Source organism: Pseudochaenichthys georgianus, chromosome 6 (assembly GCF_902827115.2).
Source record: "Pseudochaenichthys georgianus chromosome 6, fPseGeo1.2, whole genome shotgun sequence".
In the NCBI taxonomy this organism is placed as follows: domain Eukaryota; kingdom Metazoa; phylum Chordata; class Actinopteri; order Perciformes; family Channichthyidae; genus Pseudochaenichthys; species Pseudochaenichthys georgianus.
This window is the reverse complement of record NC_047508.1, coordinates 4,017,908-4,148,674: the sequence shown is the minus strand read 5'-3', so window position 1 is coordinate 4,148,674 and position 130,767 is coordinate 4,017,908. Positions and strand designations below refer to the sequence as shown.

The 130,767-nt window shown below is 42.7% G+C and overlaps 5 protein-coding genes and 1 long non-coding RNA gene across 16 annotated transcripts; 3 read left to right on the top strand and 3 right to left on the bottom strand.

The window, feature by feature from the left end:
- The first annotated feature begins 32,798 nt into the window (after positions 1–32,798).
- LOC117447850 (uncharacterized) lies at positions 32,799–41,718 on the top strand. 4 transcript variants are annotated; one of them, XM_034084779.2, is made up of 3 exons: positions 32,799–34,141; positions 37,486–38,113; positions 40,042–41,718. In XM_034084779.2, the coding sequence occupies exons 2-3, from the start codon at positions 37,550–37,552 to the stop codon at positions 40,627–40,629; spliced, it is 1,152 nt and encodes a 383-aa protein (XP_033940670.1). In that variant the 5' UTR covers positions 32,799–34,141; positions 37,486–37,549; the 3' UTR covers positions 40,630–41,718. The 4 variants fall into 4 exon arrangements, with proteins under 4 accessions (XP_033940670.1, XP_033940673.1, XP_033940669.1 ...); XM_034084782.2 differs by lacking the exon at positions 32,799–34,141 and adding an exon at positions 34,219–34,657; XM_034084778.2 differs by lacking the exon at positions 32,799–34,141 and adding an exon at positions 34,664–35,067.
- An 89-nt stretch (positions 41,719–41,807) lies between these two features.
- On the top strand, positions 41,808–62,722 carry anpeplb (alanyl (membrane) aminopeptidase-like b). 3 transcript variants are annotated; one of them, XM_034084776.1, is made up of 20 exons: positions 41,808–43,397; positions 45,800–45,942; positions 46,047–46,183; positions 46,532–46,652; positions 47,922–48,076; positions 48,174–48,287; positions 48,396–48,539; positions 49,418–49,483; positions 50,859–50,924; positions 51,019–51,167; positions 52,056–52,135; positions 52,440–52,573; positions 53,566–53,621; positions 53,753–53,900; positions 54,097–54,185; positions 54,866–54,976; positions 57,729–57,896; positions 58,496–58,636; positions 60,198–60,261; positions 61,855–62,722. In XM_034084776.1, exons 1-20 carry the CDS (start codon positions 42,790–42,792, stop codon positions 61,987–61,989), a joined length of 2,829 nt encoding a protein of 942 aa, XP_033940667.1. In that variant the 5' UTR covers positions 41,808–42,789; the 3' UTR covers positions 61,990–62,722. The 3 variants fall into 3 exon arrangements, with proteins under 3 accessions (XP_033940667.1, XP_033940668.1, XP_071059537.1); XM_034084777.2 differs by lacking the exons at positions 60,198–60,261; positions 61,855–62,722 and adding an exon at positions 58,287–58,347 and having other exon boundaries at positions 58,496–58,622; XM_071203436.1 differs by lacking the exons at positions 57,729–57,896; positions 58,496–58,636; positions 60,198–60,261; positions 61,855–62,722 and adding an exon at positions 56,731–57,480.
- A 5,995-nt stretch (positions 62,723–68,717) lies between these two features.
- arpin (actin related protein 2/3 complex inhibitor) lies at positions 68,718–78,304 on the bottom strand. The gene is given in 8 exon segments (XM_034085713.2): positions 68,718–69,127; positions 70,042–70,168; positions 70,170–70,191; positions 70,535–70,657; positions 70,660–70,740; positions 71,682–71,833; positions 71,938–72,003; positions 78,228–78,304. Coding segments are annotated over 8 exon segments (657 nt in total). The 3' UTR covers positions 68,718–69,118.
- A 1,339-nt stretch (positions 78,305–79,643) lies between these two features.
- On the bottom strand, positions 79,644–89,926 carry fam169b (family with sequence similarity 169 member B). Of its 3 annotated transcripts, XR_011643431.1 has the most exons (10): positions 89,817–89,926; positions 88,199–88,345; positions 87,130–87,232; positions 86,974–87,059; positions 86,130–86,292; positions 85,264–85,446; positions 81,693–81,818; positions 81,548–81,612; positions 80,020–80,648; positions 79,644–79,962 (listed from the first exon to the last, which is right to left on the bottom strand). XR_011643431.1 is itself a non-coding variant. In XM_034084211.2 (9 exons), the coding sequence occupies exons 2-9, from the start codon at positions 88,322–88,324 to the stop codon at positions 80,349–80,351; spliced, it is 1,152 nt and encodes a 383-aa protein (XP_033940102.1). In that variant the 5' UTR covers positions 88,325–88,345; positions 89,817–89,926; the 3' UTR covers positions 79,644–80,348. The 3 variants fall into 3 exon arrangements, 2 of the variants coding, with proteins under 2 accessions (XP_033940102.1, XP_033940103.1); XM_034084211.2 differs by having other exon boundaries at positions 79,644–80,648; XM_034084212.2 differs by having other exon boundaries at positions 79,644–80,648; positions 89,776–89,924.
- A 1,058-nt stretch (positions 89,927–90,984) lies between these two features.
- On the bottom strand, positions 90,985–93,594 carry LOC139434042 (uncharacterized). Of its 2 annotated transcripts, none has more exons than XR_011643432.1 (4): positions 93,454–93,594; positions 92,169–92,229; positions 91,705–92,088; positions 90,985–91,073 (listed from the first exon to the last, which is right to left on the bottom strand). It is a non-coding gene; the product is annotated as an uncharacterized lncRNA (long non-coding RNA). The 2 variants fall into 2 exon arrangements; XR_011643433.1 differs by having other exon boundaries at positions 91,705–92,070.
- Positions 93,595–95,773: 2,179 nt separating this feature from the next.
- ldhd (lactate dehydrogenase D) lies at positions 95,774–120,135 on the top strand. Of its 3 annotated transcripts, none has more exons than XM_034085906.2 (11): positions 95,774–95,966; positions 106,779–106,891; positions 107,235–107,376; positions 110,179–110,320; positions 112,029–112,188; positions 112,283–112,482; positions 114,341–114,469; positions 115,318–115,445; positions 115,920–115,965; positions 117,816–117,927; positions 118,516–120,135. In XM_034085906.2, the coding sequence occupies exons 1-11, from the start codon at positions 95,874–95,876 to the stop codon at positions 118,682–118,684; spliced, it is 1,434 nt and encodes a 477-aa protein (XP_033941797.1). In that variant the 5' UTR covers positions 95,774–95,873; the 3' UTR covers positions 118,685–120,135. The 3 variants fall into 3 exon arrangements, with proteins under 3 accessions (XP_033941797.1, XP_033941796.1, XP_033941798.1); XM_034085905.2 differs by having other exon boundaries at positions 115,875–115,965; XM_034085907.2 differs by lacking the exons at positions 106,779–106,891; positions 107,235–107,376 and having other exon boundaries at positions 115,875–115,965.
- The last annotated feature ends 10,632 nt before the right edge of the window (positions 120,136–130,767 follow it).

Genomic DNA, 130,767 nt, shown 5'->3' with positions numbered 1-130,767 from the left:
CATGTTATGGAATCAAAATAGCACAACATATCAAAATTGACCAGTGCATGAAAAACGATGTTTGTGCCTGCCGTGTCTCGCCTTAATGAGTGAGACACACCGGAGTTGAAGATCTGTGGGGTTAGTATGTCGATGTATTGGAAACACTGTTCTTTGTATCACTATTATTAATAATAACTTGTGCAGAGACCTTTTTCAGGGGCGGACTGGCCATCTGTAGAATGTCCCCGCAGCGAGGCTCCCCCATTGACAATTCACTAATGGCGCATTTCCACTACAGGGCCTCGCTCGGTATGGCTAGGCCTCGTTAGGCCTTGTTAGGACTGGCTCACTTTATGCTGCGTTTCCATTACAGTTTAGTAGCTGGGGCAGTAACTATAGTAACGCAGTGTAGGCGGAGCCGTGACGTCATCTTCAATGCGAACCACAGAAAACCAACATTAGCCGTTAGCTGTTAGCACTCAAGCTTACAGCTCCTCATATCTGCTCAGAAACTAGACAAAAGCTAAACAAGTACAAACCACAGACTGTCTGTGTCATGGTGAATACAGTCGCTGGTTTATTTATGTCTGTATAGGCCGTTGTTGTGAGTGTGGACGGTCGGAGCATATACTGTGTTAGCTTAGCCGATCTCCATTCAGAAAACACGCATTTCAAAAGGTTTTTCACCTGCCGTCTGTCTGCAGACTTGTCAAAGCATTAATTCATGGTTTTTACTATCCGGTATCAGTATATTGTTACTTCGGCATAATTTTGAAACGTGTATTACGATTAAATCACGGTCAAATATGTTCATTTTGTTGTAGTTGTAGCCAGCGATTCTCTCTCTAGTTTAGCATACTCAGCCCGACTCAGCCTGGTTGTTGGCCCGGAAAGAACCTCGATTTTATGGGGCCAGAAAAACTGTGAAATAGTACCCGTTAGCCGGAACTACGCCAAGTAGAAATGCAACCAAAAACGGATACGGCACGCTTAAAGTGGAAATGCGCCATAACAACCCCCCCTCTGGCACAGTTATTTTAGAGGTCGCAGGCTGAAAAGTTTGGGAACCCCTGTCTTAGAGCACCATTGTGTTCTTTTTTTTATATGATCATTATTGTTATAAAAAAAACAAGAGAATAAATGAAAAACAGTTATGAAATACTATATGAGAATTGTTAAGTATTACCTTGTAATAGCACCCTTACTTAGGGTTGCCAACCGTCCCGTATTAGCCGGGACACCCCGTATTTGAGCCAAAAGTATGGAACGCCCTTTGCGCCACAATTTGTGCCACAATTTGCGCCACAATTTGCGCCATAATTCGCGCCACAATTCGCGCCACAATTCGCGCGGATTACGCGCGAATAAACGGGGAGGTCCGTTTTATAAACGGGGAGGTCCGTTTAAGTTCAAAGTCTCAGTAACCAATCAGTGAAGAGCAAAACCAGACCAAAGCAATCTGTAGATGAAAAGTTCCTGACATTGTGAGGCTGTAAATTGTACGTTATTCCAGATTCTGGAGACTATGTATTAATTTGGCTTTCAATATAATAAATATATCAATCAATATAACCTGCCTTCATTGTCTTTTAAAATAAAATCGCCTTACCTTATCTTACTGAAGTGAAGGGTATTTATGTCTCCTTAAATCACCTTTTAAATGTACTTCTTATAACATGGCATGGTGTAACATATCAAAATGTTCAGTCTCTGGTCTTGCTAGAAATGCAATGTCACTCACCTTAGAGCACTGTCTTATGAGATACTTAGCTTAGAAATCAGATTTTTGGAAAACTTAAAAACTCTTGTGAAAACACAGATGTACTCATGTCATCAATTTTTTTTGGTGTTTCAGATTTGGTTTACCAACGTTTTTGGTTCACAAAAGTAGTGAAATATATGAATTACACTATAGGCCTATATACATGTGTTGTTCATGTCTAAAATGAAAATGTGTAAATTAGAATTTGGAGTAAAATAGTTATATCACTCTACTTTCACCACAGAAAAGTTACATCAGGACTGATTCATGACTTCATATTCCATACTGAGGTTCATGTGATGTGTACAAATACAAATTGAGCATTACAACTTTTTTTTTCAACCAACTATTTATGTTAACATAAGAAACTGTAAAATCTCAATATTTACAATACAGGGTTCATACACATTTTCACCAATGATTTTAAATGACTCTTTCATGTGGCTAGCATGCGCTGCCTCGCCCATATTCGAAATATTGAATATGTTACAACACAGTTTGCATTTAGCACATCTTGGGTCAATGTCTTTTGATAACCACAATTGGTACTTATTCTTTAGAAGCCATACATTGTTGAAACTGCACTTCCCTGGCATCTTTATATCAAATAGTAGCTCCTGTAGACTAGAGGGCGTGATTGTAAACATCTCTCACCAGCGAAATACTGCCGCAGTTGCCATTTTACGTTTCATTATACGATACAGTATTTATTATCATTATAGTATTACTATTTCGGCGATTAGATAACATATAAATTATATTTGATGCAACTTTAGTTATATTTCCATGACTTTTCAAAAACTTTGGGAAAAATATTGCATTCCATGACTTTTCCAGGTTTTTAATGACTGAACAAACCCTGACTATATCAGAACTTTCTCAACCAACTATTCATTATAAATGTAAAGACAGGGGGGGCAGTGCCATGGTCTTTGTCTGTCTTCCAAGACAGTGGGTCTGGCTGCTGTGTAGGTGATGGTGATGGTGCATGGGCTGCTGGTGGCTGTGTCGGCGGGAGGGAGGTGTGCTAGGCGAGACTTCTTTGCTGGCTGGGTTGATCGTGATGGCTGTGGTGGAGGCCTATGTACCGAGGTGTATCTTAATCTTGTGGCAGGCACAGATAGAGATGGAGGCTGCTGTAGTAATGCTGTTCCTCTGGTCCTTGGTGGTGATGGCTCTGGTGAAGGCCCTTGAGCCACGGTAGATCTTGACCTGGGTGCAGGCACAGATGGAGGTTCTTGCTGCTAGGCGCATGCAGCTGTGAAATCGTAAAGAAATATAGGACAATAATTACTTCTAAGTTCATTAAAATATAAAGTTCAAGTGGAATGTTTCTCAAGCACAAATAACAATGCACAACTCCAAATAAAATGGGGAGATGGGACAGGAGTCTCTCTCTCTCTCTTACAACCTATTTAACTATGTTACACCCACACAATGAAAGTACACTATTACTGTAATATTTACCTATCTTCAAATGGATCCTTGTTGTTGTTGCTGTATTCTCCAGGTTCTGATGCTCCATCTCCACTGCTGCTAGTGTTACAAGTCCGCTGTGCAGAGCTGGTAATCAGATAATAAGCCTGTTGAACAGGAGAAAAGAATGAAGCAGAGGGAAAGTTGCTGCCGTTTGTGTGGTTGTCCTAGCCAGAATTTATTAAACACATTAATAAATTCACTTGCAAATGATATCCGTTTTCTCTATTTATCTAATCATTCTCTGGTTTGACGCCACATGTTTCTCTGCATTGTGTTGTGTTGTCCAATGAATATGGCTTCCTTCTTGCCAACCAGGTTTATTATCTGTGCAAACAGAATATAATGAAATGGCTTCACCAGCGTTCTGCCTCAATACTTCTCCTCAGTGAGGCCTGAAGCTAATTGAGAATGTAAAAATACATTTAGCCAATCAAAATAACTATGTCTGACATATTTCGTTTTCTAATCAAAAATTGACATAAATCCACATGCCATATTATGATTTTCATGAAGGATTAAAGCCTTTTTCATTTACAGTATAATACAGTGATAACAGATAACACACACAACCCGACTGTACTCACTTTAACCTGGCTGTTGTACAGGCACAATATTAGCATAGCATTAGCGCTTTAGCATTTAAATAATATGAACAATTATGACCTCAGACCAGCATTTCACATATTTATACAAACAGAATAAACTTGAAATGTAAGCCAGACTAGTGCACGGGACTCATTACACATAGTAACATAGTAGAGGGCTACATTATTCAGGGAGCAACAGCCTGTGTTAAAGAAGCTAGCGGACGCCATTAGCCATTAGCCACATGCTAGTGGCATAGCTCACAGAATGACATTAAAGTTAACTACACATAAAACAGTTACAAACACACTTCTTAGTTCGAAATATGACATAATCTGTGTACACACTACTAACCTGTTGAACAGGAGAAATGAATGAAGCAGAGGGAAAGTTGCTGCCATGTGTCTGTCGTCTTCTTCTTCTTCGCTCGGACCATGCCGTTTCTCTAACGCTTAACCGGAAGTGAGACTAAGAACCGCGAACTTAAAGATAACAATACCATTAGCACTCCTAGTGGTGACTTTTTGAACTGCAAACAAATTAGAACAAAATGCCTTTAAGGCAGCACACTGTTTGAAGCGCTGCACATTATATAAACTAACGTTACACACGGCAACAACATTAACTGCAAACAGTCGTGACTTGTGTGAAGTGTAACATTAAACAATATATTAACATATTAAATATAACATTTATGACACCACTCGTTCCACTCAGTAACCCTCTTTGTTCTAAGACATGTGATATTCTATACACTATCATCTTCTCCATCCATTTACCCAAGTGTGATGTTAAAGGGAAATGGAAACACTTTTCAAACTGCTTTCCATGCGACAATATTACCATTAGGAAATGTATTTATCTAGTCTATTTCCAATGTAAACGATCGAGATACGCGAATTTACTTTTTGAAATACGTGCCTAATGACCATGGGCGCTTCCATTGCTCCGGGACTTTTCCAGTGACGTCACTGAGTGGGTACGGCTTCCTGGGCCAAAGCTCAATAACAAACAACATGGCGTGCAATGCACCAGTAGTTTACATTACAAGAAAACGGTCGTCGTCAGGAGTTTATTGTATTGCCCCAGGCTGCACAAATGGATTTTATACAAAGAAGGAAGAAGTACATTTCCATAGGCTGCCACTAAAGGATGAGAAGCTGCTCAAAGTCCAGTCTGGATGCCTGGTTCAATACAAAACATTGGATTTGAAGCCAGGATCTGTTCCCACAATATTCGATTTCTCAACGTATGCAGTCGGGAACACCGACCGTCCCAGCACGTTGGCCGCGCAAGACAATGACAGTGTCAACAAACGTGAAGTTCGAGCCACCAAACGAGTTGCTTCAGCTGCCGAGAGAGAGGTACATATTGCAGCACTACCAGATTACTAGCTCACACATGTATTTACTGACACAGTGTGACCTTATTAATTAACGCAATCGCGTCCAAACTAAATGGTAGCTATTATTATGATGCACAATAGAGAATTGGGGGTGTTCTATAGCTCAACTAATTAAACTGGCATACACACGCTCATCTGTCGAAAACAGCCCTAAAAAGGCTAGTATTGCTATTGATGAATGGTATTGCAGGACCCAGAGCGCACGGAGCACAGAGCAGACAGCAGATAACGGAATTGCAGTTGTATTGCTTATAGATTATCAGAACATTTCAAAGGGGACACAGCCCCATTGGATATTAACCTATGGATTAACTACATCATCGTTTTTATCGTTGTAATGCCATTGATGACCAGTTTAGACCAGACAATGAGGAAGGTAAGCCGTTAGCCTGGCGTATGTTAGTACCTAGCGCCACTTGTTTTGATGTACGTTTTTGTGGATAACCTCGCGAGTTTGTATGTTTCAGTGTTGAGGTGGGCACCGTTAGATTCTGTGTCTCCTTGCGATCATAAGCGATGTGTTGGATGTGCGGCTAGGATAAGTAATAAGGGAGCTAGGAGTGATTTTCGGTGCAGTAATAGGTTAGCATTTTCGCTCGGGGCTAATTCAGAGGCTCACTGTTAGCATTGTGTTTTTTTAATTTTTTTATTCCGGATCGTATGCCACTCTATTCGACCGAATCGGTTCATAAGCATAGGCCATGGGATGCCTGGTAACTGTAGATGCTTCCACATCAATGTCATCTCCCGACGAATAGTCAAATTCATCGTTCAAAACGTCGATCTCATTGCAAAATTCCTCCATCGCTGCCATATCTGCTACGTTGTGTTGACTTCCGGTGGAGCGAAAACACAGCCAGTGACGTCACCATTTGGGACTCCCCTAATGGCGGCGGCCTGGTCCCGGAATTCCCCACCCAACCGGCGGATAATTAATTTTCTTTTGGCGAGTAATATCATATACAATAAATATTACGATCAATATCCATTGTAAAATGAATAAACTACCGGAATATTATAACTGTAATTGGTGTTTCCTTTCCCCTTTAATGCTATGGGTCTGTAGTTACTGCCCATGATTAAGTACGTAAAATATGCGCACTTCGACCATGCACTGCGTGGGTGTAAAATTACTACAATCTGCTTGTAGAGTAATGTTCTAAGTGTGGGTCAGACATTCGAGATGGCCGGGTTCAAGTTTCGGAGTGGAATTTTTTTCTCTCCAGCTTTTTTTATTATCTGTTTTGAATTACTTATAATCTTTGTATTTAATGGGGGGCTGTGGCTCAGTAGATAGTGTACTGGACTTCGAATCAGGTGATAGCAAGTTTGAATCCAACTGCAGTCAACATGTAGACACTTCACCCTCAAATTAAGGTGGTTGCCTGTCTTCTGCGTTTCACAGCAAAGAAATGGGAGGGTATCAGCCTCAGTGTTAGTGTTGCTCTAGCTGAAAACTATATCCAACCATATCAAATTAATTGTACCACAAAATGGTTCTGAGACTTATTCAGAAATGTATACAAAGGTTCATCACAAACACTGCAGCATGTTCTGCTTCTATTTCATTGCATGCTTCAGAATAGTATTATATATTGATATATAGTGCTTGTGAAGGAAGAGGGACATAATATCACAAAACAATTAATGATGATGATTATTTCAGCCATATGTATAATAGTGTTAATATCTATGAGATTTAAAGTAATAATAATAATAATTCCCTGCAAAAGCACTAATAACAATACAATAATGGCAAAAATAGCAATTTGATATATAGTACAAATCAATCATTGTCATGTCAGAGGGTGTCGTATTGTCATACTGATATTCTGTACACACTGTGAAGACCACTGAGACAAATGTAACATTTGTGATATTGGGCTATATAAATAAACATTGATTGATTGATTGATGTGAATCAAGGAGTGGTTGGACCCAAATGCAGAGACTGGAGACAGCAGAAAACTTAACAAAAATGTATATTTAACAGGCAGAACAGGAACTCAAGTAACAACAATCAACACGGAAAAAACAGAACTACATGCATAGACAAACAAGGAACCGACAAGAAGAGGACAGAAAACCATGACTTATATACAAACAGGGTGACGAGGGGATGAAGTGCAGGACACACAACACAGTGTAGTTCCCAGTGTATGCCATGGCACACGTGTATGACATACATCCCAGGTCTTAGAACACCAAATGTATAACTTTATCAGTTTTAAAAAATAAATAAACGAATCTTAAAACGTGATAAATTCCCAATGATGCATTATATTTTCACAAAAGTTTTACATGATCCGTTGCTAGGTTTTAGTTTATCAGTAGGTAAAAGTGGTATCACAATTAGTCAGTCGGAATATGTTATTACATTATGCCCAGGTACTCACAAGAACATATCCAAGATGTCTTAACTTAACTTAATTTTAGCCTCTTCACCTCATTGGAGTCAAGAATTACTGTCAAGGTCACCAAGAAACTAGGGTTAGGTATTGTAACCCAGCTTCTATGAGTATAGGCGCAGCCCTCTAAGGCTATCGCTATTGGGTAAACCCCACTGCACGTGTGCAGCACTGACTACAATCCGCTCCCATAGATTTTCTTCAGCTATTCGCGGCACCAGTGGGGCCCGAACCTTAGAGGGCTGCGCCTATACTCATAGAAGCTGGGTTACCATACGTAACCCTAGTACTATTTCGTATAAGGCTTCGCCCTCTAAGGCTATCGCTATTGGGTTAAGAGTTTTTAAGTCTTACTTGTAAAAAACGATCCAGAGAGGGGAGCAACGGCCGCTTTCTACATGCCGACAGGCAGGAGAGAGGCCTGCAATTTGAAAATCCCCGATATTCCTCAATCTGGCAGACTATTCAGTACTGAATGTGTCAGAGAGGAATGGGAGACATCCCTCAAATAAAAACGAATAAACGAACAGGGTGAAGACCAAGATGCAGCAGTGCAAATGTCTTCCACTGTCATTCCTCCGAACAATGCCGTAGAAGTTGATATTCTCCTGGTGCTGTGCGCTTTAATGTTTTCCGGGGGATCCAACCCAGAGGAAACATACGCCTGTGACACAGCCTCACACAGCCAGTGTGACAGGCGCTGTGCAGATGGAGGCTGCCCTACTGAGCGCTCTCTGAAATGCACAAACAGACGCTGGGATTTGCGTAACGCAGCCGTGCGTGTAACATAGCATGCCAGCGCACACGGGACAGAGGAGATGAGATGTGGCTTCTTCCTCTGATGTGTGACGCGGAGGAAAGAAGCCCTCCAAAGTTATCACTCTCGATCTGAACGAGCTTGTGATCAACTTCGGCATAAACGCCGGGTTCGGGCGTAACACAGCTGAGCTGCCATCTCCTTGGATCTGGAGACATGACGGAGCCACAGAGAGAGCAGACAAATCACTCACCCTTTTAGCTGACGTCAGAGCCAGGAGCAGAGCTACCTTGGCTGACAGAAACTTCAGGGAAACTTGATCCAGTGGTTCAAAAGGGGCTTTACCTAGTGCGCACAGCACTACAGCCAAATCCCATTGAGGCGCTAAAGCGCGTGATACCGGTCTGAGTCTCTGTACTCCTCATAGGAAACGTTTTGTCAGCGGGTGACTAAACACCGTGCTGACCCCAAACCCTACATGGCATGACGAGATGGCAGCCGCACACGTTTTTATCGTGCTATGGGCCAATTTCCTGTCCAGCTGGAGGAATGACAGCACGAGAGGCAGGGGACACGCCACGGGGTCCACGCTTTTTCCTACACACCATCGTTGGAACGCCGTCCATTTGGTTGTGTACAACGCCCTGGTGGACGCGGCTCTGGATCCCTGAATAGTCCTCACAACATCTTGAGAGAGGCCGAGCCCCTCTAAGTGTTCCCGTTCAGGGGCCATGCCCACAAACGTTGGCCTAACACTGGGTGACCGCTGATTTCTCCCTCCACCTGGGAGAGAGCATCCCTCCGCCACGGAATTTCCCACGGTCTCCCTGACAGCATCCGCTGCATGCAGGGAAACCAGGACGCTCCCGTGCGCTCCGGGGCTATTAAGACCGCTACCAGTCGCTCCTCCTGCACTCAGTCCAGGAACCAAGGGATCAGAGGGACTGGTGGGAAAGCGTACAGTAACACCCTGGGCCAAGGTCTGTGTGCGAACGCGTCCACCCCCAGAGGGGGGTGATCCTGTCTTCTCAGGGAGAACCAGAGAGCACACTGCGCGTTCCCGTGAGCAGCGAACAGATCCACCTCTGCTGTCCCAAACCTGCTCCATACTTGGGAGACCAGCTCGGGGTGGAGGCTCCAGTCCCCTTGTCGAGGACCTCCTCTGGACATGAGATCTGCCCCTCTGTTCAGCTCGCCGGGAATATACACTGCTCTGATCGAGAGCATATGTGTGCGCGCCCAGTACAACAGCCGCCTGGCTGTGTCCAGCAGCTGCGCTGATCGTACACCTCCCTGACGATTTATGTAGGCTGCCGCAGTTTTGTTGTCTGTCCGAATCATCACATGATGATTCCACAGCAACGGGGCAAAGTGCTGAATTACTCTCCATACGGCGAGTAATTCCAGCGCGTTTATATGAAGGGACATGTGAGGCGGCCACTGTCCCCCCACCGCCTGCGACATGCATGTTCCTCCCCACCCTGAGAGCGATGCGTCTGTAAACACCGAGGTGTGTGACGTCACTCTGCCGAGGGGAACTCCCACCGACAGGATATGGGGATTTTTCCAGTAGGTCAGATTCAAACCTATGGATGGAGGAACGCACACCATGCGTCTCCTCTGACGCACGGGGTCGATGCGCAGGCGAATGAACCACCTCTGAAGTCTCCTCATGTAAAGGAGACCCAGGGGGATCACCACGTGACCAGCTGATATCATGCCCAACAGCTGCATCACGGAAAGGGCTGTCACCACCCTGCCGGGTGTGACGCGCCTGAGGAGAGCTGTCAGATTCTCCACTCTCCGCTGTGAGAGTCGTGCTCTCATGCGGGCTGAGTTGAATTCCATTCCCAGATACATGATGATCTGGGATGGAAGAGGACAGCTCTTCCCCCAATTGATTATGAAACCCAGGCTTGACAGGTGAGATACGAGTTGTACCGTCTGTAAAGCAGCTTCCTCTCTGGAGCGAGCCAGCAACAGCAGGTCGTCCAGATAAAATAACACTCTCATCCCTCCTCTACGTAGCGGCTCCAGCGCCGTCTCCACACACTTTGAAAAAGTGCGTGGAGCCAGGGAATATCCGAACGGCAGTCGATTGAACTGGTACGATATTCCCTGGAATGAAAAACGCAGGAATTTCCTGTGTTTTGGGATGATGGTTATATGGAAGTAAGCATCCTTCAGGTCTATGGAATTGCACCAATCTCCCTGGTGAACACACTCCATTACCTGTTTGATTGTCAGCATGTGAAACGGTCTTTTCCGTATCACTCTGCTGAATGCTGACAGATCTAGGATGGGTCTCATCCCCCCGGCCTTTTTCGGGATAAGAAAATAACGGGAGTAAAACCCCCGATTTTCTTCCCCCTGAGGAACCCTGGAAATCACACTTTTTACCAGGAGTTCCTGCAGCTCCGTCTGGAGCGCCAGGCACTGTTCTTGGGATGACAGAAGTGTTTCCTGAATCCCATTGAACTGCGGGAGAGGGGGGAGGCAAATTGCAGAGAGTACCCTCTGCTGATCAGCCTGCTCGTCCATTAAACTGAGCATCGCTCTGAGAGCGGGCGTACCTGTTTTTGTTGTGCTGTGGTAGTCATGGTGACTAGAGCCCTTGCCGCCGTTGCTCGTGACGCAACTTGTGTCAAAACATTACTAGGATCTGTGTAGCTCTGCTATGCATTTCATAGCTCGTCTTCAATTCTGGTCCACCTAAAAATCAATGTTGAACTCTTTAGCAGTGTGTAGAACCTTGGGTGTCCGAACATGCAACAATTACTCCCTCCTTTATCAAGGATTTAAAAACAGAAGTCATTTCATATTTCCATCTTAAAGCCCTCCTATGGTAATAACTATGCCACAATGGTGAAATCAATTCTTTAGATTGGAATACTATATCTGGCTTGGCACTAGCTCTCCCTTTAACATTATCCATTCAAATAAAGATTTGTCTAATAGAGTGGTTCCTAAAACTATCCCTTTAATGGTGATCAATATTGTAACAAATGAGATCACTACTTTATTCCCACGTGAATACAAATCTCTTAAAGAATATTTTGTTAACATGATGAAAAGATTGAAGAATATGGTTCTACTCTGTACTCCAGAACACCCACTGCTGAAAGTGTAGTGAATATTTCCATCATGTCTCCCCCCTTTATCCCACAGTGTGTTTTAGGATGATTTTCTCATTTTACTTTAATAGTTTCCTCTTGACTGCTATTTTTAGTCTAATTCATGGTTAATAAATCTTTTTGTCTTTACGTATTTATGAAGTTAATTCAAGTTAATTCAACTCACTCATTCCCGTTCTCCTTTTCTCCTCCTCTGGTTTTCTCAAGCCGTGACCCCGGCCTCCTGACTTCTAATCGACCATGCCAACTCCTCTGATTCTGTCTTCTCTTCAGTCCATCAGCTGTTGAATCCATCCGCTGTAACTCTTTTAGGCAGCCATTGGCCCAGTTACATCTGCAGCCCCCATCATGCCACTGTTCTTGTACTGCTTTGCATTTCATCTCCTCCTTTACAGTCTCTCTGCTGTTTTTATGGAGGGCGGATTCTGCTCTCATGTCCCACACTTTGCTCTTGTGCCAAATCTCGTGGCTCAGCTTGGAACTTCATGCCCTGCCTGAGGGACTGATGAGAGTAGATCTCTGCCTGTCAGCAAGCTGTTTGGTTCTGGATGCCACAGGTGGAGATAGTTATGGCTGCAGTCTTGTTGTTGTTTCAGCTCTGGTTCTCTGTCTGTTCGATGGAGAAGGAGGAGTCTCCTGTTGGGTTAGGTCTTTTGTCTGCTTGGAGGGTCGGGATCGTAGCCTTTCTAACTCAGAGGGGGAGTCCAGGTCTCGGGACGCATTACCTATAAGAAGTCTAGCACACTGAGGTTAAATACATCCAACCCTTTCCACTCTGACTCTTTCTAATCATACTATCTGTCTTAATTGTTAAATGCCATCTAAACAACATAATTGATGTCTACTAATGATATTACAAAAACTCACTCTAAAAATTGTTTCATCCATTGCTACATATTTACCCAACACAACTCTTTCAGAAAACCATTTTCTCCTATAAATTGAAAAACGTACATGTTTCCAGCATCACATATTCCACACACTACGAAAGAACATCTTCATATTTTCTCCAATATTTTAAATCCCACTGTTACTTAGAACAATAGTAAACCTGCAGAGCACACTAATCAGATCACAGCAATGAAATTTGACTCAAGTGTAGGTCTATGTCTACTTTCCATTATACTTATTACTTTTGCTGAACATTTATTTATATTGTCTAAATTCCTTGTCTATGATGTGCAAACAGTTCGAGTGTAAAATGTGATTTCTCAATGTATTTACACTCTACAGATTCTTGAGTTTACTCATCTGCTGGTACCGTTGTAAAAAATGTTCAATTCCTTATTGTTTTGTACCAGTTTTCCAAAATCAGTTCTAACTGCTGAGCCGTTTCAGGAAAGGTGGCGGTACGGCTACACAATGTGTAAGTGGGTGCCAACATGTTCCTTTTTTAACTTTGATCCGGAGTGCATCTGCAGTGCGTTCTACAACTTCCCATGGTCCACTCCATATAGGTTGCAACGAGTTCATCTTGTGGATTTTTACATTTACCCAATAACCTGATCCAACAGAAATATTCGTCATGGCCCTGGCATATGCTTCCGCCTCAATATTTCTAATATCTAACACTGGTTCTCCTCTGTAGTGTGAGGTGCTACCTTGTGGTGGATATTGCTGAGTGGGGCAATCTCTGGCCAGATGTCTACAATCTCCACATATGAAGCAGCCATCATTCCTTCTTCCTCTCCATTGTTGCTTTCCTCTCCGTTGTCCCTTTTTTTGATGCTGTATGGGAGTGTATACCTGTGCTTGCGGCTGTACTTGGGTAGGAAGATATACAGGTGTCTGCTGTTGAAGCTACTGTGGTGCTTGTGGCTGTACTTGCGTAGGAAGATACACAGGTGTCTGCTGAACCTGGTTTTGTGGACATACACTTCCTCCTCCGCTTTGTTGAACTGTTGGAGGTGTCCCCCTGCCTTCTCTGCTAGTATGGCCATCTGCTTTGTCGATTTCTTGTTTTTATTAGCTTTGGCATCTTTCTCAGCTACTTGTATCTTCAAAAGTCTTAGTTGTAGTGTTTTAATTTCTTCGTAATTGTCCCACTTTGTTGCCTGGTATTTCATATCGTGGTGAATGAGATGTAGTCTCCATTCTTCAATGGGTTTAGCGACTAATCCCACCACGTCTCCCAGGTCTGCCTGCACTGATCGGGGAAGGGCTTTAATGACAGCGTTCTTCCACAACATTACAACAGCCGGAGAAACGTCATGCCGTTCTCCTGTGCTGTCCTCCCACACTCCTTCACATCTCTTCAAGAAGGCATGCATTTCTTCCTCCGTGCCTTTCCTCAGGCTGTTGAGGGCATGTAAACTGCGTCAACTGTTGTCGGGTAGATGTGACGAATAGCATCCCAATAATTCGACCTGATATTGTTGAATTAAGTTTCATCTGGGTCGTGCGTGCAATTGGCCTCGGAATCTACTGCTCTTGCCTCTAGTCTTCCATATATCTGTCCAAGCAGGGCTCTCATGTCTCTTGGACAGTATACTTCTCCAGATCATTCACCCACTTCTGACCTCCTTTCGTGAGTGGAGGTAGCTTTGACACTAATGCTTCCATGTCCCTGTGAGTCCATGATTGGTATTGAAATCCTCCTCTTCCAGCCGCTATCAATGGCATGGAGGTATGTGCACCGGTCTTGGTTCTTTTAGTTTTCTTGGTTCTTCTAGTTTTGGGGCATGTCCCAGGGTAATGTCGCTCGTTTTCGTCGCTACTATTATTCTCAGGAGGAGATGCGAAACTGCATTGTTGCTGTGACTGTTCATGGTATGGGGAGTGTCTACTGGTTTCAGACTGTGTACCGCTGTCGTCATTTTCATCTCCCTGTCCATTGGAATAGTCAGGAGAGTAGTTTGTTCGGCGTTTTCTTTGAGTTCTTCGTTCTTCTTGTTCTCTCCTTTGTCTATCTGCCATCATGTCCTGGAATCGTACATCTTCTTGTCGTCTTTCCGCCAGAAGTTGTTGGTATTTATCTTCCTCCCTTTGTCATTGCAATAATGTCATTATGGGCTTCAACTGCCTTCCGTCTTTCTTCAATAATGTCATTATGGGCTTCATCTGCCTTTCGTCTCTCTTCCATTCCTCTGATGAGTTCTGTTTCCATTCTTCTGTCGAGTTCCTCCATTCTTCTGTCGAGTTCTTCCTGTCTTCTGCCGAGTTCTTCTTCCATTCTTCTGCTGAGTTCTTCCATTACTGGCAGATCTTCTCCTACCACATGTAAGCTGTTTGTCAATCCCTGGCTGGTATTTAGATGGAGAATCAGATTTTCTTTTTTCAGCTTTTTTCATAGCGTTTTTAGCAGGTCCATACCGAGGGGGTTGTCCGGCTTTGATCCATGCTTTTTCCTGTTGTAGGTATTCAGCATTCTCATGTTCAACTACAGCTTTTCTATGGGCTTCCGTTGGTCCAGGTTGATCATCTGCTGGAATCAATCCTCTCGTTTGCCACTGCTTGAACAGTTCCTCTATTTGGTTCCATGTCTTCTGTCTTTTAGTGGGAACTGTCCCAGCATCTGACCAGGTGTTTACTCTCGCCTTAATATCTGCAGTTGTGCCTGGCACTGTGAGTGCTAAACTTGATGTCTTCTGGCGACATGTTTCTTAAGTACACGGATAATATTATTAAGTTAATAAAAATGAATTACCAATCCTCTGAATAGTACCTTTGTATTCTTTATAAAGATATCCTATGTCATCTGAACTTAACTTTAAAATCTGGTACAAAAATCTCTTTTTTTTACAGAATTTGGAAAAATTAATTTAAATGTTGTAAAACTGAGATTGGAAAATCTAAATTAGACAAATTAAATTAAAATTATGCAAATTTTTTAAATCTAAATAAATAAATGAAAATGAACAGTGTATGATTTTTACTTTGTAATATGAAAATAGGAATATGGTGAAAATCCAAATAAACCGTGTACAGTGTATACTAAAGTTTATGAAATTATACAAATGTCATAAAATGTGTTAACTACAATACTTCAATTCAAAGAAACCACATGTAATCTTTATCTGTGTGGTGAAGAATGTATTAACTGTAATACTTATTATGTCCGCTAGGGGAGCTGTTTTATTTGTAACTCCTCTCAAACGTATCAACTAGTACTTCCGGTTCATAAACCTACTTCCTGTTTATTTCCTCAAAATATAAAGTTGAAATCACTTTCTTTGAAAAGCATGAAAAACAAAACAACTCAATCTACTCTCAACGTTCATCTATTCTACACCATCCCTGTGTATTTAATCAGTAGTTACCGGTTGTATCTTTACTCGAACTATTTCACCATCTAGTAATGCTAACTGGCTAGCTAACTAGCTTAGCAGTATAGCATTAACCTCATGTGACGCATGACAACACAATCTTCATTTATCTTAGCTCTAAATTCTATAGATGCTGACCTTAAAAGCTGATCTCATACCAATCTTGTACACAATCGTTTCGGTTTAGAACATCACACAAAAATATAGCTTAAAATTATATATCTTAAAATTAAAAGAAACTATTCTCCATGAACCCACTGGAAATAGTCCTGAACAGCTAGCAGAAGACAGGAAAAAGAATGCTGATTGCTATGCTGAGCTAATAAGACTGATAGATGATAAAAGCCTATCACTGATAAGACACACAAAAGGCTATACAGTCAAAAACCAGGAACAGACTACAAAGAGACATTTTCTCCAACAGCTGGGGGTGCTGTGGGGTAGCTTGACGTTTCATAGAGGGTGCTCAATTTAGGGTTTCCCATTAATGCACCGGTGCTACAGTTGAATATTCTACTGCAACACTCCCCACACGCACACACACACAGTGTTCCCGCGACTGTTACAATGAAGGCTCTATAATCAGCTCCCGGCATATAGGTGTAAGCAGGGGTAAAGTGCTATTTTTACAAGTGGGGAGTGGACCTAACCTCCTGTCGGAGGGTCCTCACCTCCTCTACGAGGGTCCGGGGGCATGCTCCCCTGTGAAGATTTCTTTTTTTAAATATTGAAGTTAAATGCATCAATTGGTGCACTTTGAGACCAACATTAGGCGGTCTCTGCGTTCTGTTTTGCGTTGTTCATGGATGGATGAGACCCGACCCAGCATACAGTTTAGACGATTTCCTTTTAATCACTGACAATCTGACAACAGATATAACAAATCAGTATAACATTTTGTATCCCTCACAGTGACTCCTCCTCTCACGTGGAAACATTTACAAAAACAAAAAGGGAAGAGGAAACGTGAGGGACACAATATAAAGGGGGGGTGTACCCACAAAAATAATCTTCGGAGTATAGTGACTACATTTCAGAAGTTCCGCCCACTGATCTCCGACCTTGTCAGGTATTGAATATAAATAAACGAAGAACACAGAATTAGCGTGATTATACTCATTTAAATGATGTACAAACAAACACCACTGCATATTTATAACTGTTACAGCGGGTAAGGTCCACAAGCCTAACACACCTCTGGCTCTGAACATAAAATTAAACATAAGTAGGCAACATAGAAATAACTATAAACAGTCAGAATGTTTGCCTCAATCATCAATGCATTACATTTATAATAGGCAACAGAGGGGGTGCATCATCATGCACTTACCATTAGACGTCTTCATAACAAAACAATGCGTCAGGTGCAGCCGCGGGGCCGGGCATTTCCGCGCCTTCCTCCTCATCTCCATCCTCCCACGGCTTTTCTTGGTCCTCCTCCTGGTCAGTGACCGTGACACCTTCAGCCTCTGCCTCACGAGGTCTATTATGTGCAGAATCCCTCAGCTTACTGGTGGTTTTGATTGAGTGTCCACACGTGGACGTTTAAGGACTAAAAAACGATAAATTTTTCCCTTTGCTCAACATCCACGTTAGCAAATAATTTGGCGCTCTAGCTAACAGGAAGTCACTCAAGTGTCACAAAGTAATTTAGCCTATGGGTAGGTCAAAAATCTAATGGGTGCTGGCCATTGGCCTAATCATATCACCTGTGTTGGCTTTATGTTTTTCGTCAAAAATTAGTTTGTTTCACATTTGCATTGATGTAATCAATAATTGTTCTAATTTAATAAAAATAATAATGATAATTTATAAAAAAATAAAAATAAATAACATATTTCTTGGGGGTGCTTAGGGGGTGCTTTGGCAATCCTGGGGGGTGCTTCCCCCTAGCTCCCCCCTGGTGCCGCCCCTGATCACGCAGCACTGCCATGCTGGTTCATGTCCCTGAATAAATGGATGAGAGAATAAAAATGACTGCACATACTTTATTAGTTTAACAACAATAAAACAAGAATACAGTTTAAAAGGGGAGTGATTTGTAAAATATCCATAAAGAAAAAGTAAATCTGTTTACAGTTCTGTTTCATATGGGTGTTGAGAGATGTATCCAGATCTCTTAATGTTGCTCTCGAAGTGCACCAGATTGATGCTTTTAACTTATATTTACTCCATACAGGAGGTTAGTTCCACCCCCCACTTGTAACTTGTAACAAAAATAGCACTTTACCCAGGGTTCGAGTTATGTGGGAGCCAATGGGAGCTGAGCTCCCATAAGGAGGAGTCTGAGCTCCCACGGACGCAGTGAAATCATACATCTGTGGGGGTTGCTAATACATTACCAACAACCATTATTTTAATCACAAATAATGCATGTGTGAATGTAATGAGTATTATTTATGCTAACGAGGTGAATAGGCTAAAAGAAAAACACATTTTCCAGAAGAACTACGCATCTCTTGAATGACAATATGCCTGCATTGCACTTCCAAGGTGAGCAATACATTATTGCACATCTATGCCTGTGTGTGTGTGTTTGAGTGTGTGTGTGTGTGTGTGTGTGTGTGTGTGTGTGTGTGTGTGTGTGTGTGTGGTGTGTGTGTGTGTGTGTGTGTGTGTGCACGTGTGGGCGTGCATGCGTGCGCACACGTTAGTTTCAAAGACCCCCATAGAGCTCAGTTTAAAACTTGAACCCTGACTTTACCCTTGCTTACACGGTAAACTATACGCTGTGATCTGATTATCGAGCCTTCATTGTAACAGTCGCGGGTGTACGGTGTATGTGCGTGTGGGGAGTGTTGCAGTAGAAAATTCCACTGTAGCGCCCGGTGTCAGTACCAGGGCTGAAGTCGAATAGTCCATTTAGCTTAGGAACCTTCCTAAAGGAGTGAAATGACCCGGAAGTCCCTCAGTGGCAGCCAGTGTTGGGCAAGTTACTTCCAAAATGTAATATATTACATATTACTTATTACTCTCTTTTGAAAGTAATAAGTTACATTACAAAATTACTGTCTCTGAAATGTAATGAGTTACACTACTTTAGTTACCTATTTAGTTACTTTCACCAAAATAACCGCAAAAGAATGGCTACGTATTTTAAATGCTAACATGTAGTTTAGTGCAGCTCATTATACATCCAGTGAAGGGTGATGTGGTTTAGCAAAACAACTGTGTAGGCCCTTAAGGCTACTAACAACTTGTATTACACGGCATAGTTGAATGCTCGATTCTGATTGTAACTTCTTAACATGTGACACGTTGTTAATCCAGCAGTACAGACCGCTGTCAAGGACTATAATGAAGGTTGCTAAGGAGGATGAAGAAAGAGAAAGGAAAAGAGGTTAAAAGACGGAGCGCTGGACGTCAGATAAATCACCAGAAGAAGGCAGACAGGAAGTGAATAATAACAGGGCACGGAATGGGCTCTGTAGTGTGTTTAGTATATGGCCGTGTACAGGCCCGGTTCCAGAACAAAATGACTCAGGGTGCCCCTGAGATTACAGGGGGCGCAGCAGTAGCAGGTTTACATGAGCAATAGAGGCCGGCAACAGCAATGAAAAATAGCATTGATGGTCCCAATGAACAGATTATGGCCTTTGTTATGTTTTGAAACCAAGCAAGTGAGAACATTTCAAGTGAGTTAAAAGTGCAATCCTGAAATATCTCATAGTCCAAAGTGGACTGTGGCAAAGAAAAGCACAACAGCTTCAAAACTGTACTGATAAAACAAATGAGAAGATATTGTAAATCAAGGCAAATATTATTTAAACCAGCTCATGGTTTGAAATGGCAAACATTGAAAAGCTAAAGTATTATTAAAACCATGTAGCCTACTAAAATATCACTTTGGTCCCATCATATACTCTGGGAAGAGAACATGTACTGTCCTTGAAAACTGGTATCACATCATCATGTGAGGTTGACTTTGTGACTTTGTGACCTGGAGATCATTTCAGCTGCAACATTAGCTTGTTGATAAGCTCTCTGAAGAACCAGCACCTTACCGTGGTAGAGAGGTTTGTGTGCCCTGATGAACCTGGGGGCTGTGTTGTCTGGAACCTTGTGTTCCTGGTAGGGTCTCCCATGGCAAATTGGTCTCAGGCAAGGGGCCAGACTAAGATTGGTTCAAAAGACCTCATGAAAGACGACACAAGAAGTGAGGAGACCCGGCCCGGAGGAAGCCCGGGGTCCCCTTCTGGAGCCAGGCCCAGAAGGAGGACTCGTCGGCGAGCCTCTGGTGGTCGGGCTTGCCACAGAGCCCGGCCGGGCCCAGCCCGAAAAGGCAACGTGGGCAACACCTCCGCTTCTCCGTCCCGCGGGCCCACCACCTACGGGAAACAACGATGGGGTCGGGTGCGCTGCCAGAAGGGTGGCAGTGAAAGCGGAGGGTCTCGACGGACCAGACCCGGGCGGCAGAAGCTGGCTTTGGGGACGTGGAACGTCACCTCTCTGGGGGGGAAGGAGCCGGAGCTTGTGCGGGAGGTGGAGCGGTACCAGTTGGATCTGGTTGGGCTCACCTCTACGCACAGCGTCGGCTCTGGAACCTTACTTCTAGATAGGGGTTGGACTCTATTCTTCTCCGGAGTTGCTCAAGGTGTGAGGCGCCGGGCTGGTGTGGGGATACTCACAAGTCCCCGGTTAGGTGCTTCGTTGTTGGAGTTTACCCCAGTGGACGAGAGGGTCGCCTCCCTACGCCTGCGGGTTATGGGGGGGGAAACTCTGACTGTTGTGTGTGCTTATGCACCCAACAGCAGTTCAGAGTATACGGCCTTCTTGGAGACCCCGGAAAGAGTCCTGTATGGGGCTCCTGAAGGGGACTCTTTAATCTTGCTGGGAGACTTCAACGCACATGTGGGCAATGATGGAGACACTTGGAGGGGCGTGATTGGGAGGAACGGCCCCCCTGATCTGAACCGGAGTGGTGGTTTGTTACTGGACTTCTGTGCTAGTCATGGATTGGCCATAACAAACACCATGTTCGAGCATAAGAATGCTCATAAGTGTACGTGGTACCAGAGCACCCTAGGCAGAAGGTCCATGATCGATTTCGTTATCGTATCATCGGACCTGAGGCCGTATGTTTTGGACACTCGGGTAAAGAGAGGGGCGGAGTTGTCAACTGATCACCATCTGGTGGTGAGTTGGGTCGAGTGGCGGGGGAAGCCTCTGGATAGACCTGGTAATCCCAAACGTGTAGTTCGGGTGAACTGGGAACGTCTGGAGGAGGCCCAAGTTCAGGAGGCCTTCAACTCACACCTCCGGCGGAGCTTTTCGGGCATTCCTGTGGAGGTTGGGGACATTGGGGACGGGTGGCGCAGTGGTCTGTGCATCCGATCATCAGATCAAGGGGGAGTGCTGGGGAACTCCAGTTCGAAACCCGCTCCCGCCGCCACTGCGTCAGGCCGTTGTGTCCTTGGGCAAGACACTTCACCCGGATTTGCTCCTGTGGGTATTGTCCACAGTACATGTATAATACCAATGTATACTTGTAAAAGCGCCTCGATGACCTCGAGGCGTGAAGATGGACGGTGTGGCGCAGTGCGCTGTGCAATGATCATCAGATCAAGGGGTGAAACCCGCCGCTGCTGCGTCTGTAAAGCCGGTGGGTACTTGGGCAAGACCCTTCACCTGAACTTGCTCCTGTGGGTATTGTCCACAGTTTCTGACCATTGCATGTATGATGTGCAATGTGTGTATATGTAAAGCGCTTTGAGTCATTGATAATGCACTATAATAAATGTAAGGAATTATTATTATTATTATTATTATTGAACCAGAGTGGTCGGTGTTCAAAGCCTCTATTGCCGAAGCCGCGGTGGGGAGCTGTGGTCTCAAGGTCCTAGGTGCCTCAAGGGGCGGTAACCCTCGAACCTCCTGGTGGACACCGGTGGTCAGGGAAGCCGTCCGACTGAAGAAGGAGGCCTTCAGGGATTTGTTATCCCAGGGGACTCCCGAGGCAGTTGCAAGGTACCGACAGGCCCGAAGGGCAGCAGCCTCATCCGTGGCCGAGGCAAAGCAGCGGGTGTGGGAGAAGTTCGGAGAAGACATGGAGAAGGACTTTCGGGCGGCACCAAAGTTGTTCTGGAAAACTGTCCGACACCTCAGGAGGGGGAAGCAGGGGACCATCCAAGCTGTGTACAGTAAGGATGGGACGTTGTTGACCTCAACTGATGGAGTGTTGGGGCGTGGGAAGGAACACTTTGAGGAACTCCTGAACCCGACAACTCCGCCCTCTATGTTAGAGGCAGAGCTGGAGTATGACGGGGGATCAACACCAATCTCCGGGGGGAGGTCACTGAAGTCGTCAAACAACTCCACAGTGGCAAAGCCCCGGGGGTGGATGAGATCCGCCCGGAAATGCTGAAGGCTCTGGGTGTTGAGGGACTGTCATGGTTGACACGTCTCATCAACGTTGCGTGGAAGTCGGAAACAGTACCGAAGGAGTGGCAGACCGGGGTGGTGGTTCCCCTTTTTAAAAAGGGGGATCAGAGGGTGTGTGCCAATTACAGAGGCATCACACTACTCAGCCTCCCCGGGAAAGTTTACTCCAAGGTACTCGAAAGGAGGGTCAGGCCGATTGTCGAACCTCAGATTGAGGAGGAACAATGCGGATTCCGTCCTGGTCGTGGAACGACGGATCAGCTTTTTACTCTCGCAAGGATCCTGGAGGAGGCCTGGGAGTACGCTTATCCGGTCTACATGTGTTTTGTAGACTTGGAGAAGGCGTATGACCGAGTTCCCAGGGAGTTACTGTGGGAGGTGCTGCGGGAGTATGGGGTGAGGGGGTCTCTACTCAGGGCCATCCAATCTCTGTACTCCCAAAGCGAGAGCTGTGTCCGGGTCCTCTGCAGTAAGTCAGACCCATTTCCGGTGAGGGTTGGCCTCCGCCAGGGCTGCGCTTTGTCACCAATCCTGTTTGTAATATACATGGATCGGATTTCGAGGCGTAGTCGTGGGGGAGGGGGTCTGCAGTTCGGTGGACTAAGGATTGCACCACTGCTTTTTGCAGATGATGTGGTTCTAATGGCTTCATCGGTCTGCGACCTTCTGCACTCACTGGATCGGTTCGCAACCGAGTGTGAAGCGGCTGGGATGAGGATCAGCACCTCCAAATCTGAGGCCATGGTTCTCAGCAGGAAACCGATGGACTGTCCACTCCAAGTAGGGAATGAGTCCTTACCCCAAGTGAAGGAGTTCAAGTATCTCGGGGTCTTGTTCTCGAGTGAGGGAACAATGGAGCGTGAGATGGGCCGGAGAATCAGAGCAACGGGAGCGGTACTGCAGTCGCTTTACCGCACCGTTGTGACGAAAAGGGAGCTGAGCCAGAAGGCAAAGCTCTCTGTCTACCGGGCCATTTTCGTTCCTACCCTCACCTATGGTCATGAAGGATGGGTCATGACCGAAAGAACGAGATCGCGGATACAAGCGGCCGAGATGGGTTTCCTCCGCCGGGTGGCTGGTGTCTCCCTTAGAGATAAGGTGAGAAGTTCGGTCATCAGGGAGGGACTCGGAGTTGAGCCGCTCCTCCTTCGCGTCGAAAGGAGCCAGTTGAGGTGGTTCGGGCACCTAGTTAGGATGCCACCTGGGTGCCTCCCTAGGGAGGTGTTACAGGCACGTCCAGCTGGGAAGAGACCAAGGGGTAGACCTAGGACCAGGTGGAGGGATTATATCTCTTCGCTGGCCTGGGAGCGCCTTGGGATCCCCCAGTCAGAGCTGGTTGATGTCGCCAGGGAAAAGAAAGTTTGGGGCTCTCTGCTGGAACTGCTACCCCCGCGACCCGACCACGGATAAGCGGGAGAAGATGGATGGATGGATGGATAAGCTTGGGATATGAGATAGTTTTGTAGCCATTCGTGGTGAAGGCATCTGTGCTATTGTATGCATTATTTTTGACCCAACATTTCTACAGGCATGGCAGAATATGGCACTATTTTCACATGAATATTCTAGCCCTTGTCTATTTGTATACCACGAGCTGCAAAATGACCACCTAACCCCACTGTACAGGCGGGTACTTGTTTAGATATACCTGGGAGGGTCACGTGATGTCCCCATCCGACCTGTTGCTACGGTCTGCAGTAGATGCAGTGTTGCTGGCGTTTAGTGATGGTTGCTTTAACCATTTTCGTATACATGATTATCCACGATGTGTGTCACTGCTGTGGAAGCACTTTGGAAATGATGCCCGCGCAGCGGAGCAGGTCACGTGCACCTGACACAATTTGTTGTTTGTATTTTTAGCTCCGTTCTCTTTTTTGAATAGAGGGTGCATAACATTCAACTGCCCCGAAGATCCCGACGCGAAGTCTGAAGGGTAAACACCAGGTTTACTAATCTACTACCCGCACAATTTGTCTGGTGTCGGGATGTCTCGCTATGTTAGTTAGTACATTGTTAAAAAACAAAACACCATTTAATTTCGGGTTAAAATGTGTTGTAACTGCGTTACTGAGCATTGTAACGGGTAATATATTACCCACATTTCATTAGTAATGCGTTACATTACTTCGTTACAGCAAAAAGTAATATATTACTGTAACTCCGTTACTTTTGTAACGCGTTACACCCAACACTGGTGGCAGCCATGATAAGTGCCGTTCGAATTCTCTAGAATGATGAGAATGATAGGAAAGGAGGTTTCAAACTTCCTTTATAACCTCCTTTAGCTTAGGAACCACTGGACCTCCCTAACCGACAGGAGAAGCGAAATGCTGCCCCACAATGCCTTGCAGCCGCAGCATTTGCCATCACTCAACAGTCGGCCGTTCACGGAAACAACCGATTATGACCGAGAAATGATATCATGAAAGTTACGGTGCTTATTAAGCATTTTAAAACATAGGTGCTAAGTTGCCAAAGTGCTTTGTTTTGAACGTTCATCAGTATTATAATCAAAAAGAGAAATATGAACATTAGTTTTTACTGAAATTATCAAATAAAGTCAACATTTCACAGTCTTTACTGAGCTGTGTGGGGTTTGTTCAACTTTTAAAAGATGTTTGAATGGTGATGTACACAGTGATAGATGTTAAGGACTAACGTTTATAATAAATACATTTGTATTGATTTTTAAGATCTTTAGTTCATACAATCATACGTATTGGGATCATTGGTATTAATGTGGACCGGAGGGAGAGGGTGACGAGCATAAGTTTCACTTTTCTTTTTTATTTCAATTCCAACTTTGGTCATGAAGAATATGTTTCTCTGTTGTCCACGTTCATAAAGCAAAGCAACAGCATCAGAGCACGGTGCAGAGTCTCTAGATGAGTTTACAGTAGTCCCTCATTCTTATTAAACATCCATGTTGTAGTCCGCTGTATAGAAAACTGTAGTTTCCATAGTTCCCCCACAGCAGCAGACGCACATTGATGACGTCCGCTGGCACATCATAAACACGTCGGATAGTGAAAGTGCATTCGGATTCTCTAAAGTACCGCAGTCTCTTCTCCTAAGTCCTTTTGAATTCTCCTGTCCACTATCCCTTAACCCCGTGACGTTTCACTCAGAGGTCAAGGAGTAGATGATAGGGTTAGAACTTAGCAGCTGATCTTTGGACTATTCGACTTCAGCCCATATGTGTTCGGGCTACCAGATATGTTCGGGTGTATTTCCGTCGCATCCGACCATGGGTGGCGCCAGGATTTTTTTGCTGCAGTAGCTTAGCAGTTGCTATATGACAGCACGACGTTGCTAGTTAATTTTCAAAATAAACAAACAATACCAGTGGGCCAAGCACGAGCCTGTTCATATTGTAGCCTTCACTGCTATTCAAGATCACTCAAGCCTTCAATGTCGAAAACGTTCTCTTTATTTACAGAACCAATCAATAGTGTAACACTCATGACTTTCACGTAACACACACCGGAAACGCACACACATACACACACCTGGAAGGGGCGGTCTCTCCCTAACTCTCACCAACAACATTGCCTAAATAACGCACTTTTCCTCCTCTCTGGCCTCGTTCTGTGACTCTCCTCCTCCTCCTCCTCCTCCTCCTCCTCCTCCTCCTCAGTTATCTTCTCCTCATTCACAATTCCCCGTGTTAGATCTCACTGTCAGCACGCCTCGAACAATGCGCCATGTCGGAAAATACAACACATTCTTGATTCATTTAAAATGACCATTTGTAACTGAGAGGAGCGACTGCTCATTTCTGCCGAGATGCTCAAAGGGTGAGACACTGTGTCTGAGAATCACTGACTAGCAGAATTTGTATATTCTGGAGTGGAGCTCTGCAGAGAGCAGGGTGGAGGAAATGAGGGCAGTGGATCATCACAGTGCGGGGAGGAGCAGCACTAGTTCCACTGCAGCTCATGGTAGCAGCTAGCTGGTCCTGCTGCTGCGGGTGCAGCGGGTCAGTTGGCGGGGGCACCTGTTCTTCGTGGTCCCAATCCTCCCGGTTTTCATAGTGCACATCGGGATCCTTGTGGATAGCAGGGCTGTCCAGCTGGACCGGCTCCGTTGGAGATCGCGGTCGTTTACGCTGACTTGTGACTGTGAGAAATGTTTCCATTTTCGATCTACTGAGAATTAGCCAAGTAACAGTTCACGCAGTAAATTACAACGACCCGCCCCTGATAGATCCCGCGAAAATATATCATATTTATACACATTCTCGCGGGCTGCGAGAATGTATATAAATATGATACATTTTCATATCAAAACAATGGGGTTGCTAAGCCGTTGCTAGGCCAATTGTTGGAGTTGCTATAGCAACCCCTAGATACCCCCTGGCGCCGCCCCTGCATCCGACATCCGTCATATCCGTCTACTCACCTCCCTCTGCTCCCAGCGCTCTGCTGCCACACACCGGCCGTCTGCGGAACTGCAGCCGGAGGAACTCGGGACAGCTTGTTATGTGTGGGGTGCTATGGTGGGGTCCCATGTAGGCTACTTGTGCACATAAATAATGTTTCTAATTATTTACAATTAAAAAATATATATTCTGCGTTACTTTAGCCAACACTTTTATAAGGCCACTAGATTAGATCATTACAAAATGTGTAGATAGAATACATATCTTTCAGGTTGTTATTTTGTCATTATGTTTCATGTTTTATTTACCTTTTAGTATTTTTATATAGTATCTGAACTTTGGAGAGGAGTTGGGAGACACACGACACATCAAATCACATCTACAGATCAAGACAAAGCGAATGGAAGTACGCCCATATTCCTAGCGTGCAGATGTTTGTGAAAACGTGTGCAAAGTCTCCGAAAATCCTATAAATAAGCTCATATTTGAATTCCCCATAAAAACAAATCATTCAGTAAAAACAAGGCCCCACTGATCATCTACTCTCTAAGACGATTCCAGGGATGTCTGGCTTGAGTTTCTACCACCGGGGAAAGTGGACAAAAATGCCCGAGATCAGCCTCTTAATTTACCCAGGGCCTAGTGCTTGGCTTTGGGCATGAAAATTCAGGAAACTCCCCTGAGTATTTTATTAGATATCTGAACTTTAGAGAGGAGGTGGGGGACACACGACACATCAAATCACATCTAAAGATCAAGACGAAGCGAATGGAAGTACTCCTAGCTTGTGAAAATGTTTGTGAAAAACATGTGCAAAGTCTCTAAAAACGGAGCAGTGGCTGTGATGCTAGCTTTGCGACTAGCGGTTAGTAAGTTGTTGTTGTTTGAAGTTGTTGCTATGGAAACAACATGACGGAGAAAAAGTATAATCTTCTACATATAATAACGGACAAAGTAAAGAATGAAGTGTCGGCTATGTTTAAATCTTCGGAATTTGACCATCATGGCCCTCTTGAGTTGCCGTAAAATATGACGGATATGTCGGATGACGGGGCGACGGAAATACACCCGAACATATCTGGTACCCCGAACACATCTGGTACCTACACCGGTACCTTCATGGGAAACCCTACATGTTTGAGCACGCTATAGAGGCTTCTCAATTCTTAAATTTCCCTTCCTCGACTCCCCTCCTCGAGACTTAGTCCCGCCCACAGGAGATGGGAGCGGAGGACCGAGGAGGGGAACCGAGGAGAGAGGAGGGGAAGCAGCCGACGTTTAAAGAAATGAGAACTCTTCTCCTCTGAGCGGTCATATTAAAGCGACGTCCGTTCATTATTACGTGGCAACAGCTGCATCAGCTGTCGAGTGTTTTGTCATATTTTATAATCTCTGTTAGATCATCTGAACATTGTCCTCCCACATATGTACTTTGAATTCATTGAGAGTGCGGTATAATGAGACAATAACAGGCTACAGATGCGGACACACACACACAAATATATTTATATAAATATAAGCAATTTAAAGTATGAGAGCACTCTCATAATAACGTAACACAATCAGAGACTGGATATATCCCCCCTCCCCCTCTCTCTGGTCGCTGAAATGGGGAATTGAAATTACAGGCCAAAAGTTGTATTTGCAAGTATTAAAAGTAAGCAGAGGACACCAAACCAACTGAGACCCGTCTGTCCGCCGCATCTGCGCACTGTACAACACACTCCTACACACTGTACCACACACACACACCTACAGCTCCTAAAGCATAATAAGGCTACAGCCGTTGTGTATTTTATTATGTGAAGCACTAAATGGTTTTAGAAAAATATCGACTCTTTGTTTGTAGATATCTACTAAACTAAAGCAAATAAAGAGAGTAGGCCTGTTATACTGAGTGATATATATTGTACACACTGCTCTGCTTTCTGCAGGACCTCACAGCTGTTTTCTCTGGAAACATTGCGTTGCGATGAGAGCAGTTTCTAAAATAATATCCAGGGGATGCATGCAGAGCTGTCATTGGCTGAGATAAGTCCGGCCGTGCGTCACGCCTCCACCGTTCCCGGAAATGCATCCGCGGAGGAGCTGTGGAGGACCCATCAGTGTATCCTCGGTTAGAGCTCCTCCAGAGAGCCTCCTCGACACTCAAGGCTCGATCCTCGGTCCTCGGTGTCCATTTAGAGAAATGAGACGTCCTTCAAAATGGCGCGCTGAAATTAATTTCCGGGTCACTACCGGAGGACCGAGGAGTCGAGGAGTCGAGGAGGGGAAATTTGAGTATTGAGAAGCCTCTTATGAAACGTCAAGCTACCCCACAGAACAGGATGCCAGAACAGGAAACAGGATGACACCACAAGGCAGCCATTCTGTTTCACCAAGCCTTGCATAATGCCATCTACTGGTGAACAATGCATCACAACAAATAATAATGTATACAAAAAAGAGGCAAGGTCGAGCTTCAAAGAAATGTCCAGTACATTGTTACGTTCCCCCTCTAGGGTAGAGGAAAACAACACACACCAGAATGGAATAGGTAATAATTATAACATGGTTTAATGAATAACAAAAGGGTGTACAACAAATAAGAGCCAACGTAGCCTAAACTGAACAGAGGAACTAAAAGTGCGCAGGTATCCTGCTAATAACTGAAGGAGGACTCTAGAAATGAGCTTATTTACACACCTGTAACCACTACTAATCACTGTGGAAAGGAGGCCGCAGGGAAATGCAGCTAACAAGGGGGAAACAACTTTAAACACATATCTCAACACGGCACGCTACTAGTGATGTTACGTATTGCTCCGAGGCTTCGGAGCGTGTGTCGAGTAATCCCCGAAGCTTTTTGTGAAGCCTGTATCGAGGCTTGTATCGTTTTGGGCCCACACTGAAGCTCCTGCAAGAGGTGGAGACCCGCTGGAACAGCACATATCATTCTGCAACGGCTGGTGGACCTCAGAGAACCAGTTGGTGCGGCATGAGCCAGTTTGAACACAGAAATCACCACACTGACCTCTGCGGAGTTCACCACCATAAGTGGGTGCCTCTCTCTGCTGTCTGGATTCAATGATGCCACCATTGAGCTTTCTGAGGAGAAAAATGTATCTGGTTCCAAGGTTGTGCCCCTCCTCAAAATGCTGGAGCAAATGCTTCATGAGGAGATGGCAAAAACTGCAGTAGCAGTGGCCAAAGAAATGGGAGAACACCTCAGCTAAGAGAGAGGCTCCACACACTCCAATCTATGAGCATCATGTCATTGGCAACGCTACTGGACCCCAGGTTCAAACTGATCGGATTTGTTAGCCCTTTAAAAGCTGCAGAAGCCACAAAAAGGCTTGTGACTGAATGTGGTGCACTGATCCGAACACCTGAAGCCGTGTCCCAAGAAAGTCCATCCACATCTCAACCTGAACAAGAAACCCCAGCTAATTGTATTAATTTTAAAGCCATTTGAAGTAATTACTACATCCACTGACACTCTCTGTGTATACTTTTCAGGAAACAAACTCTGGCATAAATTGGATCAGACTGTGAAGATGTCCAGGAAGACCAAGAATGCCACAGCTGACGCAACTGTTGAAGTCCAGCGGTACCTGGCCGAAGCAAATACCGGACGCTTGGAGGACCCTCTGAACTACTGGCAGACACAAAAACATGTTTATCCAAACCTGCATAAAGTTGCAGTCACTTTTTTGTGCACACCTGCTTCCTCAGTCCCGTGTGAAAGGGTCTTTTCAAAGGCAGGAGAAGTTGTGTCAAAGAAAAGAAATCGCCTAAGCCCGAAAACTGTGGGGAAAATATTGTTTTTCCATGAATCACAAGCATTTTCACTGCCCTCTGCAAAGTCACACAAGCACACCCACTGCCCTCTGCACACTGCCCTCTGCAAAGTTACACAAGCACACCCACTGCCCTCTGCAAAGTCACACAAGCATATTCACTGCCCTCTGGAAAGTTAAACCCTTCTTCTTTTCCAGTTTTAGAACATATATTGCTTCTTTTGTCTTTATAGAAGGCAGCAGACATTTACATTTATTTATGTAGATAACAAGAAACTGTATTGATACATTGTTGTTATTATATACAGTCATTTTAAAACACTTACTGGTGCAGAATTCTGTTAATACAGGATTACAAATACATTTTACATCTTTTACACTTTTGTATTATTATTTCCAGTATTTTTAGTATGTCAAAGATTACAAATAATATTTGGCTGTTGTACACCTGTTCACCAACAGGGGGTCTCGTGTGCACATGAAGCCCATGATGAAGCCTCAGATGAACCTTTTAGTGAACCGATTTGCTGGAAGCAGAAAGTGCTTTAGATCGGTTGAACCACAACGCTCATATTACCCATGGATGTATAATAAGAACCATATTACCCCTCCTGTACCCGGGCCGGTGACACGATGGAATTAAGAGAGCTTAGACGCTCACTTATAGAGGTTGGAACATGTTTTAAATAAATAAAAGCATAATTAAAAGTAGGAATAAAAACATAAATGAACAAATAAATGAATAAATACAGGAATAAATAGCGTGCAGTGTTTTCAGATGAATTTAGTGTGTGTGCTGTGGCTCAGCTGGAAAGCAGTTGACTCACGACCGTAGGGTCCCTGGTTCAACGACTGGTCAATAGGCCTACGTCTTTTTTGTTGTTTATAAAAGCTACAATGAGACAATGTAGTTAATAAATGTATTCTTTGATATGGTTTAGCCTTTCTCAGGCTACAACATGGTTAAGTTTACGAATATTATTAAGGAATACAAATCCCTCTTTGCAATGTTTACCAGCCTCCTTAGGCTTTTCAATCACAATCATTAAACTGGAATAAATACAATATTGTTAACATGAAAATATGATTTAATGTTCGTTGTTTAGAGTTATTCTAAGGCTTTACTCATTGGGAACTCGGTATGAGAGCACACTGTTGAGATGTCCAATCTGCCTGTTTTACACACTTTGACCAGCAGGGGGTTTGTGTTCAAATGAAGCCCATGATGAAGCCTTTTGCGAACCAATCGGCTGGAAAGCTTCAAAGCTTCATAAGGCTTCATCTCGCCATCACTACACGGCACGCTACTCTAGACACATACATAAACACCAACACTGAACACAGTTCAGAAGAGTCAAACACAATCTACTAGTTTAAGTATGAAATGTCCACACAGGAGCAAGAAGTGTGAGAGGCGTCTGATTGCAACAGAGCCTCCCGTGATAGCTGTCCCCAGGCTTTGTAGAGTCATCTCTGGCAGGTGTGCGCTGGGATGGCACGGGGATTGGAGCGCGTCGGGCTCAAATCAGTATCTTCGGAGGCGGAACCAGGAGATGGTAGCCAATGACGTTGAAGCAACCACACAGCTCATTTACATAAGAATCAGCAACACAGGATTAGGACCGGAGAGGCGACAGCCGTCACATACATATACTAAAAATAGTGAAAAACATGAATTATAAAGCTTAAATCTTTCCTTAAACCATGAAAAGAAGCTTTCCTCACAACCTGTTTCACAGCAAAAGAGTGCGCAGTCTGCCCCATTTCCGCCTATATGGAGCTACATCTGGGCCACAGGTTTTGCTAAATTGATCCTGAACTTTGACTATAAGTATTTGAAAAGTGTTTTCAGTTTGAATATTATTTTTGATTCAGCATAGCAATCCTTTTATTTTTTATTTAATTACTGTATTTTTCAAAGTTCAGGATCAAAACTTGAACTTTCAAATACATTTTATTTTTTAGAATGATCAAAACGTTTGGCCCAGATCAAGCTCCATACGCCTAACATCTTTAAACACAAAATATAAACATGGTCTTCCTTAAAATGTTGTAGTAATTAATAAGTAAAATGCTCTTTCTTGGTATGGCCTATCCAGGCAAAAACTACCGTTTTACTCTTCTTATAAACAGTTTACTGGGGTGGAAAGTATAACTAAGTAGGCTACTGTAAAGTACACGTTTGCGGTACTTGTACTTTATCCGATTATTTTCGTTTTATTCAACGTTGTACTTCTACTATTCTACATTTTGTACCTTTGAATCCACTATATTTATTTTACAGATTTATTTAACCTACTAGTTACTTTATAAATACTAATTTTGACACGCAATACTTTAAATATGATTACAATATTTAAGTAACTGAAACAATGAGTGGGTTAACAAATAATTAATTGGCATGACATTTGCAAGTTTTGTGTTTAAAGATATTTGATATTTTCAGTTTCTCAAATGTGAAGATGTGCTGCTTTTGCTCTACAATTATTTAAGTTTTTTCTTCAAGGAGTACTTTTACTCCATTGCAGTACATCCTACTCATAGACTGATCCTACTCATAATTAAACACTTACTAATGTACTGTTCTCCATGCGGTACATATACTTGAAATTGAGTGTTTTTACAGTGTGTTACTAGTACTTTTACTCAAGTAAAGAGGCTTGTTTGAGACGCGTTGCGGCTCGCCTCGAAAGTAGACGAGAGTAGCCGATCGCAGCCGGGGGAGGTTTCAAAAAGCTCGCCTGAAGTCGGACAGCTCCGAGTCTTCTTCTTCTTCTTCTTCTTCTTCTTCTTCTTCTTCTTCTTCTTCTTCTTCTTCTTCTTCTTCTTCTTCTTCACTCGGTTTTTTTTGGGGGATTGCAAACAACTTTAAGGTGCATACCGCCACCTCCGGAGTCGGCTTGACTCGGTTTGCATTTATAAAGAATGCACACATGTGTTTAATCGTTAATGTCAGATATGTACTAAGTAAATACATTTGTTCCTGCTCAAGATTAGATTCAACTGTATTGTTATTGCACATATTACAGGTACTGAGACAACGAAATGCAGTTTAGCTTCTAACCAGGAGTGCAAAAAGCAGTAGTGAAAAGTATGTACACAATCTACAGAATAAAATATAGAATGAATTGAATGATGAATAAACGGTGAGGGGTATGCATATACACAGCAGCCTGTGAGCAGTATGAACACTGTGTATGAATATGCTAAGATATATAAAGTATGAAAACGGTAAGCAGTGCAAGTATAGTATAACATAGATATTAATTTCATGATGATAAACTTTGTGGAACAATTATGAAAAATGCTAATGGAGGGGGCGACATAAAATTGACACAAAACAACAACAAACTTTTGCCAGCCAATTGGAGAGTTTCATCACCAGCACGTGGTAAAAACCACCAATGAGCGCTCAGCTCGAGATACCAGCCAGTCGTTTCCATCAAGCATTTCGCTTCCGCAGCCCGTGGAGAGGAACTGCGCCAGGCTGCGGGCGTCTTTGTCCCGCGAGATTGCAACGTCTCATGTGGGCGAGCCTCGAGAGCAAGTCGGACAAAATGACTAACCATCATGCAACGCACTAGCAAGACGTTGATCGAAATTGCGCAGGTCTCGCTTGTCTCAAACAAGGCTAAGAACATGAATAAGGCCCAATCCCAAACCACTCCCTCGACCCTACTCCTCCGTGATGGAGTGAACTCCGTCTGTAGCCACACTCGCAGCTCAACGAGGCTCCCTCCTGTCAGATGGAGGGAGTAAACACAGCAGCAAGCTTTGGGACGGCCTCCCCCTCTCTCCGGCAGAAACAGGAAATGCCGTAAATGTATGTAACAACGGTTTCAAATCAGCATCTCTTAGAAGACAAACAATGTAAATTAATAACTCAAATAAAACTCCAAACGTTTTTCATTGTGTTTTTTTTGTAAAGCTCTTTTAGTTTTAAACCTGATGTTTATAAGCTACTTAGTTTTCGCAACAGTCTGTAAATATACACAACTTTATAATAAAATGCACACATTTACCTTGTTCTAGTCTAAACACAGGTACGATCCTAAGTTAAAACATATGAGGCTATCATGAGGTTGTTAACATCGCAGTTTATCAGTGGATGTTTGCTGGAACTAGCCTACTTGTAAACAGCTTGTTTCCTGACGGACACACACAGCGTGACTCCGGTCAGGTAGAGACCGGTCTCCAGTCCGCACCGATGCAGACTCGCTGTTTGAGGGCTTGATAGCCCACTCCCCCTCCACACCGCTCCACACCTATGCTTCACACTCGTTGGTTTGGAACAGCCCTCAATATGGCGGACCCTCCGCGTGAACGTGCAAACGGAGGGGTATGGTGTAGGGGGCGGTTTGGGAATGGGCCTACCTTTTCCAAACCTGACAGTGTACGGCTTTAATTTTATGTAAATTATTATTAAACTCCGCCCGACTGTGCAACGCCATAGTTGAAAACGAGCACCGCGCATTTTGATGACGCCATCACGAGCCACAACAAAAACAACAACAGCTGTTAGCAGCTAACTAGCCGGCCTAGTTACTGAACACCGTTATTTTCAGATTTTTAAAAAGTGAGATGTGTAGTCGTTGCTTTACACTTACTAATACGTTCGCATACAAAGCGCACACTATAGAAAACAGCAACAACGCGTTTTATGTATGTGTTATCTCATATTCCTTTGTCTCTGATCTGCTATCGTTAGCTTCTAACAGGATGTCTTTTGGGAGCCCGGTCCACTGAGAGGTAAATACTCCACTGTTGTCTGGATGACGGCAGTGTAGATGGTGAGGGGCTGATAGTCTATTATGGGATGTTGTTTGGACAGAAGCTGAAAGGTAACTGTCCCCAAAGCAGGAGGGCTCGAGTCATGTTACACACTGATATGTCACTGCAGTGTTTATTCAATTACAATTGAGTGTAATACCGTGATTAAAGTGAGCATGTGTTAATAACAGCAACTATACGTTTACTCAGTGGTGGAAGAAGTAATCAAAATGTTAACTTGGGTAAAAGTAGCAATACTAGATTATTCAAATACTTTGTTGCAAGTAAAAGTCCTGCATTTAACATCTTACTTAAGTAAAAGTACAAAATAATCAGCATCAAAAGTACTGGTAACACGTAATGGCCTATTTCAGAATCATATATTTTGATTTATTTAGGATTATGATTATTTTCATCCCAGCTGGTAAAGGTTGAGCTACTTTTAATTACTGTTGGATATCACATAATGACAACTTTGATTAAATAGTTGATTTATGTTTAGTATTGGGTAAAATCGAAATCTGAAAAGTAATTAGTAACTAAAGCTGTTAAATAAATGCATGGAGTAAAAAGGTATCCAACATGTAGTGAAGTACACGTTTATGCTCATACCCTGAAAATGCGTGGGTAAACTACCTCAAAATGTTACTTAAGTACAGTACTTGAGTAAATGTACTTTGTTACTATCCACAACGACTTTTACTAAAGTTTACAGTTGTATTTGTAAGTAAATAGAGACTACAATGTTCCCCTCAGTGTTTGCATAAAGGACCCCTGCTTAAAGAGATCACATATTGCATCTCCAGCCACATACTCCGTGATATTGATCCTGTACCTCAGAAACAAAACTTTGAACTGAAGCCATGACACCAGGGGCCTATACTGCGAACCTGGTTCAACCTAACCTGGATATGTTTGAGTTAGCCGGTTGGCCTAATCCAAAACATACGCGCTCTCGCTAAACTGTCCTACGACGCTGGTTATCAAGTGGATCGCTCAAGCCAGCCATGTCCTATCTAGTTAGGTGCGCGTTCACATGAAAGGGGTGGTATCTGGAGCATTCGACCAATCACAAACATGGAGAAGCGCACTGACAGCGCAGCGTCATACTTCCTGAATGAAAAGTGAACTTTAATACTAGTCAAAAATGAAGAAGTTAAACTTTAAACATCCATTACTTAAACACTTTATCCAGGATAAAAGCCACATAGCTGCACCTGCAAGGTGAATACAGCTGGTAAAAGAAAAAGTGTTTGAATGCGTACATCAACAGGTTCATGATATCACTGCCCCGTCTAAAACACGATCTGACTTCAATTATATTTGTCTCGAGTGTTTCGTCAACTTATGTGTTGCTTAAAATAATACTTCTGCATACAGTATGTGACGCTGTGAGTGCTGCACGGCCAGATACGGCTCAGCTGACTCAGATATTAAAATATATGATACATTATGAAGTGATATGCCGCGGACTGTACTTAATGTACTCTGATCCGGTTACTTATGTTGTGGCCGATATTTAAGTAAGCTTTCTTAACGCTAATGTTATAATAGTCAGATTGCTCTGAAGATGGAGGTGATATTCTATTAATGTTCACGTTCACACAGTCGGTGATTTTTGCCGGCCGTCTTTCCTGCAACGGCAGTTTTTCTGTATTTCCTTTCTCCTGTAATATGACTTGATCGCTTTAAACTCCGCACACTGAGCTCTGATTGGTCAGCAGGCAGTGCTTTCACTGAGTTGATCTCTTAGCCTGCAACCTAACCTGGTCCCGACCAGGTTAGCTGCTTAGCATATATTACCATGGAGATCTAGCCTGCTAAAAAGAGAACCAGCTTCGGATGACCGGAAAGCCGGAGTTTTCCCTGAATTTAGCCGGCTAAGCGAAAATCCTGCTTCGCAGTATACCCCCCTGGTGGAGTTTAAATGCCACTCATTATTGTCTACAGATCTGTGTTTGCTTTACATGTTAATGAAACTGATATTATATTGTGACTTCTGGTATAGTGTTCCAAATTCCCAGGCATACACTGAGCTGTAGTGGACACACATGAGGTTAATTCTTAATAAATAAAACAGTTTTTAGAATTTAATTTGTACTTATTTATTTTTTATTACAGTTTTCTTTTGTATTGTGTTTTTTTTTACGGTTTATCTACTTATTTATTGTATGTTGGTTTGCTTGCTATTTTTGGGTCAATTAAAAGGATTGAACTGTTAAACAAATACTATGTGACCCTGAAATAAGGAATACAGAACGAGGTGGATTCTGATTGTTATGACCTCAGGCATGTTGTATTGCCTGCTTTAAGACAAACCAGTGGGTGTTATTTATTTGCAGCATCTTAAATGACTTCTTGTCTGTTTATACTTTCTTTCTTTATCTCTTCCCGAAGGCTGGATATATTTATGGCAAAGCCAGACCACAAGACCACCCGGTGGAAAGCCTGACCTCCACCAATGACCACCAACATTATATCATCATCTGTCATCATGTCGCCACGAAAAAGAACCCTGGTCCCTGTCAGCAGCCGGAGGAAAGCAGCGGACGACCACTTCCCCTTCAACTTGCTGCCGGTGGAGTGCCAGCTGCACGTCCTGTCCTTTCTGAACGAGGTGGATAAATGCAGCTGTGCTCTTGTCTGCCTCCGCTGGAGCTGCCTGGTCCGCTCCTGGAAGCTGTGGCGGGTGGCCGACTACTCCCGGCGCGGGGTCTTCCACATGGGCCAGGAGGGGCTGCTGGTTTCGAACCGGGAGTTTGAGCGCTGGAAAGCCTGGGTCCACCACTACACCCACCACCTGGTGTCCCGCAGGGCCAGCCTGCTCACGCTGAAGGCCAGCTTCGACCTGGGGGACCGCTGCAACAATTGGAGCGAGCTGCTGGGCCACCTGCTGGACCACGTGCACTGCAGAGACCTCAGCCACCTGGACCTGAACTGGACCTTCACCCTGCTGGAGCCGTTGGACCTCAGGGTGCACTCCAGCTCCAGCTCGCACCAGGACAGCATCACCAAGATGGACCAGGTAACTGCGCTCACTGATTAATTAAAACAATGGCTGGTGCTTCAGCCTCGTAGTGTTGTTCCCGATCAGCCTGCCGATCCAATCCAATGAGTATGACCACAAAGACAGTCAAGTCAACTTTATTATCTGTGTGTGTGTGTGTGTGTGTGTGTGTGTGTGTGTGTGTGTGTGTGTGTGTGTGTGTGTGTGTGTGTGTGTGTGTGTGTGTGTGTGTGTGTGTGTGTGTGTGTGTGTGTGTGTGTGTGTGTGTGTGTGTGTGTGTGTGTGTGTGTGTGTGTGTGTGTGTGTGATACAAACAGGGAGATCGAAATGCCGTCTTTCACCGTCCCCAAGAATTAGAAAATATTAAAATGTATGTGTATAGTTACATACATACACACCCGAACACCCACTTAAATATATATATATATATATATATATATAGACAGTGACACATATACTGTACATACTTTATACACACTTTAAGAGGTAATAATATTTTTATATATATAAACAGATTAGTGTCATACAATTTATAGATTTAACAATTGAACAATAATGAGTAATCTTACAGGTTTTGATATGCTTGAGTTCCATTATGAGTGGAAAGGCTTCTCAGTAGAGCGGCACTATTAACTGAACATGCTTAGGTTTAAAGCCTGGTTCACACATACATTGAATTGGCTTGTGTGTATAATGGTGCATACATAAACTATTCTAATACTATATAACAATATGATTCTATAATGATGTGATATTTCCTCCATGCACTTTCCACTGTTGCACACGTCTCTTTCTGTGTCCAGACAAAGTGCAGAAGGCTTTTGTAAAATAGTGAACCCCAAAGATCCAGAGAGGATCAGACATGCAGCATATTAACAAGGCATTTCACACGAGCTTTAAATACAATGAAACAGATTACAATTAAGGCAAACATATAAATAAGTAAATATATACACATCAACAGCAGAAACATATCAATCTCAATCTCTAGATGTATGGCAGCCATTCCATTCCAGTGTCTGTTGAATTCCTTTATGTTCATTTTACTCAAACTCAAACGATACCTATACATTGTTGTTTTTCCAGAGCTGTGTATCTAAGACAGAATGCTCAATGAAAGATACACTTCATTGATCCCCCATCTCATAATACACAAATATAAACATATATACTATGTAAAAGTGTGCATTACAGTTTTCTAAAGATAACATTTAGATTCAGTGAGGTAGTGTGAGTGCAATATATGCACATTTGTGTAGGGTCCTTGAAATAAAAAAAGTAACTGGAGAATATGCAAAGCTCTGCAGAGGAGGTGTGCGTAACCATGGCAACACTATGGCATGAAACTAAATGTGGACCGAAGTTTTTCACTGCAGACGTTTGACTTGTCAAACACTCTGTAACTAATGGTGTAATTACCTGCTGCGGCCATTGCTAATGATATAGGTTCCACTTTTCTGCTGGGACTGCTAGGAGTTGAAATGTCTGCTGCCAAGATGGGCTCGGTTTGATTCAGGCTTAGCTTATTTAGTTGCACCTGTAGGGAGATTGTGTTTGCAGTAAAAATACACGGTATCCATTTTGCATTTCAAACAACACGGTCAATTAGCAAAGTTGCCAGATTTCTTGAGTGGTTTTGAAATATGATGGAGTCTAGGATACTTGTTAACGATGGGCCTCATCGTTAACAAGTATCCTAGACTCCATCATATTTCAAAACCACTCAAGAAATCTGGCAACTTTGCTAATTGTTTTACTTACCCTTTCCACCAGAGGATTTTATAAATTCTATAAATATAATTGTTGGGAGTGATAATGTGGATGTTTGTTTGTGTTCAAGAAGGCAGCTTGTCGGACATGTTGGAACTGCTAGTTATGTGTTCTTGGTCATACCATATACAGACGACCTCCAGGGAACTAACCCACCTGTTTGTCTGACTTGGCAGGTGACCAGCTTCCAGGAGCTGCTGACCAAACTCACCCACAGCTGCCCCCGCATCTCAAAGATGCGTTTGCACTTCGACTGGTCGGACGTGTCCATGTCACTGCTAACCAACTTCCAGCAGCTTCGAGTCCTCGAGCTCAAGTACTTCTGGGTCTTCAAAGGAGTGACCCCGTCGACGCTGCAGCACCTTACCAAGTCCCTGCCTAACCTGAAGTCCCTGACTCTACAGATCCTGGTGCCGCTGAGGAACCTGGGCATCTCGTACACTCTGGAGTCTCAGTCTCTAGAGTTCCTGGACGTGTCCCCCAGCCGAGGCTTGGTGTTCTCCTGCCTGAAGCTCCCCGCCCTGCGCGAGCTTCGAGCCAAGAAGATTGTGCGAGGCATCACCCTAGACCGGAGGACCCGGCTGAGGATCCAGAGCCGCTGGCCCTGTCTGTACCACGTCCTGCGGGAGGGCACGCCCCGGCTCCAGGCCCTCAACAATGAGAGGCTCCTCCCCACATGGAGAGAGGAGAGATACGGGGAGATGTCGGCAATCCTGGAACAGTCCTGCTACTGCGTGCAGCACCTCGACAGCTGGCTCTGGTAGCACATTGCAGCAGGGGCCATTAGCAACACACCGGTAACCCCTGGGGTGTTTCTCAATGTCCAGGAGGCTTGCTTGAAATAATTTAGCAGTTTTTTTTATTTTGTATTCTTTAACAGGAAGTTACAATCGAAAACAAGTCTAAGACTTTTATTGAGATTGCCCATTATCTCCAAAGTGCTTCATGCTAATTGCACTCAGGCAAGAATGAATATAATTGTATTGGTACAAATGACACAATTAATTCCGGTTCTTGATAATTCCTTAATGAATTGAACTTTGACCCTGTTTTAACAAAGCTATATTTACCATGTTAGATCAGTACCTTCCTGGGATTGTCTGGACAGATGTTTCTGGTGGTTGAACTACTATTATTACTTGAACATGAGCTTTGTACAGATATTACACGTGGAAGTGTTGTGATCTTTCTTGGTGAGTTGAGGCCACTCTCTTCCTCTCAGCCAGGACTTCTTCTTGCTGACAGTTCTAGAAGTCTAGACGCATGCCGAACAATGATAAAAGCACTTGAACAATCTGAGCTGAATAATAATTCCGATGGATTGGACCATTTTGGATTTGGATTCTGCTCCCTAGTATGCACTGTGTTGTACTGGCCGGGACTACTTTTTCAACATGAACTACAGCGCTACCTGAAGTGTGAGTGGTCCATGGTCCATACATGAGACTAGACGGTGTGTAATGGCTGCTTAGAGTTGTGAAAATGGCCTTTTTTAAATGAACTAAAAGACAACATTGTGAGAGAACTAGGGAATAATGTATGTGCTGTTTTAAATTCCATTCCTTTTTTAACCGCAGCTGAAATCTGTGCTTTTGCAGTTTACATTCTAAACAGTAGAGGTCCTTATTGTCCAAGGTGCTGATTCGCTACAGCAGTGTGTGCACACATGCACTTGTGTAACAGTTGTAGTCCTTTCACTTCAGCTCGTGTGCTTGTGTGTTGTCCGTGTGGCAGGTGTGTGCTTGAGGCTCGGCACAATATTTCGATGTACATACGTGTGACTTTCGGTTGAGATGATGAACGTTTTGAATGTAGAACATTTCACAAGACTCCTCATAAAGAACTGTATTCAATCTCTTCGTTCACATGCAAGTTTTTATTTCACAAGCAACATGAACGGCTTGACGGATGATGGCTCTGATCCCAGCGATGGTCCCCTGGTTTCTGAGAAGAAGATCCCTCCTGAGCAACGTGTCCTCGTTCTGGGGTCACATGTAATGCACATCGTTACGGCCGCTCCACAAAGGTCCCCCTCCACCCGGCTCAGTCTCTGCCGTCGTATCTCTTGTTCGAGACATCTCACTGTTTCAACGTGGTCGGATTGGTTTGACTTCCTGGAACCTGCAACAGGAACATCTGTTCTCAGCACACACATCTGTCGGCGCACCCTGCTCAGGGCCTATTTCTCCTCACTGTTGCCTTTTAGCCTCTGAATGTTCCTCTCCTGAGGCGAGTCATCGTGTGGGTGTTGTGGAGGCGGGGGTCGTGATCTCCTGAGGTTGGGCAGTTCTAGCTAATTCCATAAAACACTTTAGATCCTCCTCCTCCTCTCTCCTCTCCTCTCTCACCCAACCCCTCCTCCTATCCTCCCTTCACATACTTCTCCTTTCTAGGTCAGGATCTGTTGACATGTTTCTTTATTGAAGCAGTCATCTGACCCCCGTGCATTGCGGTTGTTATCAGGAGCCATCACTGCAGTCTGGACACCTTCCATCCCAAGCTTCCTCTGAAGGACTGTTGCTCACCAGCAGCTCGTTTTCCCACTCAGGCGTGTGCTTATTGTGACCGCAGTGAGGGAGTGTGTGACGAGTGCACTTTAGGGAAAGTGTTCCTGAAGTTTACCTAACCCCTTTATTAGTGGCCAGATCTCAGAAACCACCTCCAGATGTTTGAGAGCACAATCTGACCGATTATTTACAACACGGCCAGTGAACATCGCCCTCTTCACACGGACGCTTACTCTTTGCTCCTTTGGCGATGCCCGAGTTAATGCTTAATCTAAGTACAGTCGTAATTTGCTTAGGCCAAGCCCAGTTCACGGGAAGGAGGTTACTTGGTTGTGCTCGGATCACTGCAGAGGCACTCAAGCTGAGGGACTCATCGAACTAATCTCTTCCTGACAAGCACCTTCGGGACAGACCACCATGTCTAAGAACTCCTCGGTCAGCAAGGCGTTCGCCGCCGCCTTCGTCGTCCTGACGGCCTCCGCCATAGCAGGCATTGTCACCATGGTCATTTTGTACAAAATCCAGATCACTACAATGAATCCCACGCCCCGGCCGACTTTCCCTCCCACCACCACGGGTCTACCGCCCGTCACGCGGCTTCCGAAGAACCTGGTCCCGGAGAGATACAAGGTCTTGCTCTGGCCTCGCTTCTACAGCCAGATCCTCGAGGAGGTTAACGTCACCAGCCCCAACCAGACGGCGCTCTTCACTGGAAACACCACCGTTTACTTTCATTGTGTCCAGGGCACGAGCTCCATCTACCTCCACAGCCAGAACCTGAATGTTTATGGTCCAGTGGTGGCGAGCACAGACACCGATGAAGGGTTCCGTGTTACCAGAATGGAAAGCCACCACGACCAAACTAACTTCCTGGAGATCGAGTTGGATTATGCTTTGAAGACGGGGGGGAACTACAGTTTGTTTCTGTCTTTCAGAGGAGAAGTATCAGGTGGTCTCGAGGGGCTGTATGGTAGCTCATATGAAGAAGGTATCCCAGCTCATGAAGACGATACAGATACAGACAGGTGGGTACAAAGAGTTTAAAGCTTTTGAGTGTATGTGTGAAGAATTAGTGATAATGGCGTCAAACTATTCTGACGATATACTTTTTGCTTAAGAAAACATCCTGCCAAGTTTTAGCAAGGACAACCAAATGTTACAATTCCCTTATGTTTTACTTTGTGACTTCAAGATGTACACATATATGGAAATGGATTAGGGCCACATGTAAATTAAAAAAATGGAGATCTGACAAAGAGTTATTTATTTTTTATTCCGAGATGTCGAAATTCCGAGAAGGAAAATCTGAATTCTGAGAGAAAACTTTTTTTTCTTAGAATTTTGAGAAATTCAGATTTGAACTAAATGGAGCTCTAATCCTCAGTTCTATTGCTACGGTTTCACAGAGACTGAAAGAACGTATGTTCAGCATTAAGCCTTTTTATCTGACACCCACTACAGTTCTGTGTTGTAAATTCCCCTTCCTTCTGATTTAGTTATTAGACCAAATTATGACCTTCTGTCTGTCACTTTCTTTGACTTAGTTTCCCTAAAATGTAATCATGAACTCATTGCTTATAATAATAATAATAATAATAATAATAATAATAATGGGTTCCATTTATAAAGCACTTCATATTTGAATTCAAATCCCGAAGTGCTACAAGTAGTGAGCATGAACAGTATAAATAAACATTACACAACACGGTAGAATTAATAAAAAAGCAATAAATAAATAATAATGATGAATGAATCCATTATTATTGTCTAATTACTCAACACTGAAACATAATGTGTTCTGACGTTACTTGCAGTAGCTCCTCGAGCCATCTCCTATATCCAACACATGTAGAAACATTGAAATATTAAAGAGGTTAAAGAATCATTTTGCTTTTATTTTGGAGGTTTTCTTTAACGTTGGCAGGTTGAAACATTCTCAACTGAATGTAGTGAGACCATACTAATATCATCACTCCATTGTTTACTGTTCTGTCGGAAAGATCAAATAATATACTCTAATCTTATAAAAAGATCAAATAATATACTCTAATCTTATAAAAAGATAAAATAAGAAAGTAAATCCAAAGTAAGATCAAATGTATATACAGTAGTTGTCGGCTGCAATATGTTAAGTATATATGCAATATAATATGTAAAACAATCCGGAAAGTATAGAACAGACGAGGATTAGGGCCGCATGTGGAACGTTATCGAGATCTGACCAAAAGTTCTGAGAAAAAAAGTCTAAATTCTCAGAACTTTAAAAAAAAAAAAAAGTTTTGGTCAGATCGTCAAAAATGTTTCACATGAGACTCTAATCCTCTTTCACAGTATAGTAACATCTTGACTTTCATGATAATATTTAGAATACAATCAAAAAAATAGAGAAGGAAACACTGTGCTCACAATCTATATAATCATTCAAATCAAAGTGACGCTCCTCATTAATGTTCCTATCTTTTTGTGAACAATTCAAAGATTTTTCAGATTGGAGTCAGTCAATCTGAGTACATCTAGATGTTGAGGATGTCCTGAGGTCTTTTGCTAAAGGGAAAATAACAACATTTTGTGTCAGCTATTCATCTGAATCTATCAAATAAAAAATAACTAAGGCTGTCAAATAAATGTAATGGAGTGAGAAGTTCATTATGGCTTCTGAAATGTAGAGGAGTAGAAGTAACAAGTAGAATAAAATAAAAATACTCAGGTGAAGTAAAAGTACCCCAAACTTGTACTTAAGTACAATACTTGAGTATGTGTTCTTATGTACATTCCAGATATACAGTATATGTGGTTTCAAACAGACGGAATAAACTTGATGTATTTTTGATGAAGCTGTTTTCTGTCTACTTTCTGTAACTGATTCATTTATCATGAATAATGTGCTAGTAGTGTATGGTGACACACACACACACACACACACACACGTTTGTCCCTTTATTTATAGTGTTCTCTCTAAGGAAATAGTATACCCCAACTCACTTTTGTCTTCATCTTGCTATTATGCTTAACATTAGAAACCAAATAATAGGTACTGGGCACTCAGATGTTGCTCAGTTGCCAGAGTCATATTTCACCCTTCAAAGTTTTAAGACCACCTCAACGTGCTGCTACAATGCACTATCACCTGACAATCTCCACTCACCACTAGAGATATGAATTTGGCATTGGCAGATATGTGTTAGTTATTCTCAATAAATCAACTTTTGTCATGGTTTGTGCCAAACTTACAATCTACCTGTTACAAACGTAGAGGACACACAATGACACTATCCACCAGTATTTAAAATACGCACATTTGATGGAGTTAAAATTCAACGGAATGTATTATGGGTTTTTATGATATCCAAATTGTATCCTCATTATCTGTATCCAGTGTTCCCGCAGTGTTTACCTGACAATACACTGTCTTTCTCTGTAATTGTAGATTCCTTATTGCCACCAGTCTGGAACCAACATTTGCCAGGAGAGTGTTCCCTTGTTTCGATGAGCCAGATTTTAAGGCAGAGTTTGAGGTGACAATAATCCACAGGAGAATCACGACGGCTCTAGCGAATGGCATAAATACAGGTAAAAAAACAAGCAGTCACCATCCAAAAACATAATATAGTACTTAATTTCTCTTCAACATGATCCAATACATCGTCCTAATACTGGTCTTCTTTGTTTCTCAGATGGCGCCAATGTTATAGACGACGATTGGAAATCCACATCTTTTCAGCCAACACCGTTGATGTCAACGTACCTGTTTGCCTTCACGGTTTCAGAGTTTACTCCAACCCCCTCCTCAAATCACCGTGTGAAAATCAATGTATGTGTACTGTAGACGTGGGATCAATGATATGTCTTTATTCTCGGTATGGAGTTGATGTTTGCTTCTATCACTTTCAGATCAGGTTTTAGATATATGATGGGAATTATGTTCATTCAAATAACCATAGGTACTGAATAGAGTCAAAATGTTATGGCATATGTCATATCAAAATAACATTCGGAACCATGAAACCAAACCGTATCCAATAACTGAATAATTTTCAGGTTTAATAACTTAGTTTTTTTACATGTCACTCCCACACTTTTGGGATTATTTCAAATTATAAATATGTAAAAGTACAAAACCAAAATATGTATCTTGCGTGGCTTATGTTTTCCCATACAGACGTACGCTCGTCCTAAGGCCACTGCAGCAGGACACGCTAAATATGCAGCGGATATCACGGGAAGGATTCTCGACTACTTTGAGCGCCGTTTTGGCATTATATACCCACAGAGAAAGCTCGGTAAGTCTTTGTCTACACAGGAAGAACATGTAGGCTATATCCTACTTCTTTATCATTTGATATTAGTATACAGTACAGGCTACTCATTTTTGACTTGTTTGCTATAGGGTTCACTAGCTAGTACCGTACCCCAACATTTTGTCATTTAAAGATTTAATGAAGGAGGGTTAGGGTTAGAATAAATGGATGGATGTAGGGGAGGGGAGGGGGCTTGAAGGGGACAAATATTGTTTGTGAGGCTGGTTTGGGGGGACGTACTGAAGTCAGGGCAGTGGGAGACTCTTGGTGGGGGTTCTGTCTCTGGGAATTTCAGTTTGAGCCGATTATGGGCCCCAAGACAGTACCTAGAATGACACATTTGGAAAAGTATGCATATATAGTATTGGATAGATATAGGAAGGGAAGGGATGAAGGGGTCAATGTGTGAAAGGGGGAAGACATGTGGTTATTACGTTACCATTGACTGTTAGCAGGCTCAATGTCGAGTCAAGGCAACATAATAAAGGAGACGGTAGCCGAAGTAATCAAAAAAAGAATTTAATTAATAATTACCACCATGGTTGAACAAAGGAAAGATAAAGTAATGACAGACAAGAACACAAACTGCACAGACAGGATCAGCCCCAGACAAAGGGGAAAGCAGAATACTTATACATGAGGTAATGACGAGACAAGACACACCTGGGTTCATTACAAATGGGTACACCTGGAGGGGAAACGATAAGGACTACAAAACCATAACGGGAAACTACAGCTAGACATGACACATCACACTAGGAGCGCCTGATCAGGGCACACACACATACCAGTGGTATAGGATGAAGGGATGAAAGGAGGAAGAGGTCAACAGGTAGAAAGATGAAGGAAGAGTGCTAAGAATCGGTTGGAAGATCATGGGAAAGCTGTCAAAGATCCTCAGCCTCAGTTCCACCCTCCGTCACTCGTTAGGCGATCAACATCATCCAACAACATCCAAACTTTTATTCTCAAGAAAACAATTCAAAAATGATCAACTTAATGTATTTCAATGCCTTTATAGATAGGGGCTCAGTCTTTTAACAGATCATGCTGATTTATTTCTTAATTGTTTGTAAATGACTTATGTTTGTTGTAGATACTTTTTTGTTTTGGAAAGAATGTTGGCATCTAAACAATTCTGATAAAAAAAAGCTTACACAATATATTCCGGCTCCTGTGGGCACAGCCAGTAAGGAACCACACATTCCAAATGTATGTATCATCTTGTCCATATTTCTGTGACTCCTCCAGATCAGATTGCACTGCCAGACTTAATTTCCGACGGAATGGAAAACTTGGGGCTGATCACGTACCAAGAGGGGGCGCTGCTCTATGAGGAGGGGGTGTCCTCTCGGCTTGACAAGGAAAACATCGCTACACTCATTGCACATGAACTGGCACACCAGGTTAGAGGAAACTGCTCTTCATCCACTTTTGTCAATAATTCAAAGTCAAAAGGAGAAATGCCAAAATGACATTAGCATTGCTTTTTTTTGTCGACAGTGGTTTGGCAATCTGGTGACGATGAAATGGTGGAATGAGATTTGGCTGAACGAGGGCTTTGCCAGCTACATGACCTTCTATGCAGTGGACGCTGTTGAGCCGGACTTTAAATTAGTAAGTTCAGACCAAACCTTCACCTCTTCATTATGAGGGTCATGAACAGCCAAACACAGCTCCATCTCTTCATGTTGTGATGCAGCATGTCTCTTCTTGTTTCCCCAGAAAGATGTACATATCCTGAACAACCTCCACTATGCGTTTGAGGCGGACGCTCTGGCCTCCTCTCGTCCCCTCAGCAAGTCTCAGGCAGATGTGCAGACCCCTTCTCAGATCATGCAGATGTTTGATACTATAACCTACTGTAAGGTAGAGGCAGCACATTTCAATGAATACACCCTGCATGAGGAAGCATGGCGAAGGATTTTATTAATACCACGGTCCAAAATCAAGCTCATGGGGGGGCATAATACTTTAGATTTCTCAGATGTAGATAAGTGCTTTTTAAGATACTGTATTTGGAGTTGTAAACATTAAACTACGATTTTATATCAAATCAGTGCAGGAGCTTAAATGATCTTTGAATGAGATTCAGGCTGAGTAATGTGGACATTCAGAAGAGGCTGACATGATCACAGCATTTCTGAAAATGAATGTTGGCAATTTTAAAATAAAACTAAAGAAAATGTATGAATACACTTTTTAGGCAATTATCTCACAACTTGTATTACATACATCACCGAGAACAGCCCGAGGACCGAACCTCTGTGATGTCAATGTGGGTACGTCCTATTAGGCAGTGTAATGCATTCACTTGAGAAAACAATAGTTGTCTGTTTTTTTGCTGAGTTACCTCAAAAAAAGATTTCATATAATTTAATCAAATGAAACGTGTCCGTTTAGTTGTATCAAGTTTCATTATGACTCATTACTATACAGATGCTTTTGTCATGAGTTTGTTGAATTTGCACTGAGCCCCAGGACTTTGCATCTGTTCAGACGTACACTACACTGCTTTGCTCCTGCAGTGTTTCACCAGAAGCATAGGAAATGATATCAAATGCTTTATGGGCATGAGGCATTTGAAATGCATTCAGGCTGGCTACAGTGATCCAAGAGCCAATCAGGCAACTGCTAAAGATACAGAATCCCCAGGGAAAAAACAGGGAAGATATATATTTGTTTTTCTCAAGTGAGCAGTCTCTTCAGTATGTTCATGTAACATGTATTTGGTGTTCACTCTGTAGGGGGCAGCTGTGCTGGTAATGCTGGCAGACATCGTGGATCAGCCCGTTTTCGACAAAGCAATCGGAGTAAGCAATTACATTTAATCTCATTCAGTTGGGCTGAAATACAGCTGTAGTCTTTATAATTGCCTCTGCGGACTGTGCATCCTTTTGGTAATACCAAAGTTTGTCCAATTACATGGCTTACTACATGGGTGGGAGAGCTAATATAAAATGCGATGCCTTAAATGGGGGACTGAAATGATAAAAACTTCAAAAGTGGTGTTGATATTGGGTCAAACTATCTCGTTAATGAGCACAAGAACATGCTTGATTTTCAGTTTCAATTTCTAGGTTTTGTGCAATACTGGAAAAGGGATAAGGTACAATTAGCACAGTACAGAGAAGACCCAAAGCAGCTGTAAGAGCAATGGTGGCTAACTAGCACTAGCATGTTCCAGATTTTTTAACTGACACTGTTTATTTGAGTTTGGAGTCATGAAGTCAGTTAGCTTAGGTTATTTGGACAAACTGTTATGTTGCTCTAAAGCAGGGGTGGGGAACCTCCGGCCCCCGGGCCGTATACGGCCCGCGAGACCATTTGGTATGGCCCCCCGGGCCGTATACGGCCCGCGAGACCATTTGGTACGGCCCTCGAGGTAATTTATAAACACACGCAAAAATGAAAGAAATCTAGACCGCAAAAAAATTAAACTAGCGAGTGCCTGTTTTTCCTGGCCACGGTCAGGGTCCTTGAACACAACACGAGCCTAATTTGTCATCACGTGGTATATGTCTCGTCTGACAGGGGTGTAGTGCTGACGGAGAGCACCAGAATGAAAATGTTGCTCTCAAAGTGCACCAGATTGATGCTTTATTTAAAAAAAAATCTTCCCGGGGAGCGAACCCCCCTCGAGGAGGTTAGGTCCCCCCCCACTTAAATCATGTCCACATGGATAGGAGTCTAAATACATTTGCACACATCTTGTGTCCATATCTTTCTGTTTTGGTGTTCACGCCACACCGTGCACGTGCATGCATCATCATGGTGAGATATCTGGATTCAGAGGTTGCTTTTTCTTTGCACAGCATGAAAGAAAGGCCAAATGAATGGGCTGTGATTTTAGTTTTTTTAAGCAGAGGTCAATAATTTGTACGGCCCTCGGAGGATGTTGAAAAAATGTAAATGGCCCTTGAGAGGAAAAAGGTTCCCCACCCCTGCTCTAAAGTCTAACATTCCAACATCTGGTTTTGGTTGTTGTTGGTTGTTATTGCAATGTGAAAAGACAAAGAAACAAGTTTAAAATCCACAATGTTAGACGAACTTTACAACATTGTAGACATACATCATCTTCAACATCTTTGCTGTTGCAATGTCTTTTCGGCGATTTGGCAAATGAAAATAATACTTTTTAAACGTAACTGTAACTTCTATCTGGATCTCTCGGTGTTTCTGTTTTAGAGGTACCTCTCAGACTGGAAGTATAAAAACACAGACCAGAACATCCTCTGGGAATACATACAAAAGGTAAAGTGTTGGATTAAATCAGGTATTTCCACATGCAAATGTTTGGTAAGTAATCATTGATGAGTCTATGTTATTCATATAATAAATGGTGCAGGCAGATGACGAGAGTACAGGCGAAAGGAATATTGCCGAGGTGATGAACAGCTGGACAAAACAAATCGGCTACCCTGTTATCACCATCAACACTACCAGTGGAGAAGCCTTCCAGAAGCACTTCCTGTTCAATGACTCAGCAGTATCTAGGTATGCGCCAAATGTGTACCCGTTTAGGTCAAAGCTCTTATAATACTCATAACATTGAAATGAATATTGAGTAAGAATCAGTTAATATTTTCAATCAAATAAATGAACATCTTAAGCATTAAGTCTTTAGAGTGCGTGGGAGAGAAACTCCCTCTGTGGGGAACATAGGGATTTTAACCTTTGCAGACCATTGACATGCACACACTTTTTTTTTAAGTCAATGAAATAAATATTTTTAGGCTAAAATAATGTAACATATTCCTAATATGGATTAGATATATTGGATTTCTGTCAACATCCAACACCAGTGCAAAGGAATCCCGCTAGTTAAGATGGTGTTATCATTCGTTTGCTTGTTTACTTGAATCTTGCTGGAAAATGTGAATACATGCAGTGATGTGGTCAGTGCCCATTTGGACACACATTGAGAACATATTTGACATTTACTATCTTTCAAATGCCAAAGTTCATGAATTTGTCTTCAAGTGACTTCACTCAAAAATGTCTTACTGAAGAAGAATTGTCATTCAAACTCAGGTGTGTGGCAGAATGCAGTTATTTATTTAGCAATCACTTGTGTCTGCCACGCCTGCACTGCAACAGACTGTATTATATATTTGTTCTAACAGTGTGTTCAATAACACTGCCTGCTGACACATTCTTAACTTGCATTAGCCATACTCGGAACAGCTCTGGACTTGTGCATGTTGGAAGTGCAGAGAACTGGTTATTGGACAGGAGATTTGATTTCATGCACCCTTTTACAGGTCATCTTAAAAAGCTTCTTTCTAAGTTGCCTTTCAATTCTTCATTGCTAGACACTGAAGAAGCCTTTCCTCGACTATGAGCATCCTAATTGTTTTTGTCTTTTGTTTTCTGTCCATTTAGTCTTTCGTGGCACATCCCGATCAGAGCCATGAAATATACAACTCTGTTTCGTCTGATCTGGTTGAAACCCGGCGAGTCAGGTAACGGGATGTAAAGCACAGAGCCTTTCTCCTGAAACAGCTTTGTTTGCATTTTGGACAAACAACCATTACATTAGATCTTTTGTATTTCATCAGGCCCAGAACATATCAAATAACGTTTAAATATAAATAATTATTTGGACATCTTAAGGCATCTATGTGAAGGTCCTTGATTGGGTAAAATCCAGTAAAAGTTTGCTGAGACCGAGAAAGATGACCTTATACACAAGATAACTTTTCATATCGTTTTTAATGTGTGTTCATACTGTTCCATTGATCTTTTATGTTATTGCTTTTTGAACAGCAATGAAAGACGAATTTGTTGCAACTAAAGGAGAGTGGATTCTGGCAAACGTCAACTGTACTGGATACTACAGAGTCAACTACAACCCAGAGAACTGGGATCGCCTCCTCACTCAGTTGCAGAAAGACCCACGTGTGAGTACTGAGCCAAACCATGAGGTCCAGCACTCTGGGGCATTCATGGTTCCCAGAGGATACATTCAAATGATTTTGCAGATCCCCAGACTCTCTATCTAGCAATACCAGTGAGTTCAATTCCATCAGATTAGGGTTTGTGCATTGTTATATCATAGCTAAAGTTATTACATGACATCCTGTTTGGAACATGAATATCTGTACCCAAATCTGTGCCAATCCATCCGTTAGATGTTAATGTTAGATGTTAAGATATTTTGCTGAATAAGTGAAAATATTGATGGTCTTGATGGAACGTTAAGGCATCAATACAATCAATATGAATCATCCTCTGGGGAACATGAATGTCTACATTTATCAGTTTATAACAGTCTGGATGAACTGACTGACTGTAGCTCAGCGGTGGTGACTTAGCTTAGCGGTGGTGACTTAGCTCAGCGGTGGTGACTTAGCTCAGCGGTGGTGACTTAGCTCAGCGGTGGTGACTTAGCTCAGCGGTGGTGACTTAGCTCAGCGGTGGTGACTTAGCTTAGCGGTGGTGACTTAGCTCAGCGGTGGTGACGTGAAGTCATGAGATGTGATGTCGGTCATTTGGAGCCCCACCTTTGCTTTTTACTTCTGGCGATTGCATTTAAGCTTCAAATGTCACAAACTGGTGTAAGTAGTTGGACGTTAACCTGCAAAACAAAGCGGGTGCGTTTCCAAAACGTGTGTGCCACTGGGGAAATCATTGCTTTTTGAAAAACGATGCACCATCACTGTACCACTCTTTTGGTAAGCATCTTTAGACAGAACTCCTAACACAGGAGCATAGCTTACATTTAAAGAAATTAAGGCTTTATATCGAACTTTTAAAATAGTAAAAAGTTATTGTTTCCTGATCTAATGCAGAATTTTCACATTTATAGTAATATCCTTGATTTCAGATGTCTACATGCTTGGAGTCTTTATAAACTCAAATGTAACTGCCCCTAATGTTGCTCTTCTTCCAGCGGATCCCACTGAAGAACAGAGGGCAGCTTATTGACGATGCATTTAACTTGGCAAGGTAATCACTTGGATTCAGAAAAACCACACTGCTACAAATCCAAGTGTGTTCTGATCAAACCTGTTGTTTTTTTAAATAAGGGCAAGCTAATGTCTGCCTCTTCCTACAAATGTTATCTCTGTTTTCCTCAGGGCCAAACTCGTCGACGTGACTCTGGCGCTAAATTTAACGCGCTTCATTCGGAATGAGACGGAGCTAATACCCTGGGCAGCAACCATCAGCAACCTCGGGTACTTTGTCCGCATGTTCGACCGATCTGAGGTGTATGGACCAATGCAGGCATGTACTATTAAAACAATTAACAATTCTTTCTAACATCACTAAATGAATTGACTGTATTACATGAAGAAGCAGGATTTAACTACTAGATGTGATTGGTGTCAATGTCCTTCCCACATCAGGATATGAAGAGATGAGTCATAAAAGTGTTGTGTGTGTTCCTGTAACTCTGCTGTAAATGTGTCTCTTCCTGTAGATGTACCTCCGTAATCAGGTTGAAGGCCTTTACAATTCTTTCAGAAACGACACAGACAATTCCAACGTCCCAACTGATCACGCCTCACAGTAAGGAAACATGGGTTTGTATGGCGTCATATAACACTATCACATGTTTCGGATACAACAACAATGACTTGATTGGATGGTTCTTTGGTATCATCATTTTAAATACCTTTGTGTGTGTGAAACTTCAGCACATTAGCAAAGACCAACCTACCAAGATACAGTGTTTTATATATATTGTATTTTTTTATTAGGACTTATTCATCAGAATCAGAAACAGCATTATTGCCTTAAGTCGGTATGGTGCGTGCATAAACACAGTCAAAGAAAATACATTGTCAGAAAAACAACCAACAAATAATGTATATATAATATATATACCTAACAACTACGTACAGTATAATATGAAAAAATACTCGTAAAAAACAAAATATATGCAGTACTGGTATGAAAAGTGTAAAGCTGTGAAGATATTAAAGGATCATCATCATTTAACACCTACTGATAATTTATAAATATTCAGCTAATCTCCGAAATGTGCTTGTAATTCAACGTAATAATGTTCCTTAATAAATGACATATCAAGCTGAATGAATTCAAATGCATTTTTCATCAAAGCTCTATTAATAAATATTTTATTTAAAAAATCGCATCTCTATCTTCTTTGAAACACTTATTACATTACATTTATCATCATGTATTACATCTACACTTCTAACATAGACATTGTGCTTTATTCCAAGGCAAATCCAGATAAAGGCCATAGATGTGGCATGTTCCAACGAACTCCCAGAATGCATTGAGATGGCTCAACATATGTATGCCGACTTGATGAAAATCAACAGCACCAACAAGTACGGACAATATGGCATAAGTATCTTTAACATCACATTTATTGTCTATCTGCCATAGTCCTACAGTGAACCCGGAATGATTGAGTGACCCAACGTTTTATGAAATAAATGTTTAAAACAGGTCCCCAACACATAGCGCTGCCGGATGCTAACTTGCATGTTGGGCAATTTGCACAATTAGCATCAGTTGCAATAATTAGCATATGGTGACTATAGTTAAAAACTGGCTTGGCCAATTTGGACTATTTTGAATGTTGAATCCATTTCTGAATTTTTCAGGATCAAAAATGGCAGAAACGTGCTATATCACCATATGCTAATTATTGCAACTGATGCTAATTACGCAAATTGCCCAACATGCAAGTTAGCATCCGGCAGCACTATGTGTTGGGGACCTGTTTTAAACATTTATTTCATAAAACTCTATTACTATTTTACTGGTGGGCTAATTTTTATGAATTTTGGGTTGATTGTAAAGTTTTAGGGGACCCGTTTTTTAGCTATTGTCCGCATAGGCTAATTAATGCTAATGAATGCAATTTATGCTAATTGTGCAAATTGCCCAAATGGGGTCCCATACTATACATTTCTATCATGAAACTTGGGGTACTCAACATCACAGGTTCACACTGCTGGCAACTAGACTTTTTATACTTCATACCTTCTGAAATGATGCTACACTGGAGGTCTGTTGGTTCTAAGGGTCTCACTGTAACAGCTGTCATCCTGTTCTGTTGCTTTACACTCCAGCAATGATTTAAGAAAGGTAGGTGTCCTTATGATCCCTTTTTCATGTTTGTTGTTGGTGCCTGCTGTTCCCCGTCTGCATTGTGGTTTTTATCTTTAAAGTTGCTCTGGGCTGGATGTTAACATGCACTCTAAGCTTAAATCATATACTTTGGCGACCATGGCAACCCTTTTCCAACTTATTGAAAAAGGGTTTGCCAAAACAAAACTCCTGTACCTTCACACTGGCTTTCTTTGTGTTTTGGAAACCAGCTGCAACTTTAAAGTAGAGACATTGACTTTTCAATAAATGTGTATTCTTCACAATGAAAAAACTGAAACGTTGACTTTACATTAGGTTCAACGGAATATTATTTCTTTCAACGAACCTAAAACTGTAATGTGCAATTTGTTGACATATTACATTTAATTAAAGTCAACTTTTCAGTTTTTCAGTGGTTAGTAACTAAGTATATTTACTCTAGTATTGTACTTAAGTACTTTTTTGAAATAGTTTTACTTGAGTATTTCCCTTTTAAGGCGAGACACTACAGATGAATAGGGTAATTTTTGTAACTTAAAGATATCAGCTAGAAATCTCTCCAATTAATTACTTACATTAAGACAATTGTTTTTTGTATTACAAGTTTTCTGAAATAGCATGTTTAAATATGCAAATGAGCCATAATCTCATTAGATATGCGCATATTTTAATACATTTCTGGAACACAAATCTGAACATTGGATAAAGCCAGGTTCAAAATTCTTGTTTCATTTTGTAGTCATATTAGTATCTAAGGCTTTTACAGAAGGGATTTTGGATATCTCTTTTTACAGCCCTAAAATATCAATTGTCGCCATGTTTTTAGGTATAACATGTTATATAATTCAGGCTATGAATGATATATGAACAAACCCTTCTGTAAAAACCTTCAGAATATTGATAGGAATATAACTGGAAGGTTTGGTGTATCTACGTGCTACTGAAGTGGACATTTGAAAAACTAATTTGAAAACGACCTTTAAAGATTGCAGTGAGGCGCTAGCTAAACCCTCCTGTTCTCTGGATGGCGCCTCGACGCACGCCGTGAAGGTATTTCATGTTCGGGGTCATTTGTTTTTTGTCTAACCTTGCTTCATGCAAGAGACAATTGTTGTCGTCTTTCCTGTGAATGTTTTTTTTGCTGTTCTTTTGCCATTTTGAGATTTAAACTTTCCAGTGGAAAGCGAAGTGTTTTAGCACACCACGTGACGCATCTGAACGAATCACGTTTTTTGGTTTAAGACCCCACAAAATAAATGACCGTGTCTCGCCTTAATCCTACTGTATACGTCTACTCCACTACATTTAAGAGATTTTAAATAATAACCAAATAATATAATACTGGGAAAAGATCCATTCTGCATAATGACTCATTTTACTTTTGATACTTTGAATTCTTGTGTACTTTATATCATTCGGAAATGGATCATGTTAATTATGCATAAGCCTACTTTGACGTTTTGTACTTTAAAAGTATATTTTGTCTTGATGCTAATACTTTCATACTTTGACTTTACTTTACTTTACTAATTGAAATCAATAGTGGAGTATTTTGAGACCATTGTATTTGTACTTTTACTTAAGTAAAGGATCTGAGTACTACTTCCACTACTACATACATGTACATGCATGAAAGTGTGTTAATACATTTAGACGGCATGTTGAAAATGAGACAGTCCTGATGTAATGAAAGTGTGTGTGTGTGTGTGTGTGTGTGTGTGTGTGTGTGTGTGTGTGTGTGTGTGTGTGTGTGTGTGTGTGTGTGTGTGTGTGTGTGTGTGTGTGTGTGTGTGTGTGTGTGTGTGTGTGTGTGTGTGTGTGTGTGTGTGTGTGTGTGTGTGTGTGTGTGTGTGTGTGTGTGTGTGTGTGTGTGTGTGTGTGTGTGTGTGTGTGTGTGTGTGTGTGTGTGTGTGTGTGTGTGTGTGTGTGTGTGTGTGTGTGTGTGTGTGTGTGTGTGTGTGTGTGTGTGTGTGAGTGATTCAGTATCCACCCTAACCTGCGGTCTGTAATCTACTGCCACGCTGTGGCTCATGGGGGGAAGGAGGAGTGGGAGTTTGCCTGGGGCCTGTATCTTCGCTCCTCGGACGTCTCGGAGAGGGACCGGCTCCGGAGGGCTCTGTCCTGCACCAAGAAGATCTGGCTGCTTAGCAGGTGACCTTTTTACCTTTTGTTTTGAAAAGTGGTTGGGAAACTTCTTTCAGATAAAAATAAAACTGTATTGCGTGCAACCCTTTTTTTGTACACACTAGTTTCCCTACCATTTGTAGACACAGGGTTCACAGTGTCAGGCTACAGACTGTTGTCATAGGAACCATTATATGTGTGGGGGAAAATATTTAGGAAGCCAATAATCTACATCTTTCTTTAGGAGACTTGCACACCCCTGTTCTCCACGGCGACACACATACCTGCAAACATGTTGTGCTAAGGTGTCATGTTTGTAAACCAAACCCTTGTAGGGGGGTCTGGGGAAGATGTTTTAATAAAGCAGTGACACTTATTACTTCAGGCCAAACCAAATAGCACTTCTTGTGTCCCCAGAAATACACCGACCAAGTTTGACCAGACAAACTGTTCTCAAGATGTGCATGTTCAAAAAATGGTAGGGATATGTCCCCAGAGTCCCCTATGCTTTTGTACCATGCACATAATGCCTTCTTCCAATATGCTAGACTTTGATAAGGTGAATCCCAAACACACAGTTGCTATTATGAAGTGAAGAGTTTGACAGTGGCTTCCTTATCTTGCAGATACCTGGATTACACTTTGGACTCTGAGCTGATACGTCTGATGGAGGTTACTTCCTCTATAAGCTACGTCTCGAGGAATGTGGCCGGGCAGGCGCTGGCCTGGAACTTTATCAGAGCTCACTGGAACTATGTCAGATATGTGTAAGGTTATATTGCTTTATTTTTCTGAGTCATGAACAGTTTACAGATTGTGGCATTGGGTTTGACCAATGTATACTTGATGGCTATGTTTACATGGAGCCGTTTCTTATTCAGACAGATTTACAAGAGTACTTGTGGTTAAACCCGAAAACATATGATAGGGTGGAGAAACGACCACAGCGTTGAGATTGTGAGAACTTGGAGCTCAGACATTCTTCTTATGGTTTCTTTAAAGCTCAATCCAACTTTTTCATGGGGACAGAAATCGGACACACACATTTGTCCTAATTCTTCTGAAGTTGACTACAAACAACAAACAGATCTGAAGTCCGGATTGAATTCTCCTTCACATCTTTCCTTCACCCCGTGATGTTTCCCATTTAGGACAAGTGGTTAGGAAAACAGATATGACCTGACACCAGCCTGTGTCTATCCAGAGATGGGTCTAGGACACTTTTAGCCTAACTTTGCTAGACTTGACTCAGGTTGTGCTGTGGCATTACATCTTAGCAACATTGATTACAGACCTACATGATGGATTCAAGGAATAACCTCCACCACCTCATAGCACTGCCTCAGTGGTAGTTTAAAGAGCAGTATCAGCCCCACAACTCATCTATCTATCTAGTCCTCTCAGACCTGTCTCATGACCTGCTCTCAGGCCATGAGCTGCCAGTTCAAGACGAGGTTGTTGTCGTCGTCTGTGTTGTCTTTATGGACGTTCTGCTGATGGGCTCCTCATCACAGAGGTCTCTGGACACTGAAGTGACAAGCGGGCGAGTCACTTGAATAAACAAGCAGTGCCATAAAAGAACACAATATAATAAATAGAATCTTCTTCAGGTGTCATTAAGTACAAAGGTCTTGTTATTTAATCAGTGCTTATCATTATCTCTCCTTCATAAAGTTCCCACTGTGTGTGCCGTTACCAGGAAGCGAAAAATACATTGGTATCAAAGTTTATACAATACACACACAACAGACAGACAGGGTTTCATTTCCTGAGCAAACAGGGACACCTCAGATGAGCTAAATCAAATTAGCAGAATGGTCTCGGACTTCTTCATACTGTTTTACGATAAAAACAAGTGTATTATTAGGCAGCTAACACCAATGCAGTCTCATACAACACTCCTGCAGTAAAGTCCACCTTCTTTGAGGCCATGATTCTTGCAGAAACTGTTTGAGATATGTGTTGACTTTTGTTTGTGGTGTTGTTGAACTGCGTTGCACTATGTGGAAGATACGTTTCAGAGTGGCCTTTTATTGTGGCCAGCCTAAGGCACACCTGTGCAATAATCATGCTGTCTAAGCAGCATCTTGATATGCCACACCTGTGAGGGGGGATGGATTATCTCGGCAAAGGAGAAGTGCTCACTATCACACATTTTTTCAGATTTGTGAACAATATTTGAGAGAAATGGTTATTTTGTGTATATAGAAAATGTTTTAGATCTTTGAGTTCATCTCATGAGAAATGGGAGCAAAAACAAAAGTGTTGCATTTATATTTTTGTTCAGTGTAATTGCTGATATTTTGTCCACCCTGTCTCTGCTTCCAGGGGTGGAGTCACGCTGATCGAGGAAGTGACCGGCAGGTTCTCCACCCAGTTCGAACTGGAAGAGGTAATTGATGGATGTCTAATCATTATTATGAAATTGATAATACTGTCAAGTGGGAACTCCTCTCTCCAGTCACGCACCGCTAACTGATTCATATTCAACAAATGAGTGGATACACCCTACAACTTATCAGATGTATCGTTGTCATCGTCAGTTAATGGATGATGGCAAGTTAGTTTATCTGTGAGCCAAAACCTCGGATCTCTTACAATGTCATTTATTCTCATTAAGATGATTTTTTTTTATCATTTAAAGGTGGGGTAGGTAAGTTTCAGAAACCGGCTCGAGATACACTTTTTGTTATATTCCATGGAATGCTCTTAACATCCCGATAGCAATGAATATCTTAAGTGCTTTGACAAAAAATCCATTAAAAAATGTCATCTGTGGAAGCCGTAGTACTGTAAAAAGTACAACCACCCTGTCTGTCAGCCTTCCATCTCGTGCACGCACAAATGTATCTCGTGCCGTCATTGGGCGTGCATTGCAGCAGTACTTCAATGACTCGCCAGCAACAGGCGGCCACTTTCACCAGTCTGCTGACGTCATGCGCGTTCATGTGTGTTGGAGGAGGTGCTCTGTAAGGAAGTCTGAAGGAAGGGGCGGATTCTTTTCAACTGTGTACTTTCAAATGTTAGTGCACTCGAGCCGGTTTCTGAAACTTACCTACCCCACCTTTAAGGTGAAGGCTGGTTATTTTTTATATATTTTTATTACCAAAATATTTCATGAAAAGTTGAAAACCACCACTAATAAGTATTTATACAGCCTGATATCTCTTCTTCTGTTCCATAGAGTTCCATTGTTGTTAAATACATCAGTGAGCCACACTGTTGCGCTGGTTTCATGTTCATCCTTCATTACCTGTTCTTCACTTTTGGTCAATCCCATTTTTAATCAAACTATATTCAATTTATTCTGCTTTGAATTAGGTCCAGTGTAAAGGATTTAGTGACGTCTAGTGGTGATGTTTCAGAATGCAACCAACTGAAAACTCATCCTTTAGTAACAGCTCCTTTTTCAAGTGTGTAGAAAATCTAGAGCTGACAAAGGTCACGTGAAACAGAAAGAGGCCTTCTCTAGAGCCAGGGCTCATGTAGGAACATGGCCATGCAGCAAGTTGAACTCCGTAAAACGGACTTGATCCTTACTTTTATACTAAAGGCTCATTCTAAGATAACACAACAATCCATATTTGTAGGTGATTATAGATCTATACAAATGGTGTGTGTGTTTATGGTGATGAAGAAAAGTGTGAGTTTGGAACATAGAAAGATGAAATGTCAGATTTGGCCTTCTATGTGTACCTGGTTAACAAAGCCATGTGGCTGTACTTTTCATTGAATTATCATCAAGCAAGATAAAACCATGGTGGTCAGAGATGTTTTGCCTAACCTAACATTACTGTGTGTGTGTGTGTGTGTGTGTGTGTGTGTGTGTGTGTGTGTGTGTGTGTGTGTGTGTGTGTGTGTGTGTGTGTGTGTGTGTGTGTGTGTGTGTGTGTGTGTGTGTGTGTGTGTGTGTGTGTGTGTGTGTGTGTGTGTGTGTGTGTGTGTGTGTGTGTGTGTGTGTGTGTGTGTGTGTACGTACACACAGCTGGAGCGTTTTGTGATGGATTATGATCTGGGTCCAGCTTCGTACCAGGCCATTGAGCAAACCGCAGTCAACATCCAGTGGGTCAGCGAGAACAAAGATGTTATACTCAAGTGGTTTGAAAGAGAAACAGCTTGATTGAATGTAAAAAAACAAGAATTCTTAACGACCAGTGGTGCTGATCAAGACTTAATCGGGAAAATAATCATCATTCGATTCCCCAGACTGAACAGTGAGACTGAATCATAGCATAGAACCGACTCAGCAGTGTTTACAGTATGTATATATACATTATTTATATACTATATTCAATGCTAACAGTCAAAGTAAGAAGAGAATTACCCTACTGTTGGTCATTATTGCACATGATACTAAAGATGCTATATTGAAGTATAGTCGTTTGAAAAGTTTAATGTTAGATTCAAAATGATCACATTTACTTTTGAAAATCATTTTTGTTGTTGCTCTTTCTCAGAGATGTTTTAAAATCTTTGTTAAATTTTGTTAAATTTGAAAATGGATTGAAACTTCCAATAGGTATGTTATTCTCCAAAAAAACATTGTTCTAACGTATTAGGAAAACAAACACTGGTTCATTGGAGCAGTTAAATGAATCATTTACACAGCTAAAGGATAGAACTTCCTCCATTTGTTTACAGGAACACATGTATGTGTTTTATATATGTTGTAATCAAAGACAGCATTATTGTTGTATGTTGTTGAAATTGTGTTTTTTGATAATAAAACATTGATTAAGTCATTTAATCCTTAACATGTATATTTTACAATAGCTATAGTGACTCACTTTAATATCTATTGTAAGAAGATGACCATGATAATAACCAGCAATAAAATATTGTTTAAAAAACTTGAGGTTTGAATACTCTTTCAATATATAACACTCCACTGGATTGTTTTTAGCCTGTTTATTCAACACCAACAAAAGCAGCTGATTACAATGTCTCTCGACTGAACACATGTAAAGTATTTGTGCATGAAGAAGATTCAACTTATTGTCATTACGGTACTATGTAACAAAACGGTTTCTCTGCATTTGACCCATCCTAGTGTTAGGAGCAGTGGGCTGCCATTATGTACGGCGCCCGGGGGCATGAATTCAAACGATGAATATTTGGCGTTATCAGTTAATATTCATTTAATTTCAAACCTTTATTTATACAGATAAATCCCATTGAGATCATTAATCTCTTTTTCAAGGGAGACCTGCTCAAGTAGTTCCACATGAAACATAAAAACATAAACAGAACAACAAAAGGACATCATACAGCATCATTTACATAATTATCCACATAAGCAGGTACCAATAGCTTCCGATTGAGTAGCATCCAACCGAGCTTTAAAAGCATTTAGTGGCACCAGATTGTTCAGTTTCCATTTAATTTGCAGACTATTCCAAGACAGAGGAGCTGCGCATCTAAAAGCTGTCTTCCCTAAGACAGTCCTAGCAGTTGGCACATTTAATAAAACCACAGCATTCGATCTCAGGCAGTAGCCACTTACAATTTTCCGTGAGATCAGGGAGCAGATATAAGATGGAAGTTTCCCTAACATGGCTTTGTATATAAAAATGTACCAGTGACTGAGCCTCCGTACAGTTAGTGAAAGCAAACCAGCCCTTGCATACAGGGTACAGTGATGGGTTAATGCTTTACAGTTTGTCACAAATCTCAGTGCGCTGTGATACGCAGCATCTAACTTGACCAGGCAATTGGCAGGTGCATTCATATAGACCAGATCCCCATAGTCCAGCACAGGTCAAAGGTCACAGTGACTAGCCTTTTCCTGGCCTCAAGCGAGAAACAGGACGTGTTCCTGAAAAAGAACCCTAGCCTAACCCTCTGCTTTTTTAGCAGGTTATTGACATGAAGTTTAAAAGTGAGACAATCATCAAGCCAGATACCAAGGTATTTGTAACAGGTAACCACTTCAAGTGTTATTCCTTGCGTAGTTACAATATCTAAAACAGGCTCTGGTGTCTTTTTAGCTTTAGAAAATAGCATTACCTTAGTTTTATCCACATTTAAAAGAAGCTTTAGTTCAGAGAGCTGAGTCTGAATAATGTTAAAAACAGCCTGTAATTTAACTACAGCCTCTTTAATGGAAGGACCTGCACAGTACATCACGGTATCATCCGCATAAAAATGTAAAGTAGCTTCATCCACATTTTCACCTAAATTGTTGATATATATGGAGAATAAAAGTGGACCTAAAACAGAACCTTGGGGAACACCATTTGCAATGTTCAACCACTCAGAAGACAGCCCATCAAAGTGAACACATTGGGACCTTTCAGAGAGGTAGTTCACAAACCACCCCACTGCATGGCTGGACATGCCTATACTGGCTAGCCTCTGCTTTAAAATGTGATGATCAACTGTATCAAACGCTTTGGAAAGGTCAATAAACAGAGCTGCACAACTCTGCTTATTATCTAAAATACTCGTAATGTCATTCACCACTTTCATTGTAGCAGTGATGGTGCTATGTTGCTTTCTTCTGACTGATGTTTAGACAGGATGTCATTTGTACATAAAAACACCTTTACCTGTTCACTCACTAGGCGTTCAAGAACCTTAGCCAGAACTGACAACTTAGAGATGGGCCTATAGTTATTTAATAAGGTGGCCTCCCCTCCTTTTAGCAAAGGCAGGACATACGCTGACTTCCACCATTTTGGAATTGTGTTTGAGCTGAGAGAGAGGTTAAAAAGAGTAGTGAGAGGTGGAGCAATACAATCTGCAGCTATCTTTAAAAAGAAAGGTTCTACGTTGTCCGGGCCAGCCGGTTTCTTAGGATCTAACTTGGTTAAAGCTTCACGAACAACATCAACAGTAAAATGGGTAAAACTAAATACTATATACATACACATACTGTAGTGTTCACAGAAGCAGAGTTAGTGACAGAATCAAATAGAGAACCACAGGACACAAAATGCTTATTAAAGCAATTTAGCATAGTAGCCCTGTCCGATATAATGCCAGATGCTGTGGTAATGCACGGAGGTAGGTCATTATGGATATCGCCGGTGGATAACGATTTAATGGCTTTCCAAAAAAATTCAGGATTATTCAGATTATTTGTGGTAACTGACAGATAATACTTAGATTTAGCACTTTTGACATGTGAAGTGAAGCTATTCCTTAGCTGCCTAAAATGCAGCCATTCTACCTCTGAGCCTGATTTCCTAGCCTTTGCCCAGGCCTTGTTTCTCTCATGAAGGAAACTGGACAGTTCAGCAGAAAACCAAGGATTGTCTCGTCCCTTTACTCTAAATGTACGCAGGGGTGCATGTCTATCAATGATCTCCATAAAACCAAGATAAAAATAAGACCATGCAGTTTCTACATCAGCACACAGATCGATTGTACCCCAATCAAAATCAAACAGATCATGAACAAAACCCTGCTCCACAAAATGTTTTTGTCTCTCTTAATGATAATGCGAGGTTTAACCTTTTGGACCTTAGTATCCCTAATTGTGGCTACAACACAGTGATCGCTCAGATCATTTGCAAATACTCCCACAGATGAATATTTATGGGGAACATTAGTTAAAATGGGATAAATTAGGGAGGATTTATTAGGGGATTTAATGTTAGGGCGAGTAGGAATGTCCACAATCTGAGTAACATTTAAAGAGATACAAAGGTTTTTAAAATCCTCTGACACTGCAGTTAACCAGTCCCAGTTAAAATCTCCAAGTAGCACTATTTCCTTGTAGTCTAGTTGTGATAAAAGATTTGCTAGTGAAGACAAGGAGTCTTTGACAGCTGAGGGAGGTCTGTAACAACTCACTACCATGACCTGTTGACCCTTTGCCACTTCTATATTTGTGGCTAAAAATTCAAATTGCTTACTGATCGATTTGGAAACTAATGTGGTTACACTGAACTTATTCTTAACATAAATGGCAACGCCACCACCTTTATTAGGCCGGTCGGTACGATACATATTAAAACCATTTAAGGCAATGTCAGAGGCCAAAATAGATTTGTTTAGCCATGTTTCTGATAAAACAATGACGTCAGCGTCAGTCGAGCTCGCCCAGATACGGACAAAATCTAGTTTACCTAACAGACTGCGCACATTCAAGTGGATGAAACCCAACACAGACCTAGCTTTAAAATCAGCAGGAGTAGCGATCTGACTATTACTACTGGGCGGACCAGGGTTAGGTTGTACATTTCCTGACAGTAATAACAACAAAAATTAAAAAAAATTAAAAAACAGGCATCTTTTCCTCTTAAGCGACACACATACATTGTCATCTAATTTAGAAACACCGGAAAAGTCTGCGAGAGTGTGATTAGAGCTTAAGAAGCAGTCCTGAAGAACCATCAACGCAGGAAAACAAAAAAGACAAACATATTTTGTCGAGCAGATTGACTGTGACAAGGCAACCGGTAATTGTTTGTGTAACACATCCGAACCTTTGCAGGGGATGCCCACTGCGGGTGGCAGGACAGACCTGAATCCAGTAGACTCCTCAGAATGACTAGAGGTCTTCTCATAGTCCAAGACAGTTAACAGGCACAGCAGAATCCCGATATGGGCCATTTTCCCAGACCAGCACACAGTAGCAAAAACAGCACAGCAGCAAAGGACAGGCGAAAAGAGCAGCGTGGAAGCGCTCCGGTCCCTCTGTGGTATCCCCGGGGTGAAAGCAGGCCTCTGCAACAGCAGAACCAGGACAGGTGGAAAGCAGGCCCCAGCGGTGGTACAATCCTCCTCCGCACAGCAGCACACGCCCGGTGGAAGCAGGCCAAGCCCGAAGCGTGGATCCACTCCGTCTCTCCGCGACGACTCCAGGGTAAAAACCTCTCCAGTACAGCCGTATTCTACAGGTGGGAGCAGGCCTCCGTAGATCGCAGATCGCAGGCAGCAACAGGTGGAGCCGCTCCGTCTCTTTGCGACGAGCAGGCCTCCGTAAATCGCAGATCGCATGCAGCAACAGGTGGAGCCGCTCCGTCTCTCCGCGACGTCTCCGGAGGAAAAACACCTCAGTACAGCCATACTCGAAAGGTGGGAGTAGGCCTCGGCAGATCGCAGACAACTAAAACTATTAGATATTTGGGTATGTCAGAGCGGTGCAGTGATGACGTATTTGTGTAGGTCGTACTGGAAATTAGCATCTCAAGGGCTATCACAACAAAAAGCAATTGGATTTCAGAATATTGCAGAAAATACGTTTTGTGTCAAACACACGTAAATGTTACTTATCACGTTTTGTTCAACAGGATAACATATTAACACAACACAGCGTTTTAAGTAAATGCGATCGGCAGCAGTACAAAGTTAATGTAATGATGTAAAGCAGGGGTGCCCAACCTTTTTTTAACCGAGAGCTAGTTTTAAAGTAGCCAGTCTGCCGAGATCTACCAGTCCAAATAGAGAGGCGTAGCCATTACTGACAGCCTACTACCAGGTAAATACACACTTCTACTTGTATAAAACTGACCTTTGTACGATTAATACTTCATAAAATACTGCAGATCCTTTATCTTTCCTCTTTCTAATCTACACACATACAAGTATTTAACTGAAGTTACACAACAGAGTTGTTGATACAGAGTTGGAGTTTATTCACACGTCACAAACTACAGTGGGTAATGTTTTCAAGAAACATTGAACAGTGCTGCCACATATGACACATGAAAAAAGAAAAGACTCTGAACCCTTTCTTTGCCATTATATAAAAATAGTGTTGCTACAAAAGTATAAATGAGGCTTACTAATAAGACAACTCAGATCTGAAGCTACACAGGAATCTGCTGCCAACGTGCAATAAAAAAGACAAAATTAATAGAATCAAACCCTTTTTTTGTTGCATTTTAGTAGATTATAAAAAGAAATGCCTTTAAAATAGGATGCAAGCAACACTAGTTTCTTATCCTGAATTGATAATAGACTATAATCAATTTAAACAGAACAGATCTTAATGTTTGCATTCTTATACCATTTTGTACAATAATTATAATGAATAAGTTCAAACAAACTAAAACTTACAGCTAATTAATAACGGTATCTAACTTGAGTTTTTATTGTATCAAAAACCTGTTGAAATGCTACTGTTATTTTTACTGTCCCCCAAAAGCGCGTCGGCAGCCTCCAGGAATGCTTCTTTCACAACTTCGCCGTCTTTGAAAGACTTCATGTGTTTCGCAAGAACGTGACTGACACGATGAGATGCTATGGTAGCAGCCTTGCTCTTGTTGTTGGGCCTGGTGAAAATGGACTGCTGTGCATTTAGCTGTCCTTTCAGGCTCCTCCCCTTTTGGGAGCATAGGGCAGAATTAGGAGGGAATTCCGTCTCGTAGCGTTTGTGCACTGTTTTGAAATGCCGTTCCGAAAAGACCCTTCTTCGATAAAGCCACGCTCGCATTGCAGATGAGACAGATGGACTTTGAATTGGAATAGATACAAAAATGATCATCCTCCCACTCGGAGTGAAAATTATATATTTGGGGCTTTTTTGCTTCTGCCATTGCGGTCTTGTGTGTGTGCAGACTGTCACTCATGTTGACACGGACAACATCAGCGAAATAGTGCCCACTGCCCACCAGCCACGCCCCCACACACGGGGTCACGCCGGCCAATCACAAAGCTTTGATGCGTTCAAGTGCATTATTCTGGCACAGGAAGATTATGTTATAGGACATTAACGATACAACTGAATATTGTTGTTCTATTTTTAGACACATCTCGCGATCGACTGGGAATCTCCCCGCGATCGACCGGTCGATCGCGATCGACTGGTTGGGCACCCCTGATGTAAAGGAACTAGATCCCGGTCGCATGGCTGCGGACTTGTGTCGGCGAGACGTTTAGCAGTCTCATTTAGCCACTTGTTAGCCACTGCCTTTTTTTACACACATACATTCACGAGTGGAGTTTTTGCTGACTTATTTTATGTTGTAGAACAAAACATCAAACATTTCGTACGATTGTGTTAACCACAGACCTTAATCCAGGCTTCTGGATGCACTCTGGATTCAACTTGGACCTAAACTGGCAAAAATAGAAGAATGCGCCAAGAAAGATTGAAAAGTTCCAGTCATAACAATGGGGATCTAAAGTACAGAGTGTTCACGAGAGCTAACAGCTGAGAGAGTCCCAGTGTCACGTGACTTCCAGCCCAAGGCCACATGTGTGAGAGGTTAGGAGAAAAGTCGTCCACTCCGAAGGCAGAGGGACGGGGGTGATCCAAGCTGAAGAAGCTCAGCATGCAGCAGGGCCAGAGACTCTCCTCACTCCTCCTGAAAGAGAAGCAGAGAGTCAGTCAGATACCTGCTGCCACCGTGGAATTCTGCTGCCACTTCCTGTCTCACTGAGGTTCACACTTAAGAAAAGTCTGTATGCCTTTTGGTACAAAGGGATTCAGTTAGCATACTGTCTTACAGAATCAAACAGCTACAATGACAGCAGCTTGTGGAGGTTGTTCTCACTTGGAGCGTGTGGTCAAATGAAGCACAGACTTTCTGATTCAAGAGAGAATAGAACCTGGCTGCATGAGGGCTGTCGAGCGGTAGATTGATCATGTATTTGTGAAAGACAATCTGAAAGTAAGCATTGCCATGGCTCCTTAGACAAAAGGAAATGGGATTATTCCAATTAATGAATATTGCAGGAAATAATCTCAGCGGCAAACAAACCTTTATGATACTTTCACACATTCACTTGTTATCTCACTTTCAGCTGGTCTGTACTTGTTATTAACTGATATTGATGAAACTGATTTGCTTGACTGTCTCACATTGTAATGATTGTGTGCATTGCTTGAACTTCACTTAACAGACTGTATGTGGTTTGTCTTGAGTGTCATGTTTTGCATTTTGTCTTTTTGTTTATGTATGTCTGTAAGTTGTTGCTATTGTCGGGACCCCCTTGAAAACGAGATGGTGCATCTCAAGGGGTTTATCCCAATGAATACAAATATTTAGTTGAAAGGCAATACACAGAAGACAGCATGTAAACTAAGCTAAAGGCTAATGTCCACGTGCTACTGTATGACACGGAGACGCTTCCCACATACCAGCGGGGTATTTACTGACTTTGAGACAGAGGAGAGGAGAAAGTGTCTCATTCCTGCACCGCTAGAACTATAAATAAGGTAGGTTTTATTAGCCCCAGTATTTCATCTTGGGTGACATTTGGAAGGTGTCCTCCTCACCCACACGTCCTCCTCCGCTCCCTCTCCCCCGGGCATCTGGGAGCTGGCTCCCTCCGTTTTGTTGGCCAAGATCTTCTCCGTCCACGATGCTCCGGCCTTCTCATCTCCAGCGAAGTTACACTTGGTCACCGTCCACCTCGGCTAAGGAGACTGGAAGACACAATGAAGGTGGAAAGTTCATTTATTTAATTGATTGAGCCAAAAGAAAAAGACAACACAAAAATGTAAAACAACAAAATGAAGAAAATGCAACGAAACAAAGGTACGTCAGCACACAGATCTTCCGCGGGTGTTCACAGATCTTACGTATTTCTCTTTAACATGAAATAATCATGACCAAATATCATTGGGAGTCATTATTTAGTTATCATTTGTTCTTTAACAGTTTATCTCAATTCATCTTTACTTCAACTCTTAGAGTATCCTTTCCTTTAATGAGTGTACCGGATGCACGGTACATTTAAAGCAGTACATCAGCAGGGTTTGGCCTCACATATGAAAGGACTGTTTCCTCTGGTCTTCAGCCGTACTTCCTGTCCCATCTCCAGTTCTGTTTGCTCCATCTCTGCCTCGGGGTACCAGAAGGCCCAGGTCCCGTCAGGGCGGTGTTTGTCGTAATCTTCAGCAGCTCAGATTTGTTCACCGTCGCTGACAGCTGATCCTCAGAGAGACGGTCCGACCCGCCTTTAGCTTCCACCTCTGAGGAGACAACATGTTTATAAAGCTGATGAAGATAGAAGACACAACTCACACTGGCTCTGAAAGCTCAGCGCACTGCAACTTTAAAACAGTCTACAGCCAGATGGAACAACACAAGCAAATAATAAAAGCATCTTCACCAATTAGACAACACGTGAAACAGTCAGAAACGCTTAATCTCCCCAACATGAAGCCATGTGGTTCATGTTGTGCTCTGTGGTTCCTATTTCCTGCATTACTGACTTAGGTTAGCGCGGCAAAAACAAGCATACATGCATACAGGTGATTTCCCCTGTGTATTCAGTACAGCTCTGGAAAAGAATCAAGAGACCACTCCACATTGTTCCTAAATCTCAATCCCTAGCGTCTGTTGAATTCCAACACAGAGAAATGCTTAGAGAATAAAATACTAAATAAAATAATTTTACTCAAACACATACCTTTAAATAGTCAAACTAGAGAAACTGATAATGCTGCAGTGGCCTCTTCATTTTGTACAGAGCTGTATATGCCAGCGGGAAAAAGTGATATATAAGCGATATAAAGTTATTTCTCAACACGTTGGCATTACATATTCTCTTCCTGTGTTTTTAATTCTTGCTTTTGTGCTCCACGACACCAAGTCAAATTCCTCGTACGTGGAAACCTACCTGGTAATAAACCCATTTTTGATTGGCATTTTTAAGCCAGTTATATCCAAAAATCTGAACATAACCTTTTCCAGAACAGGTTAACAGTGCAGCATAAGTTGCCATGGCAATCTAGCCAAGTTAAAGATGATCTTTGTAACAACATCAACTCTGGTTTTAGGCCTAGCTTAAATAGCTAACTGACTAATCTAGCTTTGCTTAGTTGTGATCGCTCACTCAACATCCCTCACAGCATCGTTGGCAGACAGACAAGTTTAATAAACACGCAACTCAAACGTGTGATCCACTCACTGTAGGAGGACATGAGGAAGCCAGTGTTGACCTTCTTGGTGTCGCTGAAGTTCGGCTCCACCTCCTTCCCGCTGGCATTGAAGTTCCTCTGGTGGACGCGGCTGGGCGGCCTGGGCCTGATGTACAGCACATAGAAACGGGCCCGCCAAGAACTGACACAGTGAGGCTCGTTTCATCGGAGTGTGAGGTGCAACGCTGACAATGATTAGGTCGTCTTCGGGAGGTCGTTCCCACAATACAAGAAGGAAGGTTAGACATTTGACCTTTTGATCGCATGTCTGAAACATCCAGCAGCTTTCCTTCTAGAAGAACCCCCGGGCCACTAAATGGAAAAATAAAATTATATTGACACTTGTGTAAAAGTACATTTCATGTAAACATCAAATATCAGCCCTGTAGGCTACATACCCTTTCATAAATATGTTTGATAAATAGGTGCAAACTGTAAGACCACATTAAAACAACAAAAGTTGAAAAGGACATTACAGATACAATCAACAGAATTTAAAAGTTTAAAGGTCCCATGTCATGGCCGTTTCTACTGATCATAATTCCATCGTTGAGGTCTACTAGAATAGATTTACATTGTTCAATGCTCCAAACTCACATTGGTTTCTCACAGCATCTCTGCATAGTGTATTCACTCTCTGTCCTACACGGCTTGTTGGAGCTCCTGCCCCCCCCCCTTTGAGCCCACTGTGCTCGGATGTGTGATTAGGTGTTACAATGGCGTTTGTTAGCAACCAGAAAATGACACCAGTAAATGATGACCAACAGATGAGAATGCTGCGTGGGGTCTGGGTGCCGTGTTGGCGGGACGTTGCGGGGCTCGCTGCTCCGCCCTTTGAGGCTCGAGGAGCGGACAGTGTGAGCTGGGTTACTGGTGTCGTCTCCTGGTTGCTGCGTGGGGTCTGCGAGACAACGCGAAACTCAGCCTGAGCACACACACACACACACACACACACACACACACACACACACACACACACACACACACACACACACACACACACACGTAACCAGGCTGTGAGTGTGTGTGTGTGCTCAGGCTGAGTTAAGGCTGGGTTTAGCCTGAGATATCCGTGGAGCTGTGGCTGAGAAAAGATAAGGCTGAGTGAGTGAGTGAGTGAGTGTGAGGAAGTCCGCGGATTGGTCCAAATGACCAATCCGCGGAGCCGTTACGTCACTGTGGCCCTTACGTCACCACGACCAGGAAGAAACCATGGGAAAAGAGAAATGTCCAACGAGGCGTTCAGGGGCAGCAGACGGGTCTTCTCTGTGTTAGAGTGTTACTCGCTACAGGGTGTGCTTTGAGGGTGTGTGACTCTGCAGACCGTTCACATGCAGACAAAGCTACACACAAGGGGACGGGTCAGAACCAGAGAAGCATGACATGGACCTTTAACATAAAGGCTTTCCTCATGAGCATCTCATTGCGTGTTTATTGTACAATAAAGGAGATTAATCGGATAAGACCTGTTACAAGAGCAACCGTGCATTGGGTTTATTTTAGGAGAATTATGTTCAAGAGCTTTACAATTATGAACTCCCTTTAAGATAACCCTGTGTAATGGATGTTTACAAATATATATGAAACCACAGCAAGCTCAATTCTTTATTTGGACAGGTGTCTTTAACTTTAAATCTATAAAGTGGTGTCAAACTACACTGTAAAAATATCCACCGTGAATTCACAATAATTACCTGGCAACTTGTTGCATGACTTTCACAGTAAGGTTCACAGCAATTTACTGTGAATGTCTTCACAGCAATGTATTGTAATTTCACATCCATGATATTACAATGCATTGTTGTAAAGGTACAACTGTATACTGTAACTTCACAGCTTCAATTACTGTGATATTACAGTATGTTACTGGGGAATTACATCATTTTGTTGTACATTAATTACAACAAGGGCCTGTACTTTTACATTTCTATTGTGAAAGTACTGCAGGAGTAGCCAGTAATTTACTGTGAATTTACAATGTGTACTGTGAAAGTACTGCAGGAGTAGCCAGTAATTTACTGTAAATATACAAATCTAAATAATACGATAATATATTGTAAATTTGACTGGGATTGTACCATAATTCAATCAGCTCAATCAACAAAGAAAATGCCCATTTTAACTTTCTATTACTCCATTGAAGTGCAAAGTACATTTACAGTGTTTTGGAAATGTTGTTACGGCCCCAACCTCTACTCCGCGGTAGTGGCTCGTGCTGAGACCCGCAACATGAAAGAATACACACAATAACCGGTACTTGGTAACGAGCATTTATTGATAATCAGCCGTTTGCTCACACAAGCGAAATGGGAAACAAAAAGAGGTCTGGAGGACTGGCCAAAAGGAACAAACAGAAGAAGGGAACCCGAGCCAGCCACACCACGGGCCGTAGGACCCAGAACTCCCCCGCCTAACCAGAAATCAAATATAAACCCTATGGGAAACAAAATAAAGCCGCAAGACCGCAAGACTACCAGGTCCTCCAGGCTAAACATAAACACATCTGCAAAGAGGTATTCTAAGGACAGTGCCTCCGGCGTTAGGATAGGCGAGACATCCTTCTCCTCCAGCTTCTCTTTATATATACACACGGCTGAGTGGAATTTGGAACACCTGGGCAGAGGCGGAGCCAGGGGCAGACCAGGTGCACCTGGGCAGAGGCGGAGCCAGGGAGACAGAAAACAAGGAAGGGAGCACTTAACACATGTCTACAAAGACATCCACTTAAAGTCAACAATTTTTCTGAAGAATGTGCTGACATAGGGGTTTCGGTTGCCATGCCTCTTTTTGGCTTTCTAGCCCGTCTCAGGATTAATGCCCAGGATGCACCTGAAAACACTAAGCCAAGACAACAATTTAAATGTTACATAGATGTATATGTTGCATCGTTTATTTTAAGGCACATGCAGCGGTGCCCCTTTCAATTTAAGTAAAACCTGCACCAAAGAAAGAAATTAGTATTTAAAGCCAAGCAAGAGCGATAAAAGCAAGAAAAGCACTTCATGTGTTGTGTTATCACAGAGGATGGTCTGAATACAGTATTTCACTATGTAATAATACAGTAACATGTTGTGAAATCCTGGTAATCATGTATCCTGTACATTCACAGTAATTAACTGTGCCTGTATTGATTTCACTGTGACATTCTAAATTACAGTGTTATATTGTGAACATTACAGGTAAAGACTGTAAAGTGGTAAACAGTAATTTATTGTAAAATATTACAGCTAAATATTGTGAAACCATGGTCATATTTTACAGTGTAGTCTAAAGGCATGCATAAAGGAGTGTATACAGTGGTGTAAAGTAACTAAGTACTTTTACTCAAGTACATGTACTTAAGAACAATCTTAAAATAATTCTACTTTACTTGAGTATTTCAATGTGTTATAAATACTTTGTACTTCTACCCCACTACAGTTCAGAGGTAAATGGTGTACTTTTCCTCCACTACATGTATTTAATCCCTTTAGTTACTTCACAGATGTGGATGAATGATGTGAAATATAATCAAGTGTTGAATCAGACTTTAGTTCCACCTGGAGTAAATCCACCAGCTACCCTGCAGTCTACAAAGTACTTCAGACTAGCTGCACCTTCACCAGCTTTGAGAACACTTTAATCATCAATCATTATAAAACATATATATATTATTCTGAAATGGACCAATCTGCTCAATGACTACTTTTACTACTTTAAGGAGATTTGACACTAATACTTTTGTAACATTTTGATTGCAGGCCTTTTACTTGCATTCCTACACTCTGATACTTCTACTTTTACTCAAGTACAAGATCAGAGTACTCCTTCCTCTGACTGTATATATAACATACGTAAAGAAGGCGTTAGCTAGCAGGAACTAAACACCTTTTCTGTCTTATTGCGATATGGCTCTGTGGAGATTCACTTTAATGCGGAATATCCAAACCCTTCCAGAATGAAGCGTTAGAGGTGTGTGGGACAGGTGGGGCTAGGTCTCAGTGAGTATGGTTCTGTCTCAGTGAGTGTGGTTCTGTCTCAGTGAGTGGTTCTGTCTCAGTGAGTGGTTCTGTCTCAGTGAGTGTGGTTCTGTCTCAGTGAGTGGTTCTGTCTCAGTGAGTGTGGTTCTGTCTCAGTGAGTGGTTCTGTCTCAGTGAGTGGTTCTGTCTCAGTGAGTGTGGTTCTGTCTCAGTGAGTGGTTCTGTCTCAGTGAGTGTGGTTCTGTCTCAGTGAGTGGTTCTGTCTCAGTGAGTGTGGTGCTGTCTCAGTGAGTGTGGTTCTGTCTCAGTGTGTGGTTCTGTCTCAGTGAGTGGTTCTGTCTCAGTGAGTGTGGTTCTGTCTCAGTGTGTGGTTCTGTCTCAGTGAGTGGTTCTGTCTCAGTGAGTGTGGTTCTGTCTCAGTGAGTGGTTCTGTCTCAGTGAGTATGGTTCTGTCTCAGTGAGTGGTTCTGTCTCAGTGAGTGTGGTTCTGTCTCAGTGAGTGGTTCTGTCTCAGTGAGTGTGGTTCTGTCTCAGTGAGTGGTTCTGTCTCAGTGAGTATGGTTCTGTCTCAGTGAGTGGTTCTGTCTCAGTGAGTGTGGTTCTGTCTCAGTGAGTGGTTCTGTCTCAGTGAGTGTGGTTCTGTCTCAGTGAGTGGTTCTGTCTCAGTGAGTGTGGTTCTGTCTCAGTGAGTGTGGTTCTGTCTCAGTGAGTGGTTCTGTCTCAGTGAGTATGGTTCTGTCTCAGTGAGTGGTTCTGTCTCAGTGAGTGTGGTTCTGTCTCAGTGAGTGGTTCTGTCTCAGTGAGTGTGGTTCTGTCTCAGTGAGTGGTTCTGTCTCAGTGAGTGTGGTTCTGTCTCAGTGTGTGGTTCTGTCTCAGTGAGTGGTTCTGTCTCAGTGAGTGGTTCTGTCTCAGTGAGTGTGGTTCTGTCTCAGTGAGTGGTTCTGTCTCAGTGAGTGTGGTTCTGTCTCAGTGAGTGGTTCTGTCTCAGTGAGTGGTTCTGTCTCAGTGTGTGGTTCTGTCTCAGTGAGTGGTTCTGTCTCAGTGAGTGGTTCTGTCTCAGTGAGTGTGGTTCTGTCTCAGTGAGTGGTTCTGTCTCAGTGAGTGTGGTTCTGTCTCAGTGAGTGGTTCTGTCTCAGTGAGTGTGGTGCTGTCTCAGTGAGTGGTTCTGTCTCAGTGAGTGTGGTTCTGTCTCAGAGAGTGGTTCTGTCTCAGTGAGTGGTTCTGTCTCAGTGAGTGTGGTTCTGTCTCAGTGAGTGGTTCTGTCTCAGTGAGTGTGGTTCTGTCTCAGTGAGTGGTTCTGTCTCAGTGAGTGTGGTGCTGTCTCAGTGAGTGGTTCTGTCTCAGTGAGTGTGGTTCTGTCTCAGTGAGTGGTTCTGTCTCAGTGAGTGTGGTTCTGTCTCAGTGAGTGTGGTTCTGTCTCAGTGAGTGGTTCTGTCTCAGTGAGTGTGGTTCTGTCTCAGTGAGTGTGGTTCTGTCTCAGTGAGTGGTTCTGTCTCAGTGAGTGTGGTTCTGTCTCAGTGAGTGGTTCTGTCTCAGTGAGTGTGGTTCTGTCTCAGTGAGTGGTTCTGTCTGTGGTTCTGTCTCAGTGAGTGGTTCTGTCTCAGTGAGTGTGGTTCTGTCTCAGTGAGTGTGGTTCTGTCTCAGAGAGTGGTTCTGTCTCAGTGAGTGTGGTTCTGTCTCAGTGAGTGTGGTTCTGTCTCAGTGAGTGGTTCTGTCTCAGTGAGTGTGGTTCTGTCTCAGTGAGTGGTTCTGTCTCAGTGAGTGTGGTGCTGTCTCAGTGAGTGGTTCTGTCTCAGTGAGTGTGGTTCTGTCTCAGTGAGTGGTTCTGTCTCAGTGAGTGTGGTTCTGTCTCAGTGAGTGTGGTTCTGTCTCAGTGAGTGGTTCTGTCTCAGTGAGTGTGGTTCTGTCTCAGTGAGTGGTTCTGTCTCAGTGAGTGTGGTTCTGTCTCAGAGAGTGGTTCTGTCTCAGTGAGTGTGGTTCTGTCTCAGTGAGTGGTTCTGTCTCAGTGAGTGGTTCTGTCTCAGTGAGTGTGGTTCTGTCTCAGTGAGTGGTTCTGTCTCAGTGAGTGTGGTTCTGTCTCAGTGAGTGTGGTTCTGTCTCAGTGAGTGGTTCTGTCTCAGTGAGTGTGGTTCTGTCTCAGTGAGTGGTTCTGTCTCAGTGAGTGTGGTTCTGTCTCAGTGAGTGGTTCTGTCTGTGGTTCTGTCTCAGTGAGTGGTTCTGTCTCAGTGAGTGTGGTTCTGTCTCAGTGAGTGTGGTTCTGTCTCAGAGAGTGGTTCTGTCTCAGTGAGTGTGGTTCTGTCTCAGTGAGTGTGGTTCTGTCTCAGTGAGTGGTTCTGTCTCAGTGAGTGTGGTTCTGTCTCAGAGAGTGGTTCTGTCTCAGAGAGTGGTTCTGTCTCAGTGAGTGGTTCTGTCTCAGAGAGTGTGGTTCTGTCTCAGTGAGTGTGGTTCTGTCTCAGAGAGTGGTTCTGTCTCAGAGAGTGTGGTTCTGTCTCAGTGAGTGGTTCTGTCTGTGGTTCTGTCTCAGTGTGTGGTTCTGTCTGTGGTTCTGTCTCAGTGAGTGGTTCTGTCTCAGCCTACCTGTGATAGGAGGACGGAGCCCACGTCTCATTGTGCACCGGTTTGTTCTAGGACCTGTTGTGATAAATCCGGCTCATCTTTCACAAACTGTTCTGTAACTGTTCCCGTCAGTACTGTCAGAGTGTTCCCGGTCCCGCCTCATTTCCTGTTCCTGCGTGTAGCCGCGTGAGAGGTGCGCTCGGTTTTGTCCCAGCACATGCCGACGGGAACATATGCTTCATTCAGCGATAGACAGGGTCTATCATTGATACAAATAATGATTCAAGTATTTCATTTTGTACAGGTACAACACAATAGAGGTTGCAGTATGCAGAGGTGGGAGAAGTACTCAGATCTTGTACTTAAAAGTAGACCAGAGTGTAGGAATACTCTTGTTACCGTAAAAGTCCTGCATTCAAAATGTTACTGAAGTAAAAGTAGAAAAGTATTCATCAAAATATACTTAAAGCACCAAAAGTAAAAGTAGTCATTGAGCAGATTGGTCCATTTCAGAATAATATATATATATGTTTTATAATGATTGATGATTAAAGTGTTCTCAAAGCTGGTGAAGGTGCAGCTAGTCTGAAGTACTTTGTATACTGCAGGGTAGCTGGTGGATTCACTCCAGGTGGAACTAAAGTCTGATTCAACACTTGGTTATATTTCACATCATTCATCCACATCTGAGAAGTAACTAAAGGGATTAAATACATGTAGTGGAGGAAAAGTACACCATGTACCTCTGAATTATAGTGGAGTAGAAGTCAAAGTAGCAAGAAATTGAAACACTCAAGTAAAGTACAATTATCTCAAGATTATTCTTAAGTACATGTACTTGAGTAAAAGTACTTAGTTACTTTACACCACTGCTGGTTTGACGCCGGATGGTCACTGGTTCCAGTCCTCGTATGGACACAATAATAAAGACTGGCCTCTGGAGAAGGGCCAGGTCCCTCCTAGGCCCTGCTGCAGTGTCTTTGAGCAAGGCATTGAACCCACAGCGGCTCTTGGTCACTGAAACAAGACGGCCCCCTTGACTCACGTCTCCATAAAAAGCATGTGTGTATTTCAGCGCTGATGTGTACGGGTCCTGCTTGTTGCATGTGTGTATTTGTACTGCAATTAATATAATTAGTGAGATCCTAGTTTCCCCTTGTGGGATTGCTAAAGGATGCATCCTCCTTCTCCTTCTTGGTAATGATATCCTGGAGTCCTGCATACTACCTCATGTTGATCATTATGATGGTCACACGTTCCCCACCCTAACAACGCTAACGGATTGGGAGATGTTGGCAAGCAAAGGTTCTGCAAACATCAACATGTTCCTTTCTTTTGATCAGACTTCCTAAACTGACTTCCAAATCAGTAGGAAGTGATTCTCATTACAAATAACATCATTTCAAGTGTAACAGAGCACTTCAAAGCACATAAAAAAAATATATAAAGCTGTTTATCGCATGCTTTTTGATAGTACCATTGTCATAGCAACTTAACATCAGCTGCTGTCTAGAGTTAATTGCAAAGAAACATAATATCGATATAAAGTATTTTGAGATCTTCGTTGCTCGCAAGCATGACACCTGTTCTGTGTATGACAGCCACTCTTAGGCGCTTTGAGTGTTTCCACGGCAACGGGTGTTATCCACTACAGTTCTCTATCGTATGGACGGTTACTGATGGGCTGACAAAAAACGGAGTCTCTCTTTTCCTCCAATCATATACAAAACGGAGTCTCTCTTTTTCTCCCCCTCACCTGTCAGGTGACCCTACGTCTGTCAGGTGAGGGGTCGCCTGTCAGGTGACCCTACACCTGACAGGCGACCCTCACCTGACAGGCGACCCTCACCTGACAGGCGACCCTCACCTGACAGGTGAGGGTATATATACCGATAACCCCTATCATAAATTCCTTCCACTCATTCTCCACTCATTCCCTTGTCCAAACACATCTGTTCATCACACACACATTTAAATGTTCACACTTCGTTAGGATTACACCGTGTTAAGCTTTAATACCAGTCCTTTCAATGAGTCCATATCGCAGCCTCGAAAGTCAAAGTTGTAAAGGTCACCTCGGTACAGGAGGACAGAGCAGCCTCCTCTGCATACTGTAAACAGTTTTCCACTGTGTCTGTATTCTCATGTCCTTCCAACTCGTTTGGCATTCCTTCGCTCTTCCTCTCCCTCTCCAGGCGCTGCAGATACAGAGGGTTTAGGTTTCAGGGCTTGTTTTGTGTTTAGGGACTGTGGGGGTCTGCAGGGAGGTCCAGAGTCCAGATCTTCAGTGTGGGCTGCAGGACAACATCCTGTTCCAGAGACACTGCTGCTGGGGGGGCGTCCTGCTCGCCGCTGAGCACAGAGCTCCAGATGTTGTGCAGAGGAGCCCGTCACCAGTGGAGCGTCCACATCAGAGCCGCTCTCTGGGGTCGGGTCACCGCTCTGCATCAGATACACAAGAAGGACAGTCTGAGATCCAACCTCCGAAGACGACCTAACCCTAACCTCCGAAGACGACCTAACCCTAACCCTAACCCCCGAAGACGACCTAACCCTAACCCTAACCCTAACCCTAACCCTAGCCCTAGCCCACTTCCAACCAAAAGACATCCGTGCAAAGTGAACAGAAACAACACCAATGTGTTCTACTGTTAAAGCTCATGATGGTTGGTTTCCATTGTTGACGTGTTGACTCAACTCAACTTCACTTTGGGACTGTGCATCGTAGTGTCTATGCCAAACAGGAACAACTGCATTCACCGGCTCAACACAAAGCATTATTTGAAAGGACCCTGTTTGTTTTCCCTTCCCTGGGCGAGTCCCCAAAGCTCCCTCCAGGGGGAGCTGTTCTGCATGAGTTTCAATCAGAATCAGAAAGGTATTGGAGACAAACATCTACTTTGATTGGGATGAACTTCTTTTAATGCAAACCCAAAAACAAAATACCTACAGTATTTGGAACACTGAGTGTAAATACTAGAAAAGTAATGACAAGAAAATGGCATAAACTGGACTCGGAAGACGGTTCCATATTATACACAACATCTTAGTGATGGAAAGACTCACTTCCTCCTGAGGCTTCAGGAGAATACGTTTGAGGAAGCTTTGAAAAAGTGGAAGCATTCTATTCCCCAGAGACGCATATCCTCTGCTTGAATATAGTACCTGTGTATGCTTTGGTTGTGTATAAGTATACTGGAAAGAAACCTAAGTGATGGATTACTGTATAGATCAAAATGATGATAATTTTGTAAACATTTGTAATATGAATACTCCATAATAATAATTCCAAATAAAGAATTGCTTATTGAATCTCCAGGATTGTGGTTGAGTTCACCCACCTTCAGAGAGGAGTCATTGTTCCTCTGAGTGCCTCCTGATGCCGGAGCACTCTCCTCCTTGATACCTAAGAGAACACAAGTTCATCAAACCAGATCAAGGATGCACACTAAACACTAAACAATGCTGATACATATCTGTGTGTACAGGAAGTGTAGCGTCCCAGCTGGATGCTGAGCCAGATGTTTCGTCGTTGGGTCCACCCCCCTGGAGCCTCCACCTCATACAGACTCTCCAGATGTTCTTCATGCTGCTGCAGAAACCTCCTGCACACTGGAGGACAGAGGACATGATGTCTGTGTTGAGACTTCTGGGTTCGCTGCCATGAGAGATTCAAATAAACAATAACAGTGTGCATGTGGCTATGAGAGATGTCTTTTTACCATATTTAAATAACCGTGGACAATTTGTATATATTGTACTTAACTCTAATTCATTGCATTTATATTTGATTTAAAAAAGATAACTTGCACACTTGTATAATGTGTGGCTTTGGGCTTTAATGTGTGATTAAGGTATAGTCTAACTCTAACTCTAATGTTGCTGTGTGAGCTCGGATTTTACATTTGTATTATTAATATTATTCTTATTAGGTATATAGTATCTTGTGTTCATATAACTTGTTTTAGTAAACTTAGCTGTTGCTATAACAGTGTATTTGAACATATTTTTTATATTGCTGATTGTGTATTGTATATATATATATATACATATATATATATATATATATATGTATTGCTGGGAACCGAGGAAAGAAACATTTTCCAATCTTCTTTATTTTGTATTTCCTACCTATTTAGGGTTAAAAAAAACATCTTGCAATTCAGACTTTTAAAATGTTACAGTATGTCCACTGTAGAGGACATCGGGACCATAGTTTGAAAAGACAGCCAAAATTAACAGATGGACTATGTAACGTATTATGGTTATAGAGTGATATTAATACAATAATACATTCACCTTTATTTAAAACATGAATAAGTAATTGATCTGAACATTGCTGTTTATTTGGTCAATACAAAATTATCTTGTTTTTTGGTGAATCTTTCCAGATCTTCAAAGACTTTGTAGTCGATGTCGTGGGAAAGTACCTCATTGACTCCAGTCAGCACGGGCTGTAGGGTCATCTTGACTAGTTTTATGGATGTGGTCTCCATCTGACCTGCTCACAGAAACAAAGCTTGCTTTCCTGAGGCAACGCTCATCTGTCATGGCTCCACTTAAAATAAAAACAACAATAAGACATACGTGCTACTCTTGGCCCACAGGGGGCCATGTCTTTCCAGCTCGTCCCTATCTGTCTCTCTGTCTGTATCTGTGCGCTCATGGAGCCTCCTGCACCCCCCCCCCCCCCCCCCCTTCTTCTTGACCCTCTTCTATCCCAGGTGTGAAATCCTCACCTCTCTCATCACCTGAGAGCTCAACATCTTAATCTCCCTGAACTTTCTGGTACAGAAAATGTCTGCTTCAGTTCCGTCTCCTGCAACGATATTGAGTCATTAAGTCCTGACGTCCACTAGAATGGACATTTATAAAAGGGCTGTTATTTGAAAACTTGAATTATTTAATTGCTTTCAGAACTAATGATATAGTTCCTCACATGTTAATAAACAAGAATATATATGTTTTTCATGGTAAAAATTACAATTATTCAACAATATTTGACTTCTCCTCCTGCTTCTATAACATGTTGTTTTTCATATGCCAGCCATTTTGGATGAAAAGAAAGAGGAACTTCCCAGCATGCAATTTTAACCAATGACATCACTGGAAAGACCAGGATGTCCTCTGTACAGCACATCAGGGACTGATAGATGTCCTCTGTACAGTACATCAGGGGTTGATAGATGTCCTCTGTACAGTACATCAGGGACTGATAGATGTCCTCTGTACAGTACATCAGGGACTGATAGAGTAGCTCAAAAGAGTCAAAGGAGATCAGTGGCGACTGGTCATTAGGGGCACAGCCCCACCTAGTGTCAGCAGAAAGTATTAAAAATAATGATTACAAAGAAATGCAAAAAATTAATTAAAAAATATATTAAATCTATTTTAAGATCATGTTTAATCATCTGATTCGTCTGTACATTGCTGTTTTAGTCTGTGTTCTTCTAATTAGTGTCTACAGTGTGTGCCTATTGAGCTGTTTAGAGCCATGTGGGACAAAACCCGATCCTGCCCCTCCCTCTGACTGTCTAAGTGAACGGTGACTGCAAAAACTACACTGCGCATGCTCAGAGTATTGTCCTATTTAATGTGTGTGGCAAAAAAATAATGACCATAGGGGCAGTGGCGTGCACAGACATTTATAGGGGCAGGTGCTCAAGAGGAAAAAAAAGGGCACCTTCTGAGTCGTCCTGGCGGTCGCCCGCGAGTGCCGAAATTGTGCGCGAAAATTTGTCGGATAATGGCGGATTTTGTTAGTTTCTTTTCGGTTTTTGGTTACTCCTTCCATCTCTCTCTCATTTTGGTCATCATCAGAGAGCACTGTTTCTGAACATGGTGCTGCTCTGGACTCTGACATCTCTGCTTCATCTGTGTCTGACTCAGAGATATTTTCTATGGATATCTACACGGGAGTGCCGCGGGGCACGTGGGGGGATGTCTGACAAAATTACAACGCGCATTTGGGGCATTGCTGTATATATTAGAAGCTTTTAATCCAGAATTGATCGATGTTACCATGAGCCACATACAGTAAACAAATTAAATAAAAAACTGTAAAAAACGAACTTTCTAAAGGGCACATTGCTGTCCAGAGGGCAAAACGGGCAGGTGCTCAAGCACTACCTAGAGTCTATGTGTGCACGTCTCTGCATAGGGGCATAGAGCTGACATCCCCACCATACGTCATCTCACATAATCCAGAGCTGATTGGCTGTAAGTACGTGTGCTGCGAAAAGTGTGGTGTGTGAAGAGGAGGAGAGAGAGCTGCAGTGAGGCGTCCTAACACCCGGAAGTAAGCTGCGCATGGCTTCCCTCGACCTAAAAGCAATGAGATTTCTCCATAGGATTTTAGAAAATAGCTCCAAATAAGATCTGTGGAAACAAACATGTTAGATAAATGCACGTTTTGTTCAGCCAGATAATATCCACATGTCTACCCTACTTTTATAATTTTCTAATCATAAATCTATTGATTCGATTAGATTTATGATAGACTTTTGAAACTACAAGAACATAAGGAGGACTTTTACAAAAAAGTGATAGAGATTTTTGTCCAGAAGGATAGGCAAATGGACTTCATCTTCAAGTCAAGGTAAGACTGCAATTTTATTGAAAATGGGATCTTACTAAGAGAGAACAATTCAATATTTAAATGATACAATTACATGTTTTGTGTATCCTTTTGTTGAACTGTCTGTTTAAAATTAATTGAAGCATCAGACAAAAAAAGCTTTTGAAAATAATATTATATTTTGATTTAGGTCAAAATATAATATCTGTAAACCTGAAGAGTCAGAGTCAGAGCCTCACCAGCCATGAACCTCACTGCAGAAGCTTATATATAGACATCTACGTTTTTTGTGCCCCACCACTTTTGTACATATAGAAACGCCACTGAAGGAGATGCATGTTAACAAAATGTCCACTACAGTTATTCTATTGTATAAATAATGATGTATTCTTCTGCCAAAGATGACGACATCTCCCGAGATAAGAAATAACAGACTGGAGGGAATAGAAGTAGAATAGGATAGAGAGAGGGTCAGCTGACCTGCCACCATGCTGGGGGACAGCGGAGCGCTGACTCCCAGGACCTCCTCTGTGGAGAAGGAGGAGCAGAAGTCCTGCAGCATGAGGAGCCCCAGGCCCCTCCTCCTCCAGCCCCTCCTCACCAGCAGCGTGTCCAGAGCGGGCAGCAGGTAGCAGCGGCTGCTCCAGCCGTCACACAGGCTGCCTGAACACAGGGGGGGGGTCAGAGAACCACACAGAGGAAGAGTCAGGCTCTGCAGGACACAGCTCTACCTGCCAGCCCTGTCGGAAACCTGAACATCATCAGGAACTAGAGAGGGCATCCTTTAGGCACAAAGTAGCCACATCATCCAATATATTATATTATATATACAACAACAGCAACAGTATTTTGTTTATCAAAATTGTGTTTGTTATTAAATGCTATTAGATGGTTCAATATTAACAAATGCAACTGATGTAATAATAAAACACATATGGAGGACGTTTGTCTGAATAATGAGTACTTCTGATACTTGAAGTACATTTTGCTGATATTACTTTTGTACTTTTACGTAAGTGAGACTTTGAAAGCAGGACTTTGACATTCATGTATTTTGACTTTGACTAAAGTCAAAGATCTGAATATGTCTCCCATCACTCAAGCTAAGAAACACCAGCTGAACTCAGCTGCAGTGTGTTGTGATGGATGAACAAGACGACATCTGGTCTGCACGTTGTTCCCAGTGTGTATCCGTACTCGTGGTTACGACCTCTTGTTGCTAGCAAAGCTATTGTTGATGTGAATCTTTGTAACTTCCAAAACTTTGATTTTTCTTATTTTTAAAAAGTATTATTTGGCCCAGTTTATCTGGTGCGATTGTGTTGCCATCGCTCCCCCCCCCCCACCTTTGTGTTTGACGGTGTAGAAGCCCACCGCCTGGCTGTCTCTCCACAGCAGCTTGCAGCTCTCTGTGCGGGGGTGCAGGGAGAACAGCGTCTTCTCCTGAGGGGACCTCTCCAGCACCTGGCTGAGCAGGAACACGATCACTCGCTCCATCAGCGACTGCACCTGCAGGACAACACACACACGGACCAGAGCACACAGCATGGAACACACAAGCTAAAAGAGGCTAGTGTGCTTCTGGGGCTTTCCCTTTGCTGTAGAGTGTTCTTGTGATGCTGACCGCTGAGCGGCCCGACCCAGCAGGGAGGCAGGGAGTTCAAATGTATTACTTCTTGTGGTACGTGACACAGCCTCAGTCTTACTGTCTCATGTAAACACGGTCACCAGCGACCAGGATCTCCCACACACACCACCAGGAAACACAGAGCCTCAATACCCACAGACTAATCAACCAACAAGCCCCAGGTGAGGGGGGGGGGGACACAGGGCCCCAGGTGAACACATCAACAACAATGAAGCCATACAACCCGTAACGGAGGCTGAGACCTATGGGCCCAGAGACCACCTCCGTGACACTTCTATAGGTTTGTGTGCAAAGGCTTCAATCCCCTGTTCCCCTCCCACACACTCCCCTCTCTGGTGTCAGACAGAGGGTGAAAAGAGGTGCTGCAGCACAGGCAGTATGAGAGCGGTCACAGTAGAGACACAGACTACACATATGAAGCCTGAAAGCCCCATAGGGCCCCTTTCAGAGGACATATGTTCAGACCGGTGGAGGAAGCCTGGTGTGTGTATGACTGTGTTGTAGTGATGCTGACATACACACAGATATGTAAAAGCAGTTACCGAGATCAAGCCGTGTCTGTCCTTGCAGCATGTCCTCAGCGCGTCGTCCACACTCCACCACTGGTCCTGCAGGTACAGAGCCAGCACTGGAAGGCAGAGCACAGAGTTAGGGTCTGTCTTCAGGGCGTCTGTGGGGGTGAGGGGGGTCTGCCACACCTTGTGTTGGATCATTAGGAGGGTGCAGCGCCAGCAGCGTACAGTCGGACTGATGGTCATCAAACAGCTGCAACAGCCTCACATTGTTTGCTGTGATCGCGACCTGAGGGGACAGAGACAACTTCAAAAGGCCCTATTCTGCTTTTATAATGACGATGGGTTTCATTTGTAACGCCCCGTCTGCACTACAGGCATCGGAAAATGCTTTCAACGCTTCGCCCATTCACTTGAATGGGGTGACGTAGTTGATTTTGAATATTCGCTGAACTGCATTGTGGGGAGCGGAGCGTGGCTTTGCAAGCATCACGAGCATCTATCGGCATCAAACGTTGAACAATGTTCAACTTTTGAGGCTCAATGTTTGGCATCAGCCAATCCAATCCCGCGTATGCAAATCTGACAGTACAAGGGCTAGCCAATCAAACCGTGTGTATGCTTGGAGAGACGACGCAGGTCATTTCCTCATATTCAAACAAATGGAGCGGTAGTGAATCACCCGGTGCTGAATGATCAGTCTCTGTTCACCTACCGGGATACAGACCGGAGGAGCCAGGCATGGAGGGAGGGGGCAGAGACAGGGGGGGGAACTGGTAGGTTTTCGCCTGTTTGGGGATTTTATATCCAGTTTACTTCGTTTTAACATTGCTATTGCTTTGTATGCTGGGGGCGGGCGGGAGATTCCTGATTGGTTGTTGGTCGCGAGAAATCGCCAAGCCTCAGACACGCCCAGCTTCAAGATTTGTTGATGCCCGTAGTGGAGACGGGCCGTTACGCACTTCTTATTTGAAGTCAAATCCCGAAGTTCTACAAGCAGTGCTGAACCTATGATAAACCTCCAGTAGAACCAAACTTGTGTGCACATATTTGTCACCATGCTACCAATTGTTAACAGAAACTAAATAAAGAAGTAATAGATGTAAAATATGTTAATAAGGGGGACAATTCTGCCTATATGATATATTTTCAAAAAAGCATCATTATTATATTGAGCTTACTACAATTTGGATATGGCACTAGTCCCTGTTCTGATTTTGATAACAGTTTGATTATTGTGCAGGCCTTATGATACCTTTGAAGTGTGTGATAACTCAAACCACTCCTCATTGTGAGGTCCTGACTCCAGAGAGGAGAGGTAGAGTTCAGATACAGATGTCAGGTCAGTGTCCTCCACAGCTGGAAGGTCCACAGGATACATGGCCTCTCAGAGGGAATACAGCTGTTCAAGGGAAGTTTACACATTTACAACGGTTACAAAACAAAACACACCAAACATATTCCTTGGATGTAATCTCAATGGGCCCTTTGGGGTGCCATGGCAACACACTTAAAAAGTGATCCCAACTAAATACATTTAGTGCATTTTACCCTTACAAATGTCCCTTCACAGGACTCCTTTATCTCTTTGCCTTGTTGTACACACAGAGTATTAACAGGAGAGGACTCCATGATCTTTGCCATACTTTTAGTTCATTCTAAGTAACGTTAGCCTATCTGTGCAGGTGGCGCTGCTCGTGGTTAAACATGAAAGGTGGGGTAGGTCATTTTGGAGAAACCAGCTCGAGTGCGATAGGATTTGAAAGTACACAGCCGGAACAAATCTGCCCCTTCCTTCAGACGTCCTCACAGAGCCCCTCCCCCAACACACACGAACGCGCACATGACCAATGAGGGCACGAGATAAGTTTGTGCCCAGATGGGAGGCTGACAGGCAGGTAGGCCATCCAGTTACTTTAGCCGGGTGATTGGTCGTGCTTTTTACAGTACTACGGCTTCCACAGATGACGTTTTTGTATGTATTTATTGTCAAAGCATTTAATGTATTCATAGCTATCGGGATGTTAAGAGCATTCCATGGAATATAACAAAAAGCGTATCTCGAGCCGGTTTCTGAAACGTACCTACCCCACCTTTAAGGTTCAGGTCACACAGTTCCATACACATGTGCATGTTTGGTGGATGCTTAGTGTCTCAATTAAGGATTATTTATACTTCATTACATCAATGAAGTACATTTACTCAAGGACTGTACTTAAGTAGTATTTTAAGTTACTTTCTATAAAACCACAACTTGAAATACACTTTTCAAAATGACTACAATGTCTCTTTGAACTTTGGACACAGCCAGGTTACCCGTGTATTTTACCTGAGTATTGTCATGTTATGCCACTTTCTTCTATTCCACCATATTTTCTAAGATAATGTTGTACTTTTCTTTACTTATATCTGAGATTTGAATTGTAGCCTACGTGCTGTATTTTGTGTTGACCTGCCCATGGACTGCAGATGGAAATGAGCAAACTGCTATAATCTGGTACAAAGCATCTTATCTCTTTGAGATGTATGTTATTTTTGTACATGGTCCCTGACAACTAAACCAATAAACTAAACTAAACCTTACATGACTTTTACTTCTAACAGTGGTTGTACTTTTACTAAAGTAATAAAAGGATAGTGTTGTGAGGTTCTTAAGAGACTTCACAGCGGGGCAGCACTGATACAGCAGCATTACTGTGACAGATGCGTGTAGTGCTAACATGTGTACTTTGAACTGCTAACTCACTAAATGCTAACAATAACAACATGCCATGACAACATAGCGTTACCCATACACCCTCGCAGGACAACACGGTGTCAACATTAACTTACGACTGAATAAGTAATAAAATAGAAGAGTTGTTGACGCTGACCGGGGAGAAGTGTTCTGTCTAGTGATGTTACGTATTGCGCCGAGGCTTCGGAGACCGAGTGTGTGTCGAGTAATCCCCGAAGCTTTTTGTGAAGCTTGTATCGTTTTGGGCTAGTGACGTCATCGATGACAAACGAAGCCTCGCTGCCAGAGCCATATAATACAAGAGTTACGACAACGGAAGTCCAAAAACGGTTATCGTCACGTGGTTCATGTAGACGAGGATCGTTCCCCGGAAGTTCATGGCGGGCAATGTGAATGCATTGATAACAGGAGATAGAACTACGATTTTTGGTAATTATTAGTGAATAAAGGTTTTGATTTGCAATATTTATACAACAAATCGATATGTGTATGTATTTACATCAATATGTTTTAAAAAATAAAATCGAATTTGCTAATATTAAGTGATAATATTAGGATTAGTGTGAACAACTAGTTTACATGTTAGTGCCTTAGTTAAAGAGCCTGTTGTTGTTTATTTATAGCTTTGAATTCTTTAAAAACCAATATTATCTTCTTAAACTTGTATGGTAGTCAGGAGCATCACTTTCTAATGTTTATTGATATATTTAGAGGGTGGGGATCTAAAGTAATGCTTTAAAATTCAGAGTAGATTCATTTCTACCATTTTCTTAAATTCATGGTAGTTTCAGTAATCCCATGGTAACTGAGGACACAAATTATCTAAATGACTAATGTCATCTTTATGGCTTTCAGAAAGGACAGGTGACTATCAAAGGACTAGCAGCAGCAGCAGCAGCAGCAGCAGCAGCAGCAGCAGCAGCAGCATGATGATGATGATGTTAAATGTGTTTTAGGAACATCCATTGCAAATACATGGAATTCAATAAACATTGAATAGCATATCATGCAGTTTGTCTATGCATTTTCCTCCGTGTTGTCCTGGTTTTCTGTGCTGCCTCCTAGTCGCCACCATGGTTTGCTGTGCTGCCTGGGGATGCTCCAATCGCTCCGAGAAAGGAGTACGAATGTACGGCTTCCCCACTGACACAGAGCGGAGGAAGCAGGAGCAATTTCACGACCAACAGCAAAAAAATATGTGATTTATATACAAACACTGCATTTGCACTTGTTCACCAAACAAAAACCACACCATTGGGAAAGCGTAATGTTTTGTTTAATACAAAAAAAAACAGGGAAAGGCTTGAAAAACACAGAGTTGAGACTCAGGGTGCAGGGTGAGGGTCTCAGTGCAGGTATTCAGGCTCCATTGAATCCCCCTCTGGTTCTTGTGCTGAGAGAGGGAGTAACAGACAGGAGAAAGGGTTATACACACACAGCACACCTGTTGGATGGGAAATTGCCTTGGGGAGATAAGGTGTGGTCTCTGTTCCCAACTGAAGTTATGGAACTGTATTATTTGTGAGTTTAACAAAGCATGACAAATGGCATCAGTAACAGATGTAATATGAATTTCTATAAAGTTGTCTCACATTCTTGGTCATATTTTATATACAGTATGTAATGAGTATAACATGTCCAGTAAGTATAAAGTGTTTCCTAATACTGTGTATTCAAACACTATGGAATATGTATGTGGGCAGACAAAACTAAGTTGTTCTGTGTGTGAAGTAACCTCAAGTCACTCCGCAGGCACATTTTGATGCAGACCAGTTTGTCAAGACAAAAAAGGGCAAGGCTGAGAGCAGAGGCTATTCCCACCATCTTCGTGCATCGCCCTGTGGTCAAAAAGAGAAGGGCCCCTGTATCTACAAAGCCCATAGCTCATGATCACAGCTATAGTGTGAAAGGTGACACAGGTATAATAAGTATGAACTCTTAGTAACAAAAGTAATATTTCTTATTTTTAAGTGGTAAAATATTTTAAATGTTCGAACATTTACAGTGCCATGTCTTCTACTTACATTAGTCTCAAAGATTGAGGGAAGAAGGGAAGGGATCACTGCCCTCCACCTGCCAGCACCCAGCCAGAGGAGCGCAAACAACAAAAACAAGCAAGGTGTCCCGTCATGTACCTGGAAGTTTGGGTTGGCAAAATGGAGTAAGAGAGGGACTTGAAAAACCTTGGTGGCTCTCTACTCATGTTGTTACTGTCGTCTTGGTTACAGCTCTCAAGTTTTTTTTGGTGCCATTTCCACATCTTTAGAAAATATGAACAAATTGAAGTGAAATCAACCTCTTCTCTGGAGAACACACTTTGATTTCTCTGTCTTGGGAGTTTGCAGTCTTGCAGTTTTGCTCCTCCACCTGTAACATCACTGCCCCTCCACCTGCCATACAGTAGGTTACTAACAAGATTACTTATATAATAGTGATAGAATACATGTTTAGTATGCTTACTTATATAAAACAGTAGTATTAAACTTACCTTGTGTTGTCACTCTCACTTAAGTCCCTCTCCCTTTGCCATCAATCCAAAATCAGCTGAGCTGCAACATTATACAGACAGGTAATAATCAACATAATCACAAGGACACAATATGGCTCTCTTAAAAACACTCTCTCTTACACGCACCAAAGTCATATTTATCTAATATTTAACTCCCTCCACCCCCGCATACAATCCCGTTTAGAAGCCCCTCTTCTCTAATTCAACAACGTTGGACGAAATGACATTAAAGGTGGGGTAGGTAAGTTTGAGAAACCGGCTCGAGATCGCTAGAATTTGAAAATACACAACCGGAGAAAATCTGCCACTTCCTTATAGAGCCCCTCCTCCAACACACACAAATGCGCACATGACCAATGAGTGCACGAGATAAGTTTGTGCCCCGATGGAAGGCTGACAGGCAGGTAGTATTACGGCTTCTACAGATGACATTTTTGTATGGATTTTTTGTCAAAGCACTTATATTCATTGCTATCGGGATGTTAAGAGCATTCCATGGTGTAGTGGCCAATTATCCAAAGAAATCCATGTTCAAATGCCACTTAGTCTAGGAGGCGAGCTCGAGTATTGACTCGCGTATATTCAAAAACTCAGATACCTTGCTCGTTCCATTCTGGTGCTTTATTGAGAGGTTCAATAGATCAGCTGGCGGCCCACTGCCGACGTGCAACATTTGCACGGTATTTAAACAAATAAACAAATAAGATCCATTGGTCATACGGATGTGTGCGGTCAAAAACTTTTTCCAACTGCCTCTCTAGACTTCCTGCTGTGTCATGCAGGCAGCGTCATTTATACCTGAGCACGCCCCTACTATTGCTTTGTATAAATAATAACAACACATAAACTAGAGCTGTCCATAAGCAAGATGACACGTTACAAAAACAGTATAATAATAATTCATAGTTAATCAGCTCATTTAAGTTAAATTAAAGAATATTCAATTGGCTCACAAAACCATAATTAATTACCAAAATAAATGTGCCTAAATGGCTCTTACACATGGAATATAACAAAAAGTGTATCTCGAGCCGGTTTCTGAAACTTACCTACCCCACCTTTAAGAGAACGGAATTTACAATTGAAAGGCAGTTCAATGTGTGTTGCTAACTTGCTTCGGTGTCCTAGCTTAATCTGTTATCTGTAAACGTTCCCTAAATCTACTAATTTAGGGATAATTCACTGACATCCTTTAATACACATGTTAATTTGAATCAGATGTACTGATAATATCCGCAATATAAATCTTTAAACTTCTTCTTACCTTTAAAAGTCCGTCACGAACGGTCTATTATGCTGCAACTCTACTGCTCTGCTAGCCTTGGCGCTAACTTCCGGGGAACGATTGATAGGCTCCACGATCCGCCATTGCTGTAAAAAAGTGGTCCATTGGAGTGTGTCACTACCCGATCCGTCCCCCTGTCCGATCGGTACTGCGCATGTGCGAGATGGTCCGCCATATTGGACAACTCCGGACGGCAACACCAGATGGACACTTGACACAGTGGCTTTTAGCAAAGCTCAAAAAGAAAACTCGAGAGAGATGAGTTATTGTTATTACAACATGACTTCACTATTATTTAACAACTCTTTTTTATTGGGTTCTTTTATTTGGGGTTAAGTACATTGTCAGAATAAGTGAGGAATGAATTTAACTTCTGTTAGACAGCCATATGCCATACATTTTTGCATACATTCACAGTAAATATTTATTCAGTATGATAGCTGTCTAACAGAAGTTAAATCTATTTCTCACTTATTCTGACAATGTACTTAACCCCAAATAAAAGAACCCAATAAAAAGAGTTGTTAAATAATAGTGAAGTCACGTTGTAATAACAATAACTCATCTCTCTCGGTTTTTCTTTTTGAGCTTTGCTAAAAGCCACTGTGTCAGGTGTCCATCTTGGGTTGCCGTCCGGACTTCCGGACCATCTCGCACATGCGCAGTACCGATCGGGTAGGGTGACGGATCGGGTAGTGACAGGAACGGAGATGTCGTAACCAGTGGGCGAACTATACCACGGTCTCCGGGGGAGCCGGGATTCTTTTTTTTTGCGGGGGTGGGTAAATGCTGATCCGTGCATTAATAGCAACAGCACAGACATAGGCCTATTATAAAGAGAAAATCTGTTGCACACGGGGTGGTGCCACAGGTCTACATTTACATGAAACGTCCCGATGGATCATGTTCATGTCAACAGATTTCCCGAGCATGTATGGGCTACGCAAACTTCAATCAACTTGATAATAAATAATCCACGGACCACCAATGTAACGTTTGACTGTTTAATTAATTAATTAATCAACTTAAAATGACTCAAATGTGATCCACTCACTCCACTGTTGGCTGGTCCAGCCAGCCGGCGGCCACGGGACCACCGCAGCAACTTCGCCCCCCATCTCGAGCAGCAGGCAAGGAGGAAGAGGAAGAACAGGTGGGGTGGTCATCAGCAGCATCATCATCTTCTTCCACATCTCCTTCGATCTCTACTACCGTATGGTAGTTGTAGTCATCAAGTTAGCTTCTCTTGGCTCGTCTTCTTGTGTCTCTTCAGCCCCCAAGTTAACGTTAGCTGTCAAGTTAGCACTAGCACTGACGTTAGCTCCCTCCTCTCTCGGTTCTGTTGTAGCAGCAGTCACAACGTACCCTAACCCTAACCAGCTACATTCGGTTGGTCTTCTTGATCAGGTTGTTTAGCCGTCTTTTTAAAGAAATTGCCTAAGTTGTTTTTTTCTTTTCGACATGTCAGCAGCAGCAACAATGCCTGGTAAACATGCAGTGCTAACTAAACGAGCTTGTGAGTGAGTGGGTAGTGGGTGGAGCTGCGGGCAGCGTGCAAGCAGGCGACACTTTTTTCATGAATCATAAACTCTAAATATAATTTTATTTCACTTATTTTACACCTTTGAAAAAAAAACATGCCCAAAATGGAATTTATTTGGTCATCATATCAGTATTTTAGAGAGCTCCCCCCAAATTTCACAAACCATGTTCCCAGGGGAGCTCATGTCACCACTAGGGGAGCCATAGCCCTCCAGTTCGCACCCTGGTCGTAACTCTTCTATTATATGGCTCTGCTCGCTGCCTGTTGATACCACGTGACTGCTTCAGGAAGCGAATCAGATGGATGAGTGCAGCGCAAGCCCCCAGGAAGTGCGCCGGAGTCTGATGAGAATATTCGTAGTGGCCAAACGGCGATACTACACTTCCTTTAGGTTGCTGGGCCCGGAAACACTTTTTCCCATTGACTTACATTGGGAAAGAGTGGTCTGTAACTCGTTGGATACTTTTTTTTAAACTGAATAAACTACCCAGTATGAACACTTGTATAGCCCTTATTAAAAACATTCGTTCCTCAAGTTGTAAAAATGTGCTAATAACGTTATTCTGAGAGTTATTTCCCTCTGCATTATGAACGCCCATCTAACCCACTGGACCGCGCTGCCCGGCACGTTCATGTGATGTGACGTGTTCAGCACTACATGCGTTTATCTTTACCATAGACTGTAGGTTGAGACCCTTCTCCCTTTTTTTCTAGTGTTGTTTTATTCTGAAAATACTTTACCGGAAGTTGTGCATTTTATCGTGCCCTACTTTCTACAGCCATGGGGAACATGTTAAGAGGTATCGGTGTGATATGAAGAGTCAGTGAGGGTCAGTATAGCTCTGTGTCCGGTAACATGTTGCTGGGCTTCAGACCAAGCCTCAGGCTGCTGTCTCCTCGACTTCAGCTCCTGCAGAGCCGCTGCGTCCAGTCAGAACACCCCGCCACAGTAAGTTGGCTGCAGAGACAGTATCCTGCTCAAATGAACGGTGACACAGCTAGAAAATAACTAAACGTATATGCATGGTGGACATAAATTAAGATACATATTCACATAGTGTTGTGTCGATCTCTTCAGAGAGGTCTTGGGATGATAAACTCTTATTATATTTTATAGTGACGTGACGTTTTGTAGCAGGCAGTGATATTTTGCACACACGTAACATAGTACATTTACTTAAGTGCTGTACTTTAGTACATGTTTAAGGTACTTGAACTTCACCTGTGTATAGTCAGCTACTTTATACTTCCACTCCACTACATTTATTCAACAGCTTGTAGTTACTAGTTACTTTTTAGATTTAGATTATTAGCTAATACAACTAATTATTGAAAGAACTATGATACATATTTATAGGTTAAGCCAGCAGCAGTATAACATAATTAATATTAGCTCTACCGTTACCAGCTGTGATAAACACATAACACATCAATAATCATAATCCAGTCATTCAATATACGATTTTGGAATGGGCCCATACCATAAGGACTCCTTTAATTGTTGGTACTTTAAGTATATTTTAATACAGATACTTTTGTAGTACTACTTAAGAAGATTTTGAATGCAGGACTTTTACTTGTAACAAATTATCTTTACAATGAAGTATTGCAACTTTAAAGTATCTGAGTACTTCTTCCCTGTTGTGTGCATGTGACGCTGCGATTTATTCACGTAATTTGGCTTCTGCTCCTGAGGATATATATCTTGTGATTGAACGCCACTGTGTTAATTGTTAAACTAATGTGTAGTTAGCTGGCAAGGGCCATGCTCTTGTGGTATTTGACCAATCATTTCGACTGAGGATACAGTTTATCCAGTAACTACAATAAATCATTTGTCTAAGGCAGCGGTCTGCAACCTTTTTGACCAAAAGAGCCATTTTGCTCCTTTTTCCAAAACATGTTTTTGTCTGGAGCCGCAAAACATATTTCATAGTTTTTTATTGTTATATCAGACAAAAACTACAGTTTTTTTGCATTTATTAGGCTATTTATTACATGATATAAAACTGTTAACCTCTAATAAGAAACAAAGAACTCTTATAAGGAGAATTAAAAATAATACACAGGCCTACTTTAAAATAAATTAAACACAGCACTTGGGGAGTCCTCTGCACATTTGAAGGGAAAAAAATATTATTAAAATGGGCCCACTTTGAAATAAATAAAACATATAGCTGCACCCTAAAAAGAGTTAAAGGTAGGGAGGTAAGAATGGAGAAACCAGCTCGAGTGCGCTAGAATTTGAAAGTACACAACCGGAAAAAATATGCCTCTTCCTTCAGACTTTCTTACAGAGTCCCTCCTCCAACACACTGTTCTTATTATACATCCATGCAACACACACGAACGCGCACATGACCAATGAGGGCATGAGATAAGTTTGTGCACAGATGGAAGGCTGACAGGCAGGTAGGCCATCCAGTTATTTCAGCCGGGCCGGCTCAGATGATTGGTCGTGCTTTTTACAGCGCTACGGCTTCCAGAGATTAATTTTTGTATGTATTTATTGTCAAAGCATTTAATATATTCATTGCTATCGGGACGTTACGAGCATTCCATGGAATATAACAAAAAGTGTTTTCTGAAATAAATTACATACCCCATTGAATTATGACTGAAGATCGTCAGCTGTCTTCCTCTCCCGTGTTGTTCCTCGATACGTAAAGGCTGCAGCACCGTTGACTACATATCAGACATACCGGTAAGCCAGCATCGTTTGCTGTGAAAGCAGATAACTCTGTCCACGCAGAATTAAATCCTGTGTTCCTCCGGTACTTTTCTTTGATTTATCCATAGTTCGCTCATCGAGCCGGGGGTCAGGTTATTCGCCTCCAAGAAAAGGCGCTCGCGCGGGACCGTAGCAGGATGTGACGCATATTTTAGTTGACCTAATTAAAACCGTTTTGTTTTTTATTTATGTGTCACAGTATCACCTCAAAATACAAGATACGAAACATTTTCAACCATCCAACAAAATATAAATAGTCCTACAAATACTTTTATTTTATTTCCTTCTTATTTTTGTCTAAGCTCAAGGGAGCTTAGACAACCCGTGGGCCGCGGGTTGCCGACCCCTGGTCTAAGGGAAACATTGCATTGGGCAGCAGACCAATTACATGTTTAGCTGTCCTGGCGGCAGACATACGTCTCTGGGCGGGCATTTGATTTACCACACAGCTATCAATCATCAAACCGTGGGGTCTTATTTCATTACGTGTTGATTTCTATCAACACGTAATGTTGTATCGATGTAGGCCTATATAGAGGTGTACTACAGCAAAAGTATTCTCCCTCGGGACTTCCTGCAACAACACCACGCCGTTATCTTGATTCAAAACCGTTTCTAGTCTTCGGTATTTCCAGACAAGTGGCTACTGAAACCAATCTTACTAACTGCTGTCTGTGCAATTAACACATTAATTGCGAGTTGGCGGACTTTATTTTGCTAACTTTAACATCATTTTTCATGGTGGGGCTTAAGCCATTTCTTGGTATGGCTGTAGCCTACCCCAGCCATACCCTGGCGCTGCCACTGAACAAAACAATTAAAATGTTGTATTCAGCCCTGATTAAAACACCGGGCCCAAATCCTGGATGGGCGGGCCCAGCGTCATGGGCGGGCCCCATGGGGTCTGGCTGTGCCCTTGTGGGTTGAAAACTACTGCAGCCTCTTCCTTGTGCTAGTTCCTCCTAAGGAAGATGGTAAAAGACCCCTTCTACTGGATATACTGTACTAGCCTGCAGGATGTATTCTCCAAAGCCTCTATGGTAGAAGACCTTGACCTCAGTGAGCGTTTGGGGTGAGCAGTTCCTCCTCCACAGGGGAAGTTTTCTTGTAGAGACGATTGGCTGCGTCAGAGGTTCCTAGGCATATCATTGTTTTGTGAAACTTGTTGACTTGCAGTGGCAGGTCATTCATAGAATTGTGGTGTTCATAACATTGTCCAGATATGTTTCCAAAAATCCAAAGATACAAATTAATGACTCAGGAACAGTAAACGGAAGAGCGTCTGGGGAGGGGTTTTTGCTTTTTACTTTTTACCATACTAAATGGTCTGATGGTCAGTGGATCGAGGGGCGGGGCGAAACTCACGGAAGTGATTTCAAAACAAAAGTACTCGTTTGCTTGGAACAGTGACAATATTATAAACAAGGTGAATTTAGCGATCAAAACGAAAACAGCCAAGACACACATTGAGCCCAGAAAATGGATGTTAATAAGGGCTGTACATATCATAAGCCTATGTCTAAAATGGACAACATTGTTAGGAGATGTAAACTATGCAGAGATTCTGCACTGCGGTCACTCAGCCGTCTCTCGAGTTTGTTTTTTCAAATCAGCTGCTCTTAATTTTTCCTGCTATATTTGACGAGTGATACAAATATTTTTTACCCCAAGTTCTTAAGGGAACTGACACTGTTGGACTCCGTTCTAGTTTGACTTCTACCAGAAAACAAAATGAAGTACTTTTATTGTGTACTTTATGAGTAATCCTCTGTCAGAGTCCATAATGCATGTTTTCTGCTATCTTTGATGAATGATACATACAATGTTACCATTAGTTCTTAATGAAATTGATACTGTTTGACTTTGTATGAGTTAGCCCAGTGTTTTTCAAAGTGGGGGCACCAACCCCCCGGGGGGCGCCAGGGAGGTCACGCAAAGTGGAAACAGGATTATTTTTTTTATTATTATTATTATTTTTTTTAGATGTTATTAATAACTGTATATCTACCAATCTATGTGTCCTTTGATGCCAATCTTTTAATATTTTTTGTTTTTGAATCACATGACCATCAATCCAATCGGAATCGAGCTGCCGCTACTGAGAGTGAAACTGAGTATCTGCTCAGCTTTTGGAGCAAGTGAGAGCTAGTGAATATTTCGCTCTGCAGCTGGATGAGAGCACGGATGTAGCAAATGTCGCAGAATTGCTTGCATACATCAGATTTATTTCAGAAGCAGTGGTTGCGTTAGACTTTTTCGTTGTCCGTCATTTTGACATAATTAGGGATGCACGATAATTATCGGTCCGATATTAGGAATTATGACGTCATCCCGATAAACCCAGTATTAATAGCCCCGATAATATACAATATATTTTTTGGGTAAAAAAAACAAAAAACCTCGGTGTGGGTGGATTGGGATGAGGGGCGCTTGTTTTTCACTCGGCTCCTCCCGTTTTGCCAGTACTGTGGTATTAGTGGTTTAGGAAGAGGGGAGCTCTTCACAAATCCAGCGCTCCCTAATACTTCGAACCTGATCAGTCACCTGAAACATCGCCATCGCTACGATGGTGTGTTAAAAGCGTACGAAGACAATAATACAATAGTGTGTGTGTGTGTGTGCGCGCGTTGGAGCTATGTGCAACTCAAGGCATATGCTCGAACCGGAGCTGCAATCATGTTGCGCACTATCCGCGCTGAGTGTGCTGACTTTTCATACAATGTCCCACTGTCTGGCTTCCTGCATAAAGTCAAGTGCTCGGCGCAGTTGTGGCGAAATGTCGCTCCTCTGTTTTCATTTAAACAGCTCCTTATATCCGTTAGCGCAGCTAGCTAGCACCAGATGCTAACAACAACAATGCACGTAAGGTCTCTCTCTCGCTCGCTCGGGCCACATTACACACACCCTCCCGGTCCTCCCGATGGCCAGTCGGTGCCTGCCGGTGAGCGTGGAAGTGTGGTCTGCCACAAGCGGGCGGCAGGAGCGGGGCTGTCTGCATCAGCTTGTAGATGGTATTTTAAAGTCGATGCGCTCTGAAACTACGGGGAGGCCAAGGAAAAAAAATACACATGCGTTAAACGCGTTAAAATAATTAGTGGCGTAAAAATGTTTGTATTATCGGTATCGGTCTTGAGAAGCAGGAAGTCATCGGTATCGGTTTCAAAAACCAATATCATGCATCCCTAGTCATAATCCATTATTACCCTTCATTTTATTTTTCATGTTTTAATGATGAGACATATTTAATATTTATGTTTGGGTACTAAGCAGCAAATGTTCATTCATTCCTTTTTTTTTATGATTCATATAGAACTTTTAAGGGCATGGAGAAAAAAAAAGATTAACAGTGACACCGACCATGCGGTCACTTTTCATGTCAAAATGAATATGAATGATTTATTTTTCCTTGCCACTTGCTTGTCCCTCTGCGGCTGGCTGAACGTTGTCAGTTTTAGTCGTACTGGCTTGTCCTTCATCCTCCACTGCATCAATCCCTCTTTTTTCACCTCGTTTATCCACACCATCACAATTACTGGGTTTATTAAAAAAGCTTCGGACACTCAGCTGCCGTGACATTTTGCGATTGCTAAAGCCGGTTAAACAACGAGGTAATCAACGAGGTCAAATACAAGACTAGACAATAGCTACTTAATATGCACACACTCGCCACAAACTGGACAGGGGTATGAATTACTAAATAATAGTTACAGTAGAGTATAGTAGATCGCTCTCAGTCTACCTGGCCACTAAGGATGTAATATAATGTGGGCCGCTGGTGGACATTTTGGCGCTGTTCCGAGTTGTGTTCTAATCTGCTTTCAGATTCTTCAGTCATTCTTGGAAAAATTCCATCATAGACGGAAAATATTCGGTTAACTACTACGGTTATACTCTGTTCAGAAGACAACTTTGTTGAGGAAATATTATTTTTGCAAAGCACTGGAAGGTAGGACCACATTGAAGAGACATTTTCCAAGTTTTAGATGAGTACATCATCTCAAATGGACTTGACTGGTCTCGTTGTGTGGGTGTGTGTTCAGATGGGGCAGTGGGGCTATGACAGGCAAAACAAGAGTGACAGCTTTGATCAGGCAGAAGGTCCCAAATGTAGGGGCAACACACTGCGTGCTCCATTGCGAGGCACTTTTACACATCATTTAAAAAAAAAATTGCAACAGGGGGGTCCCCGCCAGAGGATAATGCTATATGGGGGTCCTTGGCATGGCAATGTTTGGGAACCCCTGAGTTAGCCTACTACTTACAATACATTGAAGTACTTTTACTGTGTATTCTTTTAGTAATCCTCTGTCAAAGTCCCCTGCTGAGAACAAAATCAAGCCACTTCTGCTAAGTTTGATGAGGGAATTCTTTTTTGTTGCCATTAGTTCTTCGTGAGATTGATCCTGTTGGACTCAGTACTACTGAAACTACCCCCACAAGTACTATGAAGTAATTTTCCAGTAATCCTCTGTCAATGTCCCCTCCCGAGTACAAGAATGCATGTTTTCTTTTAATAAGCGTTATTATTGATATGATATTATTGGACATGAGAGGATACGGTAGACATATTATCAGCAATACTTCCAGTTAGTACTCCGGCAGCAGTATTTTTACCCCTTGGAAAGTCTTTAGAGACTGGTCTGGATAGCTGGTTACAAATATCCTTCAGCAAAGTAACACATCATGTTCAAATCAAATCATGTTTTATTTATATAGCACTTTTTAAAAACGATTTTTGGTCGAGCCAAAGTGCTGTACATGCAATAAAAACACTTTACTACAATAGCAAACAGTAGACAATAAATTACAACAGCAAATATAAAAATCAAACACAGGGAAATGTCAGGAGTCGTGCTCCGCTCTGACTAGAAGGCCAGAGAGAAGAAGTGAGTTTTTAGTGTAGATTTAAAAACCCCTAGGGTCTGGGCCGACCTCACATGGAGGGGCAGAGTGTTGCAGAGCCTAGGGCCAGCTGCTGCGAAGGCTCGGTGCCCTCGTGTTTTAAGCCTGGTCTTCGGCACTACCAGCAGCAGCTGGTCAGCCGACCTTAATGCACTGGCTGGGGTGTAGCGATGGAGGAGTTCTGCTATATAGTCCGGAGCCAGCCCATTTAGTGCTTTAAAAACAAATAAAAGGAGTTTAAAATCAATTTGGAACCGAATTGGAAGCCAGTACAATGAGGCCAGAATTGGGGTGATGTGGTCACGCTTTTTGTGGCCGGTCAGAAGACGCGCAGCTGCTTTCTGAACTAGCTGCAGGCGTCTAATTGACGCCTGGTCCATACCCATGTACAGAGCGTTCCAGTAATCCAGCCTTGTGGTTACAAAGGCATTAATAACCCTTTCTCGGTCTTTAAAAGATAAAAACGACAAAAGACGTATTTTAAAAAAGCAGGTCTTGACTACGGTGCTGACCTGATTATCAAATTTAAAAGCGCTATTGAAGGTCACTCCAAGGTTCATGACAGAGGGGAGGATGTTTGTATTGAGGGAGCCCAGAATATCAACCGGGGAGGCTGGAGGTCGGTGTCCAAAAAAGATGTCCTCAGTCTTGCTCTCGTTGAAGTTAAGGAAATATTGGCTCAGCCAGGATTTAATCTCTGTCAAGCAGTCCATCAACTGCTGTAGTGAGTTGACATTTTGATTGAGAGGCAGATAGATCTGTACATCATCAGCGTAACAATGGAAGGGGATGTTGTGTTTTGTGAGAATTAAACCTAGGGGCAGTATGTACAGTAAAAAAGGATGGGGCCCAGAATCGAGCCTTGGGGAACCCCACAGGTAAGGGGCTTTAGCAGAGGAGAAGGCACCTAGCTGCACTAAGAAGCTACGGTCTGTCAGGTAGGACCTGAACCATGCAAGGGCAGAGCCTGTGATGCCTGCGGACTGTTCAAGCTGTGACAACAGTATGCTATGGTCCACAGTGTCGAAGGCAGCAGTCAGGTCTAACAGCACCAGGACAGCTGGGCTACCTGAGTCGGCGGCTAGGAGCAGATCATTAAAAACTCTTAAAAGGGCTGTTTCAGTGCTGTGCCATGGGTTTGAAGCCAGACTGAAACTTTTCATGAATGCCATGCGTGGTTAAGAAAGACTGCAGCTGGACATAGTCTACTCGCTACAGGACTTTAGATAAAAAAGGTAGCTGTGAGATGGGCCTAACATTTGCAAGAATGGAGGGGTCGAGATTTTTCTTTTTAAGTAGTGGCTTGACCACGGCATGTTTGAAGGCAGCTGGGACACATCCTGAGCTAAGAGAGGTGTTTATTAGTAATAAAATGCTTGCTCCAACTGATTCAAAAACATGTCTAAGGAAGCGAGAGGGAATGCTGTCTGAGGTGCAGTTTGTCGGCCGCAGCTGCTTGACTACATCCGAGAGAGAGGAGAGGGATACAGGCTCAAAGTGGTCAAGGACAGCAGGGCACAGAAAAGGAGCAGGATATGGGCTAGCACTAGTGTGGGCTAGCCTAAGCGCAGATACTTTTTCAATAAAAAATGTAAGAAACTTATCACAGAGAGTAGTCGATGGCACAATTGAAGAAACATCACAGGGATTAATAATAGAGTTGAGGACATTAAAAAGAACCTGAGGTCTATGGCTGTTTTTGGAGATTAACAGAAATGTGCTCTGTTTTGGCTGCTTTGACTGCCGTCTGGTAGTCGGAAAGGCAAGCACGAAGGATTTCTAAGGAGACATGGAGTTTATCCTTTTTCCATTTTCTCTCTGCACGCCTGCAAGCGCCTCTGAGAGCACGAGTACAGTCATTGAGCCACGGCTCTGAGAGAACTTTGGTGCGTCTAAGTGTAAAAGGAGCAACGGAATCCAGTATTAGGGTACATGTCGAGTCAAACATGGAGATAAGCTCATCCGCACTAAGAGCAGAGTTCACCTCTAATTTACGGATCAGGGAAGCATTAAAAACATCAGAAAACTGTGAGGCAGTCAAGGGGTTAATCGAACGCAGACGACGCGCAGGGGCACGTGATTCGACTCCTGTGGAAGGGATCGGGGTTGTAAACAGAACCGGTAAATGGTCTGAGATATGCATTGCTGCACAGATTTCATCCACAGAGACAGACAGTCCAAACGATAATACTACATCTAAAGTGTCCTTTTTCGTGTGTTGGGCCAGCCACGGACTGAACGAGACCAAAATAATCAAGGAGATTAAAAAAGTCCCTAACCAGAGGTTTGGACTCGCAACACACATGTAGACCTGTCACGATAATCGATAAATTGACTTATCGTACGATAAATAAAAATGGACTCGATAACTTTTCTGAGCTCGATAAATTGCCGTTTACATAAGGATGTGACCAGAATTTTAGCTAGTAGCGCTGTGGCTGCCGGCCACGCGCGCTGTAAGGGGCGGGGCTGACACACAGCCAGGTCAGGACACTCCGCGTGCACGTGCAGCAGCGTAGCAGCCAAATAAATAATATAGCGACAAGCAGGTGACAACGTGTGACTTACTCGCGGGGAATTTAAAGTGAAATGGAATTGGTTACAAAACCTAACTACACATCTCGATTCTCCGGTGTGGCAGTATTTTGGATTCAAGCCAAATCAACGAGGCGAACCTATGGACTTGAATGAGCAGGGCGGTGTGTCACATTTGTTTAAAAAAGGTAGCGACAAAAGCAGGCAATACCACGCATTTTAAACTACACCTAAAACACAACCACCCCATTCCGTTTTCCCAGCTGGGAAGCAAACACAGCAGCTGGAGGTGGAGAGCCCCCACCTTCCTGACAGTTTACAATCAAAGATGCATTTGCCTGACGATGCAAACATGTTGGTGTTCCTTGCTCGAAAACTTTGAAAAACAGATTTGGATATGGCCTGTTGAGGCATCTGGGTCTTTGTATGGACAGTGGACTGTACACTTGACTGTTGTTTTAAGGAGGGTTTCTTTGCTTGTGAGACAATGTGTGCTCATATATATTTATTTTTATATATATATATATATATATAAATAGATAGATAGAGAGAGAGCTATGTGTTCCAGCCTGAGTCTATTTAATTTATTGTTTTGGTTGTGTGTGATTTAATTAATCTATTATAATTTAACAATAAATAAACAATTAAACAATTAATTTAGTTAACGTATAACTTGTGGGACGAGCAACTGGGGATATTCTATAACGGTAGGCAGATGTATCAGGGAAGTGGCCTTTGTCGAATAACCAGGAAATACACATTTCGATCGCTTCTTCTGTCGTTTACATAATTCCTTTGGTATATTTGGCTGGATAGGAACACTTTGATGCACATTCAGTACCAGTGTGTGAGGTTGTGGTTGCGATGCCGATATGCGGACCCGTACAGCGAGGACTACAAAAAGACACATGAGGTGACTGGGATGTGTTGGGGCAAAGCGTGGTCTGAAACCCACCTCGGCTCCGCGCGTCCTTTAATGAGCTAGTCAAATTTATAAAAGAAGGAATTCAAAGCACCAGATACAGGGTTAAACAATAATTTGTTTTAATGGTAATAGAACAATAGTACAATACAGAGCCCTCCGGGCTGAATTATACTACCGTGTGATATACGTACCACGACAGTCAGTCAGAAGACAGCCCCGATTATGAACATTGGGACAGCTTGAATACAAATTCTGTGGGAGGAGTTGTGTCGGTTGCGCCTCCTCAGCTATTTGTTATTGGCGATTTCACTTCTGGACGAGCCCTAGACCGTGAGCTGGTAGTTCTCCATTGGCCAGTTTCATTTCTGGGCGGAACCCTAGGCAATGAGTCAGCAGTTGTTGACTCTGTCTGATTCGCTCTCTCTCCTTACTGTGTGTGTGTGTGTGTGTGTGTGTGTGTGTGTGTGTGTGTGTGTGTGTGTGTGTGTGTGTGTGTGTGTGTGTGTGTGTGTGTGTGTGTGTGTGTGTGTGTGTGTGTGTGTGTGTGTGTGTGTGTGTGTGTGTGTGTGTGTGTGTGTGTGTGTGTGTGTGTGTGTGTGTGTGTGTGTGTGTGTGTGTGTGTGTGTGTGTGTGTGTGTGTGTGTGTGTGTGTGTGTGTGTGTGTATAGAGTGCTGCTGTGGGCAGCGTGCTCTCTGCTCTCAGGTCTATATGTGGAGAGGGTGGCGTCTCATTTGGTGCAGCTGTGAGAGAACAACACGGCAGGGACGAGTCGATACACAGGTCAGTCCCTGTCACACTCACATAATATCTAAAGGCAGTCATGTTTCAATACAACAAAATGTATAGCAAAAAGATAGTTGTGTTAGAATAAAAAAAGGTAAGAATACCAGTGGTTGATAGATACAGATATATACTCCATTACATTTCAGAGAAACTGTGTACGATTAACTCCATTTATCTGACTGCTGCAGATTGTACCTACATTTCAGAGTAAGCTAATGTTATATAAAATACAACAAATCGTTGAATATTTAGCCAGTGGTTTCCTCTTCTTGGCTTGTGACCCCTTATAAAATAGTTAAGTGGAGAGATATGGAGAATGTGTTTGTGTGCTACGGTGCAGATGCTGTCCTCCAGATGTGGTGGTGTTTCCTCGTTGTGTGGAGGAGGTCAGCGCCCTGGCCAAGGTCTGCCACAAGCACAACCTTCCCATCATCCCCTTTGGCACTGGAACCGGTCTGGAGGGAGGGGTTAGTGCAGTCAAGGTGAGAGAGAGAGGAAGACCCGTGTGTGTGTGTGTGTGTGTGTGTGTGTGTGTGTGTGTGTGTGTGTGTGTGTGTGTGTGTGTGTGTGTGTGTGTGTGTGTGTGTGTGTGTGTGTGTGTGTGTGTGTGTGTGTGTGTGTGTGTGTGTGTGTGTGTGTGTGTGTGTGTGTGTGTGTGTGTGTGTGTGTGTGTGTGTGTGTGTGTGTGTGTGTGTGTGTGTGTGTGTGTGTGTGTGTGACTGGTTACATGTGCATTCATTATTTGTAAATGGGAGCGGTAATACAAGTAAAATAGAGTGGTGCAGGAATGAGTCCTAAAACCTGGAAATGACTTAGCATTTTACAACTTCCGGTTCCCTGATCTGGACAATAGGTCAGTAAATGCTGCACTGGTGAATGTACGAAACTTCTAAGTGTCATCAAAACAACAGTTACTAAACAAATGGCTAAATGAGACCACTAAACCTCATCACACCGAACATTAGCCTTTATCTTAGCGGTGTTTACGTGAACCCATGTGACAGTCTTGTAGTTTGTTTATAGCATAATGTTAGCTTATTGCTGCAGTGTGTGCTAACAGGGCCCAGGAGGCCTACTCTGCTCTGACGGTGGCAAAGAGCAAGGTTTATCTGACTGTTAAGTCTGCTGTGTTGAAGGCATACGAGTTGGTCCCTGAGGCCTATCGACAGAGGTTCAGGTCCTGGGAGAAGTCTAGCAGACAGACCCATGTTGAGTTTGCCAGGGATCTGGTGACTTTTTTCAGTAGGTGGTGTAAATCCCGGAATGTTGAAACGTATACTGCATTATGTGAGTTGATGGTGTTGGAGCAATTTAAAAATTCTGTACCCAGCCACTGTCCGAAAGCTAAGGCTAAAAGGGGGAACTGTGTAGGCCAGTTTAACTGTGCTGCTTGTGCTGTGTCTGTGGTGCCGTTACCTGTCATCTCTCCCTGTCAGCGGATTAATGAGCCATGCGGGTGGAAGGAACCACAGTTTTCTGCATTTGTGTCAACCGGATACGTGTCATTGGTGGGAAGTGATATCAGCGTGCCGGTAAAGATTTTGAGAGACACTGCATCGTATGACTCATACATTCTGAGCTCTGTGTTACCGTTTTCGGACAAATCTAGAACTGGGGATTTTGTCCGTATGCGAGGTATGAGAATGCGTGTTGTGCCTGTTCCTCTGCATTCTGTTGTGCTTAACTCAGGTCTGGTGCAGGGTGAGGTCAACATGGGGGTCCGGCCTGTAATGCCGATTGGTGGTGTGGATGTTATCCTGGGTAACGGCCTGGCCGTGTGTGGGCTGAGGGTCCACCGCCTACCATGCAGTCATCTTCACCCACTGTGACTGTTAACGCAGAGGAGAATGTTAAGTGCTCTCCTGGAGTGGTTGTGGCTTGCTCTGTGACCCGGGCTGTGAGCCGTGCACAGGGGGAGTCTGGGCAGGGGGAAGAGGTCAGTGAGATTTATTCCTGACTGGTTGTTGTCTGTATCCCGTAGTGAGTTGGTGGTAGAGCAGAAAGCGGATGTTTCCCTCAATCCGTTTTTTGAGGTGGTTCTCTCCACCGAGGTTGGTAATGGTGTCACCAGGGGTTGTCAGCTGCAAGGGGGATTGCTGGTCAGGAAGTGGTGGTCACGTGGGAAAGGCTTCATTGGTGAGGCAGTGTATCAGATTGTGGTTCCTGTCAGTTTCGGGAGGAGGTCCTCAGGAAAGCTCATGGACAGTCGGGACATCGGGGGGTGCGTAAAACATGTGGTTACATTTTGCGGTATGTCTCGGCACGTTAAAACATGTCAGACAGGTAAGCCAATTCGGCAGCGACCTGGAGGGCAAGTCTTTGGTTTGTTACCAAGGGCTAGTTTGCGGTTTATGGAAGGACATTCCGTGCTGGGTCAAGGGACTGACCAGAGTGGTTTTCTGTCCACGGGAAAATATCGGAGAAGAGCTCCTAGCTATTTAGATGGTTAACGGTGTTCTTAGGAGAACTCCTTTCTTATGGGGGAGGGAGTGTGACGACCCCTCCACACCACATGGGGTGCCGTCTGTTTGTGGTTTGTGGGTGTTCGCAGGTTCAGGTGCTGATGATCCGCACCTGTGGGCGGACGCCTACCTGATAAGCTACACCTGATGAAGCGGGATAAAGGAGGAGCCCAGCTGGTTGCGTCGCTCTCACTCCTCTGGGCACTTTCCCTACGCCAGTTTCAGAGACTTGATGCTGATGTCCATTTAGTTTGTTGTGTTTAAACTAGGGCTGTCAAGTTAACGTGTTAATAACGCGTTAACGCAAAAAAAAATTAACGCCACTAAATATTTTAACGCATGTGTATTTCTTTTCTCGGCCGCCCCGTAGTTTCAGAGCGCATCGAGTTTAAAATACCATCAACACGCTGATGCTGACAGCCCCGCTCCTGCCGCCCGCTTGTGGCAGACCACACTTCCACGCTCACCGGCAGGCACCGACTGGCCATCGGGAGGACCGGGAGGGGGTGTGTGTGTGTGGCCCGAGCGAGCGAGAGAGAGACCTTACGTGCATTGTTGTTGTTAGCATCTGGTGCTAGCTAGCTGCGCTAACAGATATAATGATCTGTATGAAAACAGAGGAGCGCTCTATCCACACGTCTCGCCTCCCTGCTTTATGTTACAGCCCACGAGCCGGGTTGTAACACTTCTATCGATAGCATTTACACTTCAAAAATCATAAAGTAGTGTAAGTATTATAAATGTTTGTTTGCAAAAGATCTTATTTTCTAACTGGAGTAGAATAGTAAAGGCAGTCACATTGGGTCTTCTTCCTTCCCTCAGGGTGGCGTGTGTTTCAGTCTGAGGAACATGGACCAGGTTCTGGACCTCCACCCAGAGGACTTTGATGTGACGGTGGAGCCCGGTGTGACCCGGAAGGCCCTCAACTCCTACCTGAGAGACACCGGCCTGTGGTTTCCTGTTGGTCAGTCACACTCATGGGCGCGGGAAGGGTGGTGCTGAGGGCGCTGCAGCGCCCCCTAGCGGCGGGCAGGGGGTGCGGAGCTCCCCTGTCTGAATTATTATTTGACGGTTATTGCTGCTCCCGCTGTGCATAATCTTTGTAATATGTAGCCAATACATTCCACATTGTTGGCTACAATTCTGTAGCCCCGGACAATTCTACCTCAATAATATAATACATTAACCGTGCTGTACGTGAACCTCATCAGAGCGTTGCATGGACATAAAAGTGTGCTTGTATCATTCAAGCTCGGCTCTGTGTGTGTGTGTGTGTGTGTGTGTGTGTGTGTGTGTGTGTGTGTGTGTGTGTGTGTGTGTGTGTGTGTGTGTGTGTGTGTGTGTGTGTGTGTGTGTGTGTGTGTGTGTGTGTGTGTGTGTGTGTGTGTGTGTGTGTGTGTGTGTGTGTGTGTGTGTGTGTGTGTTGACAGCAGCAGGGACCGTGTTGTTAGCATCTGGTTAGCTAGCTGCACTAACGGACACAAGGAGCTGTTGGTTCCACAACAAGCTGGAGGAGAGCTCTCCTCAGACTGAGAGGCTCAGGTGAGCTGAAGGCCTCTCTGAGTGTTTAGATAGTTCACTTTAATCTAAGTTATCTCAGTGGGTCTCAAACGGTTTGGTCACAAATTATTCAAAATATATTTCCGCAGCACACCTTCATATGATCACTATAGTTATAAAAAAAATAAGAGAATAAAGGAAAAACAGTTATGAAATACTATATGGCAGTAAAACAAGAATACAGTTTGAAAGCGGAGTGATTTGTAAAATATCCATAAAGAAAAAGTAAATCTGTTTACAGTTCTGTTTCATCTGGGTGTTGAGAGATGGATCCATAGATCTCTTAATGTTGCTCTCAAAGTGCACCAGATTGATGCTTTTAACTTCAATATTTAACAAAAATCTTCCCGGGGGAGCATCCCCCCGGACCCCCCTAGATGAGGCGAGGTCCGCTCCCCACTCGTAAAAAATAGCACTTTACCCCTGGCTATATGCCGTGAGCTGATTATCGAGCCTTCATTGTAACAGTCGCGGGTGTACTGTGTGTTTGCGTGTGGGGAGTGCTTTTGTGCGTGCTCTATAGTGCCCGTAATAGTGTTCACTGGAGTCCAGCACCGCAGCACCCCCACTCAAAATACCTTCCCGCGCCTCTGGTCACACTCAGATCTTTTCTTTTGGTTCAGTGAGTGGAACACAGGCCTGATCACACCAGCATTTGAAATGTCATGGCTAGTTATATAAAATCAAACGGTATAGTAGTATGGAGAGCTAAATCTGCACTGATGTTCTGTAAAGCCCCGAAACACAAATCCCTCCGCTGTAGTGACAGGACTTTAGATTTGAATCAAATTCCCACATGTCCCTGGATTCAGAAGTAGCCAAAAGGTCTGTGTGGAAAAGATAAAACCATTTTTACAATTAGTTTCCTGCTGACATTAAAGTAGTTTTAATGTACACGTCCAGCAGGGGGTGATATTGAGAAAGAAATCTCGAGCCCAAAGTGTGTTCCAACTTTATAAAAAACATGGATAGGATAGGTGGGAAAAAGACTACACTTCTAAAACAGTTCACGTTTTAAAATGTAGGTCAAGCGTCTAGAGATGTGTGACAGGATTATAGCTGGTTTCAATGTTCTGTTAAAAAACACCACTAATGTTCCTTTATGTCCTCAGACCCCGGGGCCGATGCCTCTCTGTGTGGCATGGCGGCCACCAGTGCGTCCGGTACCAACGCAGTGCGTTATGGAACCATGAGGGAGAACGTTCTGAACCTGGAGGTGGTGCTGGCTGATGGGACGGTCCTACACACGGCTGGGAGGGGCCGGCGCCCCAGGTGCACCTCACAGATTTTCACCCACAAATATGCAACATAGCCCAGTGCATCTTAAACAGTCTTACCCTTCTTTTCTGTCTGTGTTATTGTTCAGGAAGACAGCCGCCGGGTACAACCTGACCAACCTGTTGGTTGGGTCGGAGGGCACCCTGGGGATCATCACCAAGGCAACCCTGCGCCTGTACGGCATCCCAGAGACCATGGTGTCGGCCGTGTGCTCCTTCCCCTCGGTGCAGGCCGCTGTGGACAGCACGGTGCAGATCCTCCAGGCGGGGGTGCCCATCGCCCGCATCGGTGAGGAGGGAGCCCCTCATCCACACTCAAGAGACCCGTCCACATAAGCAATGTGATGTTTGCAGAAAATAAGATCTGTGGAAAACACACTTTTATAATACCTACAAATGTGAAAATCTCCACATATTAACACCACTGTTATGATCGTTTAGGCATTTAAGCAATCTCCAGAATTAAAATCATTATACTATTAAATAACTACCTCATGGTCACATGACTTCAGGTTTAGTTGCTATAAGCAGTATAGAGTGAGGCAGTGATGATGTGGGCAACCTTGAAGTTAGCGTCCCCAGGGCTCCCTCCACAAAAAGCAACGGGATCTTTCCATTGGATTTCAAAATATTGCAGAAACTAAGCTCTGTGGCAAACACACGTTTATAATACATTAACACCACTTTATGACTTTTCAGTGGCAGATGTACAAATCAACATTAGGCTATAAAGGAACCACATCACGGTCACATGACCTCACATCACCACCGCTAAGCTAAAGGCGGCTAATGTTAAGCGTAATGATAATTAGCAGTCTCATTTAAGAGTGACATACTGTGACACGTTGTAAGTGAGAGATTTGATCTGTGATGTTATCAAATTTGATACCTCTCAGAAATAAATCAGAAACATTTCAGAAATGTTTTTTTTTTTAAATGTATTTTCTCAGAAACTAAATGGTGTACTTTTCCTCCACTACATGTATTTAATCCCTTTAGTTACTTCACAGATGTGGATGAATGATGTGAAATATAATCAAGTGTTGAATCAGACTTTAGTTCCACCTGGAGTAAATCCACCAGCTGCCCTGCAGTCTACAAAGTACTTCAGACTAGCTGCACCTTCACCAGCTTTGAGAACACTTTCATGATCAATCATTATAAAACATATATATATATTATTCTGAAATGGACCAATCTGCACAACGACTACTTTTACTGTCGCTGCTATAAGTATATTTTGATGATAATACTTTTCTACTTTTACTTGAGGAACATTTTGAATGCAGGACTTTTACTGGAACAGAGTATTCCTACACTCTGGTACTTTTACTCAAGTACAAGATCTGAGTACTTGTACTTGTGAGTACAGACACAGTAAAATGCAATGTAATAAACTCTCATTGGGATGGTTGGATATTTTGAGTGTGATAAAGACAACGAGATTGTCGAGGAGCTATGACTAAATAGTTTGGGCAAGTTTTCAGTTTATTTCTTCAATAATCTCCTCTTTCCTCACAGCCTGTGGCAGGACTGAAGATCTGTGTAATACAAATAAACTGTAGGGGACGCATATAAAACACTGAAGGCTCAGATATGTGTGAAGTGTCAGCCATGTTAATGTATCCCTCCTGCAATAAGCTGTTATCCAGCAGCCATTAAGAGATGAAGAGAGAGTGGACATGTGTGGGAGAACTGCTTTTAAAGAAGGCAAAGATTCAACTTTATTGAGCCCGCTCTGAGAAGCGTCCTGCATCACGATAATAGAATACACGTGTGAGAAATTAAATCAATATACATTATTGGAATTTGAAAAATGTGCCTTTACCCATTAGTAACGTTTACAGATGTCAGAGGAATGACCTGGTTAGATGCATCACACTGACACGTGTGTGTGTGTGTGTGTGTGTGTGTGTGTGTGTGTGTGTGTGTGTGTGTGTGTGTGTGTGTGTGTGTGTGTGTGTGTGTGTGTGTGTGTGTGTGTGTGTGTGTGTGTGTGTGTGTGTGTGTGTGTGTGTGTGTGTGTGTGTGTGTGTGTGTGTGTGTGTGTGTGTGTGTGTGTGTGTGTGTGTGTGTGGTGTGTGTGTGTGTGTGTGTGTGTGTGTGTGTGTGTGTGTGTGTGTGTGTGTGTGTGTGTGTGTGTGTAGAGTTCCTGGACGATGTGATGATGGATGCCTGTAACAGGTTCAGCTCTCTGTCCTACGCTGTGAGCCCCACCCTCTTCCTGGAGTTCCACGGCTCGGAGCGAAGCCTGGAGGAACAGGTGCTCACCGCTGGTGTGTGAGGGTACACACACACACACACACACACACACCCACGCACCGGCAAGAAGTCATACATGACTGCTCTTGGACAGAAACCTACATTTTAATACAATTGACCTCTTCAGTACATTCATTATGAATATTAATGAAATTAGGAATGTTTACTTGTAAATAAGTAACGTTAACAGAATTATGAAATATCTAGGTGTGATCTTGTAATGCATCACACAGACAGGATGCTCGAGTCATGCAGCATGGAGAAAATAAACATTGATTTTAGCTGCTGATCTGTTACCACAATATTCGTTTATTGCTTTTTAAATTATTTCATGAAAATGTGGTGGTAGATATTTGGGTTCCCCAGTCGGGGGGGATGTCCCAATATTATATAGTTACCAGCAGTACTATGGAAATTGAACAGTTCTCTATCATTTACTGTAATAAAAAACCATCCTTTATTACTGCTAGGTTACGTTTTCTTGTTTAGGGTCAACATCATTTCAAACTAAATCTGAACAAAGTCTCCTGCCAAAAAACTACATTTGAACACTTTCTCAACAGCCATTGGACAAAAGCAAAGTTTCAACTTTCTGAGCGACTGTCAATCAAATACGGGACATTGTCTCAATTTGTGAGACACGGGAAAAATGATAAAAATGCTGTGCAGTCCCGCACAAAGCTGGACACCTGGTCACCCTGTGTCCAAGTTTCCTGAGGCGAGATGCTCAACCCCCCGAATGACTCCCCCAGTGTGTGTTAGTGGATTTTGGATAGAAGTGTCAGCCAAATAACATATGAGACTTTTTTGCAGTTTAAAAAAATTAAATATTGCGTGTGTATTTGTGTGTGTGTTTCTACAGAGGACATCACTCAGAGTAACGGTGGATCAGATTTCCAGTGGGCTCGAGATGCAGGATCACGGGAGCGGCTGTGGAAGGCTCGCCATGATGCCTGGTACGCTGCTCTGGCCCTGAGGCCCGGGTGCAAGGTGAGGAGGCCTCTGCCACTTCAAGGTTTCATATGTAACATTTCCTCATGGCAATGTCCAAAGAACAGGCACATGCTATTTACTCTCTTGAGTTATGTACCTCCACTATCCCAAATGTTTTCAACCATTTACAAACAATAAGAAATCTGTAATTCTAATCAAGGTCATGGTGCGTTTCATCTGTTATGGGGTCGTATTCCCTTTGAACATACGTCTGCACCAGAAGCTGTCATAACGTGTGTGTGTGTGTGTGTGTGTGTGTGTGTGTGTGTGTGTGTGTGTGTGTGTGTGTGTGTGTGTGTGTGTGTGTGTGTGTGTGTGTGTGTGTGTGTGTGTGTGTGTGTGTGTGTGTGTGTGTGTGTGTGTGTGTGTGTGTGTGTGTGTGTGTGTGTGTGTGTGTGTGTGTGTGTGTGTGTGTGTGTGCTACAGGCTTACGCTACAGATGTGTGTGTCCCTCTGTCTCGCCTGCCTCAGATCATCGTGGAGACGAAGCAGGACCTGATGGAGAACAGACTGACAGGTGAGCTGCAGGAACACACATACCTGTGTCTACACCAAGTACACTTAGTGTATATGTCAACAATATCATTGTTAACCTCTGAAAGTATTGTAATGATAACAATCCATGCATTTACATTAACTGCAGAAGCCTCACAGATATTACATTTCACTCACATGACTGTTGAGTACAAATAAATCACTGCTCCTGATTATAATTAAATTATGATTTACATTTGATAGTGTTCTTAATGATCTGAACGAATGCTTTATCTAACACTTGGTTATACACCTTCAAAATTACTTTTAGATAAAGTGTTAATAAAACATAACGCTATGTGTTGCTGGTGCCATTTTAATACATATATTCAAGTAAGTTAAAGGTCCCATGTCACGGCCATTTCGACTGATCATAATTCCATTGTGAGGTCGACTAGAATAGATTCACATTGTTCAATGTTCCAAACTCACATTGGTTTCTCACAGCATCTCTGTATAGTCTGTGTGTTCACTCTGTCCTGGGGTCTGGGGTCTGGGGTCTGGGCGCCGTGTTGGCGGGACGTTGCGGGGCTCGCTGCTCCGCCCGTTGTTGTGTAATAGAAGCTTCGAATGAACAACCAATCAAAATCTTGTCCAAACTGAATTGAACAGTTTCCAACAAGAACGGTGGAAGACAGAGAAAATGCACTCAACATGCTCGCATTCAATTTCCATATCAAAAACAGGAAGCTGTCAGAGCAGGACACATACTTGCACGTCAACATAAAAGCATTTCCTGTGAAACATTTGACCCTTAACTTCTATCAAGAAGAAAATAAACATGTTTCTACTGCCTTAAATAAAATAAGTTACAACACCCTTTGAGGCTCGAGGAGCGGACAGTGTGAGCTGGATTACTGGTGTCGTTTCCTGGTTGCTGCGTGTAGTCTGCGAGACAGCAAGTGTGTGTGTGCGGAGTGTGTGTGTGTGGAGCCGCGGCTGAGAAAAGATAAGGCTGAGTGAGTGTGTGTGAGAGGAGCTCCACGGATTGGTCCATTTGGGTATGGGCATGTCACTGTACCCAGGAAGCAAACAATGGAAAAAGAGAAATGTCCAACGAGGCGTTCTGGGGCAGCAGACAGATCTTCTCTGTGTTAGAGTTGTACTCGCTACAGGGTGTACTTTGAGGGTTTGTGACTCTGCAGACCGTCTACATGCAGAACAAGCTTCATAACAACAAGGGGACGGGTCAGAACCATAGAAGCATGACATGGGACCTTTAATTATATTCAAAATCAAGCATCGACCTTATGTTGACCATTTGATGTGGGAATGAAATAGGTGTGGCCAAAAATGAGAAATACAGTATACTTGATGTTGACCTGGCAGTGTGGCAGCAGTTTAACAAAGATAGGAATACATATATATCCAGTTGGTAATACATGTATAATATAGATATATACTATATACTGTTTACTAATATGTACTTTATTCATTTTCATATTTATCTCAGCATTCATTTATTTATTCTTTTTCAATATAATCATGAATTTATTTCAGGATTCATTCCTTTTTGTATTTATTTTCAACTTACTGTATATTTATTCTTAAATGTATTTAATTACTGTATTATTTATTCCCATATGTATTCTGTTATTGTGTTCATACTTCCATAGTTAATGGCTAGACAAAGGGCCCCGCCCCGACCTGTCTTCAAGCTTCATGAACCATCAGGATCTGAAAGTGTTGAATTAACAAAGAGGATGTTATATTGCTGATTTGACATTACAATGAAAAAGTCTTAATGCACTTCCAACAGGAAGCTGACCTCACACACAGTAGATGAAGTGAGGACAGATGTGATTCAGTCAGAGTAATGAGTGCTGTCTTCAGGTCCGATAGCAGGTCATGTGGGTGACGGTAACTTCCACTGCCTCATGGTGGTGGAGCCCAGCGACCCCGAGGAGCTGCACAGGGTCCACCTGTTCACCGAGAGGCTGGCCAGGTACATCAACGCAGAACTGAACCGAACCACTGATCATCAAAGGATGAATCTGTTGTTCCAGGGTCGTTAAAGGACCCTGCCATTTGTCTGCTGGTCCACATGATCATCAGTATGCACCTTTTAATTAGCTAGTCTTTATTCATGTCATGCTTAACATTCGGCCCTTTCCGCATGGGAATAACAAGACAGTGCTGCAATACTAAACAGCAACATGATGAGTATCGCTTTCAGTAACACATGTAGAAAACCTTAAGAGAAAACTCAGTTAAAGCTTGTATTTACTTTGATATGCTTTCAAATAACACAATTTGTATTTATTTTTTCAAATCTTGTTTTTTATTCTGCTGAAACCTGAAACCTTACTGATGTGTTTAGTTGTATACATGTGTTGTATCATCGGTATCTAAACTCTGTGTGTGTGTGTGTGTGTGTGTGTGTGTGTGTGTGTGTGTGTGTGTGTGTGTGTGTGTGTGTGTGTGTGTGTGTGTGTGTGTGTGTGTGTGTGTGTGTGTGTGTGTGTGTGTGTGTGTGTGTGTGTGTGTGTGTGTGTGTGTGTGTGTGTGTGTGTGTGTGTGTGTGTTCCCCCAGACGGGCCCTGGCCCTGGACGGGACCTGCACAGGGGAGCACGGGGTGGGCCTGGGTAAGAGAGCACTGCTGTGTGAGGAGGTGGGCCCAGAGGCTGTGAAGGTCATGCAGCGCATCAAGGACAGCCTGGACCCCAAGAACCTGATGAACCCTGGGAAGATTCTGCAGTGATGGAGTCTGAGGGAAAGAGAGAAACACAAAGAATCTCGGCTACTGACTAAATCAATCAATGATTTGTTCTCAAATATATTTTTGATGATTCTAATTATTTAAAAATCGTATTGCTTCTGCAAAGAAAAAGTGTTTTCTATTTCGTAGCGACGGCTGAACTGCGGCAACAACAACAACGTCATTTAAAATGACGGCAGCACTTATGGAGGTTTTCTGTAACTGTCCAAGTCTGTTCACAGTTTATTTTCCATGAACCAGTCTTTAAACACTGACAGAGCCCATAATGTGTTCCTGTTAATGTTTACTTCCTGTCTGTCGTCTTCTGCTGTTCCCGTTAGTGTTTACTTCCTGTCTGTCTTCTTCTGCTGTTCCCGTTAGTGCTTACTATCTGTCTGTCTTCTTCTGCCGTTCCCGTTAGTGCTTACTATCTGTCTTCTTCTGCTGTTCCCGTTAGTGTTTACTTCCTGCCTGTCTTCTTCTGCTGTTCCCGTTAGTGCTTACTATCTGTCTGTCTTCTTCTGCCGTTCCCGTTAGTGCTTACTATCTGTCTGTCTTCTTCTGCCGTTCCCGTTAGTGCTTACTATCTGTCTGTCTTCTTCTGCTGTTCCCGTTAGTGTTTACTTCCTGTCTGTCTTCGTTTGCTGTTCCCTTTAGTGTTTGCTTCCTGTCTGTCTTCTTCTGCTGATTTCTCTCACATCCAGTGCTCTTAACGTCTTTCTTTCTCTTGTTTTATTGTTGTCGTTTTCTTTTCCTTACTGGTGAGAGTGTAGCCATCTTGAATCCAACAATGATTCCATGGTGTTTCGGATGGAACTCGTTTTTTTGGCCAGCACTGACGTTAAAATGACAGGACTTTTTTCTGCAGATTGATGCATCTGCACATTATCCCTTTATCAGAGCGTCCTTCTAGCAACAGTCTGTTATCCTTAGCAATGGTTTGCTATCAATACAAAGAGCAGACCACAGAATGTTCAAATAGCAAATAGGCCAATAAGAATTGAGTATTCAGCTACAGTAAGCAAGTCATTCACCTTGGGGCCTTTATGACCTGTCATAGCAAGAAAAGCCCGGCTGTTTCTAAGAACACTAACAACATGTTCAGTGTAGTGACATGTTCAGTGTAGTGACATGTTCAGTGTAGTGACATGTTCAGTGTAGTGACATGCGTCAGCGACAAGAAACTGAAATCAAAGCGGCCATCTTCATTTCATTATTTACTTCTGTACATTCACTTTAAAAAGGAAAATCAACATTTGTTCTATGAATTCAAGTCAATCAAGAATGTTTTTAATTAAAAATAGTGGGAGTCCATTGCTGTACTCTCTATGTGGGTTTTTCATGTTAATATTATAAAGCTGTATTTGAATGATTTGCATAATTGCCTGCTAATAAAAAGCCTATTCCCACTTTATTACCAAACAGTACGACGAAATAAACCACCAGTTACTGAATCCTTTGAATCTGTCCTCACTTTGTTCCTGCATATCGTGATCAGTCTTGTTTGATATTTAGCAAAGATGCTAGTATTTGCTTCTCCTCTCTGTTGTATATTATTGTACGCATGCTATTAGCTGGTTCCCCTTTTTCCAGTGGGCCAAAGAATGATGCTAGGTAAGCTAAGCTAACCGTCTCCTGGCTCCAACTATCAGACTGGTATCGTCTCACCCAGCGCCATATAGATAGAAGAGTTACGACAACGGAAGTCCACAAACGGTTATCGTCACGTGGTTCATGTAGACGAGGATCGTTCCCCGGAAGTTCATGGCGGGCAATGTGAATGCATTGATAACAGGAGATAGAACTACCATTGTTGGTAATTATTAGTGAATAAAGGTTTTGATTTTCAATATTTATACAACAAATCGATATGTGTATGTATTTACATCAATATGTTTGAGTTGAGACTCAGGTGCAGGGTGAGGGTCTCAGTGCAGGTCTTCAGGGTCCATTGAGTCCCCCTGGGGTGCTTGTGCTGAGAGAGGGAGACAGGAGAAAGGGTTATCTAGCAACCTAGAGGATGGGACATTGCTGACCTATTTTAAACGTACCTTGTGTTTTCACTCTCACTTAAGTCCCTCTCCCTTTGCCATCAATCCAACATCAGCTGAGCTGCAACATAATAAAAACACTCACCCATAAGTTATGTTTTAGTTTACTGTTCGGAAGTCTCAAATATCCACTCTAAATCCATATCAATAGCGATGTATCACAAAAATAGCTCTCTTCCTTATTATTGTGTAACGTTAACTATATTATACTAGCTTGAACTCCAAGATGGATATCCTCATTTCACCACCTCCACCCACTACAATCACACGCCCCAATGTTATATTTAACTAATATGTAACTCCCTCCACCCGGATAAAAGCACGTTAAGAAGCCCCTTTTCTCTAATTCCACAACGTTGGAGGAAATAACATTAGGAGAACGGATTAATAGGCTGTTCGTGGTTAACGTGTGTTGCTAACGTTATCCGGCATTCTACACTCTAAAAACGAATTCAGGCGACCTTTCACCTCCACTTAATTAAATGCATGGTTGCAAGATAGAAATGTGAGTTAATTGATTTAGATAAACATTTTAAGTTGCAAACATTAATGTATAAGTTGTGTTGACGTAATAATGTTGGTAATTACATCAACTTAACGTTGTGTGTAATTTGAACTCTGATTTCTGCGTTAAGTGACTTAAAACTAAATTCAAGTTGTAGTAAGTAATGCAATTGGCTTGATAACTTAATGGTTCTACACCTTGAGTTAAGGATTTCAAGTCCACTCCCACTTAACATGCCTGGACAAGTTCCCACAGTTAAGACAAATATAAATACTATACAAAGGACATTTTAAAATGTCCGGAAACAGACGTAGGCCTATAAGGGACATTTCGAGCATCATTGCGATTGTCAACATTTCTGAGTTTAGGATGGTCGAAGACACTACACTACCCATAATCCCCAGCTATCGTTTAGGACTACAGTCCCCGTAAGGTTACGCAGAGCGTCACACAGCTGTGGGAAATGGAACCATGCCAGATTATCCAAAACTGGAATCGAACACCCCCCCAGAACTACACATGCTGGCTATTGTGTTTCGCAAAATGTTCTATGGGACGTCTCTACTGAACGTTTTCGTTTTCCCCACAATTAGAAGTTGCCAGTATTAAACACATTGGTGTTATCAAATGTAAAACATATAATTAATAAATGGGTGGAAATCGCTTGTGTCCATAATGCGCAGCATTAATATATACCCACATGACAGCTCATTGCTACTTTGTAATTCTACTCCACGACAATTCAGAGGTTAACCTGGTATTTTTACTCCACTGCATTTATTTGAGGTACTTTGCAGATTCTGATTAATTATGTGAAATATAAAATCAGACTTTAGTTACACGTGACCTGAGTAAAATTCAGGGAAGGTGATTGTCAAGTGCCAACAATCAGGAGAGATATTTGATAGTTGGTGCTTGAGAAGACTAAACATGTATCTGCAATTGACATGAATGGAAACGAGTAATAAAGTATATTCATTACTCGTTATTCTCTACTAATAGTTAATTAAAGACTTTATATTATGGCTATTTTGCACATCCCTTTCAAGATGTTCAAAGGTTTATTAACATATCATATACACAACTACGGTGTAGTTATGCAATTAATGAAAAACTTGCGTCACAGGTTCCTCAACAGTGCATTACAAGACATCTATCAATATGTGTGTACCTCCACCATTAAACTGTCATATTCTGCACATTTCTTATTCTATCTACATACATAAGAGTATAATCCATATGTATAATATCAGTTAAAATAAGTGCTTCAACATAGTTAACATTGCAAGAAAGCAATATATTAGACGTTAAGTACTTTGTCAGGCTTAATATTTATCTGTAGATAGATACCCCCAACGTTTTTTTCTTATTTAAAAGAAGACCTTAATCTGTTATTTAATGTTTAAATAAAGGTTAATCCGTTTTTCTGTTTTGCACCTCCTCCTATTAATATCTTTGTACATCCTGCACTAAACTGTTTTATTGTAGAGATCACTTATAGTATCTTCTTGATTTTGTATATTCTATATTTCTATATTTATACTTTCCCCCTATGAAAGTATGTACTCTTAATATTTTTTAAATCAAATATAACACATAAAAATAATAATTCAATAACGTGCTTTAACCACTAGGAGGTGTACACAAGGTACACACAGCCATAATAACTTTGTATTATTGGTGTGTATGTACAACATCTGAAGATGTGTAGTTTTATTCATGCTTTCACATAATTTTACAGCATATTGCTATACTATTTCAGACTCAGTATTTACATTCTTATATTCAAAGAAAATCAGTAATATCTTTAAAAACTACAGTCCTTTTCTATCAGCTGCGCACCGTTATGGTGTAAATATAACCTATCTATGAATTAGATCAAATGTAAAAGTCAGCCGAATTAGTGTTGATACTGCAAGGAGACGTATTGTGTGAAGATAAATTGAAGATGTTGTTTAATTGTTGATATATTTATGATCCACGTTAAGTATTCAGTTTCGGCGGCATTTCTTCCAATTTTTCCAAAGGTCTTCTCATCAGGGCTCTCTAAATAAAGAACTACGGCAGATCTGTAATATGTAATGCAGCCGAACCGTGTATTACAATGCCGTTATGTGATGACTTTCAAAGAGAAAAGCAAGAGCACTCGGAATTAAGTATTATTTTATTCTTTTAAAATGTTTTCCGGATTTCATATCATATAAACACCAAATCCCAGCATGCATTGCGGCTAAAACATCCAATCAGCGAGTTGAAAACCATAGCTGAGCATCTTGGGTAATCGCTCGAAATGCCTACGTCTGTTTCCGGTTATTTTTATTTTGAAATTCAGTTCCTGACGGACGCCAAAAAAGCCCGAGATTATGGAATTAAACCAATAAATAAAAGCAAGGATAATTGTGTGTTATTGGTGAGTAAATAACAGTGTGTTATTTTGAAAAGAATAACAAATTAGAAGGAAAAAAATATTTAAAAATACAGATTTCAGTATCCTGAGGCTCTGAGCCCCATTTATTTTCCTCACAGATGGCAACAAAAGTCCGAAATTATACGATTTTCAAATAAAAGCAATAACTGTGGCTTGATATTGAGTAAGAACATGTTTTTATGAACCACACAGCTTCCGGTCTTCCTCGACCCGACTGGAGAAAAAGACGTGCTGCAGCCTGCAGGCACGAAACACATTACCAGTAGAAATACATTGCTTTTAAAATCGTGCTGTGCAACACGAAAAAAAGGGGCAAATCGTGATGGTGAACACGAATCAATAGATTAAAAATCGTGTTGGTGAACACGAAATGCCATGAGACTGGGTTGGCTGCCTAGTCGTGTACCTTGGAGAAAAAGAAGAGGACATTTTCAAGGAGTTTAGCGACGTAATTAAAAATCTTGAAATCAAATCAAATCCACGGGCACAGTGACACAGGACAAAAGCACTGCTCTCTGTCGGTTACATTCTGAAGCATATTGCACTTTTGGCCACACCCCAATCAATAATATCTTAGCAACGTTCAGCATGGATAGGTGTTGACAGCAATGGCACGGGAAAAGGATTGTGTAACATTTGAGAAGTGGCTTCTGCTCTTCTCTCAACCAGTTCACATGTCGTATGGAACCTGCTAAACAGATGAGAAGGTACACTAACACGTGCACGGTTGGGATTGACAAAATCTGTCCACATGCATTGAAACACTAGGCAAAGTACTCAAAAGCACCTCTGTGTGTCTTCAGGACCACATTGCCATGACGACACACACATGCAGACTCAATAGGTGAAAACAATACCAGCGTTGCTTTAGCAGCTGGTAATAATGGCTCTGAATTAGCTAAGAGTTTAAAAAGTATGCAATTACCTAATTCATGATCTCTTATGCGCTAACCTATTATTTAATGTGCTTCAAAATGTGTATTGTTTCTTTTAATGTTTATTTTATTAGCATTTCTTTTTAATGACTGATTTTAAATGCCATTTGCTTAATGTCTTTCATTTTTTGTAAAGCACTTTGAATTGCATTGTGTTGAAAAGTGCTATATAAATAAACTTGCCTTGCCTTGCCTTCAAAAGGACTTGAATATCGCCTTCATCAGAGACCGGTCCACCCAGGATCTGACCATACGATGCAGCCATCGTGGTGGAGGGAAACAAATGAAAGAGCATTCTGCGTTAAATGTGTTCTACAGTTTGAAACAACGACTGTCGGCAGTGGAAACATCTTTGTTACATCTTTTGTCAAATGGATGTGTGATCTGCAGACTGGTGGCCATTGGGAGTTTGTTTCTGTAGTTTTACAACAACTTTACAGATTTGACATATTTGGCACTGGTTTTAAATCTGCAAAGGCCTCTAACTTCGTTGTGATGGCAGCATGTATTAGCTGTGTCCCCGTGTCCCATGGTAATATGGCTATTGTGTTTATTTATTATTTGTGGGGCAATTTACATTTGTGTTATTTATCTTTTTTCTCAAGATTGAAATGAAGCTCAGCGCAAGTTCTTTCAGGAAGACGGGGTGTATATACATTCACTCCCCAGCTGCATATAACCAGCTCCTCACAGGCGGTCTCTTTAACCTATTACATTTCACCTCATTCTCCAGCAGCCAATCAGCGAGCTGCAGCCAAACTATAACATGGTTCTCCTCTCTCCTGCAGTCAGCTGTGACTTCAGGTGTTCATGCACCTTATCATATGGCGTCAATACATGTTCAAACTAAAGGAATTCTCTCCTGACTGAAACATCATGCGTTGAAATAAACAACTGCAGTTCAAAATAAAAAGTGAATTGCCTAATATTCTTGTTGTGGAATCAATTGATTTATTTCTTTAAAGGCAAAAACATGAAAAAGCTAAGAAAATAAACTATTGAAAACAATATATTTGGAGCAACTTAATTTATAAATGGTTGTCAACTTAAAAACGTGTGTTCACAATGAGGGTAATTAAGTACATACAACTTAAAATTACTTTTAAGAAGCTTGTTCTGGATTTGTGTGTGGTTTAACTCTTGTATTGCTTCTTTCAGTTCACGTTCAGCTTGAACCAAGTTGGTTCCGTTGTCTGACCTCATGACCTTGACAGGGCCTCTTCTTGCAATGAATCTCCTGATGGCATAAATGCAAGAGTCAGAGTTGAGACTGTGTGCGAGTTCAAGGTGAACTGCTCTGATGTTTAGACAGGTACAAATTACACCGTATCTTTGAACTGTGGCTCTTCTCTGTTTCAACTCAAATGGGCCAAAGAAATCCACGCCCACGTTTGTGAAGGGCGGATCCTCAGGGGTAACTCTTTCTTCCGGCAAGTCTGCCATGAATTGCTGACTTTTTACACCATTGAGTTTCCGGCAGGTTACACATTTAGAGAGGATTTTTCGGATGGCAGAATTTCCTCCAGGAATCCAATATGTCTGCCTTAAACGTGACGGAGTGTGACTCCTTCCACTGTGCCCTATGTTCTCATGGACATGTCTGAGGAGGAGTTGAGTCACATGATTGTTTGCAGGTAAGATAATTGGTCTTTTGACTTCGGCTGGCATTGCGGATTTTGCTAACCTTCCGCCAACTGTTACCAAGTTGTTCTGCAGAATGGGTTTGTGAAGATGACTGCTCCTTTTTACTGCAAGTCCTTTCTTTAGCGCCGTTATCTCATCCTTAAATGAAGCGGACTGACAAAACTGAATTATGGCAGCTTCCGCTTCCTCCAAGTCTTCAACAGTGAGGGGTCCTTTTTCATGTTTTACTCTCTTTTCCTTCAAATCCATTTTTGCCCTCGCCATCAGAGCGGATTTTATGCGTAGCATCCAGGCCACAGCTTTTTTCAGGCGATGCCAGTGGGAATAGTAAGTGAGCAACTTGTTCACCGCACCAGAGCTTTCTTCCATGGGGGTGACACTTACTGCAAACACTTTCACTTCAGGGTCGCTGGCTGTTAGAGTGAAATCTGGAGATGTAGGCCACTGATGCTCAGGGAGACTGAGGAACTCTGGTCCCCTTAACCAGGGTTCATCTCTCAGAAAGCCACTTACAGAGATTCCCCTTGAAACACAGTCAGCTGGATTCAGGCAACCATTAACATACCTCCATTGGGAAGTCTCTGAAGCAGATCGAATGACTGCGACTCTGTTGGCGACGAAGGTGTGGAATCTTGTAGTTTCATTTTGTATGTACTTCAGCACAGACGTGCTGTCAGTCCAAAACACGGATGGCTGGAGTTTAAGCTCCAACTCTTCCTGCAACATTCGGTCCATCCGGACGGCTACAGTGGCAGCGGTAAGCTCCATGCTTGGGATGGTCACAGGTTTGAGTGGAACTACTCTGGCCTTACCCATGATAAAGGAACAATGAACTGCATTTGCTTTGTTTGTTAGGCGAAGGTAAGACACCGGTCCGTAACCACTTTCACGAGCATCTCCAAAGTGGTGAAGCTGAGCAGAGACTGGATCTCCAAAGTTGAGTGGTGTGATGCATCTTTTGACTTTGAAGTCTCTCAGTAATTGCAAGTGGTGTAGCCAGCTCAACCACTGTTCCTTACATTCTTCAGGAATATTTTCGTCCCATCCTAGCCTTATTCCTGTCAATGTTTGCAAGATTTGCTTTGCAGGGAGGATCACAGGGGACAACATATCCAGCGGATCAAATATAGAGCTCACGACTGATATAATACTTCTCCTGGTAAGTGGTTTATCCTGAGGAGTGCATTTGAAATGGAATGAGTCAGTTTCCGTGCACCACTGAACTCCGAGAGCTCTTTCAGTAGTCAAAACCTGCTTTTTTAAATTACGACTATTGGCTAAGACCAAGTCGTTTTTATCTTTTAAAGACTTAGAGAGGGTAATTAACGCTTTTGTGACATCGCGACTGGACTACTGCAACGCTTTGTATGTGGGCATGGATCAGGCATCCATAAAACGCCTGCAGCTAGTACAGAACGCAGCTGCACGTCTCCTGACTGGCCACAAAAGGCGTGACCACATTACCCCCATTCTGGCCTCACTTCACTGGCTTCCAGTTCGGTTCCGAATAGATTTTAAACTCCTTTTATTTGTTTTTAAGGCCCTAAACGGGCTGGCTCCGGCTTATATAGCTGACTTAATCCAGCGATACACCCTAGCCAGAGCTCTAAGGTCTGCCGACCAAATGCTGCTGGTAGTGCCGAAAACCAGGCTAAAAACTAGAGGGCACCGAGCCTTCGCAGCAGCTGGTCCCAGGCTCTGGAACACTCTGCCCTTACCTGTGAGGTCGGCCCAGACACTAGGGGCTTTTAAATCCTCTATAAAAACACACTTTTTCTCTCTGGCCTTTTAAAAGTGAGCAGAGCATGACATTTTTCATTTTGTATTTTAACTGTGTCTGCCTTTATATTTGTTGTTTTTAACTTAAATGCTACAAATTGCAATATGTTCCGTATATTTTTTATTCATGTACAGCACTTTGGCGCGACCGAAAGTTGTTTTAAAATGTGCTTTATAAATAAACTTGATTTGATTTGATTTGATTTCAACAGGTAGGGTACTTTTATCCAGATCCAGATCCTTGATTTCCTTTGATCTACTTTCCTCGGGTATTGTTTGTAGTAGAGCTCTGCTTTTGCTTACTAATTTGTTTAACTTAAAACCACCCTTACTGCACGGGGTTTTAAGTTCGTGAGCGATTATCACTGCCTTCCTCTCGTCTTCCATTGATTTTAGGCAATCGTCCACATAACAATGTCTTAGCATCGAAGAGACAGCCTCTGGGCTAAAGTCATCCACATTGTCTCTTGCACACTGTTGTAGGGCAAAGTTGGCACAACTAGGCGAGGATGTTGCTCCAAAGATGTATACAACCATTTGGTACTCTTCTAGCTCACTACTGAGATCTCCATCGGGCCACCACAAGAATGTGAGAAGATCTGAGTCTTCCTCTGGCACCTTGACCTGATGGAACATGGCTTCAATATCTGCCATGAATGCAATGTTCTTCTGCCGGAATCTTGTAAGGACACTAATAAGACTGTTGGTTAAATCTGGGCCTTGGAGAAGACGTGCATTCAGAGATGTGCTCTGGTAAGTTGCACCGCAATCAAAAACCAGCCTCAGTTTACGCTTTTTTGGATGGTCCACGCCGTGGTGTGGAATATACCAGCTCCTTTTGCTTTGATTTGCCTTGTGTTTTTGTTCAGGTGTCGTTCTGACGGCAAAACCTTTATCAACAACATCCGCCATGAACTCTTTGTACTCCTTGTAGAATTTGTTGTTTTGTTGGAATTTTCTTTTTAGTTACAAAGCTCTTTGTTCAGCAACACGTCTATTATTGGGGAAATCAAGTCCTTTTTCCTTTAATGGCAGTCCAATACTGTAGTGTCCGTCTACTAACTTGACAGAATTAGAGACACTTTCCATGAACTTGTGATCCTCTCTTGACATTTCCAGACGCTCCTTGTGTTGATGTTCTGGAAAGTCCAGCTTCACTTGTTGCTTCAACAATTCCTCGATGTCCACAACAGAAATTATGTTTGCTGTAACGACTGGCTTAATCCAACGAGTCATATCTGACCTTCCTAGAGGTCCATTTATTGTCCAACCTAAAATGGTCTTAACAGCGTACGGGCCATTCCCTTGGCTGTTTATGACTTTGCGTGGCTCTAGAGCTTTGGGCACGTTGCACCCGATTAGCAAGCCAACCTCTGCATCAATTTGTGGTATATTGACCTCTTTCAGGTATTCCCATTGTCCCATGTCCTCCTGAGAGGGAATATTTGCCTTTCGTACTGGTATTTTGTTTTGGGAATAAACAGGTGGAAGTGCTACATACTGGTTACTTTCGAGACCACATATTTCAAGGTCACATGCAACAGATGTTTTAACTGACTCCTCTTTATTCATTGTTCGTAGGAGTATCTCCGTGTTGCGTCCAGTCACTTGAAGCAGCTGTAGAATGGACTCTGTGCAAAAGGTAGCCGTACTACCTGGGTCCAGAAAGGCGTATGTTGTTATGATGGTATTACCATTTTTTGTTTTCACCTTCACAGGAACAATAGCCAGGGTGCCTTCAGGCTCACCGGCCCCAATGTCCTCCTCCCGTGAATCATCTTTATCCATATCCACTAAAGCATTTGCAACAGTCTTTACCTTTCCTTTGCTCGACTCGATATTACTGAAATGCAACAGAGTGGGGTGTGTGAGATTGCACTCTTTGCAGGTATGTCTTTGTTTGCATCCTTTACTCATGTGGCCCTTTTCCAAACATCCAAAGCAAAGTCCTTTGCTTCTGAGGAATTCCAACTTCTCTTTGTGGGTGTTTTTGAGAATCTGATTGCAAGCAGAAAGATGATGTTCTCCTTTACAGTAGATGCATCGGTTTGACTGGGATGTGTCACTGTGTCGGTTACTGTTTTCTTTCTGAGGTAATGGGGATACACTAGTGGCAAAACCACTAGAGGCAAAACCACTTTTATATAACTATAAGATCTCGGTTTGAACCTTGCGCTGGGAGTAGCAGGAACGAATGTGTAGCTTGTCTTTGCTGATGTATTTGGAATTTCCTTTAAGTTTCCGAACACTGGATGAGAAAGGATTCTAGCATGATGTGTTACGGCCTATAGAATGTTGGACCCCAAAGCAAAAGACTGGAGAGAGATGGTCAATAAACAAAAAGCTTTATTCAAGCAGAAAACAAAAAACATACGGCAGTGGAGTCAGGAAGTTGGCTGGCAAAAATCCAAACAATAATCCAAACAACGAGGAGAGCAGCGAGACACACCGGAGGGTCGAAACACAGAGGAATTATCTGGCAGGGAAGTGGCATGAGGACCGGGCTTTTATCTCTACAGGTGAAGAGGTGAGTGGAAACAGGTGTGCCTCGTCTGCTACTGAGAGGAGCCAGCCAACTCCCTGTCACACGCCAGCCCTGCAGAGGAACACAGAGAAGAGAGGGGTGAGACAGGAAATAGCACACAAAAGCACACAACAAAAATACCAACTAAACAGAATCATAACAGTACCCCCCCCTCAACGGACGCCTCCGCCTCCATAAAAGTCCCTAAGGAGAGCAGGGT

Coding starts and splice junctions, on each gene's coding strand:
- anpeplb (XM_034084776.1), top strand. CDS start 42,790: ATGTCTAAGAACTCCTCGGTCAGCAAGGCGTTCGCCGCCGCCTTCGTC. Junction 52,136..52,439: donor GTTGAAACCCGGCGAGTCAG/GTAACGGGATGT, acceptor CTTTTTGAACAG/CAATGAAAGACGAATTTGTT. Junction 60,262..61,854: donor CCCAGTTCGAACTGGAAGAG/GTAATTGATGGA, acceptor ACGTACACACAG/CTGGAGCGTTTTGTGATGGA.
- fam169b (XM_034084211.2), bottom strand. CDS start 88,324: ATGTATCCTGTGGACCTTCCAGCTGTGGAGGACACTGACCTGACATCT. Junction 87,233..88,198: donor AGTTATCACACACTTCAAAG/GTATCATAAGGC, acceptor CTGTCCCCTCAG/GTCGCGATCACAGCAAACAA. Junction 81,819..85,263: donor GTCCCCCAGCATGGTGGCAG/GTCAGCTGACCC, acceptor TCTGTCCTCCAG/TGTGCAGGAGGTTTCTGCAG.
- ldhd (XM_034085905.2), top strand. CDS start 95,874: ATGTTGCTGGGCTTCAGACCAAGCCTCAGGCTGCTGTCTCCTCGACTT. Junction 112,189..112,282: donor GGGAGGGGCCGGCGCCCCAG/GTGCACCTCACA, acceptor GTTATTGTTCAG/GAAGACAGCCGCCGGGTACA. Junction 112,483..114,340: donor GGTGCCCATCGCCCGCATCG/GTGAGGAGGGAG, acceptor GTGTGTGTGTAG/AGTTCCTGGACGATGTGATG.
- LOC117447850 (XM_034084779.2), top strand. CDS start 37,550: ATGACCACCAACATTATATCATCATCTGTCATCATGTCGCCACGAAAA. Junction 38,114..40,041: donor GCATCACCAAGATGGACCAG/GTAACTGCGCTC, acceptor CTGACTTGGCAG/GTGACCAGCTTCCAGGAGCT.